The following is a 143210-nucleotide window of genomic DNA, read 5'->3' on the forward strand; positions in this document are numbered from 1 at the left end:
GAAAAAAGAAAAGAGGAGAAAAGGAGGAGAGGGGACCTAAAACCATGAGCTCAGCGAACCTCTTTATAAAGCTCTCAGCCTCAAGTATTTCATTATAGAAATAGAGACACTTGGTGTGGATCCAGGGCTGGGGAAATGGGACTATGCAAAAGCCAACTTCCAACAGTCCCTAAGGCATCCATGACCTGATGCCTGCACAATTCCTCACCCCATGGGTTTATCACATGTAGTCTATGTCATATCCAGGAGGCAGCAATTATATCTAAGCACAAACTTCTTCTTCATTTTTACAAGTTATTGTTATTATTGGGTGTGCACGCACATGCCATGACAAACCTGAAGTGGTCTGAGAACATCTTCGTGGAATTGGTTCTCTCCTTGCATTTTAAAGTGGGTTCTGCAGATCCAACTCAGGGCTCCAGGGTTAGGCTTTCGTGGCAAGCACCTTCACCCACTGAGACCGTTTGCTGTCCCTGAGCATTCATGCCTGTCAGCAAACCCCCAGGCCTATGCCGTGGACACTCGAAATGTATGCCAGACCCCAGGAGTCTGCTGTGCCCAATCCAGACCGTAGCAGAGGTTCTGGTCAGTTCATGAGACACTAAAATAGATGAGGGTTTTGTGTGGACTTTCCAGGGGGAGACAGGAAAGAGAAAGCTAAGCTGTATGGAAATTGTCGTTGTCTTTGGACAGGGAATCTACCAGAGCTTCCTTCCTGACCTGGATCTCACTGCATAGTCCAAGCAGGCACCGTCCTCCTGCCTCAGTTTCCCAAGTGTTAGGATTCCAGGAGTGAGCCACATTAAAGCTCAGGGAAAAAATTTTTTTGAGTCAGGGTTCCCCTAAATAGCCCTGGCTGTCTTAGAACTCTCTGTGTAGACCAGGCTGGCCTTGGACTTACAGAGATCCATCTGTTTCTGCCTCCCAAGGCATGTACCACTGTGCCCAGCATGCACGGGGTAATCTGTAAGATGAGGACCCTGCTTTTAGTGTTTTTTGAACTAGCAGAGTCCTAACCAGCCCACCACAGAGAGGTGGGCCAGAGCCTCTACCAAGGCGAGGAAAGTGGTCATAATTCAGAAGAGAGGTTGAGGGAAGTGGGAAGTCTGGGGCTCTTTGCTGGTGAATCTGCAGTTTTTTGCTCTGTCTCATTCCCACCTCTTTTGCAAGCTCCAGAGAATCTGACTTGCTGTGTTAAGACAAAGTCTTGAAAATAGCTCCTTTTTCCTGGCTTAACTGAGTTGTGGAAATTGTATTTGTTAAGTGTGTTATAGTAAAGAATGGAGTTCACCTCTGGGTGGAGACATGCATTCGCCTCCTCCCTTAAGAGTAAATCCAGCCAGGGGTGTGTTCTAGGAAGGCAGGCTCACCTCTGTAGTGGACTTTCTTCTCCTAAGTTCACACCACCTCCTAGTGCAGACCCTAGGAGCACGACTGGCTGGGTCTGCCTGCTCTGAGTCCTGACTCAAGCAAGAATATTCCTCTTTTCTTCTCTTCTGACCTTTTCTTTTGGATACTGGTGGGAGCCTAAATATGCCTTTAAACCCTCTGGTGCTTTGACTTTTTTTACTCCTGTTTGTTTGTTTGTTTGTTTGTTTGTTTGTTTGTTTTGTTTCCCTTGGAGAACTACTCAGAAGAAATATCACTCCACTGTGAGTTCTCTCTCTCTCTCTCTCTGTCTCTCTCTCTCTCTCTCTCTTTCAAGACTTGCTCTGTGGACCAGGCTGTCTGTCTTAATTAGGGTTTTACTGCTGTGAACAGACACCATGACCAAGGCAAGTCTTATAAAGACAACATTTAATTGGTGCTGGCTTACAGAGTCAGAGGTTCAGTCCGTTATCATCAAGGCAGGAACATGGCAGTATCCAGGTAAGCATGGTGCAGAAGGAGCTGAGAGTTCTACATCTTCATCTGAAATCTTCTAGTGGAAGACTGACTTCCAGGCAGCTAGGATGAGGGTCTTAAAGCCCCATCCACAGTGACACACCTACTCCAACATGCGCACCTCTTAATAGTGCCACTCCCTGGGCCAAGCATATACAAACCACCACACTGGCCTTGTACTCAGAGATCCCTGCCTCTGCCTCCCAAGGGGAACTGTCAGCATTCTACAAGAATGGAAACTCTGCTACCATCTCAGGTGTTGGGCCTTATTCGGCCAGATTCTGAGGCCTAGTGAGGAAACCTGAGCCTCTGCTCGAGTTTAGAGACCTACCTTGCTCACTTCCATACTGGAGTGACTCAGCAAGACCTGCTTAAGCCTGCCTTTGCCAAGCTACCAATGGTGTAGAATAACTTTATTGGCCCTGTCAGTCATCCCACACTGTCACCCTTCCCTACCCCTTACATCATCTTACCTCACCAAAAATCCCCACCTCCTTCCTCAACCCTGTATAAACAAAAGACTGATACAATAAAACTAGTTCCTGCTTTGACAAGACTCCCGGTCTGGTGTGTTTGTTTTGGGCCACCAACACTCACCATCCTGCACAGCCCCTGGAGAGCCGGCAGAGAGCCAGACACTTGGGCACAGCAGGCTCCTGGGATGCAGCTGCTGGGCATCACAGGCGTACCTTTTTTGGGTATCCAAGACTTAGGTCTGGAGATTTGCGCACGGCCGTGTGTGCTCAGGGACCAGCAAGATGGCTTTCCTCTCCATCGTACGGCACCTGAGCACACAGCTAACTTCCCTGCAGGCCCGAGACTTACAGCTCGTCTGCCCTCTGAGTTCAACCACTTTGTCCCAAATGACAGGGCTTCAATGTTCTGCAGGGTGTGTATACATATTCACACCACCTTTTCTTTAACACATCACCATAGTGAATAAAGCAGGAAGTGCTGATTTTGTGTTCCTTGGCAATCTCCTCAGCCTCGCTGCACTGTGTGGTCCTTCTCTTTCTAGTCTAAGGAACTGTAGTAAGGTTTGCACGTTGATGATTCTAATTAGCATCCCTGCTAATGGCTAACAATGGGATGAGAAATGTAACTGTTGCTTCCTTCCCCCAAAACGTTCTTAAGTTCTTGAAGTCTGAGCATATATTGTTCAGACTCCAACATCCTCTATAGAGCTCTATAAAACCCAAATGTGCTCTTAATCAGGACACCAGAAAGAGAGAGAGTGAGAGAAGAGACACAGAAACAGACACACACAGAACTTGTTCAAGTGACTGTTTTTAGAGCTGAAAGAGGAAAACAAAGCCAACTGAGGGGAAGTTGCAGTCAGGGAGCCTCAGCCCATGCTGGCCACAGGCTCAGAGGCTATCAGGGAGCTCACAGTATTCCTTAGCAACCAGAGCCAGCCCTGTGTGTTCCTGGTTAAGGCTGATGCTCACTTCCCTTAGAGGCTCAGTCAGGCCCTGAGTAGGACCCGTTCCAAATGGAGTGGGTTGGGAGCTGAAAGGCAGGCAGGCTGCCTGCCCCTGTGCGGACACTTTCAGCCAGGCCTGCAGCCAGACGCCTGCCCTCCAGGTCTGGCTAAAGGCTTTTGTTACTGCTGGACACTTGGCTGAGTCTCCTCTCTTCAGTTTCTTTGTAAGAATGTGTGTCCACTCCTCCCACTACATGATGCATGGGAAGACTATGGAGAACAACCAGGTGAGAAGAATTGGCGAGGGCCACCTGCCACTCTTTGATTAGGGTTTCCTCTTCACTCTCTCCCCCATGCGTTTCCCAGAAGTTCAAGGGCAAGTTCACACCTTCTTACACCAATCCCCAGACTATTATAAGGTGCCATGGGTGGCTGGCGGCTTCAGCTACGGCTTGACTGCTGCAAACCTGCCATCTGGTGGACATTCTGAGAGTTGCTGGTCGTGAATTCTGCAAGTTTTTAGCAGCACCTCAAATGCTGAGGACCTCGTGAAAAGGCAGAGTTGGTCTCAGTGAAGCGAAAGTGGGTGAGATGCTACATCTCTAGTAAGCGTCCAGTCTGTTCCCGCCATGCTCTTCCCGCAGCGCTCAGAGTGGAGAGGCAGGAATGACACTCCTAGGTGGACAGTGGACGTTCCTTACCAAGTGTCGAGCCCCAAAGCCTTGAAATATCTAGATGCAGACTTTACTGTGTTCGCAGCCTCCTGGGGTCCCTTTCTTACATTTCGGAAAGATGTTCTGTATTTATTAAGTGCCCAGGTGGCTGTTATTTCTCTGCACTCACCACGACTACAACACGGGGAGTTGATGTCAACACTGCCAGATAATAATGCTCTGACCAGACTGGTTTATGTTTCTCAAATCACGATGTCCAGTAGCTCCCCTGCTCAGTCATGAGGGTGAGGAAATTCTGCCTCAAACAAAGCCTTTGTTTTTCTCTTAGGTGTATTAAGACACTAACACTACACCACAGGCTTTCTGGAAGGGAAAGGGGGTTTTATTGTTAATGTTGTTTGTATTTGTTTTGTTTTGTTTGTGGATTTTTCAAGACAGGCTCTCATATGGACCTAGGCTGCCTTCAAACTTGCTGTGTAGCTGAGGTTGACCTTGAACTACTGAGCTTCCCAACGCCACTTCCCAAATGTTAGTCCATGAGTCAGTCCTGAGTCGTTAGCTTGTTCCACTTTGCATTGTATGGACCACAAAAGCCCTAATAATATAGCCTTGTGATTTCCCCTACTCCTGCTTCTGACTCCTGACCCAGCCTCAGTGCTCCCTTGCTCCTCCCCAATGACAGTGTGTAGTGTGGTGTTCGCCTCTTGGAAAATTAAGTCATAAAATTATCTTTCAATAGCATTGGCCTCCGAGTGTCACCACCCAGCCACTTCCATAAATTAAAATACTCCAAGTGCACTTTGAGACATGAGTGCTCACTCGGTAGAAATGACCATGCAAGTCCTTCCATGTACTCATGAACAAAGGCCCAGAGAGTCTTAGTTACAACAGGCAGAGCTGAAAATAACCAAATAACCTGTAGGTATGTCCGAAGAGGGTGGGCATGGCTGTGCACTCTGTAAGGCTAGCATCTGGGTGGCTGAGCTACGATGGGAGAATCATGAGTTGGAAACCAGCCTGGACTAGTGTTAGATTCCTTCTCAAAAAACTAGTTGGGGTAAGGCGCTTGCTGCAGAGCGTGACAACCTGAATTCAATCCCTGGAACCAACATGAGCGAGAAGGAAAACCTACAAGTTTTTGTGGTCTTCATGCTTTTGTATGAATTTCCCATGACATACACACACACATATATATGTATATACCCACACATACACCACATTCATATATATACACATATGCACACATACACAAATATATGCACATACACACATGCACACACAAACATACACACATGCGCGCGCACAGGCACACACTAATTTTTGTAAGTTGAATGTTCATGCAGTGGAACGACACCTAGCAAAACAACTGAAAAATTATCAAAACAACCGACAAAACTATCAAAACAGGCTGTAAAATGAGATTCTCTCAAAAATAGTGTACTAAGAGAAAGAAGCCCAGCGTATGACTGGAATCCTGGAGTAGTCAACACTAAGAGGCAGCAGCCAAAAACACAACTGTTGTCTGAAGCCACGGCCAACTGACTATGTGAACACAGGACTCCTTGTGGAGGAGCAGGGGCTCTTCTGATCTTGGTTTTGTACACTAATTTCTTAAGGCCCATAGATTTGCATCTTAAAACAGTCTGCTTACTTTTACTTTAAAAAAAAAAAAATGTGGCCGGGCAGTAGTGGTGCGAGCCTTTAATCCCAGCACTTGGGAAGCAGAGGCAGGTAGATTTCTGAGTTCAAGGCCACCCTGGTCTACAGAGTGAGATCCATGACAGCCCGGGCTATACAGAGAAACCCTGTCTTGATAAAAACAAACAAACAAAACAAACAAACAAAAACAAAGCAAAACGTGTCTAGAGGCTGTAGAAATGCCTCCGTGGTTAACTGTACATGTTGCTCCTGCAGAAGGCCAGGGTTAGATACCCAGTGTCTATCACAAGAGTCTGTAACTCCAGTTCCAGGGGATTCAGTGCCCTCTGCTGGCCTCTGCAGATGCCAGGCATGTGTATGTTCACATACCTATATGAAAGCAAAACATTCACACGTGAAATCAATAAATCTAAAAAAAATTTTTTTAAAGATAAAGCATGCATGAGTGTTTTGCTTGCATGTATGTCTGCACACCACATGTGTGCCTTACTGCCCTCAGAGACCAGAAGATTCAGGGGTCAGATGCCCTGGAAACGGAGTTACAGACAGTTGTGAGCCACCATGTAGGTGCTGAGAACTGAACCTAGATCCTCTGAAAGAGCAGCAGAGCTCCTAATCTCTGAGCACCTCATCAGCTCCAGAACTTTTTTCCTGCAAATTATACATCAAAAATTGGTTTTCAAATAAAATAAACAACTCACTTATTAATTCTAATTTCTTATCTAATTGGTATTGTGTGTGTGGGGGGGTGTCCTCATGATCACAAGCTATACTCAAATTCATTATGTAGCCAGGGATGTCCCTTGAAAGTCTGATCTACCTGCTGCCTCCTCCTAAACGTTGAGATTGCAGGGTTGTACCACTGGGCCCAGTCTATGCAGTGCTAGGGATTAAGACCCGGACTTCATGCATGCTAGGGGCAGCCCTCCACCAACCCAGCAGCATCTCAGCCCCTATACAATCTTCCTCTTAGTTGATCCCATTAAAGCTATTCTGACTGCCCTCATTCTTATCTCAAGTACTTCTAAAATGCGGCCAAAGGCAAATAGATAGATATAAAACACAGCCAAGAACAAGATAAGACATAAATACAGCAGAGAAAGAAGTGCATGGCCACCGTTGCAAAAAACACACGCTCCTTGGATGCTGTCTTGGTTAGGGTTTCTATTGCTGGGATGAAGCTCCATGGCCGAAAGCAAGTTGGAGGGGGAGGCCTATTTGGTTTATGCTTCCATACACCGGTTGGTCATTGAGGGGAGTCAGGACAGGAACTCAAGCAGGGCAGGAACCTGGAGGCAGGAGCTGGTTCAGAGGCCATGGAGGACTGCTGCTTACCAGCTTGCTCAGCCTGTTTTCTTACTTTAGGGGCTGGAGAGATAACACCCAGGACCACCAGCCTCCAAGTGGCACCCCCCACAATAGGCTGGGCTCTCCGGCATCGATCACATATAAGAAAATGCCCTACAGGTTTGCCTACAGCCCAGTCTTAAGGAAGCGTTTCCCCAGATGAGGCTCCTTCCTCCCTGATGACTCTAGCTTTTGTCAAGTTGACATCAAAAGCAACTGGCACAAAGAGGAACGCCTCTTAACCACTGAGATATCTCTCAGGACCCCCAGAGAAGTTCCTAACCATTCAGATTCTAGGCTCTATCTGTCAAATTTTTTAATTCCATGATTTGTGGAAGGAAAGAGAAGTCTGGCCTGATAAACATTTCCCTGGTGTTTGTTTATTCATTTGTTTGTTTTTGTGGTGCTGGGAACAGAACGAGGATCTCACAAGCACACTAGGCAGGCATTCTACTGTCTAGCAACAACCCAGTCCTAGGTGTTCGGTGCTTTTAACTCTCTCCTGGGACTACTGAACTGCACAAGTTAAGCAGAGAGGAATGGGGGAATACTTCACTTCTTTAGAAGGTTAACTGTGTGAGATTCTTTCCACCAGCTTGAACTGATTTACAAAGTAGCGATTACTGGACTAATTAAAAACAACTTGTGTTTAAACATTTTCTAAAATCACAGCTGGATTTGGAGGCTCAAGCCTGCCTGTAATTCCAGTACTGAGGATGTGGAGGCAGGAGGGGTCAGGAGTTCAAGGTCATCCTTAGCTTCATACTGAGTTGGAGAGGAGTCTGAGCTATGAAAGATGCTGTCAGGGAAAAAAAGAAAGCAGAACAAGAAAAAAAAATTTTTTTGTAAAATCAGTGCTATTGAACCCAGAAATGAATTCGAAATGTAATGATTTAATATACATATGACAGATAAAAATTAATAGCATAAAGATGAATCACTTCTTAATATAGTAGAACTGCTGTTCTATCGACATTCAATTGGATGGTTTGCCTTTGAACCGTTTGTCATACCATATGATGCCATAAAACTCAAATGGATTACAGCTGAACATAAACACATCATGATTACAAAAAGCTCAAAAAGAGCAGAATGGCATATTTGTGCCAGCTGTGACAGACAGAGTGGTGTGCTCTCACACAGAGAGATCTCAGAGGTAAAACAAGTAGGCAAATAGATCGTCAAATAACAAGAGAGACATTTTTACTGAAGGGAGGTTTGTAAGGTCCCATTTGTGTCTGACTGTTAAAATATTATTTTATTTATTTACTCACATATTTACTGGACAGGGTCACTACGTAGCTGGCCTAGGGCATGTCTGTCAACCATCTGTCCCTCCACTCACAGACATCCCCCTGCCTCTGACTCAAGTGCTGGGATTTAAGTTGTGCATCACCACTCCTGACCTGACTAGTCTTTGAACATCAGTAGCGACTGAGGAATAGTCATTTTGCAAATAAATTCAAATCTGATAAGAACCTAACGCTATCTTCAGAAGGGCCTGTTCAATTACTCTTCACAAGCAAAGCATACAGCTCTGTAGTCTTTGGAACAATTTAAAATACCAAATAACTCGGGTTGGGGATGTGGTAGAGGGCTTGCCCCGCATTTACTTCCTTATAAATACACCTATACATAGAGACAGATACTCTCCAAAGGACAAGCAATCCTGTTGTCAAGTTGATCACTTTCATAGAGACCCTGGGATAAATCCTTTCCTGTCATCTCTGGACATTCATTTTTATCTTGCTGTGCCTTTGATTGGGAAAGCCAAGCCTAAGCACATCGCTCATGTACAATTTACTCAAGGCAGCACAGCCAAGCACTGCTCTCAATTATGTGCTGGGAAGGCGTGGCCCATCTGCTCTGTGCAGATATTCCCTCCTGGTGTCAGGCCAACTGCAAAATAACAAAGGAGCCATAGCTCCTTGTGTTATAGGTGGCCCCAGGATAAACCCTGTCTTAGGGTTCCGTTGCTCCAATGAAACACCATGACCAAAGGCAAGTTGGGGAGGAAAGGCTTTCTTTGGCTTATACTTTCATGTCACAGTTCATCATCAAAGGAAGTCAGGACAGGAGCTCAAGCAGGGCAGGAACCTGGAGGTAGGAATGGATGTAAGGACCATGGAAGGGTGCTGCTTATTGGCTTGCTCTTCATGGCTTGCTCACCCTGCTTTCTTATAGTACCCAGAATCATCAGCCCCAAAAAGCACCACCCATAATGGTCTGGGCCCTCCACCATCAATCACTAATTAAGAAAATACCCTACCTGCTTGCCTGCAACCAGATCTTATGGGACCATTTTCTTAGCTGGTGTTCCCTTCCCTCAGGTGACTCTAGTTTATGTCAAATTGACATAGAAACCAGCCCACACAAACCCTAAGTTTTAATCACTACTCCTCTGGCCTTACATCTATAATAAAGAGTCTCGGCAGTTATCAAATATTAGTGTATGTTTGATAATTTTTGTTTAACTGACTTTCTGACTGATAGGAAACTTTTAAAAGTTTTAGAAGTTTTGTGTTTACAGTAAAACTGGGCAGAAAGGATAGGTATTCCCGGTACATATGATGCTCCCACCACCTAATCCAGGATGATACATCTATTACAGCTGACAGACTACACTGGCATATCTTAACAGAGTCCACAGCTCCCAAAGGGGCTTGCTCTTGGCACCATAGGTTCTGAGGGCTTCCACAACGGTATAATAAAGTCTTGAACACTCTTGAATACATTACAGAACAGTCCCACCATTGTAAACTTCCTCTATGCTGGGCTTATCCCTTCTTTCCTCAACCTGGAGACTACTGATCTTTTTAGTATCTCTAAAGTTTACCTTCTATAGAATGTCAGATAATCAGAGCAGTGCAATGTGTGACCCTTTCTAGCTGGCTTCTTATATTAGCACTGTACATTTCTATTTCCTTTAGAAAGGCTTGGTAGTTCACTCCTTTTCAAAAGGTGCTGTATTAATATTCCACACTGGAGGTCAGTCAGAGTTTATAAAAATGCTTACTTATCAAATGGCATCTTGTTATGGTTCCAAGCTTTGCAATTACGAATAAACTTGCATGCAGGGACTTGTGTGCACATACGTTTTCATAAATCAGTCTTTGTTATTGTTTTGTGAAATAAGATCTCACTCTAGTCCAGGCTGGCCTAGAACTTACTTTGTAGTCCAGGGTAACCTCAAACTCCTGGTATCCCTCCTGCCTCAACTTTCCATATATTGGCATTATCAATCAATCTTGGGACAAAAATTTCTCAGTGCATTTTTGTTTTGTTTTGATCTGTTTTGTTCTTGTCACGCCGTCTTAATTAAATAGTTGTGTGAGGTTGCAAAATAAGCTATTGAAAACAAAGCATGACCCTTTGCAAACTATTCCTGTGTGTGTGGGGGGGGGGGGGCGGATCAACCAAAACAAAGTCAAACTACAGGAACACACTGAAAGCTCAACCCATGTGGCTGTTTTTGTCATCTGTGATTCCAAATGTCAAGTTTTCCCATTCACCCAAAACCTACCGCCTTGGAATTCTCCTTTGTTCTCTTGGAACTAAGAGACTGTTGTACTTTTGAACTTCTAAATTTTGTTTTTATTTTATTTTACGTGTATGGGTATTTTGCCTGCGTGTCTATCTGTGCACCACGTGTATGCCTGGTGCCTGAGGAGGCCAGAAAAAGGTGTCAGATCCCCTGGAACTGGAGTTACAGACAGTTATGATCCACCATGTGGTTGCTGTGAATCAAACCCTGGTCTCCTGAAAGAGTGGCCAGTGCTCTTAACTGCCAACCCATCACCCAGTACCCAGGTCTGAAATGATAACATAACTCCAGCCTCACAGGGTGGCACATGCCTGGACTCTCAGTACTCAGGAAGCGAAGGCTGAAGGATTGAGTTCCAGCCCAGCTTGGGCTTTCCCAGTGAGATCCTGTCTCAAACCCTCACCTCTATCTGGATTCTATTGCTCATAAATAAAATAATTTTTATTTTTCATTTACTAGAGATAGAATGTAGGGTTGCATGCTAGGAGAATTCTCTACAACTGAGCTACATCCTCAGTCCCGAAATAAATGTTTTTTTTTTTAACTTTTAAAGATTTTATGTTTTTATGTTAAATATTTTAAAAGGCTAGGTGTTGTAGTGAAAATTAAAGGACTTTGGTTTCTTTTAAAACACAGAAATATTGTAACACTATGTTTTAATTTTAATCCCAGGTGTAGGGTTGTGGGGCTGCTTCAGACTGTCCGAAGCAGGTGACTATGATTTGCCTCATGCTCTAGCAAAGGCATGATTTTACCAGTTGCAGATAGTTTCTGCGATTGTGTGACATTTGGAAATCTGGGGAATTTTGAGAGGGTATATAAAGGCTAGAACCTGGAGAGGTGTGGTGGGTTGTTGGTGGGTTGTTTGTTGTTGTTGATTGTTGTTGGTCATAGTTTAAGGAGTCATGCACCAAGAGGAAACAAGAAGAAATTAGATATCCTGACATGGAGATCAAGCTTGCCCCAAGAAACTCGATGCCCCTAATCAGCAAGAATAGTCTAACAATAATGTTGCCCCCTTTTCAGCCCCTAACTTTATTCAGGGATCGCTTTCCTTTTCTCTCTATCCTTTTTCTCTCTCTTATCTAGTCTTAGGCAATTGAAAGGGTGGAAGAAAAGGTGTGGATCAGGGTGGAAAAAGAAGAGCCCTCAAGACCAGCTACAGGGTGTAATGGTGCACACCTTTGATCCCAGCACTCAGGAGGCAGAAGCAGGCAGATCTCTGTGAGTTTGAGGTCAGCCTGGTCTACATAATGAGTTCCAGGATAGCCAGGACCATGTAGTGAGACTCCGTCTCAAAATAAAAACAAAAACAAAGCAAACAGTAACAACAACAAAGCACTTTTAATTATGTGTATGTACATGTGGAGAAATGTGGAGACGAGAGCTATGAGCAGCAGGTCCCACAAGGTGCCAGAAGAGGGCATTGTATTCGTCATGAAGAGATTAGAAAATACAATGAATTATCAAGATTAAAAGCAGTCACTGAAAATCACTGCCAGGATTACCCAGATGTTGGAACTGACTGGAGCTGAAGTTACAGGTAATTGTCAGAAGCCTGTGTATGAGTGCCAGGTTTAAACTTGGGTCCTCTCCAAGAGCAGTATATCCTCATGACCACTGAGCCCTTTCCCCAGTCCCTGAAATAATTTAAATTTAAATGTTATAAAAATGAATAAGCAAAAGGAACAGAGAACAGGGTCAATCCAAGGCACACAGGCTCATGACTTTGTGGAGCTCCTTGGAGGCAGGCAGAACGTTGTCCAGACAACTCAGGTTGAGGGCATCTCAGGTTGGAGAGTACAACGATGAATTTTGTAACATGTTGGTGTTGGATGCCTTGGGGGATAGACTTTTCTTGTCTGAGAGTTCACTAGAAGTGTCAACAGGCCTCCGTCACGCTGGTTCTGCTTCAAAGCAACAGGCAGGCCTTCTAAGGTTCTCCAAGGCCACATTCCCAGTTTTTAAACTAACAGTAAGCATGATGCACAACTGGAAAATATCATCTCTGGCTGGGAAGCTGCTTCCTAGCAACAAGGTCTAGTCAGTACGCTCTGATCTTTAACGGATAAACAACGGCCCCTGCGCATCCCGTTCCCACTGATTGATTAAAACTCGACCTTAGTTCAGGGAAATCTTAATTTAGTCAAGGCCATTTGCAAGAGTCTTACCCAGTTTTGAAAGAAATTTATAGATCCGAAGCCAGAAGTTGGGCCTGAGAGAAGGGAGGACACCTGGTCCTCAGCTGTTGTTTTTAGCCCCTGTTGACACCTATATTCCCGTCTGGCTTCCAGTTGTACAGGCCAGGAGCACAATAGCTTTAGGCTGCCCCTCCTTCTGAACTGTAGGTCTTTCCAGGACCTTAGCCTGCTAGACTTTTAGGTTGCCTTTTGTGAAGGGCATAGAAAACACCCATTTTCTCTGGGGAGTAAGACAAGACATACGCTAGAGGCTGCATCTATTCAGTGCCCTCACGTGCTTGTGTGGAGAGAAGTGTCTTAAGCTCTGTTACTTCCTTGGATTCCACATGGGAAATAAGGCCTGTGACCCACAAGTGCCTCCCACACAAGCAACCCCTTTTTCTCCTCTGAACTTCTCCTCCCACACTGGAGGAATCACATCATTGGACTCTGATGAGGATGTGAAGGGCTGTTTCTGACTGATCACAGAATTCTTCTGTGCCGGGTCCATTGGTATGCACACAAATCCCCTCAGTCGGTAACAGTATAACCTGCACCCTGAAGAAATTAAAGTTAATCTAAGAAATCCTAAGCTGGAAGGGAGGAGCGCTGGAGGGACAGCTACTCCAAGGGAAGATTTCTCACTCGAAATTGCTTTTATAATTGCCTCACAGCTAAATCTAAATCTATGTATGTATGTTCCCTGGCTTTCATTCCAGCTCTTCTTTTTAAAAGAAAGAAGTGTGTGTGTGTGTGTGTGTGTGTGTGTGTGTGTGTGTGTGTACACAAAGGTTAGAGAGGGCATGAGGTGTTCTTCGAATGGTGGAGAAGAGCCAAGACCTTTCCTGTCCCCTAGTTCTGGCCTAAACTGTAAATAAATCCATTTCCTTTCACCGAAAAGGGGAGAGAGAATTGAGTGAAGAACCCAGGCCGGAGTTGCATGGAAGGATTAAGCAAAGGCAAAGAGTAGGATGTGGCTGGAGTGTGTGGCTGCATCCAAGGGACAGTGAGATGTGGCTGGAGTGTGTGACTGCATCCAAGGGACAGTGAGAAATGAGGTGGTCGGAGAGGCTATGGAGGCAAAACCAGAGAGACACTATAATAAATGTGATCCTTGTTTCCTGAGTGGGGTGGGAGCCTTTAGAAAGCCCTACAGCATAATAAACTGAGCTGCTTAAAAGGGTCACTATAATGGCTTTATTGAAAAGACTGTAGGGACTAATGGGTGAAAGAGGTCAGCTAGGAAGCTACATCAACAGGCAAGGCAAGGCAGAATGATGGACTAGTGTGCGGCAACTGGGGTGGCTGAGTGGCCTCTGCTGTTTTTGGAGAAGTGTCAGCTACCCTCTGTGTGATTATTGTCTTTGTATAAGTCATTTTATCCTTATCCATCAGTTTGATGACGATGTCTAGGGTGAAATTTCTTTGAATGTTCCCTTCTTAGGGTAGACTCGGATTTCTGGGTCCTTTCCACCCATTTGGGAAGTTGTCAGGTACTGGTCTCTATATCATTTTCTGCCCTCTGATTCTCTTCTCCCTCTCAGAACCCAGCTAGGCACACATCAGACTGCGCACATCAATCACACACTGTACCCACTTCCTTCCTGCTCATCTTCTCTCCATCCCCTGTTCTTGGGACCTAATCATTTTTATTGATCTGACTTCAAGTTATACTATCATTGCCAATGTACAGAATGTTAAATTCATGAATTATACCTTATTTATAGGTTTTGGGCTCCCATTTGGTTCTATTTCTACAGTTTCCAGTTTTCCTGTTGCAGTGACAAGCCACGTCCTAGGAGTGGGAAGTAGGCTTTTATGGAGCCTGTCCTAGGTCTCATGTAAAGTAAAAATGAATTAGTCATGAAGAGATTAGAAAATACAATCAATTATCAAGATTAAAAGCAGTCAGTAGAAATCCATGCCAAGATTACCCAGATGTTGGAATTAGTAGACTAGGACTTTAAAGCACTTGTCATACATACATTTAATCATATAAAAGAAAAATGTGGTGACATCGCTGAAACAGATGTGTGATCTCAGGAAATCCTCAAGTAACAACCACATGCCAGGAAAACCAGAGCAATAGTGCTTATTATACACACACACACAATTTGCACTCCAAACACAAAATTCATGTATATATCATACAATCAAAAGTTATCTGCCATATGAAGAAAAGGGGAAATATTACTCAAAACTGGAAAAATCAATACAAATAGATGTAGAGACGACAGAGTTATCAAACAAGGACATTAAATAGCCATTATAAAAAATAACAAATGTTATTTATATATAATATATATTATATATAAAGAATAAAAATAGAAATATATTTTATATATAAATATATATAAAGAATATTAATAGAGAAAGCATACATATTATTAGGAGGGGTATAGAGACATGCAAAGACACAAAGGGAACGTCGATACTTAAAAAGTATAAGGCAGTGGGACACTTTGGAAGCTAAGACAGGATTTCAAGTTTGATGCCAGCCTGAGCTACATAGGAAGACTCTATCTCAAAAGGAAATAAAAAGGAGGGATCAAGTCATAGGAAAGTACACCACAAAACCATCAACCGAAAGATTTGTGGAGGGGCCTGGGGATATAGCTCAGAGGTACAGCACCTGCTTATCGCTGAGGGAACCGGGTGAGGCCCCTGGTTCCGAGGTTTAGCTGAAGTGGCTACAGGTGTGAAAGTCTAAGGCAGACTGGAGAAGCAGACACAGGAGAGACGATGCTCTGCTAAGTCAAGCACATGAAAGGACACGTGGTGAAGGATTCATTGCTAACAGCACGCATGCATTGGTCCACCTTACATTGCATAGCTGAGCTGCATTTGCTGGGATGTCATAGAAATGCACCAAAAAACTTCTGGTGCTGTGCTGCAGCTTCTTGCCGCTTCCAAGGCCCGTGGTGAGGCAAGGCCACGTGGAGGACACGGGATGTTTGGAGGGTATAAATAAGATTCCACAGAGTGACAGAGACAGAGCTTGGCTTGCTGGTACAGCTAGCTGTGCAATGCTTGTGGGGCTCCCTGAGAGAGGCACAGCTGAGAGCTTCTCCTGGTGTTCCTGTTGGTCCCTCCTGCTGACTCCAGCAGAGGCTGTGGCCCAACTGTCCCTGCTAGGTCTTATCACTGCAATTGCCGACACAGCTCTACCAAACTGGACTGCTGGTGTATCTGTGAAGTGTTTGTGAGTGGATCAAGCTATTGCTGCCTGCTAACCTGTGAACTCAACTGCCGATTCCTAGACAACACAGACGGGAGTTGCTCCAAAGAACCTTTCTAAACAGGTCCACTTCCTCTGTATCCTTTCTTTTCCAATACCTCTGGTGGGTGATGGGTTACAAGGAAGGTTAAAGCATTTAAGAGTCATCAGTAAAAATAGGATTTGAAAAAATAAGAGCTTCAGAACAACCAATAGTTGGTGATTAAGTCTATCTAAAAGCACCATATTGATCTCTAAGCATCGATCGTTTTAAGTGACACGTGATCACACCAGCATTGTAGGGCAGAAATATAGTATGAGCTCCAAGGTGAACCACACACTTTTCCTGACAGCTACACTTTAAATAAAGTTAAAAGGAAGAGTGGTAGATAAACGCTATACATTTGTCACAGCACATTCCCAATAGTGACTCCGCGTGTCAGCTCGGGCACGCCCATTGTCACAAAGGTGCCAGGTGGTGGACATTGGTTGTAAGAGAGGCTGTGCATATGAGGGGCACTTTATGTTTTAGTACCGTCCATTCAGCTGGGCTATGAGCCTAGAACTGTTCCAGAAAGTAAAGCCTTAGTTGATAAGGGAAGAGGGTGGGGCAGAAACGATGTAATACAGTCCTCAGTGGTGTTTTGTTTTGTTGACAGGGTTTCTCTGTATAGCCCTGACTGTCCTGGAACTCACTTTGTAGACCAGGCTGGCCTTGAACTCAGAAATTCACCTGCCTCTGCCTCCCAAGTGCTGGGATTAAAGGCATGCACCACCACGCCCGGCTTGTCCTCAGTGTTTTTAATAAAGAAAGTCTGTTGTTTTGAAGAAGCACAAAGTAGTAGGGGCAGAGTGGGAAATACGTTCAGCCAGTTAGCCCCATGGCCTGAGTTCAGATATCTCAATTATTCACTGGGTCAAGCACTGTCTGAGACATTCTAAATACAATATGAGACTGGGTTCCTGTGCGCTTGATCAGGAAATCAGGGCCAGCCTTGGCTTCATTGTAAACTCAAGGTCAGCCTGAGCTGTATGAGATCCTGTCTTCAAAATAAGTAAATAAACACAATACGTTCATTAATCTTATCAAGAAGGCCAGCATGAGGGTTGGGGTGGGGGGGAGGCTCAGAAGTAAAAATGTCCTCACCCACAGACACGGGGCTAGTCGGGAGTAGTGTACAATCTGGACTCGAGGAGGGTGTCAAGACTTTGTTCTTTTCATTACAGTCATAGTTACCATCTGTCGCAGGAGAAAGCTGCTGTTAGTGACCTGAATAGAGGAATCTGGAAATAAGCAATTGGCTTCACTTCTGAACAGCAAGTCTCTAAACTGGACGAGCTATCTGTTCAAGGGCCAGGTAGCCAGGAAAAAGGGGGGGGTGGGGGGTGGGGGGCGTTTCTCCACAATGAATTCGCTTTGATTCCTAGGTCCTCTGGAACATTCTCCGGAGTAGCTGCTCAAAGATTCATCTCCAAATCCTCTCGAACCAATTCTGAATTTCAAGGCTCTCTAAGTCTAGTCATACAGGCTGCCCTGACCCTTTCTCTGAGTGCAATAGGTATTAACAGCGAAGCCAGCCTGTGAATCCGTGCCCTCAGCAGAGCCCTTTGGCTTTGAGGGGAGGCCAGGTAACACGCCTTCTTTAGGTCGAGGCAGCCTTTGGACAGGATAGTAAGAGTGTTCTGGAGGATTCAACTAGGGGTGCACGCCCTACAGTTCAGCTTTGACTTAGCCCTTGCAAATCAGACGGACCTGCAGAGTGATCTCGGCAGGCCAGTCGCCCCTGAGCTGCGGGCTCCCCACCCCCTATGTGCCCCGACACGGGACAGAGGCATTCCACAGGGGTCTCCAGCCTCTGACTTCCCGTTTGAAGACCGCAGCCCGGGAGCCCGAGTCCGAAGGCGACACACAGCTGGCCCATAACAAAGAGCCAGGGTCCAGGGCGCGCTGCCGCCCCCCGGGAGGTTTTGAAAACTCTGAGCGGCCGGGGCGGGGCTTCAGCGAGCCGCAGCCAATCACCAGAGAGCCAAGGCGCCGGGGGCGGGGCCTGGTGCCAGGGGTTGCTACGGCCAGGCTGGGTCCGAGCATCCCGCGGCTTCGGACCCACCCGGCCCGGACATGGCGAGCGTCCGGGCCTCCCCGCGCAGCGCGCTGCTACTTCTGCTGGCCGCGGCGGGGGTCGCGGAGGTGACGGGGGGCCTGGCCCCGGGCAGCGCGGGTGAGTAGCCGCGGGAGCCACGATCGGGGCGGTCCTGAGGAGTGCCTCAGCGCTCCAAGATGGCGCGGAGCCGGGGGCGGGGTGCGCGTGCCCCCAGACCCGCGGGCGGCGGTCAGGAACGCCGGGCTGGAGCCCGACCCGGAGGCCGCTCTCCGCCCTCGTCTTCTTCTCCCTGAAGATCTTGCGAACCCTGGGGTGGTGACTGGGGTTCGAGGCCTTGTTCTGTCACCTCCCAGACAGGGGCCCCTTGCCCTGCCGGACCCTGGTCCCTGGCCAGGGTCCCTGTCAGAAAACAGGGAGGTGCCTGGGCTCCGGATAGCACCGCTGGGCGGAAGGGATACGTAGGTGCAGCTCCCCTGCTGCTGCCCAGTCAGTTGTTGTCACTTGTTAATTTGACTGACTTGGCCTGAGTGGCGGTGAACTTTGATAGGGTCCACAAGGTTGCCTGGCGGGTGCACCGTGGGTCTGAGACCCGGCTGGGGGATGGGGTAAGGTGGGGTGGGGGTTGACTACACATCGATAAATCACCCCGTGGCGGCTTGGCTTCGGGAGAGAGGTGTGTTCTAGGGCTCTGTTAAAGCAGTTGCACCAGAGATGGATGGAAAGCTTGACCGCTTAGGATTGTCCTTCCTGCGCTTGCTCAGCGTTCGGATGTGACACGAACTCGTGCTTCCCGGGACACCTCAGGCTGATAGGTGGTGGAAGACAGGAGCGCTAAGCAGTTTGAATTCAGGCAGACAGGTTCAGAGGAGAGATGCGGGTGGGGCTGCATGTGCACAGAGGAACGTTGACATTCACCTAGAAGATGAGAAAAACCGAGTGTCTACCTATACTAGCCATCGAAAGATGAATGGAATTTTTATAACAAAAGTAACGGAGGAGTGTGTTGCTTACAGGGAGAGGCACTCAGGGGAAAAACATACCCAGTCTCAAGGAAGTTTTCAAGAAAGCCTGAGAAGTTAAAATTAAGGAGTTTTGGTTGATGCTTTATTTATTTATTTATTTATTTATTTTAAAGGAAGGCATTTGAAGAAGATTGTGACAGGAACCTGGGATTAGTTAATTATTTGAATTCTAAATTTAACTATAAACTAGTAAGGAAACCAATAGAAAAGGGACGAAAGAATACTGTGAATTCTTGACTAATCCAGCTTATCTCTCTGTGTTCTAGTTAGTCCAAAGATGTCTAAAGAATACTAGTTACCCCCTTCTTATCCCACTGTTGTGGAGTAGGGCTTTTAGGAAAACTTCAGTAAGTTACTTAGCCTTAATCTTTTTTTTTACTTTAATATCCACATTCTTATATATGGTACCGTCTACATCTATGGTTCTCAACTTGTGGGACGCCACCCCTTTTGGGAGGTCCGATGATCCTTTCACAGGTGTCACCTAAGACCATCAAAGACCCAGAGATGATTATGATTCATAACAGTAGCAAAATTTAAGTCATGAAGTAGCAAAGAAAGCATTTATGGTTGAGGGAGGGTCACCACCACATGAGGTGTGTTAAACGGTCAGAGCTTTAAGAAGGTTGGGTACTTCTGGTTCAAGATTTTACTAAGAGGATTAACTGAGGTATCCATGTATAGCATGTAGAATAGCAGACACCAAAAGGTTAGCTCTTAGATGTATTTGGACAAGCCAGGTGTAGTGGTTTACACCTGCAATTCCTGGAAGGCTAAGGCAGGAATATTGCCACAATACACAGGCCAGCCTGGGTCACAGAGTGATACCCTGTCTCAATAATAAAAAAACAAACAAAAAATGAGAAGCAGAAAAGGAAAGACAATTAAAAATAAGACAATGTAGGCCAGGCTGTGGTGGTGCACGCCTTTAATCCCAGCACTTAGGATGCAGAAGCAGGAGGATTTCTGTGAATTCAAGGTCAGCATAGGCTACAGACAGGAGGACATCCAGGAAACCCTGTCTTGAAAAAGATAGATGTATGTATGTATGTGTGTATGTTTGTATGTATGATGTGGGTGAATAAAGCACACTACAGTTGTAGCCCATCGAATTAATTCACAATAAAAGGTCTATGGAGACCTTTCACAAAGACATTCATTTGCTGAGAAACTAGAAAATTACTCCCGGGTGAGAGTTTCTTTTTGGTTTATAGGAATGTTATATAGTCAAATATGCTGAAAATAACTGAATTAATACACCTTAAAAGGGTAAACTTCACAAGATGTGATTTATATCTCAGTAAAACAGCTGTGGAAAGAACAAAAGGCTTGCTATTTAACGTTCTTTATAGCACTTTGGAACACACTGGGCTGGTTATTTCCAGTAGCCCTTCTATCTCTTAGACATCTCTGGCTTCATATGGTTTGCACTGTTTGATAAAAGGAGAAATTCCAAGTTTGATTGTACATTGAGCCTCACTCCTCGTGCTAAGTTCTGGGAAGCATATAGTGCCGGCTTCCCATGTAAAGGGCATTGGATAATGTACTGGACAAAAGCTTCCACTGTGGGTCTGTAGAGGGTCTGAAGCAGAAACTGAGAGCACAATTATTAAATTGTGTTTCAGTGAAGGCCTGGTTTGTAGTCCTGTTCAGGCACTCTCATTTCTCCTCTCATTACCCCATCCAAGACAGTGTCCTCTGGTACAAAGCTTTTCAGGTCACTGACCCCTCCAGTCTCTGCCCTGGCAGTGCTGTTGTTGGGGTGGAGGTAGAAGAGTGTTGCAGCTTGCTCAGTGATTGTCTCATTGGAGGATGTGATAAGAGCCCGTGTTGCAGGCCCAGGGTCTGTGTCTTAGGGCAGGCATGTTAGTGGCTCTGTTTCTATTTAAGATGTTTTGTAATAATACAAGAGAGAGAAAGACGTGTAACATTAAGGGCCAAGTTTCAAGGAGTTGACATTTGAGGGATTATGTAATAGCCTAGACTCCAGAAAAAGAATGTAATGAATTTTAAGTTAGAAAAAGGAAACGCCTATCTGGAGGAAAGTAATAAAAAGCAGATTTTCCTCCTGCTGACTATCTTGGCCCCTGATATAGAAAGAGTCAGCGCTGGTGACAGCCAGATTGGACAGCTTATCCTGGCATACAATACAGGAGTTCCTCTCTAGCATCCATAGACTTAAGCAGTCTTTCATTAATCCTACTTTTCATTGTTTGACACTCCTAGGAGTGAGAAGATGTCGAGGAGAAAGGCTTTGTTATTATAAACTGACTGTTAAAAAGGCAAGACACATTGGCCTGAGGCTTGTTTACTTAGGAAACTCTGCCTAGTTATGGATGTCATAAGTTCTAGGTAATAAATGGTAATAGAATGGAGAATCGGTAATAAATAGATAGAATGATTTCTGGGTATCAGTCTGGTGTGAAGACACTTAACAACATGGTAACAGAACTGTGTGAGGGACAGAGTGTGTCTTACGCATTGCTGACAGGAACAGCCTTTTAGAGAAGTGACACTCAGAGTGAAGATGGAAGCCATATGAAAGGTGAGAGTGTGGCTCAGTGGGACAGCATCTAGAATGCACAAGGCCAGAGTTCATTTTCCAGCACTGGAAAGGGGAGTGGAGCAGAGTCAGCAGAAAAAAAAAAGCTCCATCTTCATATATGTTTAAGACAGATATTAGGAGTGATTAACAGCCCCTAGTATTTGTTAGGCTGCTAATAGTGCTGGAAACTACAGCCCAAGTTATAATGTGGTATGCAAAAAAAAAAAAATACACATACTGTCTACTTTTGTGGGGCTTAATATTGCCAGGAATCCAAGCATAGTGGCACATGCTGGTAATACTCAGGAGGTGAAGAGGCAGGAGGATTTCAAGTTTGAGACCAGCCTGGGCCACCTAATGAAGCTCGTCTTAAATTAAAACACATACCACCAAGAACTGGCGAGTTTCTACCTTGATAATAATTAGTTTAATTAGTACATATCTATTTCTGTTCCAAGTCTAGAGAACATATTTGAGAGAAAACTGATTTCATTGGAGATAGCATGAACATTGCCAAGAGTCAGACAAGAGTACATGCCTGTAATTCCAACACTTAGTAGGCAGGGATTGGAGATTGCAAGTTTGATGCTCTCCTGGGCAAATAGCGCATTCCAGGCCATCCTGGTTTTTGTGGGAGGAACGTGTCTCAAAAAACAAGGGGGTGGGGGTGGCACATAACAGACAACAAGAGGGAGTGCAGCAAAGTGTCTGTCATGCACAAGAAGCGCCTGAGTTCAGATGGCTAGCACTCACATAAAAAGTCGTGTATCAGCGTGTGTCTGTGATTCCAGCGCTGGGTCCTGGGTGTGCGTATGAAGAAAGAGGATCCCAGGGACTCACTGATAGAGGCCAGACTCAGTGAGAAACTGCCTCAAAAAAAAAAAAAAACCCAAAAAGAAAGAAGGAGAAGACAGAGAAGAGGAGGAGGAGGAGGAAGAGGAGAAAGACTGAGGAAAATCCCAGGCATCAATCTCTAACCTCTATCAACATGTGCACCCATATGTGCATGCTAATATATAAATAATTAAAAAAAAAAAGCCAGATGTGATGGTCTAACCTGAATACTAGCACTTGGAAGATAAAGGCAATAAGATCAGGAGTTTAAAAGTCGTTCTTTTCTATATAGTGAGTTGGAGATTAGTGTAAGGTATATGTGATGCTGTGTCAACAGAATTCATATATATATGTATATATATGCATATGCATATACATACATATACATGCACATATATATACATATATATATAATATTGAGAGAGACATTCTAACCAAGAAATACTTCATTGGGAACTAAATTTCATATCATTAGATCTCATGTTTATAATGGGAGCCCTGGAGAATGGATTATTCAAGAATACTGACAACTGGTGTCTAGAAGAATCTTCATAAGAGTCACCCTCAGCTTTTTTCATAATAATGAATATCTGGGTTAAAGTGCTTTGGGTGCCAAGGACCAGGAACAAGATGGCTGCCTGAGATCAGGGGTCAGTTATGTAGCCTCAAAGTATAAGTTGCATGCTTCAAGGGTGGGACATTTCAGCACGCTCTTTACCCTCCAGAGGGCTAAGGAAAGTGGAAAATTGCTAAGAAGCAAAACTGCATTGGAAAGTCCTTGTCTGCCTCGCTGCTGCTCATTCTGCATTTCTTCTGTACTCTCATCGGGGGTCTGCGTTCAAAGTCTCTTGACCCAGTGAGCTATCACTAGTGCAGGGTTCTGAGTTCAAAGTCTTGTGACTGGGTGAGCTATCACTAGTGCAGGGTTCTGAGTTCAAAGTCTTGTGACTGGGTGAGCTATCACTAGTGCAGGGTTCTGAGTTCAAAGTCTTGTGACTGGGTGAGCTATCACTAGTGCAGGGTTCTGGGTTCAAAGTCTTGTGACTGGGTGAGCTATCACTAGTGCAGGGTTCTGAGTTCAAAGTCTTGTGACCGGGTGAGCTATCACTAGTGCAGGGTTCTGAGTTCAAAGTCTTGTGACCGGGTGAGCTATCACTAGTGCAGGGTTCTGAGTTCAAAGTCTTGTGACCGGGTGAGCTATCACTAGTGCAGGGTTCTGCGTTCAAAGTCTTTTGACCCGGTGAGCTATCACTAGTGCAGGGTTCTGAGTTCAAAGTCTTGTGACCGGGTGAGCTATCACTAGTGGCTTCTTACCTTTTGTGTACTTGCTTGACTCCAGTTTGCATATTTTTTTGTTTATCGAGCTGTTTTCTGAATTAAGAGTGTATCACCATAATGCACTGGGATGAAGAGACAGAAAATAGCCTGTACTTCCTTTTTTGTTAAAGGGGCATTATTTGGGGCTGGAGGGATGGTGGCTCAGTGGTTAAGGTCATTTGCTACTCTTCCAGAGGGTCTAAATTCTATTCTCAGTACCCACATCATGTGGCTCAAAATCTGTAACTCTGGCACCAGGAGATCTGACACCCACTTTTGGCCTCTGCAGGTACCCACCTGTATATAGCATACAAAGACATGCACACACATAAATAAGAAATAAAAAAAGCTTTGAAAAAACACATAATTAACAAAAAGACTGGAGAGATGGTTCTGTGGCTAAGAGCACTGGCTGCTCTTCCAGAAGCCCAGAACTCCATTACTAGCACCCGTGTGGCTGCTCACAACCACCCACTTAACTCCAGTCCCAGGGGATCTGGCACTCCCTTCTGGCTTCCATGGTCACTACATGAGCAAGGTCCACAGACATAATGCTAACCAAACACCCATACACGTTAAATATATAAAATGTATAACAGGCTATATTACTTTTTAATCAGTGAGTAGTTCTTTAACTGAACAACATACCAGAAACTTACAGTCAGTCTCTGGTACCAAAAGAACTCACATGAATGAACTAACCAGAGAAGAGTCAAGGGTTAAAGGTTCCATTCTGCCACTTTGAATTAGCCAGATTAGAGAAGAAAGACTTACTTTGGGTCCAGGTGGTAAATGTACATTTTCCTCACAAAATAATTAGGGCTTGAGGAAGAAAAAACTAGGAAAATATTTGGAAATTTTAGAGGTCGACCAGTAGGAAATAGGTGGCTGATTAAGAGTGTCATTACCTTGTCTCTAAAAATGGAGAGGAAAAATTAACATAGAAGTTATATTGATGTCAAAACCAAATGAGATCATTACAGTGTTAACAAGCAGTGGGGACAATCTGTAATGTAGGAACGAACAGAATGTGAGCCTGTTTACACGTGTGTGCAGACAGATGCAGCAGTGTGACAATTGACTGTGTGCTGCATCTATGCTTAAGCATTTACCTTTTGCTTTCCCATGGCTGATAAAGTGTGTGTGTGGATATGTATATATGTGTGTGTATAGATAGATAGATATAGATATATATGTATATATAAATACATATACTTGCATATCTTTATGTCTTTGTTTTGGAGAAACTAGAAGAGATTTTTTTTCAGTATCAATATTCATGTTTTATTCATTTTTCTTTTTTTAATTAGGTATTTTCTTCATTTAAATTTCCAATGCTATCCCAAAAGTCCCCCATACCTCCCCCCACTCCCCTACCCACCAACTCCCACTTCTTGGCCCTGGTGTTCCCGTGTACTGAGGCATATAAAGTTTGCAAGACCAAGGGGCCTCTCTTCCCAATGATGGCCGACTACGCCATCTTCTGCTACGTATGCAGCTAGAGACACGAGCTCCGGGGGTACTGGTTAGTTCATATTGTTGTTCCACCTATAGGGTTGCAGACCCCTTTAGCTCCTTGGGTACTTTCTCTAGCTCCTCCATTGGGGGCCCCATGTTCCATCCAATAGCTGACGTGAGCATCCACTTCTGTGTTTGCCAGGCACTGAAATAGCCTCACAAGAGACAGCTATATCAGGGCCATTTCATAGAAGAGATTTTTTTAAAACATCTCACATTGTAGCCCAGACTTGCCTCCAATTCACAGTGACCCTTATCCCTGAGCCTCCTGGGTGGTAAGACTACAGGGCTGCTTATATGTTTTTTTATAAGTTAAAGTTACAGTTGTCATTTAAATATTTTTAGTGATTATCACTTCCAAAGTTGTCTTAAAATCAAACTTTATCGAAAAAGATTTCACATACTAAAAATAAGATACTATTTTTAAAATTGGCCTTTTTGTTTATAATTTCAGTATTAGCTCAGATTTTGGTTTTCTTCCCCTCAGTAGAGTAGGGTAGATAAGAATATATTTATTTACATATATATTCTGTTTTAACAGTTCTTTGAGGTGTATTTATTAGAGAACCTATTTTCTTAGCAAAGAAAACAGGAATGGTTTTGCAATGACAAAATTGAATTTTAGCTTTTGGGAGGCTTCTGTGGCAAAATCCCTTTCAATTTCCAAAAGCCTGTAATTCTAGGGGTATTTATTTTTAGATTATGGTGTGTCTGTGCTTCCTTAAATGCTAGCTGGCCTGTGGAACTAGAGCATGCCTGCTCACTCACCTCTTTGGCTTGCATGTGGTCTCCTCCAGCAGCAGCAGGGCCTGGGTGTTTCAGGTTATTGGATAATTCTGCTTGAATATTCCCAGGCTATACCAATTCCTTCCTAAAACCAGCAAGTGTGGCTCTTAGCAATTCCCTGTTGGTTTTCATTAACTTTATAATCAGAGTCTTGGACTGAGGTTTGAAGATGACATCTGTAATCCCTTCAGAGAGGGCTAGGCTGGTGCTCGTTATTCTTGTGTCAATGTCAGGTTTTAACTTCACCTCTTCCCTCCTTGTCCAGGTCCATTTTATGGCAATGCGCAGGGTTTTAAAGTACAACAAAGTAGGGGAACAAACAGGCAAACCAGAGACAGAGTGTAAAACAAAACGTTTCTGGAACAACTTACCCGGTAGAAAGCACCAGCCGGAGCATGTTTCTTTGTAGTTGATGGTTTTGTTTTGTTTTTGCCGTCTCCCATCCCCGTGTCCCAGTTATAGCTGAATGATGACCCAATTAATCCACCTTAATTATTCTAAAAAAGATAAAGGCCTTAAATACTTTAATTGCATTCAGATTTTTCATATTCTTAATGAAGGCATATGAATTGCATATGTATATACATTTATTTCTTGAAAAGGATGTAGGGCTAAATATTAATTTTGTTTCTATTGTTTAAAAGTAAGAAAAATATGCACTGATATAGTACTGCCCACTGTTTAGAATCAGCAGGGGCCGTGTGATGGGGCAGAGAGTGGCCCTGGGCCTATTAGTGGAGAGTGGCAGTCCTCCCAGGGGCGGAAATGTATGATTAGAGAGGAATGCTCGGCTGAGAGGGGAAGGGGTTATTACTGGAGGACTTGGGCTGCCCTCTTTCATCCTATTTTGTCAGAAGTACCAAAAAAAGCTTTTGGAAAAGCTAGAAGGAAAGATGCCAGAATGTCAGCAGAGGTTGTGGCGGGACAGTTGGGGTAGAAATCATTTTCCTTTTCATCTTTATTTTCCAAATTTTGTGGTTTCTTTCTTTTTTGTGTATAATTTTTTTTTAAATTTTAGCTTTGTGCCAAAACAAAAACACAACTGTCACCTCAAAAGGATAAGCAGTCGTTTATTCTGAAGCCAAAAAGAAGTGGCCATAGCCCAGGAACACAGAGTTAGCTTACCCAAGTCCCTTGTTTCAGCATTGTAACAAAGGAAATCCTAAATCAAGGCCCTTCCAGATACGTTGGTGGGAACATGAAGTGCATGGTTGAGCAAAGTGGAGCGAGTAACTTCTGCTGGCCTCAGATGCTGTCTGCGAGCGTTCTCAGCCTTTGGAGTGGGGGAAACTAGGATTTTGTTAGGTTAATACATTCCAGAGAGTCGCAGTGCATTTAGGGGGCTAAAGATAGCCCAAGATAAATTGTAATTAGGCTCTGGACCTGCAATAGTCCAACCTGTACTGTCATTGAAGTGAAACTGTTATTCAGCCTTGGAGAAGGGTCAGTTGAAGATGCAGTTTCTTTCTGGAAACGTCTCATTTGGAAGCCACTTTACAATAAATTTGACCCTCACTATTAAATATAAAATGGAGGAGGGGGTCTTCTGTATTTATAGTTTAATATAACCTCCAGTTGCTATGAGAGTTTTAATTAGAGTACATTTCGTGACTCTGTTTTAAATAGACCTTTGCTTCAAGGAACTTTTTTTTTTTTTTTTTTTTTAATTCCTAGGCCCAAATCAGACTCCTGTCTGCCTGGTTGTTTTCTTTATGTTAAGTCTTTGTTTATTGGTACCATATGTTACTCTGAGTTATCTCTCCTCCAAATCTGCTGGATTTTCTGCCCTCATATGACCTTTGTGTTAGAGGTCAGAAGAAAGTGCCAGCTTCTACAGCACACCAGGTCACACCGAGTGCCTTTGGAGGGGTATGCTCGTGCGCGCGTCTCATAAGAAAAGTGTGTATATATATGTATGTATATTGTTTGCAGGTGTAAGAAAAGTGTTTTGTATGTATGTATGTAGATACACACACTTTCCATTTTTGATTTAGAAAACCTTTGTGCCCTCAAACTCCCCACATAATCCAGACTGACTTTCAACTCGTTCCTGCTCCCTCTGCACCAGCCTCCAGATTGCTGGGATTGCAGCTTTGCACTGTACCACCAGGCTGAATAGAATCTCTCCGCCAGACACTGAGCTCACAGAGCTAGTCTCCAGTGCTGCACTTAATGGCCTTTGAAGTGCCATCTAAGAAGGTTTCTTTTTTTTTTTTTATTCACTTGTTTATTCATTCTTTTCTCCTCCAATACTAACCTGGAGTTCAGCTCTCCAGCACCCATGTGAATGGGTTTACCAATTCCAGCTTCAATTGGTGGAGGCAGGAGATCCTCAGAGCAAGCTGGCAAGCAGGACTAATCATATCAAAAAACCTTGGGGCTTGATCAAAAGACCCTGCCTCAATAAATAAAAAGGAAGAGCAGTTGTAGATGACTCTGACATCAGCCCTAGGTTCCACATGCATTACACCATGTCCACATGCATCCACACATACATGCTCTTGCAAGCATTTACACACACACACACACACACACACACACACACATTTAAAAAAAACTGTATAAACATATGTTTTTATTTGCCTTCTTTCTCAGTTCTTAAAGGGACCAGTTCAGACGGTAGCAGTTTCAGTTCAAGCCCACACAATGACACATCTCAATCCTATTGTACCCTGTCTGTTTCACACAGAAGGTAGATGCCGTCGCCTTCCTCTTCATTTAGCACTGTCTTTAAACCCTTTTCTTGGCTAGGCTGTTATCCTGCTGCAGCAAGCATGTAGAAACTGCCTTTCATAAAAGGCACTGAGCTCTTCAGCCACAAGGTAACTTAAAAGCAAGATAGAGCCTGGCATCTCATCCTGCATTTTGTGCCTATCTCTTTCACTGTGGCTCAGACTTTGGCTTGACCGTCTGTCACATTAATCACTTACAGAGTAGCTGTCTCCTTGATCTGTCTCACTCCCTTCAAGGCTGAAGTCACAGAGATAAGCCATTGTCCTAAACCTGTAGGAGCAGCCAAACTTTGCAGGACAAACTACTTTTCCTCCACCTCCTGGAGCAGAAGTAATAATCACACATAACTAGATTGGTCCTCTTGAGCTTATGAGAGCTATAGCAAGTTCTTAGGACCCTCCTTGTAAAGAGAATGCTGAGACAAAGGTCAGCCAGCCCACACCCTAACCAGGACTGCTTAATTATATTAACCTCTTGCCTATTGCTTCAATTCCTTTTCTGTTTGAAATAAAAATTCCAATCAATACCCTAAAGACAAACTTGGGGTCACTGGACCCTTTTTTTGCTTCCCTTTCGAGCACGTTTATTCGGTCTCTGCCTTGTACTATTACTCGTCTCTTTCTTTTTTTTTCCTTTTTTTTTAATTAGGTATTTTCCTCATTTACATTTCCAATGTTATCCCAAAAGTCCCCCATACCCTCCCCCCCCCACTCCCCTCTCCCCCACTCCCACTCTTTGACCCTAGCGTTCCCCTGTACTGGGTCATATAAAGTTTGCAAGTCCAATGGGCCTCTCTTTCCAGTGATGGCCGACTAGGCCATCTTTTGATACATATGCAGCTAGAGTCAAGAGCTCCAGGGTACTGGTTAGTTCATATTGTTGTTCCACCTCTAGGGTTGCAGGTCCCTTTAGCTCCTTGGGTACTTTCTCTAGCTCCTCCATTGGGGGCCCTGTGATCCATCCAATAGCTGACTGTGAACATCCGCTTATGTGTTTGCTAGGATACTCGTCTCTTTCACTTCTGTGTTAAGACAGGTGGCCAAACCTGTCCAGTTGGTGGGCCAAACAAAGCCTGAGCATTTTCTCCCTAAAACTCTAGGTATGCTACCACGGGACTGTGGTTTACCAGACGCTAAAGAACACACCTCTGTGTTCACTACTGTGCCCCTATCTCTAGACACAGTACCCCCTTCTGGAGCCCATGTCCCCACCTCATTTCACCATGTTCTTTCTGCTTGACCTCCAGTTGGGTATGCTACAGTCCAGTTCTGCCATAACCACCCAGAGCGTGCACAGACCCTGCCAGCTAAAGTGCACGGCCCTACCAAGACCGCTTTCTATACACACCAACCTTACTCCAGGGTCTTTGAGTACGGTGGCGCCTTCTTGGCTCATGGTGGAACTGGGAATTGAGAACATGGGATAGTCAGTCACCAAAGTCCCCCAAGCTGGTAGCTTTTGAGTATGTTGTCTCAAGCCCAAGAGTATGTTGTTTCATGCCCAAGAATAAGAACATTGACAGGGATTAACTAGAGCAAACAGATTTATTAAAGAACCATAAGGAAGAACTCCTGGGAGTGGAAAGGGCCCTGTTGGAGGGGTGCTGGCATGCTGCCCTGCCTGGTGATCCTTCATGGGTTCTGTGGTGGGGATTGGGTGGAAACTGATTTCCATTGGAATTGATCATTATAGATGACATGGGGACAACACTATTAAGAAGTCCACAGGCCCAACCAGAGTTACTTACTCAGGGGAAGTAGCCGGGTGTTGTGTGCTCTTGATCCACCGTGAGCCCTCCCTTGCTGCCTAAAAGAAACTAGTTCCTTGTCTTGCCAGGTTAATATACTTTTTAAAGAGACTTTGGGGTTTTTTGTTTTTGTAATTTTTAATGAGTGTATGCCATGTGTGTAGGTACTATTGAAGCTAGAAGAGGATATTGGGTCACCTGGAGCTAGAGTTGTAGGCAGTTTTGAACCTGTATGATATAGGTGCTAAAAATTGAACTCCCATCCTCTGGAGGAATAGCAAACACTCTTAACCACTGAGCCATCTGTCCAGCCTCAACTCACATACTTTTGATCTGGGTACAGATCTAACATTCCCATGACCAGGTTCAGTAGCTCACTAGAACAACTCAGAGCTCAGGGCAGTGGTATACGTCAAATTACTCTAAGCGTATAAGCTTTGTGTACAACTGTTGTCTACATAGAGGATGTGAGCCCAATAAAGACTCGGGGCCAAGTCTGGGAGGAAGTACAGAGCCTTCTGTCTCTTCTCAGAGAATATGTGCATGCATGCATGCATGAGTACATGTGTGCTCGCATGTGTGCAGTTTGTTTTTGAAACATGGCCTCACTGTGTAACCCTGACTGGCCAGGAGCTCACTATGTAGACCCGGCTGGCCTTGTATTCAGAGATCTATATGCTTCTGTTGGAATGTAAGGTATATCCCATCAGACCCAGCAGAATCAATATACATTTCCATATGTAAAATCTCCCCAGCACATCAGTGTAGGCATCAGCCAGGGAAGCGCAAGAGTTTTTATTTGGTTTCATTGTCTAGGATTAACTGAATTTTTGGTCAAATGGTTGAATCAGCCCCTATTCCCCTCCTCACCACCAAAGATTGAGAGGTCAAGTTAATAAATGCCTCAGTCCTCAACTCCCTGCTTACAGTGCTCACCTTTCAGGCCTGGCTCATCCCCATTCTGAAGCCATCCTGTTGGATTACTTCATATCACAGCAAAGGCACTCTTGTTGTTGAGGAAATTCCAAGGAGTCTTCCCTGTCATGAGGTAGAACAAAGCCACCCAGATTCTTCATTGTACAACCTAACTCTGGAAAGAGGATGTGTGTACCTTCTTGAATTGGAAAGAGGATGTGTGTACCTTCTTGAACTCAGCTTTGCCTTCACTGGTCCACACTGATAACAGTATTTTTTAAATTCCTAAATATTGTGATCAGCGTGAATTCCACATGAGCGTCCTTCTTGAAACATTTTACTTACTTGATTCCTGGTTGCTGTTCTAGCCGGCAGAACATGCCCTTGCTCCAAAGAGAATAAGAAATGTCTTTTTCCAAGCTAAAGATGAGTGACCATGGCCCAGCAACATGGGTTCCAGTTCCCCTAGATAACATGATCCACTCTGGAAAAACTTCTGTAGTCAGACAACAGAAGAGAGTAATAAATCAGAAGTTTCTATAGTTACTAGATATGTGGATGGGGACATTGGGCAGGTGGGTTGTAGCAAAATAGGGAGCTCTCTACACTGTTTCGGATACTATTTTATTACATTCATAATTTGGGTCTTAGTGGAAGCTGGTTAATGCTTTGCTAGGTTGATACATTCCAGAGATTTTACCTGATAGTCAAAAGGAAATCATGTCTCATACAGAGGTGGGTGATAATGACTCTTAAAGGGACTAAAGACAGCCCACGATAATTGGGTTTACCACAGTCAGGAAGTCCTAATCAGTCTGTAGAATATTCAACTAACGTGGCTTTCTCAGGGAACTTGTTCACTGTTCTTTCTCTTCATTTTCTTCCTATATGTTGGCTACTCTTCTTTACATAACACATTCAAAACAAACAAACAAGCAAATGAATAAGTAAAAAGAAATTACATGAGATGTTCCAAAGTTGGCTTTTTTTAATCTTTTTTCCTGAGACAGAGTCTCATGTAGCCCAGGCTGGCCCTGAACTTCTAATCTTCCTGCTTTTTCATCCCAAATGCTAGATTACAAACAAGGGCTACAACATCTAACGAGCAGGTGGCTCTCTGAGTAAATTGGTTTTCATCCTTCTGCCTTCTCTCTATGGGCACCTGCCGTTCCTTGTCTTGTATGTCATGTGGTGGTTGACCTCTCCTGCTCTATTGCAGCCATGTTTCTGTCCTTTATGTATCTCAGGTGTGGCTGTCATTAGGGTCTGGTGCTACACTTACTTTTCAGTAGGAACTCCCTTCAGTAGATAGCATCACATCTCTTTAAACCCTGTATACTCAGGACTTGCACATTTGGATCTTTAGGCTAGGCTCTTAGCTGTATTCCAAGTTTTGGCTTTGGTTACCAGAGTTTCCATCTGAAAGTCCTATAGAAACCTCAAATTCAACAAGTCCTAAACAAAATCCACCACTTTAAAAACAAGTTAGTTTTGTGTTATAGTTAATAAAATATTATCCACAGAGTAATCTTAAAGACTGAAAAATATATATAACAAGCTAAGTAGAAAATGTAGTGCATAGAAAGTATACATTAAATAGTAACTTCTATATTATAACACTTTTTATTATATGACTGTCTTTCCTATTAGTTTCTCTAGGATAAGGAACAAATCTAGCACCCACGTTGTAATAGATGTTCACTGAAGATCCAGTTAGAGTGAATAATGACAGCAGATGTGATAGTACATGACTTAGGAACAGCCTAATAACAGCACTTTGGAGGCTGAGGCTGGAGGATGAGGGATGTGGAGGCCAGCTTGGATTAAATATCAGGAGGACCTGTCTCAAAAACAGAAAACAAAAAAAACAAAAAAAAGAAGACTCTACAGAGCAGTGGATCCTGTTGTATAATCCTGACAGTTTAACAGTGAGACATCATGTTTCCTCTTCTCTCTAGGTGCTGTATGCTGTAATCATTCAAAAGATAACCAAATGTGCCGTGATGTATGTGAGCAGGTAAGCTTGGTAATAGTAGTGAATACAATAGCATAAGTATTACATTTGCCTTTGCAAAAGTCTGTTGTATAACAGCGTTCACACAGTTTACACCACAAATAATGTGTTAACTGACATGAAGCACTGAAAAGGGACATAGTATCATAACCCAAAAAATGTGGAAATAATCAGGTCACGCCATAGTGAAGGCTATTGAAACAATAGCTTGTATTCTTAAGACATTTCAGCTCTATTAAAAATACCACTATTATAATGCAAAAAAGGCTAAGAAATTATTCCAGATAAAATTAACTGATGTGACTTGGCAGCCAAATGCAATCAATGATCCTGGAGTGAAAAAGAAGTTTCGCAACAAAAGTGAGTGAGGCAGATTGGTGAAGCTTGATTATAGCCTGAACATGAGCTGATAATATTCTATCAGTGGCGTGATCCTAGCATGGTCACTGTATTGTGGTCAGGTGTGACAGAGTCCTTATTCTAAAGAGCTAAGATTTAATTTGGGGTGCTTTTTCACCTTTGGATTTTGTTTGATTGATTGTTTTACTGACAGTGCCTCGTGTATCCCAGATATTGCAGTTGTACACCACCACACCTAATTTATGCAAGGCTGAGACTAGAACCCAAGCTTTTGAGCATGCGTGTAGCACTCAAACAGCTGGGCTACGGGGCTGGTGAGATGGCTCAGTGAGTAAGAGCACCCGACTGCTCTTCCGAAGGTCAGGAGTTCAAATCCCAGCAATCACATGGTGGCTCACAACCATCCCTAACGAGATCTGACTCCCTCTTCTGGAGTGTCTGAAGACAGCTACAGTGTACTTACGTATAATAAATGAATAAATCTTTAAAAAGAAAAAAGAAAAAAAGAAAAAGTCTCACTCTGTAAAAAAAAAAAAAAAAAAAAAAAAAACAGCTGGGCTACATCCCAAGCTCATGCTAGGACATAGGAACAGAGAATCTCCCTGTCTCTAATGAATCCTAAAACAATCAAGACGCTAATAATAACAATATGTGCATACGCAGAGAAAGTTAAAGGGAATATGACGTGTTAATAATTGGCAAACGTGTTGGACACTGTGGATTCATTGTGTTACTTATTTACTGTCTTAAATTTTTTTGTAGTTTGAGTTTTTTGGGTTGAATATGTAAGTTCTATTGCAGCAAGATGTCTTGGTAAAGTCTTAGCTCCCTTTTTTCACCTTAGGGCTTAGCCTTACATAATTCTAGCCTTAGAGCTTGCGAAGTAATGTTCTCAATCACCAGTCACATTTTTTAGTAACAATCTGGAAGTGATGTCATCTTCATTTTATAGATAAAGAAATTGAAATATAAGAAAAGTTATAAAGCTTACCAAAGTTCCCTCACGAGTGGTTGGAAGAACAGCTACTGTGTGCTCAGTTGGTGATTATGGAAGCCATACTTCCATACACCACCTATGCAACCCTGACATAAGGCCAAGCCTGCGTTCACTTCCTCAGAGCACATTAGTTATGATCTCAGTCAATGTCCTCCCCACTGGTCTAACCTGTCAGTACTTGGACCTTTTCATTTATTCTGTGTTTGCCTTTATTATTTTTTGAAAAATATAGAGGAAAAACAAGATAATTTTGAAAATCTTTTTTATTTTTATATTTACCTTATGTTTGAGAGTTTTGCACATATGTATGTCTATGTGCCACTTGCATGCCTAGCTCCTTCAGAGGCCAGAAGCGGTGTGGAATTATTGGAGCAGGAGTTGCAGGTGATTGTGAGCTGCCGTGTGGGTGCTGAGAACTGAAGTTCATCCGGAGCTTTTAACCACAGAGCCATCTCCCCAGGCCCCCAGAGATAAGAGTATAGTGATCTCTGAGCTCTCTCCCCGTGCACTGCTGAGATTGGTCACCTACTACTTGTCTCCCCTTACTGTCCACCATTTGCCAGCTTTGGTTTTATTCCTGCTCTTCCTTTTATCCTTTTATAGTGGAAAATCTTAAGTAAATACAAAGATAGGAAAGAATAGTCATTCCCATACCGAGCTTTAACATTATTAATCATGGCCACTTATGCTTCACTTATCATAAGTCTGCGTCCTCCTAGTCTTCTTCCCTAGCCTATTAAAGAACATTTATATTAGAGCAGACCAATTGTCATATTATTTGTTACATTATTTCTCAACCTATAATTTACAAGGACTTTAGACAAAAGAATACTGGACAGAGGGTATACTCAGCTGTAGATATGGCTGAAGTATCTCGCACAAATAGTAATGATGATAACAACAATTACACTGTTATCACTTGCTTTAAAAGACAGTGTTTGGGGGTGGGGTGATGACTGTACTTACTGAGATAGCAAACTGTAATTGTACTGATGACATTCCTGTGGGGCCTGGGTCATTTAGTCATGTACCCTGAAGTGAACCTCGTCAGCTCTTCAGCATTGCATTCAGAGATGGTATTGGCTGTAAGCTTATGCCAGAGCTTAACTGATTTCACCTCACTAGCAGCAAGGATAAAACAAACAGAGGTTCTTTTGAAATTACCACCAGTTGATTAAGAGCAGGGAACGCCAGGGCCAAAAAATGGGAATGGGTGGGGAGGGGGGGACTTTTGGGATAGCATTGGAAATGTAATTGAGGAAAATACGTAATAAAAATAATAATAATAAGAAGAAGAAGAACAACTAGAACCTTAGAATAGGTATTTTCTTCCTTTCTCCTTCCTCTCTCCGCCTTTCATTCTCACCCCAGTAGGCTGTAGTTTGTTTTCCTTATAGTGTTATAAGAAATGTTCCCTCGGAACATTATGAACTAACCAGTACCCCGGAGCTCTTGACTCTAGCTGCATATGTATCAACATCACTGGAAAGAGAGGCCCATTGGACACGCAAACTGTATATGCCCCAGTACAGGGGAACGCCAGGGCCCAAAAAATGGGAATGGGTGGGTAGGGAAGTGGGGGGGAGGGTATGGGGGACTTTTGGGATAGCATTGGAAATGTAATTGAGGAAAATATGTAATAAAAAATATTAAAAAAAAAAAAAAGAAATGTTCCCTCAGGGCTGGCAAGATGGCTCACTAGGTAAGAGCACAGACTGCTCTTCCGAAGGCCCTGATTTCAAATCCCAGCAACCACATGGTGGTTCACAACCACCATGAGATCTGATGCCTTCTTCTGGGTCATCTGAACACAGCTACAGTGTATTTATATATAAATAAATCTTTGGGCTGAGCGAGTGAGTGGTGCCAACAGGAGCAAGTAGGGTTGACCGGAGTGAGCAGAGGTCCTAAAAATTCAATTCCCAACAACCATGTGAAGGCTCACAACCATCTGTTCAGCTACAGTGTAGCCATATACACAAAATAAATAAATCTAAGAAAGAAAGAAAGAAAGAAAGAAAGAAAGAAAGAAAGAAAGAAAGAAAGAAAGAAGGAAGAGGGGAGGGGAGGGGAGGAGGAAGGAAGAGAAAGAAAGAAAGAAAGAAAGAAAGAAAGAAAGAAAGAAAGAAAGAAAGAAAGAAAGAAAGAAAGAAAGAAAGACAGACAGACAGACAGACAGACGTGTTCCCTCAGAATGCCTGAATGCTGGCATTCTGGAGACTGAGGCAGGAGGGTGCTGAATTCAATCCCGTCTGGGCTGTATAGTGAGACCAAGTGTGTGAAGCAAATTGTAGCTTGATTTAGAGCCCTCCAGAGGTTCCTCTTATAAAAGAAAAGCATTCTAGGAAGCTGGTACATCTAGAGGAGGCTACTTTTACCCCCTCTTCCTTTAAAACAAAATGTATCAAAAGATTTTTGGCCTTTTTTCTTTTTGTCAAATAGATTTTCTCCTCAAAAAGTGAATCCCGACTGAAACATCTGTTGCAGAGAGCCCCAGATTATTGCCCTGAAACAATGGTGAGTCTTACGGAGCTGTGGAAGCTTTGTACACACAAAGGCATCCGATGAGTTACTTTTAGATTTATCAAACTTCTTAAGTGTGGTTGGAATATGTGATCAAAATAAAAATTTAAACCTCACTTTTTAAAAGTCTTTTTACAAATTGGTAAATAAGTTAGTGTCTTTCACCTGTTATCGTCTATTTCAGGGCCTAGTTATACCAATAGTCTTAAATATAATGTATTCCAGTCTTTAAATGTCACTGTAGTATTTCATCTAGAATTTAGAATTTTATCACTGATTTGACTAATTTTATGAAAACTACAATAAACTAAATCTTGCATTTATTTGGATTTGGAAAGTTGAATTTGAGATAAGGGAAAATATGTGGCTGAATTCTTTCTAACGCTCCATTTCTGGCACACTGTTATCGATACACTGCTTGAAGTCCGAATCAGGAAGTCTGCCGTGTCTCCGGAGTTTGGGCGGGTTTCATTGTTTAGAATGTGTGTGGGCCAGGCCCAGAGAGCCCGGGTGTACGTGAGAGAACTTCTTTCAATACAGTGGCCTCTGTTGTATGGAAGGAGGACGAGGCCCATGATGGTCAAACAGTTCTGACTTCTTTCCTTAAGCTGCCCAGCACACACCTTCTGTGCACTTGGAAAAGGTAACGTTAGTAAATAGCCCGAGGAACCTGGCTCACTCTCAGCACTTTTAAGTGGGAAATGAGAAAAGAATATGCAGTAGTTCTCATTCTCAGCTTACCCGTTTTTACACTTTGTATGTGTGCATGCATGTACACATGTGTGCACCATAGCTGGTGGTACATTGAGATTAGACTGCAGTGTGTGCAGGAGCTTCCACCATGAGGGCTCGAGGTGTCCAGGAATTTATCATGTAATTTATCATGTGGAAATTATCATGCATAGAAGCTAGTTATTTGCATAAAAGCATTTTGGTCATTACAATTTCAGGTTGAAATTTGGAGTTGCATGAATTCGTCTTTGCCAGGTAAGCAAACTTACTCCATGAATGTAAAATCTGCATCATAGTCCTAAACCTGGTTTGTATATAGGAATTTTAAATGATGTGTTTATTATTGCATTGGATAAGTGTGACTGCATGTGCACATGCGCATGGACAGCTTTGCAGGAGTTGGTGCTCTCCTCCCACCTGTTGAGGTCTGTCTCTCACTTGCTGCTTGCTGGCCTGTGAGCTTCAGCCTGCTATCTTGCCTTAGGTGTGCTGGGATTTCGGGGAGCACTACTTGCTTCATCCACCTTTTTAGGGGAGTTCCAGACATTATCTGACTTGCAGTGGGAGCACATTCACCTTGCTGAACTTTGTTACCAGTCCCTGAGAATCTGGGATTTTTTATCTTCTCTTTGCCTTTAACACCCACAATTACAAATGTATAGCTTATTTTCATTCTGTCAGTCCTGTGTAACTCCTTTGTGTGTGTGTGTGTGTGTGTGTGTGTTATAATAGCAGAGACTCATTAAGTAATTTTGGCTTGACTGGCCTGGAACTCTCCATGTAGAGCAAACAATGCTGGGATTAAAGGCATGAACTATCATGCCCACCCTAACTGTAATTCCTACCTCCATTTCTGCCATTTTCTGGAAACTAGTCTTTGGAAGATCACCAGGACCTCTTGGTTCCCAGACCTTTCACTTTTCTTGGTGTTTTTGTGCTCTTTGAGTTTCCTATAATTTGTGATCTTATAATCTCACCTTGGCTTTAGACCTTAGACTCTCTCCCATGCCTCCTTTTCTGTAGCTGTTCTAATATGCAGAACTCTTCCTGCCTTTCTCCACACTGGACAGGTAAGTTGTTAACCAGTCACCTCTAGGAAAGGACTGTGTTATTTGTGACTGGTAGACATCACTACCTAGATCTCTGTGTTTGGGTAACAACTAAAGTACAAAACCAAATTAGCAGAAAGACACTAGTTCCAGTGACATCCCCTTTGCAAGGTCTTGTATTTGCCTTTTGTATTCCCAGTTCAAGTATTTGTTACTACACTCTTGGGATAGAATATTATAATAAATTTATGATTAGTGTCTAAGTATAGTATATGTGTGCTTCTCATCTCCTTCAGAAAGAATACCTCAGGAGATTTCTGCTTCCCTTGTAATAAAGCTTAAATTCTGTACCCTGGCATGCATGGTCTTCTGTGATTGAAACTCATCTTCTAGCCCCAGTTAAGCCAATGCTTAGAAAAAAGGAATAGGCCTTATGTTTCGTGAGCTTGTGAGGAATGGTGGACTCTGAAGCTTGCATTGCAAACACATTGAGCGGTGCACTTCTGTTCAGACCAAAGTATCATTTCCATAAGGGGATACTCCTTATACATTTTATCTGTTTTATAATTTCATATTCCATATAGCATGCAATGGAATAGCTTATAGGCAGTAGGGATTCAAAAATGAAAGAGCTTGTTGAATAACTTTGTTTTCTCAGGTTTAGATGTGTGGAGATAGCAGTGAGCTGCATTATGAATAACAGCTCATGTAGCTTATGAGTCACACAGATACTGTTCACTATTCTAAGAGTGAGAGTGTCTGAAGCAGGAAGCAAACTAAACCAAAATAGTCCAGAGTCATTTTGTATGTGTGCCCATCAAAGCCAGGATTGGCTCATAGAAATTGTTTCTTCATATTTTCTGTATATCAGTTTTTAAACAAGGTAATAAGTTTTTATGCTATTCTATATACTTAGTATTTTAACACAGAAGATTCACGTGCTTTTTTGCATGTTTGATTAAATTATATTAGAATTTTTATATGTGATGCACAGTATGGGATAAGGAGAAGCTCTTTCTCCCTGGCTTTCCTTACCTTGCTTGTCCTCTCATAGAGATGCTGCTTACCCGAAGATGAAGCATGACAGAGCTTAGGGTGAACAGAAAAGGAGAAAACCAAAGGGCTTGATACTATGTAGTGTGGTACCCAAAGGAAATGACATCACTGGGAGTAAGGGCCAGGGGTGGTGCATAACCGCTCGGAGGCCCTGCGTCTGAATTGGTTTTCATTGACTTGTAATGATATCCATTACTTTTATATTATCTGTCTTCACTGATACTTGTGACCAAAACATCTGAACATTTTGTTTTTCAGGGGTATTTAAGAAGTCCGATGGTTGGGTTGGCTTAGGCTGCTGTGAACTGGCTATTGGCTTGGAGTGCCGACAGGCATGCAAGCAGGTAATTCCTGAAAGACAAGCTTTGAAGTATCATGGAATACAATAGGAGTTTTAGCTGTGTGGGTTTTGGACTTGTCTGCTTCATAGCTTTGAAGAGGTGACCTAAAAATCCTGTAAATTCTGCATTAGGCTTGTTATTCCTCAGTTGGGGCCACTGCATGCAAGACTCTCAACCTTTTCTTCTTGTTGTTCTTTCTTTTCTTAGATTCATTTACATGTTTATTTTATGTGTATGTGTGTTTTGCCTTCAAGTATGTTTATGTACCATATGCATACCTGGTGCCTGTGGAGGCCAGAGGAGGCGTCAGATCTCCTGGAACTGGAGTTACAGGTGGTTGTGAGCCACCACATGGGTGCTAGGAATTAACCCGGGTCCTCTGGTAGAGCACCAGTGTCTTAGCCGCTAGGTCATCTCTCCAGCCCTTTTTGTTTTCTGTCCATCTCTTTACCACATAGAGAAGAATTTTTGAGAGCAAGGCATTTCGTCCTTGCCCAGGACACACTGAGTCATTGTGTAGCTCATTTTGTCTTCATCTTCCCTTGTCTTTGTCATCATGGCTTTACTCTGGTGTGTGATCCTTTCCTTTCCTTTCCTTTCTCTGCTCTGAAGGCACGTGTCACCCCTCCCTCTGGTAAGCCTCTCTTTGAGTAGGTGTGTCTCTGCTCCAGTTCAGATAGGCCACTGAGTCTACAGTATATGTCTTTCAGTGGTTCCTCACATTAGTAACAGTGGCTTCCTAGATTTGCTATTCCAAGTGGTGACTATAGACATAACTGAGAGAGACTGGCTGTTAAACTAACCCAGAACATAGCTGGAAGCTTGTTCTAGAGACTGTTCTCTGGGATGTGTGAGATGCCAATGTCCCCAGCACCTCTTGCTGTTGAGTTTTTATTTGTGTTTTGTGAAAGGGTCTTTGTGTAGCCCTGGCTGCCTGTGACTTTCTATGTACATCAGACAGGTCCCAATCTATAGCAGTTCTTCTGCCTCTGCCTCACGAGTGCTGGGATTACAGGAGTCATCCATTACACCCAGCCTCCCCTTCACTGCTATGGACACAAAACTATACTGCAGTGTGCACTGCAACATTTGGGCAGCACATGACTCAGGGATCTGCTACTCTCCTCCAGATCTTAGAGTAAAGTTGAAGTACACAGGTTTAAACTCAAATCCTGGGGCCATAGAGCAGGTGCCAGCCCATTCGTCTCCTTGCCCTGACCCCAACCCTGCCTCCCCCATCCTTATCAGCTCGTTTGTTATAAATTGCGTGAGGCTAGGTGACAGAATAGGAGGAAGTGAAACAAGGGGCGAGCTCCCTTGACTCTGGAGCAGGCTCTCTGCACCGAGACTGGTGGCGTGTGGAAGATGACCATTTGGCAGCAGGTCTGTTTTGCACAGAAGTATATCCTTCCCTGTGAGGAGTACCTCGCTGTTTACCTGATATCAGTCTTCTGGATGGGGGAGGGTCACTGCCTTCTCTGCACATGTGTTGAGAGCACAGTGGAAGCCGCCTGAGCACCATATTCTCCATCCTCCTGATTTTCTGAGGAAGTGGACGCATTGTAGTCAGTATAAAATGTTGGATGTGAAGGGTTAAAGAAAAAGCAAAATGTAAGCACCCTGGCAGAACTTCACAAGAAAAGTCACTAGAGTGGAATTCAGCTTTTAAAAGGCCTCTGATTTACATTTCCTTCAAAGTCATCTAGTTTCCAAAATAACAAAAGAACCACGTTGTTATGTGAGATTGAAACCATAAAAGCTGGGCTGAAGCGCCAGCGTATTGAACTAGTCCTGGTGCTATTTGTCTTAAAACATCACAGAACATTTGTTGTAGTTTAGGAACATCTAAATATTTGAGTATAAGGTTTCCCATGATGAAATAAAAAATATTATACCAACAATTTTATATAATAATATATACTAATTTGTGGGGTTTGTCCTATACAAAAGAAACAGCATGCATAGTAAATGAAGATTTTTGGTTGCTTTTAGGCATCTTCGAAAAATGATATTTCCAAAGTTTGCAGGAAAGAATATGAGGTACGTATCTTATTTAACAAATTTGGATAGACTATTCTCAGAACTGACATAATAACTTAAATTTTAAAAATTAATTCATTTTTAAACAAATTGTGTTCTAACTTAGCAGAACATTTAGCCTTGGTAAAAACATCATTTACTTTCTCTAAAGTGTTTGACTTTGAGATTTGTGGAGATTAAGTATTGATTTTAAAGAAATGCTTTAAATCTCTCATTCAAAGATTTCATCTATGATATTTTCATAGCAAAGCCACTGGTTGGTTTTTTAGATTCTGAAATTGTTTTTCATAAGTTCTTTATCCTCCTTAGTCCCTTTCCTATCTCTGAACCCATCTTGATGTCTATTTTTTTTTTTTATAAACTTCCTATGTAAAGAAGAAGTAAACTAACAAAGCCAGGCTGTTAAAATGTGCACTTCACACTTGAACACCTTGCATTTGGGAAGCCCTGGTCTCCAGGATGGGTCTCCAGCATTGTGCTCCCTAGTATGGAGATAAGAGAGTGGAAATAGAGGAGATAGTTTGCCTTGTGCAAACGTACAAGACTCCTTTGGGTGTCTGTTTCTAGAACCCCTGTGAAGTGTGACACTTGTATTCCTCTCAGAGTCAAGGTCATGGAGTTGGGAGACTTAACTGCATAACAGTGAGGACGCTATTAACAGTCATTCCCAACTGCTTCTAGATTATACTTATGATTGATTCGTTTTTTCCTTTTCTCAAAGTATATGATTACATTTCTTCATTAACATTTTTAGACTGGAGAGTTTTATTTCCCCTTTGTCCCTTTGTTCTGTTGGCTGAGTTACATCTGGTCTCTGAAGAGAAGTTTCCCGGTTAACATCAGTCTCCCTCTGTTACTACTGAGAAGAGCCTGCTGTCAAGAAGGAAGGGATCTGTTAATTTTTTTTCTTGCTTCTACCTTTGAAATGACCAATGTGGCTTTCTCTTGAACAAAGTGGCTAACTGTGACAATTCCTTCTTTTCTTCCACATGATGTCTGACACTGTCCATCTCCTGTAGCCTGTCCTCCATTACTTTAGTGTGCTTCCTTCTCTTGTTTGGATTTCTGCATTGCCCTAGGAAGTCTGCAGTGTGTGTTGATGAAGGACGAGACAGGAAAGGTAAGAGAGTCAAACACTGTGCTACAACAGAGATAAGAACAGATTGCTTCCCACACTGCTGCCTTTAATTAATTAATTAAACAGCCATTTTTCAAAAGTCTATAGAGCCTATGAGTTCATTATTTTTGCATTAAGAGCTCAAATAACTCAACATAATTCAAAACTCAGTTTGATTTCTCACATATTATTTAGAAATAATGAGAGTCAGGATTACTTTAATTCAGGAAACTGGTTTTGCATTACAGACCCAAAGCAAATGACAAGTGAAGTCTAGCCTAGAGATAGGACTGTCTGTGAGCACCTCTAAAGTGAATTGGATAGATTTGGTATAATACAGTCTGTTTAGCTTGCTGGTTCTCTGTTCACATCAAAGTCTTACAAACTGGGCATTTAATATCTTTTTTCTTTGCCTTAAGGTGGCCATTCCTTTAAGTGTGTGGTTTCAGTGTTGTATTTACCCTGAAGGACAGATCTTACGTTATTTGAGTAGAGATTCAGAGACTGAGCGATTACATTCAGAAGAGCTTATTATCTTTAGTGAAAAACTGGCCCTGGCTCCTTTAAGGGGATTTCCTAGGAAGCTTATTTAAATAAGAGTACCTTGGTCTCTTCACATCAATGGAAGCCCTAACTAAGACACCTACTGACCTGACATACTTTTACTATTGTCCTGTGCTTGAAAGTATTATATAGGACCTCATCTTCTGGCATTAGGACACACTTACTACCTTGTTCTGTGTTATAGATATAAACAGTTTAAAATGCTAGCTTGATCTGCTGGAAAGAAGCAATGGAATACACAAGCCAAAAATTCAGCAGGGACTGAACACGCAGAAGGTGTAAGCTTTGAGGACATTGAATTTACTGAGCCAGGTTTCATAGCTATATAGACTCTCATACTTGGAGGTCAAGGAAGAGATTTTTGGTTCCAACAGAAGATGGAAAACCCAATTGTGATCTTTCCTCAAAGAGGCTGCACTTGAAATACGGGGGACAAAACTGTGACCGTCTCCTTTTGTAGAGGAACACGCTGCCTCTCAAACCTAACGTCCCTCTTGAAAACTGGTGTTACTAGTTAAGTCACTCACACGAAGTAGGTGCTTAGAAAATCCCAAGCTGAGACTGTATCTAAAATCATTTTAAAATGGTAGTCCTTTCTTAGATGCCGAAGACAAATAACACAGATTCTCTCTGGAAGAAGGGAATTTTATTCCAGACTTAAAGCTCCCACAGATAAAATTCTAAGGAAAGTAAGCAACTCACAGTTAAAAAAAAATCACAAACCTTACTAGAGAACAAGGCCATGAGACAAGAGCCAGCAGGAACAGTGGGGAACAGAATAAACCTCAGGTGCCTGCTATAGAGATTCACATGTAGGAACAGTAGTGAACAGCATAGGCCCAGGCGCCTGCGCTATAGAGACTCTCACATGCAGACCATAAGATATTTAATATGGGTAAGAAACAAGATCCTGAAAATACACAGAGCAAGTATAGTTGGAAAGAATTTCATAAAATAAAAATTTAATTGAAGAAATAAAAACATAGCGGAAGCTGGGGTAGTGTTTCTGTCCTGTGAGTCCAGATAGACTCAGGAGGATTATGTTCAGGTTCATACTCAAGTGAGTTCAAGTCAGCCCAGGCTGCAAGAGATTGTATCTACAGCCGGGCGGTGGTGGCACACGCCTTTAATCCCAGCACTCGGGAGGCAGAGGCAGGCGGATTTCTGAATTCGAGGCCAGCCTGGTCTACAGAGTGAGTTCCAGGACAGCCAGGACTACACAGAGAAACCCTGTCTCGAAAAAACAAAACAAAAAACAACCAAAGAGATTGTATCTACATATTATAGCATCATTGTCATCAACCTCATCACTTACATTAAAAAGAATTTTAAAAAAAACTTTCTTTCAAAAATGACCAATAGCTGATTTCTCAGAAGTAACAAAAGAAGGCAGAAGACATTATTTACATGGTTCTTAAAGAAAATAGCTGTTAATCTAGAATTTTGTATCCAAAAGGATTTCAGGAAATAATGCATCATTAAGATGGTTGGAGAGGAGAGTGGGATTAAGTGAGAGAGTAGGGGGCAAGTGAGAACAAAATATAATGATCCGTGTGTGTGCACGTGCATGTGTGACACTGTCGCGGTGAAACCTATTACTTTTATGTAAACTAAAAATGTGCTGGGACTGGGAGGCCGCTCTGTGACTAACCTGATTAAAACTCAGCAAACTGAGAAACTGTTTTCTGTGAGATATGAGACATAACCTATAGTGGTCTTTCAAACCATCTTTGTCAACAACTTATCTGTGAACCTTTTCTTTTGGATACCAGTTTGGTAATTTTTAGAATTTCAGATTATTGTTATTTTTTCCTTGACTGTCAGAGGAGACATTGATAAATTCTGTGAGGGATGTGAAGGTAGCAAAATGTCCAGAGACCTGGTGATGGTGATAAAATTATGAGTTTAAATTTTAGTTCAGGACATTAAGGTAGCACACAAATTTACAAATCCTAATGTGGCCTTCCCATTTGCTGCTCAAGCCACTGAAGTGAGCGCTTCAGCTGCCCGCAGACCTCCATGCTCCTGTCTGCCTCTTCCTCTCCTCACTGCTGCTCTGGGCTTTCCAGACAGGCCACACACAGAACGGTCGTTTCCTGTGTCTTACTTCCTTTCCTCAGTGTAGTTCTTTGACGGTTTTCTTTAAAGAAGGCGACAAACAGTAAAGAAAACCCAGGGTGAGATCTCATCTCTCAGATTGGCCTTTTTTTTAAGGTTTAAGAAGCTGAAGAGTAGGCTCGGTGGTTCAGACCACTTGCTGCTTTTACAAAGGACCTAGATTCAATTCCTAGCACCACATGGCTGCCCACGACCATCTGTAACTCTAACCCTACAGGACCCAACACCCTCTGTTGCCACTAAGTCGTGAGGCATGCATGCGATGGATGCTAATATAACTAGATTGTTCTGCTGATGACCACTGGGTCTGTGAGAATGCTAAGATAAAGGCAGCACAGAGGCCCTAGACCACAGAGCCTAAGGCGAGTTCCACCTTACAGCTGTCTGCACCACTGCCAGCACATGGCTACGTGTGACAAGTGCAGGTTTGTGTAAAACTGTATTTTTTTATTATTCATGTGGTTCACAGTTGAGAATAGCATGTAATCAAGTCTTTCCCATGTCATCTTCTACAGCCATCTATTTCCTGCGGTTCCCAGAAATGTTTTTTGTATAGAAAGGAAATGTGTATGTAGTCCTCACCCACTCTTACCACCTTTAGCGTGCACTTCACTCTGCCCTGGACGCCAGTGTTGAGTATGTGTTTGTTTATGCCTGCTGGGGTTGTGCCAGGTCCGCAGCGAGTATTCAGTAAATGTATGCTGAAAGATGTGTTTGCATCAAATTAACCGTGGTTCTAGAGTTACTTTGTGTTAGAAGCATAAAAGAAGGGAGGTGGGGAACAGTCTAAGGGACCAGAAAAAGCAGAACCAGCCATGTCACTGGCAGCTGGAGGTCCCCTAAGCTGTAGTGTAATGTCAGTCTGCTGCAGTGGTTCTGGTGGGACAGCTAACAGCATAGGCTTTGGACAGCTGTGCTGTCCTCACACAGCTTTTGGCTATTTTAATAAAAGTACACAGGTTGGAGATGTGGCTTAGAAGCCCTTGGCTCGATCCCTAGTGGGTACACACTTGCTCTTACACATACACAAAGTGTAAGAGTCTAAATATAAAGTATGTATCAGTTCACACTGAGGAAGTGCCAAGAGTTGTTGGAGTAAATAGCAGAGTGTGATGGGAAACTTAAGGAATGGTGACCCTCCACAGAGGTGTATATATCAGATCTGGCCGTTACCTGCAGCTGATGAGCTCCAAAAAGAGCGAAACCTGTTGGGTCCTGCAGTACTGGCTTACCATAGTAAGACTTGCTGGGGTGCACTGCTCTGTTGTTTAGCATTGTCCTAGGAGAAACTCCTGTTTGATGTCCTTGTTCCTGGTTCTTTTCTTTTCTCGTCCATACCTTAGCTGTGTAAGAGTATGCCTACGGTCTTGGTCGTATCAGACTAGCCGAGATCTTGTCTCGTCTTAAATGGCCTTTCTCTGGGTGGCTTATTTTCTCATGCTTTGTTGTTTGTTTTTGTCGTACCAGGAGTAGAGGCCAGGGTATCATGCTCTATCACGAAGCCACTTCCCTAGCCCAGACCCCATATCTTTAATTACTCCTATTTAATGACAATTCTAGAATCTTCTCTGCCAACTTTCTTTTTGAGATAAGATTTCACTATGTAGCCCTGGCTGGTCTGAAACTCACTATGTAGACCAGATTGGCCTTAAACAACAGATTCATTAAAGGCATGCAACACACACACACACCAAAACACACAGTCGTCATCTTTCTACACTTCTTGCTGAGTACAGTCTTCCCAGATATAATCAAATAAAATCCAACAGATCCCCTCTTCCAAATCATCTCCCATGGATCACTAACTATTATACCCTAAAGAGTTATCTACTGTCAGGTGTGGCGGTACATACCTCAATCCCAGGACTCAGGAGGCAATGGCAGGGAGGTCTCTGTGAGTTTGTGGCTAGCCTGATATACATAGTGAGTTCCAAGACAGCCAGGGCTATGTAGAGAGAAACCCTGTCTTAAAAAACAATAAAGGAAGGGAAGGGAAGGGAAGGGAAGGGAAGGGAAGGGAAGGGAAGGGAAGGGAAGGGAAGGGAAGGGAAGGGAGATAGATTTAAAGTATTACCTCCCTTTGGAGGTAATTAAAAATGTATGTATGTGTGTGTGTATGTGTGTGTGTGAGAGAGAGAGAGTGTGTGTATCTCCTAAGTATATCTTAGTTAATACTGGCCTGAGTCCCTGGAGCAGAGCTCTGCAGTTGTCTTTGTATCTGCCTTGTATTCATGGAGCTGATGATGCAGTGAGCTGACACCCCAGTGCATGTATATCAGCTTTCTCAGGGATGAGCCACTGTCTGCCAAAAGCTTGCAGTCTAGTCCAGGGAAGAAGAATCCATATAGTCTTAGAGAGAGTGAGCAAGCACACTGCTGGAAGCCTGCAGGATCCACACTGGGACCTGGAGGGAACCCCTTCCCAGCCTAAGGAGAAAGTAAGGTGAGAGTGAGGATCAGTCAAAGCTGTGGCCTGGAGTGGGGTAATAGTGCTTTCTTAGGTAGGGTTTTATTTTTAAAATCATTACCCTGTTGCCCACGTTGATCTTAGGATCCTGTCAGCCTCAGTACACTGGTGTGTTCTTGGGTTTCTGGTGTGGTATCCCCTCACTTCAGTACCACTGTAGTTTTTATATGTTAAAAACAGCTGGGGAGCTGTTCAGCGGAGGTCCCATGGGTGTGGTAATGGTAAGCAGGTCAAAGAAGGCCTCGTAAGTAGAGAATGTGAACACTTACTTCCTGTTCTTGCCAGCAGATGGCGATCAGACATTTGAAAAAAACTAGCTAAGACACCAGCAGAAGTGATTTAAGACATGAAGTAATACAAACTAATGCTATAATTCGTACACACACCTGTGGCCTATCAATAATCAACAGTAGCTCAAGCATCGAGAAGAGTTGCTGATAATCAGGCATGGTGACACACCCTGTAATCCCTGTACTTGGAAATTTGAGGCAGGAGGAATTCGAGTTTGAAAACAGCTGACTTCGGAAAGAATGAAGATTACTTACAACAAACATAGGGCTCTTATCAAAGCTGGATACGATCAGGTCTATAACAATCAACATGGGTGTAGCAGAATAACGACTTTATCACATTGCCAATGTGACAGAACATATTTTTATATCTTAAATAGTTTATTTATTTAACTATTTTGCATGGATTGGTGTTTTGCTTGCATGTATGACTGTGTCAGAGCCCCTGGACCTAGAGTTATGGACGACTGTGAGCTGCATGCCAGTTCTAGGAATTGAATTCTAGTCCTCTGAAGAGCAGCCAGTGCTCTTAGCCACTGAGCCATCTCTGCAGCCCCAGACAAAACATATTTTTAAACCATAGACTGAGTAAAGATGTAGAAGTAATATGTTAAAATTAATGGTGCTTCTGTGTAAAAAAAATCAAGTTTTCATTCAACACATTCAGGAAAACCTACGTATGAAAGGGCTATCATTGAACACTAATGAAATGATACAGTTGCTTGGGGGATGTCTATGCTGTGCAGGTGACATCACAGAAGACGGGCTTGTCCTCCTTTTCCTTCAACAGTTTGCAAACCTTGCATTGTTTGCCCTGTGGGGAAGACTGGCTTCTGTAACTGTTTCTCCCTCCTGTGACCTCAGTCACATAAGGATATTGAATTGGAGGATCTCTGACACCTGAGCCTTTATTTCCTTTAGTGCCTTCCTCTTAAGCTAAGTGACTAGACTAGAAGTGATATGTCTCTTGCTTATAAGGTCAAATTTTAAAAATCTAGCTTGGACAAATTAATAAGCATTAAGGTGGGGTTATAGAGAGTTGGTATGATTGACGTTGCCATCCAGGTCCTTAGAGACCTGGGACATCTGCCTGTACTCGGCAACCTTTATGGCCTCTACTCACAGAGGCTAATGAGTGCTCGCTCCACCGCACTTTCAGTAGCAGAGAATGAGCGTGGGTGTCAGGTGTCCCCTAGGCGGCAAGTCATCTCTGATGGAGGCTGTTCCTCTGCAGACTAGTTTTAATATTGATTTGATTTGATTTTATAAATGTTGCTGGGGCTGGTGAACCCCAGTGGAGGGTTGTCTGAGATGGGTAACTGAAATGTCGCAGTAATGCAAAGAACACGTGTGAGGAGACATACAAAACAGTTCACTGTTGCAGAACACTGAGAGGCTCTTCATTCCCTCTGTTGATACTGGCCTATCAGCTCTGCAGAAACAGCGCACACTGAACGGATTCCTTGTCCCTCCCCATGAGACCCGGGTGGGTGGGTGGGTGGGTTGGTTGGTTGGTTTGTTAACTTACTTTGGTTTGAATGAATAACTCCACTGAGGGTTACTCCTACAATGGAATATCATTAGGTAGAGAGAGGCGATGCAATGCAGCTTCACCAACAATATAGACAGACTTTTCTCTTGGCTGTTTGAACAGTCTTCCACTGTAGCCCAGGGTGGCCTGAAATGCACTATGTAGTTCAGACTGGCTTCACACCAGTGACAAACCTCCCACCTGACCATCTGTAGTGATGGGTCACAGGTGGTACCACCATGCTGCAAAGCCTCTGAAGCTGGGTTTCCAAGGCTGGTAACGCTGGTCTTTTTCACTTGTATTTTTTGTTGTTTGATTTTCATTTTTTTGAGTCAAGTTCTCAAGCTCACTGTGTAGCTCAGGCTAGCTTCAAACTCAACACCCTCCTGCCTCAGTCTCCCAAGTGCTGAGATTACAAACATGTGCCACCATGCCCAACTAAAGATGGTCCTTTAAGCCCAGCCCCTTAGCTGGACTTGGCAGTCACGGTACATCTGCTTTCCTTCCATGCTCTCTGTTTGCACATTTACTTCAGTGAGCTGTTTTCCTCCAGTTATGAATGATATTAACTCATAGCTGACGTGCCCTGGATAGCCTAATGGTTTTGGACAAGAAGGGTTTTGGCTTTGTTGTTATTTTGTTTCGTTTGTTTCTTATGTTTCTTGCCCCTTTCTTGTTTTCTTTCCTGCTTTCCCTTATTTTTCAGACAATGACTTAAACAGGGTATGACATTCTGAACAATAATCTATGGCTTCTAGAAAAATTGGTTCTGATCTCAGACTCTGCTTTTAGCAACTTCTGGGAACTAGTACAGGCCTCTTCTGCCTACGGAATGCTTCCCTCTGTAAAATGCCAGGGAGTTTCCCAAGCTCTGGTTACAAGAAGACTAAATGAAAGTTATCTTTGAAATGGTGTGTAAAATGTAGATTTCTGTCATGTGGAATAGGCTGGGAAGTTTGGGAGGTTCCACTGCACAGTCATGTTTGAGAACAATTAGAGGTCATTTCTGAGGTCACATCAACTCTAAAATGCAGTGATTACAGGAAATAATGTAAGTCCGAGTGTTTCTTATTATTTTATTTTCTAAAAAATGTTTTATACTCTACAAGAGCAAATAGAAGTCAGAGCATGGTCATCCCCTCCATACATGCGCCTCACACATCCTACATCCTCACAGGCCAGGTTAAGCGCAGAGAGATCCCTACCACGGCGATGCTCACTCTCAACCAGGAAGTTGTTTCAAAGCATCTTGTGTTTGCACCCTGGGATTTAGAAAAGAATTTAAAAATATGATATCCTGATTTCCATGTGATTCTAAAACGGAAAAAAATTAGAAATTCTGCTTGCTAATTTGTTTGTTTTTCTTTAATTTACAGAATGCTCTTTTCAGTTGCATTAGCAGAAATGAAAGTAAGTATATTGTCAGTGATTGCACAAGCAGTCCAGAGAGCAAGACATTTTACAGACATTTTAACAGTCAGAACTGATTGCCCATACCCTTAGCATTACACCTGCTAAGCCATCTGAAGAAGCAGGCACACAGGATTCTGCAAGGCCACTGCCTGTTCAAATCATTTATGTGTTCTAGCAATTCCCGTGTCCTGGAAGCATATTTATAAGCCAGTGCTATAGATAGATCACTAGAGAAAGATAACACCAATAATGGGGTCATTTCTGAGGAGACATGCATGATGTAGTCCTTGCTAAGGGCTGCCTCTCAGTCCAATCCACAGATACTTACTGAATACTTGCCTGGTGTGGGTCAGACACTTCTCTGTGGGGGACATGGCCAGAACACAAAGAACTTGGAACTGGAGTAGAATGTGAGGCAGCACACTGATAAAATGCAGCAATTCCGAGGAAGCAGGGATCTCACTGCAAGGTTGCTTAGAGGAGACCTCATGGAGTCCATAGGTTAACTGGGTCTTGAAGGTAAATAAGATATTCGTGGACGGGGCATGAGAGAGAAGCAGACAAAGATGTGTCCAGTGGAGCCTGGAGGAGCAGCATCCCATGTGAAGGGAGCGTTGAGAGCAGTGGTTAGAGGTGGGAAAAGAAAACCCAGGGACAAGCGGCTGGTTGGATGTGCTTTCCAATGTGGTGTATTGCAGAAGAACACACGGTCCTGCACTTCCACCCTGTCAAACTGGGGCCTCGTTCAGAGTGTGCTGTGTGGTCTTGGGCAGGTAATCTTGGGTTCTCCCACACTGGCAAGGGAGCTAAGCCACTGGAGACAGGAGACAGGTCCTTGATTCTGTTTCACTTCACGCACTGGAACTTCCAGAGCACCACCATTGCAGTGGACACTAAGAAGCACTTCTCCGTGTGGCTGGAGATGTAGCGCAGAGGCAGAGTGTGTGCTTAGACATCTACGGTCCTCGTCATCTCCAGCACCACACATAGCAGCACTGGAAAGCGGTCGCTCCCCAAAATGAACATATGTTCTTTAGTAGTAGACATAAACTTGGGTGTAGGTGTAAGTCAAAGCTGGTACAATAGGTATGGAATGATGTATAGCCCAGGAAACTGAGGTGTGCCCTCGCTTGGTTAATTTACACATGACTCATCGATATTTCTTGAAGTCACCTGAATTCCAAGTTCATTGCTCTTTGGAATTCATGATGCCGTTTCTGGCTCCTCCGTAGCCACTTCTAATACCACGCAGGAATTCTTAGCTGCCTCTCTATAAACCTCTTCCTGCCACCCGTCTTCTCTAGCCCCTTTGGCACCCCCTACACACACACCTTTAGATGCTGGTTGGGTCTCCTGGCCGTCTCCTTTATGATTCCCACACCCGGGCTTCCAGCTATGCTCCCTCTCCCACAGTAAATGGCATCTGTTGTGTATTTCTTTGTGTGCTTGTTTGCCCAGCCTGGATTGCAAGTGTACAGCAGCACTCCTGGCCACTGGGGTTGTCGCTGTTGTGATTTGAGTCATTTTACTTGAATCTCATGAAGTCTAGGTGGCCATCTTTTGTGATCACTCTGCCTCCATCTGCCAAGTGCTATGTGATGACAGGCGTGTGCTACACACCTGGCTTTGGTTATTTTACAGATACAAAAGCAGTCACCTTCAAAGGACTTTGCTTTGACTTGAGAAAAATTGCATTAGTTATACAATATAGGAAGGTTCTTACAGATGTGCCTACTGTATAGAAATTTTGAGATTTCTGTTTCAAAGTACACAGTTATTAAGTTTGCTAAGTCGCCTAGCTCTCTCTTGGTTTTTCAGATCCAAATAATAAGTTAAGGCACTGTCCTTATGCTTTCTTTGGTTTGGCCTTGCTTTGTCTATAAATCTGTACAACTGCAGCACGGAGAGGCCTTTCCTGTTTTCTCAGCATGGGCACGTTGGACACTGGGGAGGCAGCTTTGGTAATGTGACAGTTTTAGGTGCCTTGTTGTACGTTAGCAGTCCTGACATGCATTAAACACCAGATTGTGCTCCTAAATTGTCATTACAACCTGCAATACTTGCATGTGCTTCTGCACACTTCCAGGGTTGTGGCACTACATAGGTAGGGATGTAGTTGACTAGAGAGTTAAGTTGATGAGTGTGACCGTCATGTGTCAGTGAGCACGTGAATGACCCCATGTCTGTAGTCCTGCTGAGTCACGTGTTCACCGTCTATGGCGTGCTTTACACCTCACACTTCGAGCTGTGCGGTGGTCACCAAGTTAACATTAACAAAAGCTATTTGCATTTCAGTGTCGCCTCTCTCTCCACAGTGGGCTCGGTGTGCTGCAGTTACGCAGGCCATCACACCAACTGCCGAGAATTCTGTCAAGCCATTTTTCGAACAGACTCTTCTCCTGGGCCATCTCAGATCAAAGCAGTGGAAAATTATTGTGCCTCTATCAGTCCACAGTTGATACACTGTGTGAATAATTACACCCAGTCTTATCCAATGAGAAACCCAACTGATAGTAAGTAAAAGGGCTGCGTTCTTCTCAGTCTTTGATAAAACAATTCATTTACAAACTGATTCATTCATGTGGGTGTCTGTGGTCAAGTTCATTTGAGAAACCTCCAGATTTCTTTGATGTACACCATATTATACCTTTTGACCAGAAAATTCCATGTTGTCATTTATACAAGAATACTTAAAAATGTGTTTGTATGTATGTATGTATGTATGTATGTATGTATGTGTATATATATGTAAAAACATAGAAATGACCCAAAAATGCATCATTAGTATATTGGCTAAGTAATATTTCTATGTAATAACCACACTTTACAACTTACAAAGGGGAGTACATTTATTCAGAAAGTCTGAGATGTATTAAGAAAACAAGTTAATGAAAGCATAGTCTGGGTTCTACTTAGCTGTTCTACACTGTAGATTTCTGTAATGCGGGAGCTTTTATTAATTAGAAGTTCTTACTTTCATAAGAAATTATAAAAATAAGAGAGTAATATTTTTGACAAACCAAGGCTGCCTAACGAAGCTGTCCTCGCAGGACCGTCAAAGCACCTGCTTTGTATATGCTCGAGTCCATTCTGCTCACCGCGAGGCAGGCAGAGTCTAAAGAACTGCCTGGTGACCAGACTGACAGGAGACTGACTCGTGAGGCAGAGAGATGCTTGTGTTTGTACTGGCATAGTCTAAGGCTTCTTTTATTATCTTGAAAGTGGTATGCATTGTATGATCATAATTGAAATCAGAATCTGAGGCTTTTGACGTCCTGTGATGTGGTGGTGTGGTGAAAATCAGACACGTGGCCTTCATTTATTTTAAAGCTGATCTGTGTTTCCTGACATTTAGGCCACACTGAAGTGTTGCTGGGGTGAGGGGATAGAAGCTCTAAGAAAACTAAGGCAGAAAGAGGTTTTAAGGGTAGAGCAATAACTCCAGTGTCTGTCCTAACACAGGAACCTAGAAAAGAAGGCTTCAAATTGAGTTTGCTGCTTCAAATGCAGACACCTGAGAAAGCTACTTGAGAGAACCCTTTCGAAGTCTATAGCCTGGCTGAAAGTATTCTTTTGGTTTCTAGTTCTTTGTAGAAAATTAAAGGCTGGGTGAGTGGGGACATTCACAGGCAAATCATGGCTCATTAGCATGTTTGAGACCCTGGTTCAATCCCTATCATCAAAAAATAAAAGAAAATTAAAGGCGGAAATAAACTAAAATATTGTCAGAGTTCATATTATCTAAATTACAATTTATATTAATTAGCTTGTACAGACTTTAAAAAGTCTGTGGTATCCTAGGGTATGATTAAATGGAATGATTTTAATGCCATGGAAATTAGTCATCAATCTTACATAAAGAGTCCCCACTAGACACAAGCAGGAATTAAGCCCACTTTGATTTGCAGTATTTTTCCTAAGAGCGTAATAAAATGTTTCATGTGAGGCCTTCTTAGGTGTGGAATAACTTTCGTTTTATAAGGACAGTTCTAGAAAACTCCTGACTGTGAACTGTGGTGGGCTCTGGGAAGAGAAGCGCTGCAGAATGGTGGAGGGAGTAGGCCCTGTTTACTGCAGAGACTTGTTGTTTTCTCCCCTGCTGCCGTGTTCTTCTCTTCTGAGCAATGTTATAAACCCAGCTAATAAAGGGCTTATGTCCTGAATGTAGGTTTATATTGCTGTGACAGAGCTGAAGACCATGCTTGCCAAAACGCCTGCAAGAGAATTCTAATGTCTAAGAAAACAGAAATGGAGATTGTTGATGGTCTCATTGAGGGTTGTAAGACCCAGCCCTTGCCTCAAGATCCTCTTTGGCAGTGTTTTCTCGAAAGCTCACAGTCGGTTCACCCTGGAGTCACTGTGCACCCTCCTCCCTCAACTGGCCTCGACGGGGCCAAATTGCACTGTTGCTCTAAAGCAAACACTTCAACCTGTAGGTTAGTATCGCATTTTCCTTTATCAAGATCAATAGAAACAGGATTTTAATTGGTGCCTTTTAACAAATGTCTAATTGTTGTGTTGTGTAGGCTTAGCCTTTGGGAAATAAATCTGACCTGGGGAGTATAGCTCAGTGGTAGAAGCTTAGCATGCACAGATTCAATTCTCAGTGCAAACGATAGTACAAGATAGAAAATCTCTCACATTTTAAAAAAATTTAAAAGAAGATTATTTATTTTATGCGAATGACTGTCCTGTCTATACTTGGGTGAATGAGTGGTACCCCCAGAGGCCCAAAAGTGCATCCGACGCCCTGGAGTTGGAGTTACGGGCAACTGTAAGTTGTCATGCACATGCTAAGGACGAAACCTGGGTCCTGCAAAAGTGGTGACACTCTTCCCGCTAAGCCATCTCACCAGCCCAGAGTCTTTAACTATTTTGTTCAGCAAGTATTTACGGAAGACTGTTTAAGTACAATACAATATGTTAGGGCCAGCAAGGTCACTACTTAGCAGGTAAAGACGCCTGCCACCAGGCCTGATAAATTAATTAAATGATCTAAGTGCAATTCTTGGGATCCACATGGTAGAGGAGAGAACAGACTCCCTCAAGCTGCTCTCTTACTGCCTCACAGTTGTGAATGCACATGCGCGCACACACATAAATCAATACAATTTAAATTTTAAATTATATGAATATTTTCCTTGCATGTATACATGTGTATCACATGTATGCCTGGTGCCCACAGAGGTCAGAAGCGGTCATAGAATCCCATGGAACTTGAGTTCAGTCCTTTAAATTTTTGTTTCATATGTTGAGTGGGGGTACAAAAGATTAACTATTAAAATGGCAATGAATATTTAAAGATGATGTGATATCATTAAGCTTACAGCATGTTGGGCCTGGAGAGATGGCTCAGTGGTTAAGAGTACTACTGTTCTGCAGAAAACCTGAGTTTGGTTCCCAGCAACCATATTGAATGGCTCAAAATTACCTATAACTCCAACTGTGGGGATCTAATCCTCTCCTCTGGCATCTTCAGGCCCTTTACTCACAAGTATGTCCATAGTCCTCTGGCTCCATTGGCTTGATCTGAGGAGAAGCAGAATATGCCAATGGAGGGAGTGTGGTGGTCAGAGCTGCCACCCAGTCACCCACTTCCTCCAGTCAAATCTTCCAGCTAAACTCAACCTCCCACAGTTTCTGCCAAAATAGGGTTGCCAGCCTAGGACCAATCCTTCCACACATGAGTCTTTGAGGAATTATTTATTTCCCATCCAAATCATAGCAGCATCAATTGGGTATTGTACCCAGAGATAAAAAATAATGCAAATGTGAACAGAGCAGACAATGTAGAGATGAAAGTAAGTGGAGGTACCTGAGATCATGATGAATAGTCACGTTCTGTTGCTGTGATGAGACACCATGACCAGGGCAACTTGTAGAAGAATTTACTTATTTGAGACTTGGAGTTTTAGAGGGTTAGAGTCCATGACCATCATGTAGGGAGCGTGGTAGCAGGCAGGCATGGTGCTAGAGCAGTAGATGAGAGCTCATTTCTTGAGACACAATCATGAAGCAGACTTGGGGGTGGGGTGGCACAAGTCCCTTGAAACCTCAAAGCCCCTCTCCCCAACAACATACCTTCTCCAACAAGGCCACACCTTCTAATCCTTCCTGAATAGTTTCACCCACTGAGGACCACGTATTTAAATACATGAGCCCATGGGGCCATTCTCATTCAGACCACAACAAAGATGTAACAGAAGTTTGCCTGAGTAGAGGTATTTTGTGAAAAAAGGAGCCCAACATTACTAGGATATCCTGAAAGGAAAATAAAAATATTTTATTCTCATAAAATTGGATGTACCATTACAAAAAAAAATATATCTATGGTAATCCGTCAAACTTTACCAAAGATACAAACAAATCTAAACAAAGTCAATTGAAAGGCCTAGTTGTGAGTAACCTGGCCTTATAGTTACAGAGCTGGATTCCGTATACAAGTTAATAAAGGTATTGATGAGAGGGCTGCTGAGCATGTTTCAGCATTCACAGAAGCTGAGTGGCCGGAGCCTGGGATGGTTCTTGTTGCTGTTTGTTTTGTTTTTTGAGACAACTCCTCTCTAAGTAGCCCTGGCTGTCCTGAAACTCACTATTTAGACCAGGTTGGCCTCAAACTCGCTGACTCCACCTGCCTCTGCCTTCCAAGTTCTAGGATTAAAGGTGCCAGCCTGATAAACACACCCAACTTGGTTTTGATTTGAAGAGTGTTATTTATGTTTTTTAGTATTTTTTTAGGAGGGAGTCTGCTGCGGGACATGTGGAAATTTAAGGACAGCTTGAGAGTTGGTTCTCTCCTTCCACCATATGGGGCCAGGGATTGGTAGGTTGGCAGCAGGCCCTATTACCTGCTGAACTACCTTAACAACCCAGGGTTTATTTGCTGAATGCTTTCAGTTTCACTAGACTTGACCTTCCTGTACCTTATGAGATAATTGGGGAAATTTATATAATTTCTGTTTTAAATGTTAGAAACTAACTCTGAGATGTTGAATAATCTATTCAGGGAAAATATAGAAAGAGAAAATACTAGAAATATAGAAAGCTAGAGAAAATACTGACTTCCTCTTCCTCAAATGTCTGTGCTCCTGTGAGAGCCAGGGTCTGGTCTGTTTAGTGATACTGCATCACAGTGCCTTGAAGAAGCACACACATAAAACAGTGCTCATGACTAGAGGAAGAGTGGGCAGCCAGACTGCAGAGTAAAGATACTTTCTTTAGGTCAGTGTTTTAGAGCACTGGCTGCTCTGCCAGCCAACCCAGGTTGGATTCCCAGCAACTACATGGTAGCTTACAACTGTCTGTAATTTCAGTTCCAGGAGATCTGATGCCCTCCATTGGCCCTAACACACACAGAGTGCACAGACATACAAGCAGGCAAACATTCATACACTTCAAAAAACAAACCCTTCTTCACAGGAGCATTTTTGAGAGTCAAATAACTGTGAGAACAGTGGGAAATATTTACTTACAGTTTTGTATATTTCGGTGATATCAAATGTTTATAGTGAACATATGTTACTTTTAATCTTAAAAATTAAACTAATGAATCCAGTGTATAAAGGCACTTTGGAAATGTCCTAGCAGACCTGCTTTGTGTGTAAGCTGCTTTACAGTTATCAGATGCTGAACATCAGGATGTCGTGGGTCAACTGCAGTAGTATGGAGAGGTTTGAGGGGCTTAAGGAAGATAAGTAACTTAAACTTTAATCTGTAAACCCCACGGCCATCTTTCCTGGTTCTAGGGACTGAACGCAGGGTACTGAGCACCCCAGGCACAGTCTCACACAGAGTTACTATTAAAATGCTCGTTAGTAAAGCACTCTGCCTTCTATGATTAGCACAATTAGAGGAGCTTGTACCTTTGTGGACATAAAAACTTGTGTTTTACTTTAAATACATATTGAGAAAAGGAGGAAGTAAGAAAGCTGTGGGGAAAAATAATTGTCCAGAACTTAGGATGTACAGAATGCCTTAGGGACCGGAAAATGTATTTACCTTTCTATCAGTCAGCAAAGGGTCTGGGTGATTTTTCTTTAATTTTTTGAAATGTATTTACTGACTTACTACTGCATTTACTTACTTCGTTATTACTGGGGTGCAGCGGGATGGGCATGCACGCCATGGACTATGTGTGGAGATGGGCGGGACGTGCCCTTCATTCTTCCCTTCCACCATTACGTGGGCGCTGGGGCCAAACGCAGGTCCCCAGGAGCGTGGCGAGCTCCTGCGCCCGCCCGCTTAGCTGTCTCTCAGTCCCTCGGTCCCATGGACGATTTTTTTAAAAATATATACATTGGATTGTATTTTTATTTTATTTGTATGGATATTTTCCTGTATGTATATCTGTGCACCACATGCAAGCCTGGTGCCCTCCGAGGACAGAAAAGTGTGTTGGGTCCCCTGGAATTGGAGCTACAGTCAGTTATGAGCTGCTGCCATGTGGGTGCTGGTGATCAAATCTGAGCCCTCCGGAAGAGCTCTTAATTGGTGAGCTGCCTCTCCAGCCCTTCAGATGGTTTTGAAAGGCCGTGTTTCATGGAGAAGATGGCTTTCTCTGCTTCCCAGTCCCAGGAGCTCGTTCATTTGTACTTTTCCTTTACATTCCTAAAAACAGTTAATAATATTGCAGTTTTGCGCAGATCAAATATTCATTGCACTTCTCTCTAATGCTCTGCATTTATTCTTTTGCTTCAGGGAACTGTGCACCAAACTTTATAGCATGAGCTGGGGAAATACACAGAGTTGGCAAGAGTTTGACCGCATCTGTGAGTATAATCCGGTGGAAGTGTCCATGCTGACGTGTCTGGCTGATGTCCGGGAGCCTTGCCAGTTGGGCTGTACAAACCTGACTTACTGTACAAACTTTAACAACAGGTAGGAAAATTATTATACATGAAAATAGAAATGCACTGTCATTAAAAAAAACACTACCTTCTGATGTGCCTTCTGGAGTAAAAGAAAGCTGTTTTTCCTTCTGACTTCATCTTGAAATGCTCTGTCCCTTCTACATGGCCCCTAGAAAGGAAGTATGATTGTAGAGTCTCTTCTAGTCAGGAGATGCCTCAAGCTTTGGGAACTCAGAATATCCTGTGCCTTCAGTCACTCTTCCTTCTGCACCAGTGGGTCACTGGGTCACTGGGAATGGTGGGGATCTCCGGAGTTCTGCTCTAAATGCCTATACTGGCTGGCTTTGTGTGTCAACTTAACACAAGCTGGAGTTATCACAGAGAAAGGAGCCTTCCTTGAAGACATGCCTCCATGAGATCTAGCTGTAAGGCATTTTCTCAATTAGTGATCAAGGGTGGGAGGGCCCATTGTGGGTGGTGCCATCCCTGGGCTGGTAGTCCTGGGTTCTATCAGAAAGCAAGCTGAGCAAGCCAGGGGAAGCAAGCCAGTAAGCAGCACCCTCCATGTGCTCTGCATCAGCTCCTGCCTCCAGGTTCCTGTCCTGTGTGAGTTCCAGTCCTGGCTTCCTTGGTGATGAACAGCAGTGTGGGAGCTGAATAAACCCTTTCCTCCCCAACTGCTTCTTGGTCCTGATGTTTGTGCAGGAATAGAAATCCTGGCTAAGACAGTGCCCTTTTCTGTTTTCTCAGCTGCTTACTGATAAGTTTCAGTCTCAGATCTTAGCCCCTTACTTTTCTTACTATCCTGATACCTCAGGATACTCCTATTTGAACTGTTCAGTAAAGAAATATCCTTGAATTTTAAGCAGTTGATTCTACCCACCAGCCTGGTTTGCACAGTGAGTTCCAGAACAGATAGAGCTACATAGTGAGACCATGTCTTGTTAAAAAAAAAAAAAAGGATAAATATTCCAGTTAATAAGTACTATGCATATGTGAAATTGCTAAGAGTATAGATTTGATGTGTTTACCACCAGAACAGGGTAAAATATTTGTGCTAATTTGTATTAGTTAGTTTGATTTATATACATATTTGAAAACATGTTGAATGCCATAGAGTTAGCCGTTGAAAGTGCGTCTTTTAAAAGAATATACATGAAAAGTGTTGGTAGTACTAGTCCTGGCAAGTGTGATTTAAAACTTCTGCAGCTGCTTCCTTAGATCCATTGGCATTGCTAGATTAAAAGCCTGGCATGCATTTGAAGGGTGTTGGCTTCTCACTCTTTCCTGCTTACTAGTAAGTGTTTATTTACCCAGGAGACATGAAAGCATGTATCCAAGAAAGTCCCCATGGGCCAGCATTATTTGTAACCTCCCACTTTAGGAGGGGACCCCAAAACATCCATCGGGAGAGTGAGGAAAAACAACATAACATACCATGGTGCTCCAAACCGTGGAAGAGTATACAGAAAAAAAGCAAACTCCTGAGGTGCCCAAGTATGAGTGGGCACATCCAGCCACAGAAGCCCAGTGTCCTCTGTGCTTCCAGGGGTGTGACGCCTGAGGACATACGCAAGAGTAATCTGAGGCTAAGCTCCAGAAGCCCAGGGGCATCAGGGAACTGCGGGGTGTGGAAGTGTTCTCGATCGTGTACAGGGTTCGAGTTTTGTTTTGGGGGTGACCTCGCTGTGAAGCTCTGGTTCTTCTGAAGCTCACTATGTAGACTAGGCTGGTCTCAGACTCACAGAAATCCCCCTGTCTCTGCCTCCGGAATGCTGGGATTTGAGGCATGCACCACTTCCGCACCCAGCTTGTGTAGAGGTTTTAATTGCATAGCTGGATACAGTCTTCAAACATTGTTGAGCTAAACTCTCAATCTGTACATTATAATGTATGTAGTTAAACTCCAGTACACTTTTGTCTTTATTTGAGACAAGGTCCCATGTAGTCCATGCTGACCTCAAACAAGCTATAAATCTGAATCTGTCCTTGAACTCCTCAGCCTCAGCCTCTACCTCCCAAGTACAGGGTTCACGCCACCATGTCTGGCTTTAAAGTAGTGTTTTATATAAACTTAGTTATTTTTTTTTCCTCATCAAAAGATACTACCAGACAGTAAAAGGATAAACCATAACCTAGCAGAAAATATCTATCTCACATACATCTGACAAAGGACACATCTATAATGCGTGAAGAACCCCTGCAACTCCTCAATAATCAAAGTTTCAACTTTTTTAAAGATTTATTTTGTATGTATGAATATTTGGCCTGTGTGTATCTGAGTACCACATACATGCAGTGCCCTCAGAGGCCAGAAGAGGGAGTCAGATCCCCTGGACCTGAAGTTACAGATGGCTTTGAGACACCACATGGGTGCTGGAAACTGAACCTGGGATCTCTGTGAGATCAGCCAGTTCTCATAACCATTGAGAGCTATCTCTCCAGCCCCTCAACTTCTAAAAGAGGGACAGAAAGGAGCATCTCACAAAAGATAACATTTATTAATAGATAATATCTAACAATAAAATGTGACAGAAGCCATCTGGGAAAGGCTATTGCAATCGAGTTTTCTGGAGATGGCCCATAGTATAGCATGGTTGCAATGAGTGTGCTCTGGAGAGGCACAGCCCCAGAGACTTTGTTCTAGGATTGCTTCTCACTGTGGATATTCCTTTCCTGCCACTATTACATAGCCTAATGATTCCTGATCCATGGATGAAGCCACGGGTGTACAGATTGATAAAGCAAGGTCATGTGAAACTGTTGCTTTGAACTTATGAAAATCAACATCCTTCTGTGACTCCCCTTTTGTGTAATTTTATAAAGAACTTTTGTCTAAGAAGGCATAAAAAAGCTGAGAGAAAATATAAAGTGTGCTGTTGGGCTCTGCTCTATCCACCAAATGTGTGTATATGTCTGTCTATATGTATGTGCATGCATACTTATGTAGGTATATGTGTACACATATATAAGGATGCATGTGCACTTGTGAAATTGATGAAACAAGTGGTCAGGCCCAGCCAGTGTGTGTGTCAAATGGTCAGGCCCAGCCAGTGTGTGTGTGTGTGTGTGTGTGTGTGTGTGTGTGTGTGTGTGTACCTGACTTTCTTTCCTTTTCTTCTCTTTTTTCTTTTCTTTTCTTTTCTTTTCTTTTCTTTTCTCTATGAAATTGCCAAAAGTCATCAGCTCTTGACCCTAGAACAGTTAAATTGCCAGAAGCTATCAACTTCTGGTCCTCAGAACAGTATGAGAGTTATAAGGCCAGAGGTCATCAGACCTTGGCCTTCATTTGTCATTGTGTCCCACCTCAGCACCTGACCCTCAACATGGCTGACTCCCAGCAAAAAAAAAGAATAAAATGCTTACATATAGAACAACATGGGTAAATATCAAAAAGATTATGTTTTAGTGACTATTCCAGGCCCCCATTTATGAAATAAAATTATTTCATTTATATGACATTCTAGAACAGGCTAAAATAGTTTGTGATGCACTGTGTCTGAAGACTGTAGATCATATGGTGATTTCAGGGCACAGGTACCATTTGGTGTGATGGCAATGTTCATTATTGATTTATGCCTTTCTGTGAGCTAAGCATGTGTCAGATCACATCCAACTCATAGTCTGTACATTTTTTTTTCATTATACATCAGTTTTGTCTGCTTGCCTTTTTGTTTCTTTGGTTTTGGTTTTTGGTTTTCAAGACAGGGTTTCTTTATGTAACTATAGCTGTCCTGGAACCAATTCTGTAAGCAAGGATGACCTCAAAGATCCATTTCTCACCCCCCTTCCTCCACCCCCCACGCCCCCAGGGCTGAGGTTAAAGGCATGTACCACTACCACCTGGTTATACCTCTGTTTTAAAGACACAGACTCATTTATTTTGTGAAATAAAGTGAAATGGTATGGGGATGTTAGTCCTGTCCAAAGGACTTTGAAGTTTTAACCTGCTTCATAAGAACCTGTGCTAAATTAAAACATGCAGTCATATGGCTCAGTGGGTAAGAGCACTGACTGCTCTTCTGAAGGTCCTAAGTTCAAATCCCAGCAACCACATGGTGGCTCACAACCATGCTTAATGAGATGCGACGCCCTCTTCTGGTGTGTCTATAGACAGTTACAGTGTACTTACATATAAGAATAAATCAACTTTAAAAACATGCAGTGTCCTGATGTTACCGCCCTGTTGTCTTCGACCGCTTGAAGCTGAAAGCCTATGGTGGGTCTTATGCGCTCTCTCTTTAAGAAAATCAGATTTTCCTGATGTGTGGATGAATCAAGAGTTTATTTATCCATTGTCTATCCAAGAAATAATTTGTCTCCATTCCTTCTGGTTCTTTCTTAAGGCCAACAGAACTGTTCAGGAGCTGCACGGCTCAGTCTGACCAGGGGGCCATGAGTGACATGAAGCTGTGGGAGAAGGGGAGCATCAAGATGCCCTTCATCAGCATCCCTGTCCTAGACATCAAGACCTGCCAGCCAGAGATGTGGAAGGCCGTGGCCTGCTCCCTGCAGATCAAGCCGTGCCATAGCAAATCCCGAGGCAGTATTATCTGCAAGTAAGTCATTCCTGCCTCGGGGAGGCCTGTGGGCTCAGACCTCCCCTCATCGCTAGCCCAGCCTCTCTTTAGAACCTCTGCCCTTTGCCTGAGCCCCCCCCCCACACACACACACACAGTGCTTTCACACTTTCTCCTTCTCTGCTTGAAGGATGCTCCCCATCTTCTTGCCTGAAGCCTGCCCTTCTTCGCTCTTGTCAGATACCAGACATTCTCATGGAGTCTTCCCACATTCCTGTGGCTGATACTAATTTATCCTTAGTGCAAATTCCCATCAAACTTCATGTGTACTTTATTATGGAATCTAGTTCAAGAAGCAGTTTCTAAATACCTTCAGTGCACAACTATGGTTTTATACTTTAAAACTGTTTATTACATCTATCTGTCTGTCTGTCTATCTATTTATCTATCTGTCTATCTATCTATCATTTATTAAGTGTTTATTGGTCCAACTGTGTAAAAATGTGTCCATGTGTACACATGTGGACATCAAAGGACAACTTGGGCCGTAGTGTGAGTGTGGGTGTGGGTGTGAGTGTGGGTGTGAGTGTGGGTGTGTGTGTTCAGTGCATCCCAGATTGAATTCAGGTTATCAGCCTTCACAGCAGGCACCTTTTCCAACAAGCCATCTTGCGGCCCTCTTCTCATACATTTAGGAAGGGAGGCTGTGGGTGAAGGTGTGCCACCTCTGACTGTGTGGTGGTTTTCAGGGATCGGGCTTAAGCTGTTCTTCAGGCTTGGTGGGCGGCATGTCAGCTCACTGTACCATCTCTAGCCCATCTGTGGCTGTAGTTGTGTTCCCGACTGGCACTCCACTTGACTTAGGGATTCTTTCTGTGCCGTCGCCTTCTCCTCCTTGCTTGTCCTCTCAGCTGCCACTCTGTCTTTATTATCATCACCCAGTGGGAGTCAGTGGCCAGTCTTCGGGTCCTGCTCTTAGGAAACAGTGCTGAATGGTTTACTTAGGAGATGTCAGACAAGTACCTGGTGGGAGAAGCAGACCCTCACTGCACAGCCCTCTGCTGCTCTCCAGGCGTCTGCTTTTCCAAGACCAAGTCCACACCAAGCCCTAAACCCTTGGTGTGCGGCTCAGTGCTGCTCAGTTCAGATTAATTACCGTCCAGATCATTTTTTAACTTTTCTTATTTGGTTTAATTTTGATTTTGGAGTCTTCCTGCCTTACTCTATCTATAGTCAGGCTGGCCTTGACCTCATAGCAATCCTCCTGCCTCAGCCTCCTGAGCAGAGATGACAGGTATGAGCTGTCATGCCTGGCTTTTAATGAGTTTTCTGACATGACTCAAGAATGAGCTGAATAAGGGAGAGGTTGAGGTCTAACTATGTGATAATAAGTCAGAGGTCACACATGGGAAGGATGTGCTCATGAAGGTTTCCTTCAGCTAAGGAGCCAAGCCTTCCTCAAAACTAAGAAAAACTAGGAAAGACGTGTGTGTCTTATGTCTACATGTATGCATGCACCACATGCTTGCCTGGTACCCACGGAGGTCAGAAGACCCCTAGAACTGGGGTTACAGATGGTTTTCAGCCACCATGTAGATACTAAAAACTAAACCCATGTCCTCTGCAAGAGCATCAAGTGCTTTTAACTATGTGCCCAGCTTTCCAGCCCTAAACTAAAAAAAAAAAAAAAATGTTGGAAACTCTCTGGTTATTATAAGCCAAACACCACAGTGATAACTAAAAGATCTTAAGATGAGAAAGGGAGGAAAGGAAGGAGAGCAGAGGCAACCGCCTCGGGCCTTGAAAATGGCTTACAGTTTGCAAAGCAGACTGGCCAGCTCAAGTTCCTTTTAAAGGGGGTAGACGCGACACCATGCTTGGAGCAATAAATGTAAGTCTCAGATTACAGGAAGTTAGGCTTTGTAGCTGGAAGTTTACTGTGTAGCTGGAAGTCCCTGTGACTGCTGGGAAAGCTCAGCAGGTAATGGACGCTTCTGAGAGGTTTAAGAAACACAGCTTTGACCAGACAACGTGAGACAGAACCATGAATACAAAATGTTCTTTTTTCTTTCAAGATCAGATTGTGTAGAGATTCTCAAGAAATGTGGAGACCAGAATAAATTCCCTGAAGAACACACAGCTGAAAGTATCTGTGAGTTTCTGTCCCCTGCAGATGACCTGGAGAGCTGTATCCCTCTGGACACGTACCTCAGTAAGGACTGCGTGGGTTTGAGTTTAGAGCTCAAGGGCTTCTCTCATGGTCTCTGCTCTTGTTCTTTGCCTAGGATGAGGAACTATTGTTTGAAGATACCATCTGCATTCGTTATGTTTCTGTTGCTGTGGCAAGAAACACCCAACAAAAGTGTTTAAAGGGAGGAAGGGTTTACTTGGCTCACAGTTCAAGGGTACAGGGGCAACCATGGCAACAGGACTGGGAAGCAGGATCATCAGGCGTTCGGAGGCAGAGGCTGTGCTCAGCTCCCTTCTTCAGTCCAGGCCCCTAACTAATGGAACGGTGCCATCCAATAGGGTAGGGCTAATCTCTCCCCTGAGGGTCCAGAATTTTGTCCCCTAAGTGACTAGACCCTGTCAAGTTGTCATTGCTATCTTAAAATGAGTAAGCAGAAGCTGTAGTTTATCTTTCGGAGGAAAGATGAACTATTTGCCAGTCAGGAACTGTAAAGATGGAAGCGGAAGACAATGTCATCAGAAGTCATGATGTGACCAGAACGTGGAATTCCCCCTAGGAAACTGTCAGCTCTTGTCATCCATATATCAGAACATGAGCAGGCCTGGATTACACTTACCAAATAGAGAAGGGAAGAAAGAGCTCTCCCCTGGGCTCGCACAGGGAAGTGGAACTTGTCTTACTACTTGAGTTTCTTCCTGACAGACACTTCTGCCAAGAGCTACAGCAGTAGGTTGGTACCTCCTTGAGGGAGGAATTGCACAAAGAGCTCCTTAGCAGTGAGACCAGTGAGGCCATGCCCTTAAGTGTTTGGGCCGCCACCAGGGGGCGCCAGTGCCATAAACTATCTGGCCAACAGAAAAGCCTACTTGCTGCTTTTCCAGTTAGGATTAAGCCCAACTGCCAATAACAGAGCAGTTAGAAGCACAGGAAGACTCAGAGCAAGTAGGCCAGGATGTTTATGGTGGTGCAGCATCAGGAATGCAGGCTTCTCAGCCTTCCTGCACTCACTCTGTTCCCTGCACTTCGCTGGCCTGCCAAGGATGCTGGCACTTTATCCAACTCACTCTAGTTGGCAAAAGGGAGGTGAAGAACCTTCTATTATAATCTCAGGGGATGCTTATAAGTGTATGGAAAACTTGGAAGGGTTGTCTTTTTAGCTTTGGGTTTATGACCACCTTGAATAAAAACAGGATCTACTAAACAAATAGAGAAGAAAGGGTGGTGAGTGTATAACAGGCAGTATCTGTTGGGCTCTCAGGATAGAGACTATGGAACATGCCCTAGCTTTTGCCCCTGTGACCTTGGGAAGATCCCCTCCCAAGTTCTAGGTAAGACTGCCCAGAGTGATGGGGCTGAGCGAGAAGGCTCCCGCAGCCTCTGTCTCTGCTAATTCACAATGCTAGCAGCCTACAGCAGTGTGTGTTGGAGAAAATGATTTCAGCAGGAAGGAAACGAGACAACACTCCAGCATGAACAGCAGCACTCTCCTTAAATACCACATGTGCTTGCAATGCTGCTCTCCCTTGGCAGGATGTTGGAAGGTAGATATGACTGTGTTGTGGGTCTCCATAACAGATGGCCATTTATTATTCAACACATAAACATGTATTTGATCACCATAGCCCAGGCAAGTCCCATCTCTGAACTGCTGGCCACTGAAGTTATCTGAGTTGATCTTATTCTCTTCCAGATAGGAACTCCATGTTAGCTTGTCTGTTTTGTTCATTAGTGTATCTAGTACCCAGGTCCTGCCAACTGTATTGTAGGTCCCCATTAGTAAGTGAATGGTTGGGTACATTGTGATAAGCTGACAAATGAAGAAATCCAAATGTTTAGTTAGGGCTGGTTAGACTCAGGCCTTACTTTCTGCCTGTGAGCTCTCCATCTCTTCCAGTCATGATGATCCGGGTAACTTAAAGATGCGCTACTCTTTTAGATTGATTACACTGATCAGTTTTGGGCTTTTCAGGGCCAAGTGCTTTAGGAAACATCATAGAAGAAGTGACTCACCCCTGTAACCCAAACCCCTGCCCAGCCAACGAGCTCTGTGAAGTGAACCGGAAGGGGTGTCCGTCTGCAGATCCCTGCCTTCCATACTCCTGTGTTCAAGGTAAGAGATGGCACTGTGAGTGCCGTATGCACATGGGGCATGTGCTGGCACTTCCTTAGAGGAGGGGTCTTTACCCGGGCTACAAGGACATTTTCTGTGCTATCTTTTTATGTAATGTTTAAGGGTTTTCCACACACACAAAAAAAGTATATTTATGCAAACAAAGACACATATGTTGAGATTTAATCTCTTGCTAGGTATTGTAATGCTCAATACTGGCTCCCAGGGTCTGGTGGCCCCCAGGGATGAGGAAGTCCTCATGTACACCAAGTGATGCTGTGTAACCTTGCTCCTTAGTTTAAAACTACTGGTTGAATAAAGATGCTGACAGCCTATATCTGGAAGAACAGTCATTGCTCTTAACCACTGAACCATCTCTCCAGCCTCTGATTGTTTATTTTTTGATAAGGTCTCACTACATAGTAGCCCAAGCCATCTTCCTGCCTCAGCTTTCCAGTTCTGGAAGTACAGGTGTATATTTCTGTACTTGGCCAAAGCTATGTATCGTCATAGTAGTTTTGTACTAAATTATTTGGGGTATGTGTCCTTAATCACGCGTAAGACATGGAATTTTCATTTGAGAGGTTATACCTTTTGGCCAGTGAGCAAAATCAATTTCTTATATTGGTAAAAGTTCTATAACATAACCTTTTTTAAAAACATGTATTTTAGTGTTTTACCTGCAACTATATATGCATACCATGTGAGTGTAGTGCCCACAGAGGCCACAAGAGGGTGTCAGGTCTACTGGAGCAATAAAGGTTGTGAGCCACCACATTGTTGCTGAGTAATGAACCTGGGTCCTCTGGCAGAGCAGCCAGTGCTCCTAACTGCTGAGCCGTCTCTCCAACTCTGTAACATACTCTTACAATCTTTAACAGCTACACAGTCCTGGAAGACTTTATTAGCATGAAGTATGTCTAATGTGATTCATTGTCATAGGACGATATTATCAGTTCATCGTCCTGTTCTTGTCTGTATTCTGTACAGGCTGCAAATTGGGAGAAGCTTCTGACTTCATCGTCCGCCAGGGGACACTGATCCAGGTGCCGTCCTCTGCAGGGGAAGTTGGTTGCTACAAGATCTGTTCCTGTGGACAAAGTGGCCTCTTGGAAAACTGTATGGAAATGCACTGTATCGACCTCCAGAAGTCTTGTATTGTCGGAGGAAAAAGAAAAAGTGAGTCTCGAGGATACTAGTGTTTGGTCTTAGCACGCTGTGAACGTGGTTGTCTTCACTTTGCACAAAGAGTACTAGATGAGTTCTTGCTGAAGAGTACAATCTACACATCCTATATTCCAGGACAGTACTTTCTAATCTTTACAGAATGCTGAGGGGGGGGGGGGTTGGAAATGTTTTGTTTTAAGTCAGATCTTGTGATGGCCTGTAGCTCACTACATAGCCCAGGTTGACTTTGAATGTGCAATAATCCTCCTGCCTCTGTCTTCTGAGTGATAGGATTACAGTCAGGCACCACCACAACCAGGGAGTACTAGGACTTGTAAAGTGCCCTTTTGGAAGCCTCCCGAGAAGGGCCTGAGTGTTAATCTCCGTGAGCTCTGACTGTGTGCCAGGCACATTACCTCACATTATCTCTTAGTCATCTGAGTCCCTCCTTGTGTAGGTATTGTTATTATTACTACCTCTCTTAGTTAGGGTTTCACTGCTGTGAACAGACACCATGACCAAGGCAAGTCTTACAAGGACAACATTTAATTAGGGCTGGCTTATGAGTTCAGAGGGTCAGTCCATTATCATCAAGGTGGGAGCATGGCAGCATCCAGGCAGGCATGGTGCAGGAGGAGCTGAGAGTTCTACATCTTCATCTGCAGGCCTCTAGACTGACTTTCAGGCAACTAGGACAAGTATATTAAAGCCCATGCCCACAGTGGCACACCTACTCCAGCAAGGCCACACTCTCTAATAGTACCGTTCCCTGGGCTGAGCATATGCAAACCACCACAGTATCCCTATATCACAATTGATTCTCATAGAGTCACTGCGCCAGGCACTGGAGCTCAGGCCCATGACCCCAGAATGAGGAAGGCTGAGTGTCACCCTCCCTGGGGGACAGAGCGCGCCCCAGACCATATAGGATATATGAGATATATAGGGAGATTTGGATGGGGTGTGCCATCTATGATGATGAGTTTCTAAGAGTGGACTGCTGCATTTCAGACATGAGAGCTTTGTCATTTGAGGCCAGCCTGGTCTACGTAGCAAGCTCCAGGACAGCCAGTGCTACATAATGAGACTTTGTCTCAAAATAAATACCTTAGATTTAGGCCCCTAGTTTATGTATTTATAAGTTGTATTTTAAGAATTGATGCTGTAAAACTTTTTAGGGACTTGGGGGATGGCTCATGTGGCAAAGCATTTTGCAACAACCTAAACTTGAGTCCCCATAACCCATATGAAGATGCTGGGTATGGTGGTACACACTTGCAATCCCAGCCTTGGTGAGGCTTGCTTGCTGCACAAACCTGACCTGAGTGTGCTCCCAGACCCTACCATGGAAGTGAAAACCAGCTCTGAAAAGTTGTCCTCTGACCTGCACGTGCACACTGTGGTGCATATGTACCCACGCGTGTGCATGCACACACAAGAGTAATAGAGTTTTTAAATTTCAGACTTTTATATTTTCAAAATCAACTTTCAAACAATTAAATTTTAATTGATGTTGGTTTTGTGCTTGTGAGTGTGTGTGTAATGTGTGTGCGCGCCACAACACATCTATGGATATCAGAAACAACGTGGAGGACTTGATTAATTCCTCCTCTTCCAGGTAGGCCTTGGGGATTGGATTCAGGTGGGCAGAGTCTGCAAGCATCTACCCACTGAGCCATCTCACAGCCCTGTGGTCTGTGTCTCGGTATGTAATGTAACTGACGTTTTCTTTCTTTCAGGCCACGGAACATCCTTTACTATTGACTGCAATGTCTGTTCTTGTTTTGCGGGTAATTTAGTGTGTTCCACCCGCCTGTGCCTCAGTGAGCACAGTTCAGACGACGACCGCCGCACCTTCACAGGTAGCCGGGGCCTTGGGCCATCCTTCTCTGCACTTGTTCTCTCCCAGGCACTGCAGGCCCTGCCTGAACTGCAGATGCTCATAGTCCATCAGTGTCCCACCTGAGAGTACGGTGTCCATGGCGTTCTAGCTTTGTTTCTCATTATGTACGTTCTTAGGCAGCTCTCCTCATCCGCCGATTTGCACAGGCTCCCACAAACAAGGTTCAGGAAACCCCCAAGCTAGACTTGAGTGATCTGATTTCTAAGTTTGATTTGCTAGGTCAGAAGAAAACAGCTTTGTTGATCCTACCTACAACCCTCTTTCTGCCTGGGTCTGGAGACACCTATTAAATAGCAATGAAAAGAACAAAGGAATGCCGTGCTGCAGAAAGAGCTTTTCAGAGCTCTCTAGAACCAAAGGAGCTGAGATAGATCTGTGTCATGGGTTGTAGAAGAGGTTTGTCTTGGTTTTGTCTTTTTCCTGAGTTAATTAACATATGATTCTATCTTGATATGATTTGTCAGTGGTTTGTCTCTATCAGCACATAAGGAAGGAGTAGATGTGTTCATGTGAAGCCGTTTTCTCTCCTCAGGTCTGCCCTGTAACTGCGCAGATCAGTTTGTCCCAGTGTGTGCACAGAATGGACGCACTTACCCCAGTGCCTGCATCGCTCGCTGTGTGGGTCTCCAGGACCATCAGTTTGAGTTTGGACCTTGTATCTCCAAGAATCCCTGTAATCCTAACCTCTGCCCCAAAAGCCAAAGGTAGGCCAAGAGCGACTTCTCTTTTTTCAGCCAAAGACGAGATAGAGTATCCACTATGCATCCTAGAGGATGAAAGCATGAATGGGCTGAGAAGTAGTCTAGCTGGCCGTAGTGGCTCATGTATGTAATCCCAGCACTTGGAGCAAGGGAGAATTGCGAGTTCAAGGTCATACTGTGCTACATGTTGAGATGTCTCAAGGGAAAAAGTGACCCCAGTTCTGAATAGTGTGAAGTCCGGAGAGAAAGAGCTGCACAGAGCTCCCTGGCTGCACGCTTAGGAGTGTAGACGTAGAGCAGTTAGTGCCGCTGGGTAGGAAGGGCCTCAGAGGGTCCCAGATGGGACACTCAGCTAGATCTGTGAAAAGCAGGAGTTAGAGAGGAAAGCTGGCATGGGGTAAAGCAGGACAGGAGCAGGACAGGAGAGTGTCTGCCAGGGGTGCTACAAGGCTGAGGCAGAGGGGAAGGAAAGGACAGGTCACAAAGGCGCTGAGAGAAGTGGATGCCTTCTTATTGGTCACCCATGGTTCTGCTGTTAGAGCACTCCTGTAGGAAAGAGATGTGAGGACTCTGAGAGTGCAGCTTTAGTTAGCTGCTGTCATTCTGCTTTGGACTCCCTTCTCTGTCGTCTCACCAAGCCAGATAGATGACAGAGCCTTGATGACTTCTGCATGTGGGAACCCCAGGCAGATGTAGCTGGCCTAGATCAGTTTCTAGACCTGGGATCTTCACCTCTGAGACTTGAGCAGGTCTCCACCCAGACTCAGGGCTCTATCCTGATGAAGGAGTTTGTGCAGAAAATTGCATCTTTGTTTTGGAAACCCTGGCACAGAGTGAGAGGTGAGGTTTTCTTATGTAACAAAGTGGCAAAGAGTCAGCCCCTGCCTGTCAGAGTTCATGGTTCCCGTTTCTCCTCTGCTGTGATAAAGCAGCCTGAGCACAACCCAGCTCTCAAAAGGGTAGGGTGACAGCCTGCTTCAGCAGGGAAGCCAGCACAGGGCCTAAAGCATCAACCCATGGCAGGAACACAGGGGTGGCTGTCAGACTTGCTCTGATGACACTATCCAGGGCCCAGCTCATACAGTGCTGCTGTCCACACAGAGACAAGACGGTCTCCACAGACATGGCCACAGGCCAACATGATACAGACAATTTCCCTTCCAAGATGATTCGTGGTTGTGTCAGGCTGACGGTAGAAATGAACCAGCACATCCATACAACAGAAGCAAAACTGAGAGTCATTGGCTGATACCCTGAATACAGTTGACTTGCTTTTACATCTCTGTCTTAGTTAGGGTTTCACTGCTGTGAACAGACACCATGCCCAAGGCAAGTCTTATAAGGACAACATTTAATTGGGACTGGCTTACAGGTTCAGAGGTTCAGTCCAGTAGCATCAAGGCAAGAACATGGCAGCATCCAGGCAGGCATGGTACAGGAGAAGCTGAGAGTTCTACATCTTCATCTGAAGACTGCTAGCAGAATACTCACTTCCAAGCAGCTAGAATGAGGGTCTTAAAGCCCATGCCCACAGTGACACACCTACTCCAACAAGGACACACCTCCTAATAGTGCCACTCCATGGGCCAAGCATATTCAAACCAGGACATTCCACTCCCTGATGCCCATAGGCTTGTTCAAATACATGAGTCTGTGGGGGCCATACCTAGCCGTAACATAATTTTAAAAAGAACATTTAGTCCAACTTCCAAAGTCCCCATAGTCTAGAGCAGTATCAACAATGTTAAAAGTCCAAAGTTCAAAGCCTCCTCTGAGATGTATCAATCAGTTAACTGTAATCCCCAAAGCAAGACAGGAAACCAGCTGGGCAAACTCCAACTCTGCATCTATTTGTTTGTGGTCAAAGCTGACTTCAGATCTCCATCTCTTTTTTCATCTTTGTTGACTGCAAACTTCTTTCTCCTGAGCTGGTTCCACTCCCTGTTAGCAGCTTTCCTCAGCAGATATCCCATGGCTCTGGCATCTTGAACATCTTGGGGTCTCCAAGGCACCTTCAATATTACAGCTTCTTCTTTTAATATTTGGGATCCACACATGATCTTCTAGGCTCCTCCAGAGGGCTGACATGACTTCTCCAGCTCTGCCTTCTGTAGCACTCTAAGCTCAGGTTGATCCACTCCACTGCCACTGCTGTTCTTGGTGATCATCCCATGGTACTGGCATCTCCAATATGCTGGGGTCTTCCGCTGCAAGTAGGCTTCACCAGTAGCCTCTCACAGGCTCTCTTCATGATGCCAAGCCTCAACTCCTTTTCATAATTCCTTCAGTCCTGGGCTGTCAACTGCAACTGGGGCTACACCTCCACCAGTGGGCTTCTATGGCTTTTCACAGTGCCCAGCCTCAGCTGCTCTTCATGTCACCTTCATGCCTCAAAACCAGTACCACCTGGATGACTTTACACATTACCAAGTACAGCCGCAGCATGAAGTACAACCTTGGCTGTCTCTGGAACACAGCTTCTTTGTGCTCTCAGAAAACACTTCCCAGAAGATTTCACCTCAGTGATGCTGGTCTCTTCTTAATCACAGCTAATTTCTTAGCTCCAGCTAACCAACAACAATTGTCCCAGAAGTCCCTTCTATTTTTTAATCTAAAGCCTGAGTCACATGGCTGAAGCTGCCACGTTTGCTAATTTTATGGGGCTGAAACATGTCCCCCCTTATTTTATTACCAGCTTTGTTTTCTGACTCCCTCTCTGCCTAAGCTTGGCTTTTCTGTAACTTGCTGTGTAGATGGACCTGAACTCAGAGATCTGCATAGCCCTATCTCCTAAATGCTGGATTAAAGGTTTGTACCACCATGCCTAGATCTAAATTTAACTGGGTAGGGTTCTTGCTCCAAAGTCCCACTCCCTTAATCTGTTATCGCCTAGAACACAGAATTCAACTCCATTTCACTTCCTGATGCCCCTTTAATATTCAAATCATATATTTTATATTTTTCCTTTCTAAGCTTGCTGCATTTGTTCAAAATACTGTTCAAGAGACTTAACCAGAGAACAAATTGTCAAAGCAATTAACCTGAATCTCTTCACCTTAGCCTCAGGCAGACTCTTCAGACAAAGGAAGCCACAGCCTTCACCAAAATACCACAAAAACAGGCTCTAGGCCACATATTGAAATTCTTCTCCTCTGAAACCTCTTGGTCCAGGTCTACACAGTTCAAATCACTTCCAGTAACGAAGTCTTCCATATTCCTACTAGGATGGCACATTAAGCTCAAGTTAAAGCATCCCATGGCTTTCCAAGTCCAAAGCCTGAAATCCACATTCTTCCAGACAAAAGCATGGTCAAAGCAATACCCCAGGCCCTGGTACCAACTTCTGTCTTAGTTAGGGTTTTCTGCTGTGAACAAACACCATAACCAAGGCAAGTCTTAAAAAGGACAACATTTAATTGGGGCTGGCTTACAGGTTCAGAGGTTCAGTCCACTATCGTCAAGGCAGGAGCATGGCAGCATCCAGGCAGGCATGGTGCAGGAGGAGCTGAGAGTTCTACATCTTCATCTGAAGGCTGCCAGTGGAAAACTGACTTCCAGGCAGCTAGGGTGAGGGTCTTAAAGCTCATGCCAACAGTGACACACCTACTCCAATAAGGCCACACCTCCAAATAGTGCTACTCCCTGGACCCCCTGAAGAGACTCCAGTGTAGTTACTACTGCCAGCCACATTGCACTGTCTAGAACTCAAGTCAATTGGCCCAGCCAGCTACCAGGGAGACCCAAGAATGCAATCTATATTTTACCGATAAGAGATTAAGTGATTTTGGCAAGTGTACAGCAGTTAGCACCAACCTTTAACCTTTGTCATATTGCCAGAAATGATAATTAAATTAAAACTACAATTGTGTATCACTTCAAATCCATTGGATTGACAAAGATTTAAAAAATGATAACATAAATTTAGAAAACAGATGGTATCATACAAGAGGGGCTAGAAGAGGGTTAGTGCCTTCTTTCTGGGGAGCAATTAGCCCTGAGCCTGTTTTGTTATTGTAAAAGTTTATGTGGATGAGTATTTTGTCTGTGTGAATGTCTGTTTACATGTGCATGTGGTGCCCTCAGATGCCAGAGGAGACCACTAGATCCCTAGAATTGGAGTTACAGGCAGTTGTGAGCTGCTGTGTGGGTGCTGAGAATCAAACCTGACTCCTCTGAAGGAGAGATGTGTATCAACCACTGAGCCAGCTCTCCAGCCCCTAAGCCAGGTTTCAGTGCGTGAACCTAGGCAATGTAGCTTGGTGGTAAAAAGCACAACCCGTTTGGATCAGTGTAAGTCAAGATTCTTACCTGCACACAATATCTCTGCAAGAATTGGAATGAATAGCTAAGAAAGGGGGCTGGGGGACTGGGACATGCGCTGTGGGAGGAGGGGCTGACTTTGCACAATACACCATTTCACCTTTTCATTTTACCCATGGATTTGTGTCATCTTTCAAAGCAGTAGTCAGGGCTGGAGAGATGGCTCAGTAGTTAAGAGCACTGACTGCTCTTCCAGAGATCCTGAGTTCAATTCCCAGAAACCACATGGTGGCTCACAACCATCTGTAATAGGATCTGATGCCCCCTTCTGGTGTGTCTGAAGACAGCAATAGTGTACTCATATACATAAAATAAATCAATCTTTAAAAATAAATAAATAAATAAAAGCAGTAGCATGGGGGGTTGGTTTGTTTCTGTCTTTGTTTTCTTAAGAAAGGGTTATATTCCCTCAAATACCTACTGATAAACCAGACATTTTTCTAAACATTAGGACATGACGAGACAAAACAGACCATCACTGCGTTGATCGTTTTCTTAAGTTTGTCCTCCAGACTCTCAGCCTTTTCCTGCGATCTTCTTCCTTTTCTTAAAAATGTATGTCTCTGTGTGTGTGTGTGATGTGTATGTATGGTATGTGTGTGTATGTGTATGTATGTTATATGTGTGTGTGTGTATTCAGTGTATGAGTATGATATGAGTATATATGCTGTGAGTGTAGGCATGCGTGCCACAGGATGGCTTTCAGGAGTTGGCTTTGCATCCTACCTTGTTTGAGGTGAAGTCTGTCTCAGTGCTTCTGCAGTGTGTCATGTCCTTCGGGTGCTCTGGGAAAGCCCACTGTCTCTGCCTCCCCTCTCACTGCAGAAAACCTGGATTAGGAGTGTGTGCGTCCACATTGGCTTGTATATAGGTTCTGGGGTCACACTCAGGACATCAGGCTGTGCAGCACGTGCTTCTGTCCCCTGAGCATCGCGCCAGCCCAGCCTCTTATTTCTATTTACTCAGCTTGATTGCTTGCTTCCTCTCTGCATTACCAACTTTCTCCAGTACCCCTGGTTCTAACACCTTCCTTGTTAGGTCACTAGAAGGACTTGCTTCTGTGGCCTCCCCTCAGCTCATCCCCCACCCAGTAGGCACAGGAAGCTGAGTTTTTAGTATAAAAAGTAGAGCCTTCCTTTTTTGTTTTTTTGTTTTGTTTTGTTTTGTTTTGAGACAGGGTTTCTCTGTGTAGACCTGGCTGTCCTGGAACTCACTCTGTAGACCAGGCTGGCCTCAAACTCAGAAATCTGCCTGCCTCTGCCTCCCAAGTGCTGGGATTAAAGGCATGCGCCACCACGCCTGGCTAGTAGAGCCTTTCTTAAGATAGACTCATGTTAATCAAGCTAAAAATTAAGTACTTAGCTAGGTGAGATAGAGTACCACATCCAGTAAGTAGGCAGATCATTGTGAGTTCAAGGGCAGCCTAGTCTGTATAGTAAGTTCCAGGCCAGCTAGGGCCATGTGAGAGCTTGCCTTAAAAAATAAAGCATCTCAAAATGGTCTGTGGTTCTTGACTGTGCTCTCTCCAGTGCTGGACCCCGCCCACTCTTGGTCTCAGGTCAGGTGTTCCCACTCCATGTCTGAGTCTTTGGCTTTTACTTCTGTTTACCACCCCTACCCTCAGCGCACCCCTCCCCGCCCCCACATCCTGGAATATCCCCTCGAGTTTGTGGCTCCTCCCTCAGTCTAGCCTGCTTCTGTTCTCCTTGCCCACCAAGTTCCAGTTAGAACGCCCTCTTCCACGTGTGCCCAGGGCTCATCACTCAACAGCTAATTCTCTCTGAGCAGCGTGTCTGCCATTCTCTAGTCTGACTGTCCTCCTCTGCACTAGCCCGGCTCTTTCCTCAGCTTCCTGTACCACACCCAGGGCTTTGCTGCCCCCACTGAAGTTCCTCCCTGCCCCTCGTCACCTACTGTTTTCATCATTTTCAGATGTGTGCCAAAACCACAAGTCTGCCTGACGACTTTTGATAAATTTGGATGTAGCCAATATGAGTGTGTGCCCAGACAGCTCACCTGTGACCAGGCCCGAGATCCTGTGTGTGACACAGATCACATGGAGCACAGCAACCTCTGCACTCTGTACCAAAGAGGGAAAAGCCTGTCTTACAGAGGCCCTTGCCAGGTATGTTGTTTGGCTACCAAACCCAAGGGTATCAAGTTAGTTTGTGACCTTTTTAGACAAGCAGAATGCAGCCCTGCTGAGAAAGGAGTGGTGTGGCTAACGCTAACGCTGCCCGGGGAGTTAGTGTGTGCCTCTGAGGAGGAGTGTAGAAGCTGGCAGAACCTATTCCTAGGAAAAGACTTAAGGTTTCACACCGGGGATGGTCACCGCTAGCCATCTTTTCACAGTTCTATGGGCTGCCATAGAAACAAATCAGGTCAGGCAGTGGTGGCACATGCCTTTGATCCCAGCACTTGGGAGGTTGAGGCAGGAGGATATCTATGAGTTTGAAGCCAGGCTGGTGTATCAGGACAGGCTACACAGAGAAACCCTGTCTCAAAAAAGAAGAGAAAAGAAGGGAAGGGAAGGGAAGGGAAGGGAAGGGGAGGGGAGGGGAGGGGAGGGGAGGGGAGGGGAGGGGAGGGGAGGGGAGAAAGAAAGAAAGAAAGAAAGAAAGAAAGAAAGAAAGAAAGAAAGAAAGAAAGAAAGAAAGAGGAGAGAGGAATCAGGAAGAAAAGCAATCTCCCCCCACCCCCACTTCCTGCTTCCCACCTTCTCCCACTGGGCTGAAGTGACATGAAAATCTCTAAGCTTTGTTTTACATCAGCCTAACTCAGTCTTTTAGGCTTGTAAGATCTGCTTCCACATTAAATAACCTTATGGGATAGGCTCCTTGGAGCTTCCCACTGACCTGATCCTGTGCTGACCCTGTCCTGGGAGATTCCCATCTTAGGCCCCAGCGACACCTGCAAACCACAAAAACCTGACATGTTCCATGCTTCCATGGTGGGGAAAATCCCTTCAGCTTGTCTGGCTACAGTTTTCTCTTGGAGTTGGTGCCCCACTCACATGGACAGCACCTGCTACACACACACACACACACACACACACACACACACACACACACACACACACACTTCTCTTCATCCTTGCTAGGGTGTTTCTCAGGTATATCCCTAACTACCCAATAATTATACTAGACTCTGCCTCCCCTGCTCATCTCTTGGTCCCTCCCTCCTCCTCTTTTCCCATATCCAGCATGAAATGATAAGGTCCCACCTTTTCATGAAGAGCGATCTTTTCATTTAGACTTTCATGATTACTAAGAGAAGTGTGGGTGAAGGGATATTTTTATCTTGTATTAGTCTCAGTGGAATAAGCCGACAATATTCCAGAGTTGATCTTGTGACAACCTATTACTTAGTCCACCCCAGGACTTTAGAGGGTCCCCAAAACTTAAACCTGTGTCTTTTAACTTCCTGAAAATAGGGAGATCAGCTCTGTGCTCACAATTAGAAAGATGTACCATGGAAGTTTCCAGGCTAGCATTTATTTGTCTTTTCTCAGCCTTTCTGCAGAGCCAAGGAGCCTGTCTGTGGGCACAATGGTGAGACATACAGCAGTGTGTGTGCTGCCTACTCAGATCGTGTGGCCGTGGATTACTACGGGCCCTGCCAGGCTGTCGGCGTCCTCTCGGAATACAGTGCTGTGGCTGAGTGTGCTGCTGTCAAGTGTCCTTCCCTCTCAGCCATAGGCTGCAAACCCATCATCCCACCAGGTAAGCTGCAGTCTTCCGGGCGGCCAGGGGTGGGACCAGAAAGATTTGCTGATCCACCCCAGGAAATGAGCCATGGAGGAGAGAGTTCACTGGTCTGTAAACACTGAAAAGTTGTGATCGCAGACTCAGCTGAGACAGGAAGGATGCCCATGACACAGGCATACTGGGATACAGTAGAAGACACTGTCCCAAATGAAAAGTGACTCATATGCTGACTGTTGTGCGCTAACTCCAAAGTCCTGGGTTGCCTTAGATAGCATGTGCTGTGCTGACATCAGGGCCGCTCGGCAGTGGCTGGAGAGCTGCCTCAGGTTAAGAGCACTTGTTCTTGTAGAAGACCTGGGTTCACTTTCTAGCCCTAAGAAGTTGGCTCACAACCATCTGTAACGATAGTTCTGGAGGGTCCTATGCCCTTTTCTGACCTCCTCTGGCACCAAGTGCACACATGGTAAACATACATGCCTACATGCATGCATGCATACATACGTACATACATACATACATACATACATACATACATACATACATGAAAACACAGAAAATGAATAAATCTAATATAAAAATTAAAAAGAAAAACAACCGCATGGCAAAATTTTACGCCAGGCATCCACTACATAAGCAGGTAAAGGATCATTTAAATTAAAAAGTTAGGTCTGTGGATTGAATACACAGCATGTGCTTGTTTTTAAATGCCTGGACAATTAGTTATTAGTTAAATGGATAGTTGACGTGTTTTGGTGAACACAAACATGTAATTGAGAGAAGCAGGGGTGGGGGTGGGGGAATCACCTTACCTCAGCTGTGTGTCAGGGCAGTGGGCTCGTTCACACACACAGCTGTGAGCGTCAGTTTTCAGGGACAGTTTACCTTAAACAGGTGTTCATCAGTAAGGCCAGAGCGGAGGAGCCTTCACTCCAGGCCTGCTCCGCACAGGGTATTCTGGGTCTCCAAGGGCTCGCTGGCCCCCTCTGCGCTCAGGATAATACTCTAAGCACCAGAGACCCAGCAGCGAACAAAACAAAGCCTCTTCCCTCCTGGAGACCATGTTCCAAGGGAGGGGACATAAGGTTCCCCAGACCCCACTGTCAAGTCAGAACTGCCTGATGAAGCGGAGCAAAGGGGTGGGAGGGCCTGCCTGCTGGGAACTCTGTCAACTGTCAACTGTGACTGTCTCATCCCTTGCCGTGGTTTCTAAACAGATTACGGTAGTTTGAAAAACTACATGTGAAGCAAACACTCAGAAGCCCTGAACTTCCCTTGTGCAGACAGAGAGACAGAGAGACAGAGAGAGGCCCAGCATAAGCTGTTGGTCAGGAGCAGAGTGGGAGACAGAGGCAGGCAGGCCTGGTGTGCTGTTCCAGCCCCATCAGCAGAGCACGGGGTTCTGAGGAGAGATGACTTTGGTGATCTTAGGATCCTGGGTTGGTCGTTGAGCAGGGCAGAAAATACAGTCGTCAGGAAGGACAGGTGGGGCCATGTGGAAGCTGGCCACCTCACCTGTGATTCTGGATTCTCCTTATTTTAATTCTGAACACACAAAAGTGCTTTCTGTTACAGGGGCTTGCTGTCCACTATGTGCTGGGATGTTACGGGTATTATTTGACAAAGAAAAACTGGACACTATTGCTAAGGTAAGTTGCTTCATATGCCAGATACTGTTAAGAGAATATTGCTAAACTTCTCAGGAATCCTTGAGAGCAGAAAATATTGTCTCTGTGTGCAGTTAAAAATAACCAGGTCCCTAGACCTGCTCTAGGCCATACTTCACAATCAATAAACAGGGGTTGGTACCCAGGGTGGCAGACTCCTGGCCTTCGCTCCCTCCTGCCAGCTCAGAGAGCATGACAGGGCCACGTGGCCAGCAGTAGTAGAAATCCAGATAGTCTGCACCTCATCACGGCACCCGTGTCTCCAAGGAGCCACCTTCCCTGTCTGGTCACCTTTCCATTTCCTGCTGCTCTCTTTTGGGAAGCCAGAACCCTAGTGATGCAACAGGAAACCCTTGCCACTGCCCGAGCATCCTTCCTGCATTTCCTGCTGCCGTGCCCCGACAGGACTCTTCCCCTGGGTCCTCCCGTTCAAGCACTCACATTTTGAGAAGTGCTTATGGGGCTGGAGAGATCACTCAGTTGCATGCTTTCCTTAGTCACTCACTTGTATTTAGAGTCAGGTTCTCTCTCATTCAGCTACACTGCCTGGCAAGCACGCCCCAGCGATCCTATCTCTTCCTCTTTATCTCTGCTGAGATTACAGGTATGTCCCACCACACATAGAATTTTTACATTTTGATGTCAGGTCTGTGATTCCAGCTCAGCTCCTCAGCAGGTTCCTGGCCAATGAAAGACCATGTCTTAGAAACAGTGTGAGCTGGCGCAGTCCCTGAGCACTCCTGCACTCACTGCTCTTTCTGAAGACTCGGATGTGGCTCCCAGTGCCCACACCAAGCAGCACTCAGCCACAAAACCCCAGCCTCCATGGTACCTGTGCATCCGTTCGGTACCCTTACAAAATACATGCACACATAATTAAAGTAAAATTTAAAAATAGTTTTTAAAAAGGGGTATAAATAGCTCCTGAGAGATGACATCCAAGATCGTGCTTGTCTGTGTCTGTCTCCCTGTCGTCGTCATCTTCTTCGTCATCTTTATCTTTGTCTTCGTCTCCTTCTCCTTTTTCTCCTTCCTCCTCCTCCTTCTCTTCCTCCTCTCTCTCTCTCTCTCTCTCTCTCTCTCTCTCTCTCTCACACACACACACACACACACACACAGAGAGCAAGCATGTAGGCCTGTATCCTAGCTCTTGAGAGGTGGAGGCAGGAGGATAAGAAGTTCAAGGCCATCCTTGGTTATCTGGGACCCTATTTCAAACCTAAATGAACGTAAATAAATAAACAGCACTTCTGAGCTAGGATCATGAATTTAAAGCTAGCCTAGTCTGTATAACAAGGCCCTGCTCAAAAGAAAAAAGAAAGCACTTCTGGTCAGCGTTAATTGTGGCTGCATACCTCTGCGGGGAGCCCAAACCCCATTACACACACTGGGCCCTGAGAGACAGGATTATGTCCAGCCAAGCCTGGGGCTGACACACAGGTCAAAGAGCCTCTTCAGCTGCCGCTAGAGCAGAGCAGCCTCGGCAGCAAGCAGGATCTTCTCCGGGCCCTAAAATGTCTTCCAGGTGACAAGCAAGAAGCCCATAACCGTTGTGGAGATTCTTCAGAAGGTCCGCATGCACGTGTCTGTGCCGCAGTGTGACGTGTTTGGATACTTGAGCATCGAGTCGGAAATTGTGATCCTCATTATTCCTGTGGACCATTACCCAAAAGCTTTGCAGGTGAGGCTCGGCGTGCTGTGCGGCCATCTTGTCTGTTTAGAGTTTGGTGGACTTACAGTGGCAGAAAGGGACTGCAGGGTAAGGGAGTAGAGCATCTCGGGACTTGGAGAGGGAGAGGGGAAGAGTAAGGCAGCCTCAGGGTGGCCCAGGCCAGGCATGCTAAGTCGCACCATTGTGCAGATGAGGCTACCAAGGCCTGGGGAGTAGGGCACTGGCAGGGGTCAGGCAGTGACCAAGCCAAGCCTCTGGCCTCCCTGGAGGAGGGTTCATCGGAGGCAGTCTCGGGGGCCTTAAGAAGGCCATGGAACCTCACTCGGGTAGGCCCAGGTCTCATCAGAAAGTAGCAAGGACTCAAGGAGGTGGGTGAATGGAAGCAGTTCCAGCTGCCTCCGTCCAAGCCTGTCTCTGTCCTCACCTTTAACGCAGGAGGGAAAGCCTTTCCTGTAGCTGTGCCAACAGTAGCCGTGCTGTCTAGTGACATAGGCAGTGTGTGCTGTGCTATAGTACAGAACCCAAATGGCCGACTGGCCAGGGCAGTGGCGTTGCCGTTTCTAATTTGCATTGATGTCTAACATGTGTGTAATAAGCTAAGCCCATCGTTAGCAGTAGCTCTGGCTCGGACAGTAGGGACAGAGGAAAGCAAGCTGCCTCTGTGGCTGCCTGGACCTGCTGAAGGCGCAGAGGCTCTGTGTTGAAAGCTCCTTTCCCTTGCAGATTGAGGCCTGCAATAAGGAGGCAGAGAAAATCGAGTCCCTCATCAACTCCGACAGCCCCACGCTGGCGTCCCACGTCCCACTCTCGGCCCTCATCATTTCCCAAGTGCAGGTCTCCAGCAGTCTCCCGTCATCTGCTGTTGTGGGCAGGCCTCTCTTCCACTCCCTGCTCCTCCTCCTCAGCCTGGGCCTCACCGTGCACTTGCTCTGGACTAGACCCTGACCACCCACAACTGGGAGGAACTGCAAAGCCTTCCTCCACCCAGCCGTCCACCTTGTGAAAGACATTCAGGACTGCTAGCTGGTGACCAAGCAAAGGCATGTGGCACCTCTTAGCACCACACAGTATTTTTTTCACCTGCCAATATTAGGGGGTTTGCCTTGGTTTATAAAATGGTAAATTAGACTCTCCCAATATAATGAAGATGATGCCTCTTCCTGGTGGATCCCTGGCCAGTTCACACTCGCTCAGTAGATGGCCCCCCTTCCCCAAAGCAAATTTAGCATCCCTGATCAATGGCATGGTCACTTTATAGGAGGCAGCCCCCTTTGTCCTTGGGTGGGTGCCCTGGTCTCCTCAGAGTTCCTGTGAGTGCTGAGGCCGCCATGTGCTTGTTTCTGTGTCTGGAGGCTGAGGGCTCAGTGAAAAGCCGCTACCTGCCATGACAGGGCGGGCCGGAGGAGAAAAACATCATTGAATTCTCACTAGCTCATAGGCTGACTCCATAGAAATGTAAGGCAGGACTCTACTCTGCTTAGCAAAAGCAAGACGACCAAGTGACACTCGTGCCTGTCTCACACTTGGGCCTCTCAGCAGTTGTCATTTGTGCCTGTGAGTGGGGGCGGCCCCACAACATCCAAGCATCTATGTCATGCCTGCCGTGTTGTGTTAGCCAGATACACTCGCCAGTACTCACCAAGTCCACAGGTTTAAAGGTCAGACTTTAAACCACTTGCTGCTACTATATAACTGCCAAAAAGTAAGATTATTAGGAGTTCATGTAAATAGTACATGATTTTTTATTTTATTATGAAGGTGAATAGCCATATTTGTAAAATGACAATCATGTGTGTTAGCCCCATACTTTCATGAAGACACATCTGCTTTTTGTAATGTGCACAGTGTGGATAAGTGTGTGTCCGACTTTCCTTTGATATAGAATTATAAAGAATGTGGTTTATATATTTAAAATATCAGGCTAAATAGTAAAATGTTTGCATGTTGTCTAAGAAATTGGATACTTTGAATGTTTTACAGTTTGAAATAAGCTATTAATGTAATACTTCCTGTTTGTATGCACCTGAACTTAGATTTTACATGAAGTATTTTTCAGTGTTATATGTACCCTCTGAAATATAGCAATATGCTTATTATACCAAAATGTTGTTGAAAGTGGGCACTTAATGCTTTCAGAGGATCTCAGTGCCGATGTCGATGTACCTCTGTCACAGTTGCCTGTTTCTGTCTAAATGTTTTCAACATACTAGACTATATTATATGTATATTCTCTATATAGTATACCACAATATACTATATATATTCTATATATAGTATACAGCACTATACTAGAAAGCCTTTCTATTTTAATAAAAGTAATTTTATATGATTATTTGTACTTCCAAGCAATGTGAACATTGAGAATGAAACAGTTCCTTACCCTTAAGTGAGTTGTGTCTTTACTGTACAGGGAGAGGTCCTGGAGTGACATCCTCCCAAGCCAAGGCCTGTAGGAGAGGGAAGCAGTGCTCGGCCAGAGAGCAGAGTCCGGTGCAGACTGCAGCTTCCGAGACAGGAACAGACAGGCAGGTCTACTCCCTTGGCCTCGTGCTGCAGCTCCAGGATACATTTGGGGACAGATGACTGTGCGGGTCTCCCAGTGAGGGCCTGCTCATCCCATCAGTTACTTAGGATAAGCGCACCAGCCCTGTCGTGTCCCTCATCCAAAGCTGCAGCTGTCCCCAACACTGTCCCATTGCTGTGTCCTTACAGAAGGGAGAAAAACCCAGAGCCACAGCTATTCCTGAAGTCTCCACTCCCAAGTGCCAGTCATTTCTGCTACATTTTAGTGGTCAGAGGAAGTCACATGACTGCTCCTGAGCAAAACTTCTGGGTGGGAATATAAAATATTCCCGGGGTGGTGGTGTCTGCGTCTTGGGGAGAAGTAATGAGTGTTTTGAATGATGCAGTCCTCATGAGGACAGACAAGAGCCAGGACTGGCTGGGTTTCTCTCAGAAGGGTGGGTACGGCATGCTATGGCCTGGGAGTCGGGTTGGGTTTGGGCAAGGGAATATATAAAGGAGAGATCTAAAGCTGATCCTGCCCTGGGACTGTAATCACACGAGCTGCCAAATGGTGATAGACTCAGGTTAGCTTGGGGCATAATGTCCTCAACAGCCCTTGTGCTTAAGTGGACATCCAGCTGCCTCGTGCACAGATCATAATGGCTCCCCGGCCACCGAGCAGATGGAGTTTTTGCTGGGACACCCCCACCCCTACCCCAGCAGTAATCCTGAGATCCACAGGCAGAAAAGTAAGCTGAGGAGAGATTCCTGTGCCTTGAAGCTTACAGGCAGAATGCAGGGGAAAGGCCTGCTGCAGGAGGAAGGCAGGTTGGCTGAGGTAGCGGTATGAAAAGGACCTGCCTTCCATCTGTAGCTTGGGTCATAGTCACAGACCTTCAGTGTTCTAGCATGCAGATAAGGTGGCAAGAGCCACAGGGAGCCCCTTCTTTCAGCAGTGGCTTTTATGGGTAAGAACTGTTTCTCAGAACCATCTCCACATGCATCCACATTTCTCTGTGGCTGGCAGGGTCAAGCTCCCACGCTCGTTACTGGCCAAGGGGAGTGAGGGCCCTAACTGGCTTAGTCAAGGGGGATACTGCTGCGTTAGAACCAGTGCGGCCCTGCAGTGTCCGTAAGTTAGATGGCAAAGAGCTGCTGCTTTAGCTGCAAACTCCACTTCTTGAGTACACAACCTGGTTCCGTTCGTCTCTGCAGTCTCTGCCTACTAGAGTCTTACTATGAAAACACTTTATTTTTTCCAAGGAGAAGAAGAAGTGACCATTCTGGCTTTGCTGTAGGCACCTCTGTCTCCAGCCAAGCTGTAGACCCCACACACCTCTCCTGTTCCAGAATTGCATTCAATAGTGTCCGCTAGATAGACAGCCTCTTGTCTTTCCTTAAGTCTCCCCTCACCTGGAAGACACTTGGAGGCCCTGTACAGTTGTCCCCTGAGATGGGACAGCTTGTGTTTTGTGTCTCACCTTCCACTGGGAGAACTGTCACATGATAAATGATGAAGAAGAATCAAGATTCCTGACCCATTTCCTCAAGGCTGTCCAAGGCTTCTTGTCATCTAAGCACCGTGCCAAAATTCTCAGTGAGTTCTCTCCTGGGGTTCTCATCCTCCTCAGCATTTCTGATACCACACAGTTGATACAACTAAGATCTTATGTTAGGGGTGTGGAGAGATGGCTCCGCGGTTAAGAGCACTCATAGCCCTTGCAGAGGACCCAGGTCTAGGCCCAGCAACAACAAGGTGGTTCACAATCATCTGTAACTCCAGGTCCAGGGGTCCAAAGGCCCCTCTTCTAACCTCTGTGAACTCCTGCACACATGTGACACATGCACACACACACACACAGACATACACAAAATAAATGTTTTCTTTTTCAAGAAGACTTGACCTCAGATACTGTCTTAGTCAGGGTTTCTATTCCTGCACAAACATCATGACCAAGAAGCAAGTTGGGGAGGAAAGGGTTTATTCGGCTTATACTTCCATACTGCTGTTCATCACCAAGGAAGTCAGGACTGGAACTCAAGCAGGTCAGGAAGCAGGAACTGATGCAGAGATCATGGAGGGGTGGTGCTTACTGGCTTGGTCCTTATGGCTTGCTCAGCCTGCTTTCTTATAGAACCAAGACTACCAGCCCAAAGATGGTCCCACCCACAAGGGGCCTTTCCCCCTTGATCACTAATTGAGAAAATGCCTTACACTTGTATCTCATGGAGGCATTTCCTCAACTGAAGCTCCTTTCTCTGTGGTAACTCCAGCTGTGTCAAGTTGACACAAAACTAGCCAGTACAGATACCTAAGGAACGTTGGGAGTAGGAAAAATAGCCTTCCCCAGGGAGGCACATGAGTTGGTTATCCTATACCAAATTGTCAGCCCGGAAAACTTAGATACATGTAACATTATACAGACTGAGCAGGTTGTATTTTGGAATATATGTGTATACACATATACATATATGCATGTGATTGAATAATAACACACTAAATTGCATATTATAACACCATTGAAAAGAAGAGGCCGTGGGCTCAGGAGAGGTAGCCCTATGCCTTGGCTGGGCAGCACGGGAGAGCTGACCCTGGATGGTGTTGCTCATTGGAGAGCTGGTAGGCTGACCAGTTTAGCTACCCTCCAGGCTCAGATCCAGGGCTTTGAGTTGGTCCACCCCAACATCTACCCCATCTATGACCTGCTAGAGTGTGTGAAGGGGCCGGTCTTCCAGATCCAGAGCTGCAGGATCTCCACCACACATGGCAACCACAGAATATCTGAGAAGAGTCTCAGTGAGGATCCTGTATTGAAAGTGTAACAGAAGCCAGAGGCCTTGAGCCAGACCAATGACTCACTGCGGTGAACATTTATTTGCAAGTAAAGATGTGTGGACAAAAGGGTGTACTGTGGGGCACACTGCAGCTCCCATGGCAAGAATGTTTTTTGCTTGTCTGTTTTCTTTTGGCAGGAAGGTTGCAAGGTGGGGGGAGGCTATCAAGTGATAGGGGTGAATGGGGCTGGGTATGGGATATGAAATTCACAAAGAACAAAAAGTGTATTTTTACAGGCTATGAATTTGAAAGAGAACAAGGAGCGGTATGTGGAAGGTTTCGGAGGGAGAAGGGGGAAGGGAGAGGTCATGTGATTATACTTTCAAAATTTTTAAAAATAAAAGGTTTTAAACTAATAACAATTTATGATATAAAACTGGGAAAGGAAGGAATTATTAATCAATTGTCTTATCCTTCAAAAATACAAATCAGAGCCAGGCAGTGCTGGCGCACACCTTTAATCCCAGCACTTGGGAGGCAGAGGCAGGCAGATTTCTGAGTTTGAGGCCAGCCTGGTCTACAGAGTCAGTTCCAGGACAGCCAGGGCTACGCAGAGAAACCCTGTTTCAAAGAAAAAAACACAAACAAACAAACAAACAAAAAATACAAATCAAATGATATAAAAAGAAGAACTTGAGAAATTTAACATACTAGTTAAATATATAATCCAATGTCCTTTAAAAAGAAGACTTGACCTTAACCGTAACTAAGTTGGTGAGAGTCGGTGTCCTGGCTAGTTTTGTGTCAACTTGACACAGCTGGAGTTATCACAGAGAAAGGAGCTTCAGTTGAGGAAATGCCTCCATGAGATCCAGCTGTAAGGCATTTTCTCAATTAGTGATCAAGGGGGAAAGGCCCCTTGTGGGTGGTGCCATCTCTGGGCTGGTAGTCTTGGTTCTTAAGAGAGCAGGCTGAGCAAGCCAGGGGAAGCAAGCCAGTAAAGAACATCCCTCCATGGCCTCTGCATCAGCTCCTGCTCCCTGACCTACTTGAGTTCCAGTCCTGACTTCCTTGGTGATGAACAGCAGTATGGAAGTGTAAGCTGAATAAACCCTTTCCTCCCCAACTTGCTTCTTGGTCATGATGTTTGTGCAGGAATAGAAATCCTGACTAAGACAGTCGGGAATTGAACCCTATCCTGTCAGGGCAGGTGTTGGGAACCATGATTCTCTGAGGTTACACAGCTGGTTAAAAACAGAGCAAAGACATTTTGAACTGAGTCTAACTCGGTTTACGTTGACACTTACTGTGTCATCCTTTTCCTCCAGATGCAGCTTTGGTTACAGCCCAGGATTCCCAGCAATAATGAAAAGGGATAGAGGAAGCTGGAGAGCTGGCTCAGCGGTTAAGAGCACTGACTGACTGATGATGGTTCTCAACCTTCTGTAATGAGATCTGATGTCCTCTTCTGGTTTTACACCAGAAGACATCTGAAGACAGTGACAGTATTCTCATTTACATAAAATAAATAAATTTTTAAAAAAGTGATAGAGAGCATGCCCAGGATGAATAGTCAAGTCCTTAGACTCCATCCTGCAGTGTCACGAGACAATCAGAGCAGTAACGGTGATGAAATGTAGCAATATAACGAAACTCTCTGCCGTTTTCCTAGTAGCATCACCTTCAACCCTTTGTCTGTTACAGAGAATAGTTTCTCTTCCCAAACCTCAGCAGATCAAGAAACAAAGCTTAGAGCTATGCCTAGAGTACAGCTTATCTCATCAGCCGTAGTCTGAGGGAGAATTCCCAATACAAGGGCTGAGACGAGGGTGAGTTGTGTCTGCAGGAAACTGGGGGAATAACTTAAGATAGAAACAATAATCCCCCTTCTGAAAAGGACGTGGCTATAGTGTAGTTTAGTGGCAGAGGACTTTTTTACTCTGTGTAAGACCCTGTGTTCTAACCTCAATACTGAAAAAAGTGTGTGTGTGTGTGTGTGTGTGTGTGTATGTGTGTGTGTGTGTTGGTGGGGGTGGAGGTGTTGTGGGAGGGATATGTGTGTGTTGTGTGTATGTGATGTATGTGATATGTGTGTGTATTTGTGTAATGTATGTAGGGTGTGTGTTTTGTATGTATGTATGTGATGTATGTATTTTACATATGTATGTGTGGTGTGGGATGTGTGTATGTGTTCTTGTGATGTTTTTATGGTTTGTATGTGGTGTATATATTTTACATATGTATGTGTGGTGTAGGATGTGTGTATATGTTCATGTGATGTTTGTACAGTTTGTATGTGGGGTGTGTGTTCTGTATGTATGTGTATTGTGTAGCATGTATGCACATTTTGTGTGTGTGTGTGATGTGCATGGGGTATATGGTGTGAGATGTGTATATGTGTGTATGTTCTGTGTATATGTGTGTGAATGTGTATGGTGTATATATGGTGCATATGTGGTATGTGTATGATATGTGTTTTCTGTATGTGTAATGTATATGGGGGTATATGATGTATGCATGTGTGTATAGTATGATTTGTATGTGTGATGTGTATGATATACATGTATGACGTATGTGTGTGTTCTGTGTGTTTTGTGTATATGTATGGGGTGTGTGTATATGTGTGTGTTCTCTTTATGTACATGTGTGATATGTGTGTGTGGTGTGTGTTTTGTGTATGTGTGATGTATATGGGGCTTGTATATAATGTATATATGTGTGTGATGTGTGTGTGTTGCCAGGTTTGGGAGTACATGTCTGTAAAGCCATTGTATGGGAAATAGGGGCAGGAGGTTTAGAAGTTCAAGGACATTCTAGGTTATCTGAGACCTTGTCTCTTAAAACCAAAATCAGAATGGAAGAAAGAAAAATACAATGGAAAGACAAGAAGGGGGTGGTGGCTGTCGGCTAGATTAGATTGCTTAGAAAATGGAAGAATCTGTGTAAACGCAGCTGCGGCCTGACAGTGATAGGAAGAAGGCGTGTCCGGTCCTCTTTCTGGTTCTGATTTGGACCCAGGCTCCGTCAATTCAGGTTCCCACACAAGAACCTGGGTCTAGAGGAGCCGACTCAAAACAATGTCAAGGGAAGAGTCTGAGTTGTTGGAATATTTTCTCCAAAGGAACTTGAGGTGTGACCGAGTTTCCTTGAATGGACACATTAAACTGTCATCAGCACTGCTAATATAGCAGTAGAAACGAACGACGAGTTTGTAGTTGAGCCTCGTGCAGCAAAGCCTTGACTTTATTTTTAAAGAATTATTTTATGTATGAGTACACTGTAGCTGTCTTCAGACACACCAGTAGAGGGCATCTGATCCCATTACCGATGGTTGTGAGCCACCACATGGTTGCTGGGAATTGAGGCAAAGCCTTGACTTAGATGCACACACACCTGAGAATGTCTGCACTTAAGAGCTCAGTCAGTGGGTTGGTTGGTTGGCTCTGTTTCCTTCTTTGTTTTTGAGACAGAATCAGCCCACGTCCATCAGGCTGGGCTTGAACTTGAATTCTCCTGCCTCAGTCTCAGAGGTGTGAGTTTGCGAATGTGGTAAGAGCTCAGCAACTGTACTTCACGAAGTGTTAAGAAATGCTCCAAGTAGCCGGGCGTGGTGGCACATGCCTTTAATCCCAGCACTCGGGAGGCAGAAGCAGGTGGATCTCTGAGTTCAAGGCCAGCCTGGTCTACAGAGTGAGTTTCAGGACAGCCAGGGCTGTACAGAGAAACCCTGTCTTTAAAAAAGGAAGGAGAGAGAATGGGAGGGAGGGAAGGAGGGAGAGAGAGATTGATCTGCAAGTGTCCCTATATCCCTGCTACAGAAGAGGAGAAGGTAAAGAACTGGGTGAGGCCCCAGCACGTGGGTCAGAGTCATAGGGGCACTAGAGCCAAAACTCCAATCTGGTCACAGCAAAACCAAATCAACCCACACAATAATACCCACGGTCCAGTCGTTATCCATTTGTAAATATCCGTTTTCATTTTGCATTTCAGTGTTCTAAGAGGATTTTTTTTTCCTGGTATGATTTAAGGTGAGGCCACAGACAGCCCGGGGGGTTCAGTCCCCAGGTAGGAAGAAAGCAACTTCAGCAAGTTGTCTCCTGACCTTCAAACATACACACACACACACACACACACACACACACACACATGCACGACATGCTCGAGCAGACACACAGGCACACAGACGTACACACAAATTAATTCTTTTTCACTTGAGTTGACAACCAGGAGGTGGCACCTGAGTGGAGAAGGTAGGTCACTGGGGGCAGGACCCTTGGAACTCCGCAGCGTCTCCCTGTTGCTACTCTTCTCCACTTCCTGTCTTCTGCTCTGCATGACCACCCCACACACACTGTCACCCCACACACACTGGATTGAAGGCTTTGAAACTGTGTCCAAAATAAGTAGTTCCTCTCGGGGAAACTGTCTTCACAGGAATTTTGGTCACAGAGATACGTGACCATCTCTTTTACAGAGGAGGAAACTGAGTCCGCTCACTTGTCTCAGTTCATACATTGTTCCACAGAGTTCTTTTTTGTTGTTGTCTGTTTGTTTGTTGTTTTTGACTTGTATTTTGGGTTGTTTGTTTGTTTTTGAGACAGGGTTTCACTATGTAGCCCTGGCTGACCTAGAATTTATTTCTGTAGACCACTCTGGCCTTTAAGTCACAGAGATCAGCCTACCTCTACCTCCCGTAGTGCTAGGATTAAAGACATTTAACACTGAGAGGCCAAATCTTTTAAATTCAGACTCCATTTTAGAGAACTTGATCTAAGTTTGAACTCAGGTAAACTAACAGGCTGGTACCTAGCATTAGTTTCCAAGATGCAACCCAACAAAACGTGAGCCTAACTCCAGTCCCTAGGCTAATCCCCAACATGACCAGCGTCTCCAGGTTACACCCTCAACAAGGCCAACGTGTCCGGGTAATTCCTCCAACAAGCCTGCACCCCCAGGCTACAAGCCCACCCCCTGCCGAGTGGCCACCAATGCAGAGGGGAGCAGAAGTTAAGTTTATGATATGACTCCCAGCACCAGCCAGTTATGTTAAAGGCCACAGTAGCTTTCCAATTAGATGCTTGCACACGTACTCCCTGCTTGCTGCTTACTATAAAGCCTTGCCCTGATAGACATTTGAGGCTCTACCACCACCAAAAATGGTCCTTCGAGTAGGTGGTGTGTTGAGGGGCGGGGGCGAGCTAACTCGAATAGAATAAAGACCCTGCTGTGAGCTGCATCAGATCAGATCAGCTCCTGTCTGTTTTGTGTTTGTTTGTTTGTTTGTTTGTTTGTTTGTTTTGGGGTGGTGGTGTCACTAACATTTCCCTGGCATTACAACACTACATCCAGCTATGACAGGCACACAGTTCTTTTCGCAAAACATTAAGTTACAAGGGGTAGGGGATTTAGTATGACTTGTTTGTTTGTTTGTTTATTGGGTTTTTGTTTGTTTCTTTGTTTTTGTTTGTTTGGGTTGGGATTTGTTTTTGTTTTTGTTTCTGAGACAGGGTTTCTTTGTAGAGCTCTTGCTACCCTGGACCTCTCTCTCTCTTTCTCTCCCTCTCTCTCTCTTTCTTTCTTGGTTTTTTTGAGACAGGGTTTCTCTGTATAGCCCTGGCTGTCCTGGAACTCACTCTGTAGACCAGGCTGGCCTCGAACTCAGAAATCCGCCTGCCTCTGCCTCCCGAGTGCTGGGATTAAAGGTGTGCGCCACCATGCCCGGCTCTGGACTCACCTCTTACTCGAAGCTGGCCTCTTCCTCTGCTGGGATTAAAGGCAGAGCACCTCCACCACCCAACTGTAAGACAAATCATTTTGCAGCAAAGCAAGTAGTAACCTCTTTGCCTCTGTATGAAATTTTTTCTTTCTTACATCTCACATAACTAACTCAATATACCTTAACTGTTGGTATGGTTTGAATGTGGAGTGCCCTGTATAGGCATCTGAATGCGTGGTCTCCCACTGGTGGTGCTGTTTGGGAGGGTTGTAGATCCTTGCTGGAGGAAGTGTGCCCCTGTGGGCATGCCTTGAGGTGTATGTCTGCCCCACTCCCTGCTCACTCTCTGCCTCCTTCTGCTGCCATGCCTTCCTAGCCGCCAGGCATTGAGGACTTTGCATCCCCTCATACTTAAAAGAATAAGCCCTTCTTCGAAGACCTAAGTTGCTTCTGATCAAGTATTCTGTCACACTAATGAAGAATGTTTGCAAATATATCAAAACCAAGTTCTATGCCAGGAAAGATCAATCTTACAAACCGTAAAAGCAACTTTCAGGGTCTTTTGGTTTGGTTTGGTTTTTGTTTGGTTTGCTGTGTACAGTAGTAGTCTTCTGAACTTAGTGGAAGAGGAAAAAGGTTAAAAGATACAAAGTAGATGACCTGGGCTGCGACAGACAGTTCAGCTCAGAGGTAGCTTGCCTAGGCTGCACAAGGGCCTAGGTTCATCTCAGTACTACAGTAAACAAACAAACCAAGCTAGAATGACTGTCATGATGTCATAAAACCTATAATTCACAGGAAGAAATATGAACACACACACAGAGGGGGGAGGGAAAGAGAGAGAGAGAATCTGGGGTGGGGTGGGGTCAATTTATCAAGATGATTAAAGTCATAAATGTTTATGTTCAAACAAGAAGGTTCAAAGTATATGAAGCAAGCGGATAGACTCTCTGTCCCTCACTTACAGTTGGAAACGTGAGGTCTCTAGCTGTCCCTCTGTCATGCCTTGGCTCTGCCATCATGGACTCTAATTCTCTGGAACTGTAAACTCAGTTAAGTTGTTTTTATAGGTCACCTTGATCACTCGTAATATCACAGCAATAGAACAGTGGCACCGGTTGTGGTGGCGCACACCAGTAGGATTTGCTGAAGGAGGCAGAGGCAGAAGGATCACAAGTTCGAGGCCAGCCTGGGCTATACATTTTTGCCAGACAGTGGTGGCACATGCCTTTAATCCCAGCACTCGGGAGGCAGAGGCAGGCAGATTTCTGAGTTCGAGGCCACCCTGGTCTACAGAGTGAGTTCCAGGACAGCCAGGGCTACACAGAGAAACCCTGTCTCAAAAAAAAAAAAAAAAAAAAAAAGACAGTAGCTAATTCTGATGCTGAACCAGAGGGCACTTGTCTGGGGTTGGGGAAGACTTATAGCTTGTCAGATCTAGCCAGGGACTGGGACTGAGATAATGGTGCTGAGTGCTTAGTTCGACACACCTTTGCCTCCATTCAAACCTAAACCAAATGTTAGGATCCTCAGATGGACTGGGAGCCAGAGATCGGCATAGACCGCTTCCTTCTTCCCGGTGTGACCCACTGATTCAGTCTCCTTTTTTTCTGTGATGCATGGGTGGGAATATCTTCCTTTCATCTTGGTCCGGGTGCTTCATCAATCTGTCAACCTTGCTTTCCTGCCTTTGGACAGGGGACCCAGTGGAGCAGCCAACACACAAGGCTGAGAACCTGCCGTTTTTCTAGCATCCTGGACATTATACCCACGAGAATTGATGCACCTCACCAGGCACTTCTGTTCGCTCTTTTCTGGAGAGGCCAGGAGAGCCCCACAGCAAGCCCATGCTCGTAAGGAGGTCATTGCTGCTGGAACGTCCTTCTCCTGCTTTTCAGAGAGAAGACGTTGAGCAAAAAAAGAAATAATCCCGGAGCCCACAGGTTAATCACACTAATAAAAACAACAACGAAGAAGCAGAGAGAACCACAGGCTCACTCTTCTTGCTAGCTCATAATCAGAGCTCCAGTACAAGAGCCAGAACTGACAGGCGTCACAAGACAATGGTAACTCTCATTTGCTTAGTGATGGTGGTGGGCAAAGCTTCCCTAAGCTGAGTATAGTCTGCTGAGCTACACCCCAAGGCTTGAAGTTCTTACATTTTTTTAAAAGATTTATTTATTTATTTATTTATTTATTTATTATATGTAACTACACTGTAACTGTCTGTCTTCAGACACATCAGAAGAGGGCATCCAATCCCATTACAGATGGTTGTGAGCTACCATGTGGTTGCTGGGATTTGAAATCAGGACCTCTGGGAGAACAGTCAGTGCTCTTAACCGCTGAGCCATCTCTCCGGCTCTCACTACAGCCCCGCTCACTAGGGTCCGGTTCAAAGTTCTTCAGTGAGACAAACCCAACAAAAATTGATGAAACTGATTAGGAGCTGTTGTCGGGAGAATAAGGAGTTCAGGCCATCCTCAGCTACATGGCTAGTTTGACGTGAGCCCAGGCTAGGTAACAAAACAGAAATTGGGTTAATCTCTCCTCTTGGTGTCTGATCTTTGTTATGGCTTGTCTCTGGTCTTTGCTGGCTAAGGCATTACCTTCCTCTCCAGCCTCCCAGTTGCCCTTAGTAGAAATCAGCTTTAACGGCACTTCAGTCGATTTGGCACACTACCTGCATGCAGCTGGCAAAACCGGTGGACAGAGCACACGGCACACCAACCATAAACTGTACTGCCCAGAGGCAGGAATTTAGCCTAGCCAGATCTCCAGCCTGCTCACTCACCTTCTGGTGACACTTCTGTACATGGTGTACGTATGCCTGATGCTTGTCCTCTGCACGCAGTAGGCGGTTCCTCTGTGCTCAGCTGTCTCCTTAGGGCCTTGCAGTTCTGGTTCCTCTGAAATAGCTTTCTAGAGATTCTAGGTGTGACAGGGACTTTTCCTGGGTCATTTGACTATTTCCATCGGAATTTGTCGGCAAAATGGAACAGAGAATTGAACAGAGTCAGAATCCCAACCCAGCACTAAAAGCTCGTTTAAGTCAGATGAGTACCAGTATCCACTCTACTCCTGCTTGGAAGTGCTAGGATGTGGGAAGTGTATTTGCTGGCCATGGAGAGAGGGAATGGCTGGGGGGTGGGCGTGGGCGGGCGTGCATTTAGCTCTGCGCTAACCTACTGGATACATCTGAGCTCCGTGCTGCAGGGTCTGGCCAGGTGTGGTGGTACAGACCTGACCTACAATGGGAGGTACACCGAGACTCCATCTGACAAACAATAACCTAAAAGTAAAATACATTTAAATTCATAGAAATAGGTACTGCTGGGGGTGTCTGTGGTCACAGCACTAGGGAGGTAGAAGCAGGAAGATCAGAACTTTAAAATCATTCTCGGCTATGTAGGGCACAAAGGTAAAGTCTCACTGTTTAGACCAGGCCAATCTTAACTCACAGAGATCTGCGTGCTTCTGTTTCCCAAGTGCTAAGAATAAAGGCATGAGCCACCATGTCTGGCCCAAATAAATGTATCTTTTAAATATATATGTATCCAGGGAGGGGGAGGCAAAGTGTCCTTGTAATCTGTGAATCATTAACTTTTTATGGTGAGAAAAATGTGTTTTGAATTAACCAGGGGGTCTCGGTTTAGATGACGCCAACATGTGGGGGTGCTGGATCCAAACTCAGGTGGGGAATTTGGGTTGGTCTCAAAGGCAGTGGGGTTCAAGAGGATAGGTCCAAGTCGGGCAGCGGCACCACCCTGGGGCGGTTGGAGTTGGAGGGCCGGAAAGTGTTCAGTTACAACCTGGGGATGCATAGCGGGACAGGGTCCTAAGAAGCTGCGATTGGAGCATGGTGTCACTGGGAAGGGGAAGCAGAACTTTGGGGATCTGGGAGGGGGTGGTGTTGCCAAAGACTGAGTCTGGGAGGTTACCGACCCCTGGTGGCGCCGGAGGGAACCGTACCTCACCAGGCCTTCTCCAGGCGTCGGTCGCGCGGGAACCGTGGGGAACTACAGGGAAGGCGTGGACGCCCCTAGGTCTTGCGCGCGCACTTGCTGCTCTAGGAGACAAGGCACGCTCAGAATCAGCATTCGTATCCACATCTGGACCGCCCTAGCCAGCGGCGGAATCCCACCCGGCCAAATGAATTCTAGGGGTGGCCCCCTGCGCCTCCGCCTGCAGCTGCCTTTGCCTTATAAGGCGGGGCCGGGCGGCGCCGGGGGAGTGGCTGTGGCCGCCCCTGCCCCTCCCGGCCCCGGCCAGCTGCTGGGACCCCGCTAGCCAGCGCAGCGCAACGCAGCCGCAGCGGAGCGGAGGAGCGCACACAGCAGGCCATGGGCAAATCAGGTGAGCCACCCATACGGCCCTCCGGGGAGCGGGGATGACGCCTAGACCCTCGCCGTCACCCTGCCCCATCTGGAGCATGATCCCCTGGGAGCCCCTGGAAAGTCCCTGTCACTCTCGCTGCAATGCGGGATCCCTGGGTGCGGGATGGAGAGCGCGCATAGCAAAGTTCCGAGGAGCGGCTGTTTCTGGTTCAACCAGGGGGTGGGGTGGGTGGCGCGGAGGTAGCGGTAAGAACACCGGCTAGGAGAGAAAGAATGAGGGGAATGAGATGGAGGGTCCCTTTGGCTGCGAGCCAGGGATTGCGTCAGCGAGGGTTTCTAAGCGCTGATGGGGATAGCTGAGCCTGCCTAGGCGTGGCTATGCTTTGTCCAGAGGAAGACAAAGTTACAGTGGGAAAAAGACACCAAACCGTGGCAGCATCCCAGGCTGCGAAGCAACTAGTCTGGTTCCACCCAACTAAAGGCAGCTCTGAGACTCCTTTTCGTCTCCTTCTCGCTCACCTCCTGAGGCCCCTCCGTGCCAGGCTGGGTGCTGTGCAGAGCTACTTCCCCTGTGATCTCTGCCCTGCTGCCGCCCACCCTCACTCCTGTGGCTGTAAAGTTTACGTTTCTGAAAAGCCGTTTTCCTGTCGCTCCTTGTTTTTGTCACCTTCCACCCCATTGTCGGCTCTCTGGCCACTGACAGCACCCCCTCTGCCACACAGCTGCGCTGGCTGGCAGGCAGGCACTCAGGTCCTTTCCCCTCCGTGTCCCGGTCCAGTCTTCACTACTCCCATCATCCAGCCTGAAACCCTTCCCATCCTTCTGTGTTCAACTCCTGTGATAGCAGGGGGTCCCATCCATAATCTCTCCCTCCTCCTTCAGAGGGACAGCCCACACCCTGTGTCATTTGTTGTCACTCCTGCATAGATAAGGGACAGGTGGGCAATAGATCTTCTTGCCTCAGTTTCCTCCCTCGTGGGCATCAAGGCTTCCTATTTATTAGAATATCATCCGTGCCTCATGGGAGGCTCTAAAGCAGAGGCTCTCGACTTTGCTGATGCTACAACCCTTTAATTCAGTCCCTCACCTTCTGGCGACCCGCCTTCCACCATAAAATTACATTGTTGCTACTTCATAACTGTAATTTTGATATTATGATTCGGAATATAAATACTATATGATGTGTGGCCCCCCGGGGGGGGCAGTCACCAACCCCAGGGGGTCGCAGCCCACAGGTTGACAACTACTCAGTGGAGTCAGTGGGCTGTCAGCCTCAGGTGAGGATGGCTGAGTCCCTTCATGGAGCTGTCTATCCTCCAGGACCTAGACTCAAGAGATACATGGGGTGTGTGGTCTTTTGTGACCTGGTCCTAACTTGCTTTTCTTCCAAGTGACATGCCTGGCTTTCGATGCTGGACCTATTGATCATTTGCTATGTGATATTAAGCATATTTTTTCCTTCCTCCGTGCCTCAGTTTACCCATCTGTACAAAGACAGTGTCCCATATGATCCTTTGTAATGGAAAAAATATGCCGTGTAATTAAAAGAGCAAGATGAAAGGTGGGGATGGGGCAAGTGATAGCTACCCTGGGAAAGCCTTATGAGAAATAGCCTACTTGAAAAATTAACTCCTTCCTCTCCAGACTCATGAGTCAGCCTAGGGATTTTCTAAAGCTATGTTTCACTTGATTGATATTTATTGTTACTATTATTACTTTAAGGTTTCACTATGTAACTCTGTCTAGGCTGAAACTCACTAGGGAGACCAAACTGCTTTCAAACTCACAAAGAATCACCTGCCTCTGCTTCTCTGGTGCTGGGATTTAAAGATCACCCCTCCCTGCCCCACCCACTCTAAAGATACATAGTTTCCAGCTCCTGCTCTAAGAGACAATTTTCTAGAACTGCGCATGTGCTGACCTCCTGCTACTGCTCTCCCCCATCTCTCTCTGTGTCTCCTCCCTCTTACCCTCTGTCCTCTCTTCCAAACTGTGGACCGCGTGCAGTGGAGGGACAGCCCGATCTTTAGGAACGTCCATTTGAGTTGTGAAATGAGTAAATGAAACTGATTGGGGAAGAGAGTCAGGAAGAGATGGGAAATGACCCAGGCTCAGGGTCTGCAAGTGAAGGAGGGCTCAGGAAACAGGAAGCACGGGAGAGAGGCCTCAATCTAGAGGCTCACCAAGGAGCCTGAAGAAAATGATCAGATCTAGAGGGTTTGCGGAAGTTCTGAGTTACTGGATATGGGATGCAGGGTGCCACTGAAGAGGACAGGACCAGTGTGCAGCAGAGAGGAGGATCAGAAGGGGGAAGCTAGAGCTAGCAAGTGGAGAGATTGCCTCGATACAGAGGACAGTACTGCAAGCACCTAGGGCTATGCTTCTTAAACTTTGTCTATTTGTGAAAGAAAGCCCCGCCCTGGATTGTTATACAGCTCCAGGTGTATGAGCTTAAACTAGCATAAAATCAAACGTTTAATGATAACAGTTCATACGGAAATTCGTTGTATTACTGTGTGCGTTCTGTGTGTTCTGGTGGCTTCCCCGGTCACTCTCCTTATCTTTTCAGACAGGGTCTCCTTCTGAACCTGGGGTTGGCTGATTCAGATGGACTGGTTGGCGGTCCAGCCCCAGAACCCCAGGATCTTCCTCCCTGCCTTTCTAGCTCTGGGATTATACAGGCATGGCTGCTGTGGCCAGTTTTATGGTTTGGTTTTGGTTTTGGTTTTGTTGTTTTTAAACAGGAATACAAACTGAAATCATTATGCTTGTGTGGCAAGCCACTTCCCCTGCTCTAAGAAATTTATCTCAAAAGTTCTTTAAAGACAGATACACACACACACACACATTTGAGACAGTCTCACTATGTAGCCTTGGCTGTGTAGGTAGGATAGGCTAGTCTCAACAAACTCATAGAGATCCACCTGCCTCAGCCTCCTGGGTGCTGATGTTAAAGGCATGTGCTAGCATATCGTTTATCGTTGGAATTTCTGTCCTAACTCGAGCCAAAATCCATTCACTGATTTGTTTGTTTATGTTGCTGGGAATTGAACACGGAAGTATTCTACCATTGACCTACATCCGAGACTTTTGATTGTTCTCGACTGAGTAACTCAACAGCAATTTTTAAAATCAAGCATTCTAGGGCCCACAGGATGGGTCAGTGGGTAAAGGCGCTTGCCGCCAAGCCTGAGGACTTGAATTGACCTGCATGACAGACGGAGAGAGTCAACTCTCACAAGTTGTCCTCTGGTCTCTGAACACAGACCATGGTGCTCACACACAAAACCTGAAAAAAAAGACGAGGAGGAGAAAGAGGAGGAGGGAGGAAAGGAAGAGGAAGAAGAGGAAGAGGAGGAGGAAAGAGAAAAAACTTAGCATTCTACTAAGATAGAATCCAAAGCCATACTAATTTGACTGAGAAATGACAGAAGAAAAGTGTTTTCAGTAATTAAACCATTGTGTTTCTATAAGAGAACATTTCATGTGTGCAATAAAAACACGGATATCGGGGGCTGGTGAGATGGTTCAGTGGGTAAGAGCACCCGACTGCTCTTCCGAAGGTCCAGAGTTCAAATCCCAGCAACCACATGGTGGCTCACAACCATCTGTAATGAGATCTGACTCCCTCTTCTGGAGTGTCTGAAAACAGCTACAGTGTACTTACATATAATAAATAAATAAATATTTAAAAAAAAAAAAAACACGGATATCCATAACAAGTGAGCTACTAGGAGAAGTGCCTGGTGTGAAGACATGTACATCTGAACCTCCTCAGAACTTAGGCTGCAGAGAGACGACAGCACAACCTGGCCGAGCACTAGCAGAAAAACCTCAGAGCCGTTCTCATGCTTTTAAATCAAGTTTTGGCGGTTGTGCATCCAGAAATCTTTTACTGTTGCCAAAATGTTCACCACCTCTGCTTTCAGTGATGTGCACACCTAGGGTCTTACCCCACAGTTTACCCAGTTGTGGCCTAGGACAAGGATGGGAGCCATCGGGGAGGAGGAGGTCAGAGGCATGAGTCTGCTGCAAATGGTGCTGATGCAGGTTGCAGAGAAGAGGGAGCAGGAAGCAGGGTCTAGCTGGCAGAACCCAGTGTCACCCCCGCAGACCCCAGACTCACTCGCTAGTATTCTAGTCCAGCCACTCATGTCTACCTCTTCTAAGTTCTCAAAAGACAAAATGACTTTGCTGGATAACTCAGACCCAGTAAACCTTGTATACAAGTCCAACCTTAAAAATCCAGACCACCTTCAGGGAGGTGGCTCTCAGAGATAAGGTTCAAACTTGGAGGGCTTGGGCCAGTGTTGGAAAGATCTCAAGGTCCTGCCCACAGCCCTGATCCTCTTCCTGGCCTTCAGTGTGCAACAGGTGTGCTGGTGCCTAAGAATGAGGTAGCTTTTTGCCTCAAATGATACCGATGACTAATCATGTAGCTTCTTGTTGTATGATAGGCAGCAGGGTGAAGTATTTTACATTACTAACCTTTTAAATAGCACAAAAGGCCATTATTGTCAATCTGTTATATAAAGTCTGGACAAGTAAGTGTGTGTGTGTGTCTGCATAGCCTAGCTTTTTTACTTCCAAACTCTGCTTCCATGGCACACTGACCACATGTCCTCACCCTAGTCCCCATCCCAAATGGATTCCAGCTGTTGGGGTCTCTCTCTTTCCCTCTCCCTCTCTGTCTCTGTCTCTCTGTCTGTCTCTGTCTCTGTCTCTGTCTCTCTCTCTCTCTCACACACACACACACACACACACACATACACACACCCCAGAATCATCTCTAAGAATCTTGGTGTTCTAGACACTGGACTCTTAATACCAGAGAATACGGGAGCAGAAGAACAGGAATTTTCTACCAGGTGGGAGCCTAGGACCTATGCAGGGAGAGGCCATGTGGGCCAGGGCAGTCCCAGCAATTCCAGTTCAAACGTCCTTTTTCCCCCTGCATTGGGGCCATCTTGAAACTGCAGCTGTCATTTTCTAAGCACAGAGGAGAGCCTGGGGCCCATGGAGGCAGAGATTTGTCTCTAGACCAGTGTTTATCAACCTGTGGGTCTCGACCCCCTTTGGAATGGAACAATCTTTTCACAGGGGTGTCTAAGATTATTGGAAAGCACAGATATTTACACTGCGATTCTTAGCAGTAACAAAATTACAGTTTTGCAACAAAACAAAGTAGCAACAAAGATAATTTTATGGTTGGGGGTCACCACCACATAAGGAACCTGATTAAAGATCACAGCATTGGGAAGGCTGAGAGCCACTGCTGTAGGCTGATCTTCATACTTGAGCAGCCTGAGCATTCACTGCAGACCGACAGCTTCAGTCATTCAAGGACTGTGTGTATGGCGTCATCTTTCCAACAGCTCTGCTTAAAGAAGGACATCACTCTGAGAAATGGATTCCTTGCCCATGGGCCACTAAGAAACTCTTGGTTGCTTGTTCTCACCATCAAGAGGGGATATTGGCTGTGAAATAGCAAGTGAGGGCAGGAGAGGAGGGTGGGAGGGGTGTACTTACGTGGCTTTTACCCTGCCCGGCCCGCTGGGTCTGAGTGACCTGAGGCAATTCATATGCTGTCCCAGAGGTGACTTCTCCATCGGAAACAAGGACAGGGATCTAGTCCTGTCTCTGTACCTGGTGGGAACAACTTATTCATTTGTCCGTCCACTCACTCAACGAATTTCCAGGCTTGGAAGAACTCAAAGGTTCCTTAAGAAAATTGTTTTCCCTCTGGTTATTGGCTTCCTACTCTTCTTGAAGATGCAAAACCAGTTCTTTCCGGAGCAATTTGCTTTTCAGCCTCTTGTCCAGAGGATGGAGGGACCTGTTCACACCTTTTGTGGGGAGTCCGGAGAGGGGAGCAGAACAGGACAATGAAGCCTCGGAAGAGAGTACCAAGGGAAGATGCCCTCTGCCAAAGCATGGGGGGGGGGGGGGGGGCTGAGGACATCCCTCCACTTTCCGCAGGCCCCTAAAAGATCTTAAGGGACCTGGAGTGGCCCCACCCAGAACACTCAGCCTTAAAGCTGTCCTGCCACCGCCCTTTGTTCTATGCAGCCTCCATGGTCTCCTGCAGCCCCAAGATGGTGCAGGCCTCTCAGGCAGGCCTACCCAGCTCTGAGGAGACTCTTGAGAAATGTTCTTGTTTCTTCCCCCCTTCCTTCCTCATCTCTCCTGTGAGAGATTGGAGACAGCTGCCAGTGTGGAATCCTTTCTCCTATTGCTCACTTCAGTTGTCTCCCTGAAGTCTGAGCATCACTTAGGCGACATCTCTACCACTCCATTTGGTGACCCATAGGCTACGGCTGAACTTTAGAACAGGGACTTGCTTCAGAGCTAGACCCCTCCTGATGGCACCCCTGGACCAACAAGGGAAATTGGGCCGGTTCCTTCCCTTGCAAAGCACATTCTTTTAGTCTAGTCATGAAGGTGGGTAGGGGAAGGATGCTCCAAGAGGTGGTGAGTGGTTAATGAGATCTCCAAGGCTCAGTGGGAAACAAGCAGGAGAAAGTATAAGCCCAGCCTCGGGGGCAGATGGGTCTGCCTGCTTCTCCTCTAGCTCCTCAGCAAAACTAAAAGTGGATCCCTGCCCTTCCCCCATCATGGGCAGCTGAGGGCCCTCTCTGCCTGCCTGTGGGTAGATTTTACTTTGACTTTATCTGTGTTCCTGGGTTTTTCTATAGAAGCAGGGTGTTCCCCTGGCTGGGTGTGGTCGCCAGTGATAACTTGCCTCCTAAGGCTCTTGCCCTGCTCAGACTGAGAGGGGACTCCTAAGAGAACCCTAAGTGGCTGGAGGAGCCTCAGACTTCCAGCTAAGGGAACTGAGAGTGCCCTCCTCTCTGGATTCTTGGTGATCCCCTGCAGAGGCCCTGGCTGAGGGAGCCTGACCCTGCTGGCTCCTGGCGCTGATCTTGTGTTGGTTCAGGAACTTTCACTTTTGTCCCTTGGAACTTCCCCCATTCAGGAAGTTCATTGACCTAGTTTCTAAAGGCCTGATAGTCTCTGCTGAAGAGCCTGAAGGACCTACAGCACAACTGGCCCAGTACAGACTGACCCCAACCCCCAAACTGCTTTAATGTGGTTCCCTTTTTCCTGGGTCCCTAATAGCCTGGCCCTTTCTGCACCCTTGACCTCCCCCCCTCCAACCCTCCCACCCCACCCCCACCCCCACCCCCATCTCCTGATCCAGAGACACTTTTCCAGGGAGCTCTCATGACAGCACGAGTGTCACCGAGTCTCCAGTGTCTCTCAAGGTGTCCCATCAGACTTGCCCTGGCCTGTCTAAGACATGGAAACTGTAAGTTCAGGATGGCTCTGGCTGTGCCTGTCACTGAGACAGGGTGCCTTCCTCATTGTGACCATGTGGCTCATTCAAGCCCTTGTTTTTTTACCCTGCCTATTTACTGAAGGGCAGGGAAATTCCTGAAGTTGTAGGTCAGTTCTCCATCTCTCTCACCCACACCCACGGAACTTTACAAGGGATGGAGAGTAACTTGCTTGCAGGCCCCTGTGGCAGGTCACTTGCCACATTCCGGGGGGGGGGGGCTCCTCTGTCTTCAGAAAGCTTTTCTCACAGTCCTGGCAGAAGCATATATTTCCTAAAGAGAGATACAGGTGTCAGATATCAGACTACTGGGACAGTGGACCCAAGGAACTGGAATGTCCCAGGAGTCTCCTGCTGGGGGAAGGAAAGGGCTGCAGCCCCAGGGCCAGCCAGGGGGAGGGACTTGCCTTCCAGGAAGAGTCCAGACAACTTGAAAAGAGCTGACATGGCCCAACCTTGGGCAGAGCCACTTCCTTATACACACCTTGCCTGTTGTTTAAACCCAGGCCTCAATGTGGCCACTTTGTCACCTTTCTCTGCTTTCTCACTATTCTCTTGGAGTTCTGAAGACAGACATGGCAGTCATGGAGTACTGAAGATGGGGTGGACCCTCACTTCTCAGGGCTGCCAGTGTTCCAGCTTGTTTCCTTAGAGGTCCAGTAACATTTCCACTGGGAGAGAGGGCCTTCTTAGTCCTGCCTAACTGTCATCCCGCCCTGTCTACCTGCTAACTCCAGCTTTGTCTGTAGCATCCCAGAATTCACCAGAGCACCCCCACCCACGGGCACCCTCCAGTCTCATCTCCAGGATAAAGAGCCCGGGGCATGTTTACTCTCACAGGACCCCACTTCTAGCCTCCTGCACACACTTCTGGCTCTCTCTTCTCTGCCTCTTGTGCAAGGCAGGGTGGAGCACCCTTGGCCTAGGGGCCTGCGGTTCTGGTTACCACATCTTCCCGCTGGCTCCTTAGCTCACTGCAAGAGACCCAGCTTGTGACTTGTATCCAGGAGTTGCCCTCCTTCCCATTACCCCACTCCCGCCTCCTGTCAGATGGATTCACACTGCCCGTGGAGGCAGCTCCAAGATCTTTCCACTTTGCAAATTCTACACTTTTTAAACACCTTCTGTTTCCTCTTACCTCAGGACACCTGATCTCTGTCTTTCTTCTCAAAAGGGTGTGGACCTTCTCTGACCCCAGGATGTGAGGATTTCTGGGTGTGGCTCCACCCTCTGCACTGTTACCATGTTGCCTTCTCTTCACATCCCCACCCAACTCACAAATAGGTTCAGAGCCCCTTCCAACCCTGCCCCACCACCTGCTCCTGAGCCTGGATCTCCTACCCAGCCTTGTTGGACCCTACAGCCCTCAAGGGCAGTCTACCTCCTCTGTAACTTGTCTGAAAGTCCTAGGATGCCATGATCACCAACCATGACCTTCGTTTCTTCCTCCTTTCTGCTTGCAGCTAACACTAAACACGCCCTTCATGACTGTAGCCTTCCTACCCTGCTCCTAGCAGAAGGGACCAGTCTGGTGCTCACTCATAGACCTGCCCTGCACCCCAGGTCTCCAGAGGGGGTTGGATTCCTAAGTTCCCAAGGCTGTTCATGGTGTGTGATCTTATTCTGGCCATTTTGCTCCAGGTTCCTCTTGCATCATTACTAGTTTGCTTTACATGACCGTCACCATTCTCTGTCTACGTTGTGGGGGACAGTGCTCAGGGAGCAGTTGAGTAGACTTGCATTGGACTGAATTGATGATCAGTCCTCGGGTGGGTTGTGCATCTGTGAGGAGTTGGTGGATGGGTAGGCGTTGGCAGTGGAGGAATGAATGTACAGATGCTGATGCTGGAAAGATGGAAAGCGGATGGATGCTTGGTGTGTGGTAGTTTGTTGGAGGGACTGATGGATGGGTTGGGATAAGCCTTGAAGAGAGGAAAGATCCCGGAAGGATGGGGTTGCCTCAGATTGGAAGTGGTGTGGGTTTTGTCCACTCTTGATCTTCCAGTGCTCCATCCCGTTTCCCTAACCCCAGTCCTCTGGATGTTAACTTTGCTGAATTCATAATCCAGGTGGGCACAGGCTCTTCCCTCTCCACAGCCCCACCCGGCTGATTCTGTCCTCCTTTCATGTGACCACGGTGTCCTCTTCCCTAAACTCTCAGTCCATCCCTCAAGGCTGCTGCCATTGAGCCTCTTAGTTAGTACTATCTCATTCTCTCTCTCTCTCTCTCTCTCTCTCTCTCTGTCTCTTCTCTCTCTCCTCTTTGTCTCTCTCTCTCCTTTCTCTGTCTCCTCTCTCTGGCTCTCTGACTCTATCTCTCCTCTCTCTCCTCCTTGTTTCTCTCTCTCTTTCTCTCTCTCTCTCTCTCTCTCTCTTTCTCTCTCTCTCTCCTCTCTCTCCCTCTCTCCTCTCTCTGTCTCTCTGACTCTTTCTCCTGTCTCTCCCCCCATCTCATTCGCTCTCCCTCTCTCTCTCTCCTGTCTGTGTCTCCCTGTCTCCCTTTCTCCATCCACCCATGCCTCTTGTATTCACTGGTCCAATATGGTACCACCCACCCTAGCTAAGCTCCTTCCTTCTCCCTGAGCTCCCAACCCCAGCTCTCCCCAGACTCCATTGGTCTAGTCTGAGGTATCCAGCCACCTTCAGACATTTTCCTCTAGCAATGTCTGACCAGCTCTGCTCCTTCCTCAGTGCCCCTCAGCAGCCAGCAGCAGCTTTCTGAATCTGTGTAGTCCCCTGCTTTTGTTCAGTCGTCTCCCATGGCCTCAGATAAAGATTCAGGTCCCCATCACAGCCCAGAAGATCCTAATCTATCTGCAGAGGGTGATGGTGGTCACAGAGCTCTGAAGAGGGTGATGGTGGTCATAGAGGCAGAATGAACACTGGTGTGGAACAGGGCTGGTGTGAGCAGGATGAAGAGGAAGGGAGGGGCCGGCTGTCTCTGTGTCCTGACGTGTGCCAATAGACCTCTGGTGGTCTCCCCTCTACAATGAGCTGTTGTTCGTTCCTCTGTCATTCCAGCTTCCAAACAGTTTAATAACGAGGTCCTGAAGGCCCACAACGAGTACCGGGCCCAGCACGGTGTCCCGCCCCTGAAGCTTTGTAAGAAGCTCAACCGGGAAGCCCAGCAGTGAGTTCCCAGCAGCCATTGGCTCGGGCCCTTTGTGGAGCTGCTTCTGCAGTCATGAGGGCCCCTGGGTGGTTGAAGGGATGTGATGGGGTCTCAGATATAGCCAGACTTAAGGACCTACTCTTTTGCTGGCCCAGGCAGGCCCCTTTGCTCAATCTTCTAAAAATGGGATGGTTGGGAGGCCCAGGCTATACAAGACCTGTGTTTCTGTTATCCCTCTGGTGAACCCAGATAGGGAAGGAGGCTCAGCAGTACAAATCTCAGACGTTGGATGTTGGATGGTGTGTGTGTCAGGGATGGAGGTGGGGGTGTCCCCGGGCGGGGCCTGCTCTGAGGAGATACATTATGCAGGTATTCGGAGGCCCTGGCCAGCACGAGAATTCTCAAGCACAGCCCAGAGTCCAGTCGTGGCCAGTGTGGAGAGAACCTTGCGTGGGCGTCCTATGATCAGACAGGTAGGACACTCAGCTCCTCCCCGCTCTGCTCTGCTAGATCTAAGATGAGGCCTCTGGGCGCTCCTCCTGGCACTGCCCTTCACAGTTCAATGATGGTAGAGCCACAGGCCCAGGAAGGGAAAGAAAACCCCTGAATTCTCTGCATCTGTTCCTGGGCTGACCTCAGTAGCTGCCCCACAGCCAGTAGGCTGGGAGCCTGAAGAGAGATGAGTCAGAGGAGACAGCTCGGGTGCAGAAGTACAAGTCAGAGGCGCGGGCGCTGGAGACTGCAGCATCTGTATTACTTCAGCCGGCTGCGGGCACCGGAGCGTCCCGTGCTTTGCTAAATTATTTATTTTTGCCCTGTAAATGTATTGCTTTCATAATCAGAAAGAAAAAAAAAGAATTGAGCATTTTTTTCTTTTCTTTAAAAAAAAAAGAAAGAAAGAAAGAAAGAAAGAAAGAGAGAAGGAAGGAAGGAGAGAAAGAAAGAAAGAAAGAAAGAAAGAAAGAAAGAAAGAAAGAAAGAAAGAAAGAGAGAGAGAAAGAGAAAGAGAGAGAGAAAGAAAGAAAAGGAAAGGAAAGGAAAGGAAAGAAAAGGAAAGGAAAGGAAAGGAAAGGAAAATAGAAATGATTTTTCTGCCCAGGGCCTGGGAGGGAATGACCCCCACCCCCACTGGACAGACATTCTTGAATCTCTATCTCCTGCAGCCCTGAGGTAGCTTTTTAGGAAAATAGTAAGAGCTGTCACTATCTCTGGGGCTTTCTCCAAAGCCCAGAAGAGAATGACTCCTTTCCCTCCCCAGCCTCACATTCCTGGGAGCTCCCAAGGGGATTCCCCAAGTGCCTGGCTTCCCTAGCATCATCCCCTCCCCCACCTGCCCCACCCCCACACCAGCTGTCCTCTCCCCAAAAGCTACGTGCTTGGAAGGCAGCTGATGGTGGGGCCTCTGAGCCTCTTCCTCAGCCTACAGACTCCGGGCCCAGGCTCAGCGTCTCCTGACTGGGAGAAGGGTGCTGGGTGGATGCAGACTTGATAGGAGCCCCGGGGTGCTGCTCTATCCAGTCTGACCTTATGCTGGATCTCAGAGCATCATGATCAAGCCAGTACTCTCTCTCTCTCTCTCTCTCTCTCTCTCTCTCTCTCTCTGACCCAAATTTAAGTTTAAGTATCTCATAGTTACATGCTAGAATCTTTTGGAGAGTTTAGAATACTTCCCAACCCCTGGGTCTCTCCTCTAGAGAAATCAATACAACTGATCTCAAAACGGACCCAGGCCTCAGCGTTTTTTCATTGGCCACCAGGGTGACATCTTGACATCTATGTCCTGATTGGAGCTATGGCTCTGAGATCAACAGATCCTAGGAGATGCTTCCTTATGCCACGCTGACAGTGGATGCTCGAGATGAAGGCCCCTTGGCCTACTGGCTCAGCTCCCTTTATTCCTATGGGTATTTTAGAAACGGACCCCAGGTGGGATGAGGACAGGCTCCCCGAAATTCAAAACATGGCTAGAAGATCCTTGGGTTTCACTGAGTCCGACCTTCTGCTGCAGAGGTCCAGAGCAGGGAACACCTTGTCTAGAAGCCACAGTGGCTCAGTGGCAGGATGTAGGCCACCTCATCTGCGGACTCTTGACCCCAGTGCTCAACCCACCCAGAGAAGGCACTGGGTGCCTTCTTCCTGAGTCCTCAGGACTCTGCAGGGAGTGACCCTAATGTTTCACCTCGCCAAGGCTTTGTCAGATATCCAGTGTGGAATGGGGGTTTGGGGTTGGGGGAAGAAGCCAGAGGGAGGGGTGTATAGATTTTATTGCTGAGCTCTCACGTGTCTTTTCTGTACAGGAAAGGATGTGGCCGATAGGTGGTACAGCGAAATCAAGAGCTACAACTTCCAGCAGCCTGGTTTCACTTCAGGGACTGGTGAGTGGAGGGGCCTGGGCTAAATGTCAGTCAACACGGTCTGCCTCCCTTCGGAAAGTTGGCGCTCCCCCTCCTGCATTGGTTCAGCCTACTTCTCTGGTTTAACTCTGCCCAGAACAGAAAGCTTTCCCTTCCCAGCACCTGCCCACCTCACCCCCACCACCACCATCCCAGACCTGTAGCCTTTCTTCATCCTGACCCCAGACACCACATGCCCAGCCAGCTCAAAGTTGGGTGTGTACCAGCAGTGTTTCATTCTTGAGCTGATATTTGAGCATATATGACCAACCTGCTCATCCTGCCTCTGCCGCCTCTGCTGCCTCAGCTGCTCTCCTAGTGACACTGCTGTGGCTCCCTGGGGACAGTTCAGAAAGGGTCAGGCTTGTCCTCACCTCCCGCCTCTACAGACACACATGCACATGCGCACACACAGACACAGACAGACAGACAGACAGACACGCACGCACAGACAGACAGACACACACACACACATATGCACACACACGCATGCACGCACGCACGCACGCACGCACACATGCACTGCTTCTCCCCATTTCTCAGGACTGGGGCTTCCCTTGCATTGTGGGCTGTGGCTCAGGTGAGTCTAAGAAGATTCAGAAAAACGCAGGCTCTTGGCTCTGCTGTTTGTGTGTTGTGGGAACTTGAGTCATTCTTTTTACCCTATCCAAGGACATGGTGGGAACCTCTCTGGTGCTTCTGGGCGCTGTCGATTCAGAAACAGGGAAGATCACCTTTCTTTTTTTTTAAACATTTATTTATTTATTTATTTATTTATTTATTTATTATATGTAAGTACACTATAGCTGTCTTCAGACACTCCAGAAGAGGGCGTCAGATCTTGTTACAGATGGTTGTGAGCCACCATGTGGTTGCTGGGATTTGAACTCCAGACCTTCAGAAGAGCAGTCGGGTGCTCTTACCCACTGAGCCATCTCACCAGCCCAAGATCACCTTTCTTATAGGCCGTGTGTGTGTGTGTGTGTGTGTGTGTGTGTGTGTGTGTGTGTGTGTGTGCTCGCGAGCTCACTCTCTGATGTGTATACAGATACATGTGTTTGTGCATGCAGATACACACGTGTGTGCTCATATAAATGCATGTGTGTCCACATGAAGATGCTCGTGTGTGTGTGTGTGTGTGTGTGAGCATCTGTGTGTATGTGTGTATATACACGTGTATAGATACATGAGTGTGCATAAGGAGACCAGAGGTTGATGTCTAATGTCCTCCTCAGTTTCTCTCCACCTCATTTTTTGAGACAGGGCTTCTCGCTGTGTCTGGAGTTCTGCAATTTAACTAGACTGGCCAGCCAGTGAGCCCTATCCCTCCCTCACGCCACCCTTGAGGGAGCCGGGGAGGTTACAGAGCTGCTGGGCAAACCTTTTTGCACCAGACTAAGGAAGAGCCCTTTCTCCAGCCCTGAGCAGCAAACATTTATCTTATTAAAGTCTTTCCAGCTTTTCTGGGCTCTGAGGTCCTTCTGACCCATTTGCTGCCCCCACCCCTACCCCTTGTCTTTTCTCAGAAGTGACTCAGACCCCTCCTGAGCCCAGGACAAGCTAGGAAGGAATGTGTGTCTGACTCAAAACACCCGAGAAACTGAAAGGGGGAGTTTTCCTCCTCACTCCGACCCCTCCCCCATCATCCCATCTACAGTAGAGCCATCTGAGGCCTGCCATCCCCTGGAGAGTTTCTTCAGAAGCAGGAAATGATGTGTTCTTACTATTTCCTGTGGCTTACTGCTCACCCTGTCCAGGAAGGGTTCTTGCAACCTTAGGTGCAGATCTGGGACATTTCTGGTTCAGTTAGCACCCCGCCCCTTCCCCCGCCCCCTCCTCCGCCCCGCCCCCGGGTTGCTAGGCTGAGGAGCAGCTAGCTGCTGCCTGAGCTTCAGATGGCAATGACCTTGCCACTGAGTGAGGAGGAGGGAGCAGGGATTTAGGATGTGTAGGCAGAGCCTTGGCTCCTTTTAACGGTGTCCACAGACTTTCACTTCATAGCTTGCTTTTCCTGAGAGTGAGGGTCTTGACCAATCGGACACATGCTGGATTTTGGAGCTGCACATAGCATTGCTTGATGGTTATTAAGTGACTGTATCCACACCAGTCTCCAATGGAGCTAAAAGCAGGGCTTTATTCTGCCCATTTAGCAAAGGAGAAGACTGAGACCTACAAAGAGAAAGGCTTTTGTTGTATCTTCTGCTCATACCCAGTGCCCTTTCCATGGTGCCTGCACCAAGGGATGGTGCCTGCACAATGCTGGGGACAAATGACATTCCACACTTGAGCCTTTGGTGTTGTGGAACTATGACTTCAAGCCTTGAGGATTGCCAAGCCCACCCTGCATGAGTCTCTCAATCCCTGGCTTCTTGCTGCATTGTTTTCTGGGGGCTCCCCAACCTGAGCTTATATAGGTGAAAGGCCTTTGAAATACCTTATTATCTACTTGGACTAACAGCCCCTCCCTCAGCCAGCTTCTTGCAGTCTATCGAACTGTCCCTACTATTCTTTATAATTGCTTTGTTCTGTCCTATTTAAATGAGTAAATTTGTTGATTCTAAATGAGACATGACACGCTGTCTGAAAATGATGCAAGCTCATGGTTTCTTGTGTATCATCCTAAAGTTATCCTGAGTTTTACGAGTGTGTGTGTGTGTGTATGTGTATGCATGTGTGTGTGGTGTGTTTGTGTGTGCATGAGTATGTGAGTGTGTGTGTGTATATATATGTGTGTGTGTAGTGTTTGTGTGTGTATGTGCATATGTGTATCTGTGTGTGTCCTCTTTTGCATTGTCAGAGATTGTCTATATCAGTATAGAAAGTTGTCTCATTCTTTCTTCTCTTTGTACACTATTTCTTTGTAAGGATCTACTGTAGTTGGTTCAGTGTGGTTTTCAAAGGTATATTCTAGGAAATTCAGTTCACAGCCAGAAAGAGGATGTGGTCCCTTTAAGGGGTTCAGACAAAGAAGAAAAGAAAAAGGAACTGTTGTTGGAAGTTAGTATTAGAAACCAGTATGTTATCTGATGTTGCTAAGGAAGTTGTGTCCCTTAATTCAGCTCTGAATACTGTAATGGGATTACCCTGTGCAGATGGAAACCTCACAGACTGCTCGGTGACCTCCCTTAAGGAGCAAAGTTGTACACACGTCATCGCTGATGAGCACTTTCTGTCCAGCCAGTTGCTTGGCAACCAGTGGGTGATGGCTGCTTCCTCCTCCTCTGGGAAACAGAAAGATGGTCAATGGCCAAAGCCCGTGGCCATGGTCACTTTAGAGAAGCCTGTGGGAGAAAGGGCTTGAGCCCTGGCCAAGAGTCAGCTGGGGAAGCAGGGGTGCCTGGCAAGGTTGCCCTGTGCCTAGAGCTGAGAGCCACAGCAGACCAACCACAGAAGACCAGGCCAGAAGGGCCTCTGTTCAGAGTTGAAAACCAGAGTTTATAGAGCTGAGGTCAGTACAAGTTTAGAGATAAATAAAGATGTAGAGTCATACCTAGGCAGTCTTTCTTTTGAAAAAAAAATAATCTTTGAGATAGGATTTCTTTGTATAGTTTAAGGAAGTTTGAAGTTGCTGTGTACTCCAGGTTAACCTGGAGCTAGGGTTTCAAGATTTAAATGTTATGGGCCTGTGAGCTGGTTCAGAGTCACTTGCCACTAAGATGACAACCTGAGTTTAGGTAGGAGGGGACTGACTCCTGAAGTTGTTCTCTGACCTTCACAGGGGTGCCAAGGCACGCATGTGCCCCCCACATACAAGTGTGCACACACACATTCATAGACAAATGTAATTTGTGTTTTGTTTTTGCTGTCATTTTTTCAAGACAGGGCTTCTCTTTGTAGCCCTGGCTGACCTGTAACTTGCTCTGTAGACCAGGCTGGCCTCAAACTCAGAGATCTGCTGGCCTCTGCCTCCCAAGTGCTAGAACTAAAGGTGTGCGCCACCAGGCCCAGCAACAAATGTAATATTAAATTTAAAAATATTAAGCATGAACCAGGTATGGTGGCTTTGGGAGAGTGAGGCAGGAGGATAGCCTCAGTCTTTGAATTCAAAGCCAGTGAGATCCAAAGAGTAAGAAAGACCAGAAATCAGTGGGTAAGGATTCAGCTCAGCTGGTAAAGTGCACACCTAACATGCCTGAGGCCCTGGGTTCAATCCTCAGCACCATCACATGTGCTGGGTGTGGTGGTAGGGGTGCCTGTGTCACACACACACACACACACACACACACACACACACACACACACACACTCGAGGCCCTCAGTTTAATCCCCAGCATGGCATTAAAGCTGTGTGCTGCTGACAGGTCCTGTGATGATCAAGGTCAAGGTCAAAGGTCAAGGGTATTCTCCCTATATATTGAATATGAGGCTGCCCTGACATACGGAGACCCTGGCTTAAAACAAAACAGTGCCTGCCTTTCTAGGCAAACAGCATAACGTTTCCTTTTTCTCCACCTCTTTCTTGAATACCAGCTGTATTTGCTGACTGTGACTCCCCTGGAGAGACCATGCCCAGGCTTGAATGTCTTGGATGTGTCTGGCTTCTTTCCTATGACTTCCTCTTTTGAAGTCTATGCTCTTGAGTATGCAGTGGTTTCTTCTAGACTCCTTCCTTTCCTGATTAACATACGTGCATAAGCCTAATTTAAGATATCTTTAATAAAAGAACACGTTTCCTTTGCTGTGTGTGTGTGTGTGTGTGTGTGTGTGTGTGTGTGTGTTTGTGTGTGTAGGGAGTCATAGGTGAAGGACAGTAGGAACAGAGAGTGAAAAAGATGGGGTGTGGTCAGGGTAGAGAGGGAGACCTTTGGTAAACGAAGGGGTGATTGTGTAAGGCTTATTTAAACAAATGTTATTCAGTTAGAGGCCCAAGGGATGAGAATCTGTTGGCCAATGGAAGGCTCCCGAGGTTGGGATGAAAGAACTCAGTGGGGAAACCCCCACTCAGCTCCCGATTCGGCGTGCACCCAAGAATCACGAATAGAACACAACACCTTGATGTAACAACAAGAGGTTTTTTAATGGCGGAGCTCCGGGTCGAAACGTATCTCACATAACAGGAGACAGTGGATTCGACCCCGAGGCTTGGAAGCTAGGGGTTTTTATAGAAAAGGAGTGGGGCTGGGGAAGGAATTGGCGCGGTTTCACATGATTGGTCCATTTAAACATCAGCAGCCTGTAACATTTAACTTAGGTCAGAGGGGTGGGAGCTAGGGAGGCGATGGGCTTGCCCGGGCATGTCCTGGTCTGTTCTGCTGTGTTCTCAGCCCCAGGTTTCAAAGCTCACAAACAACTCTTTGGGCTATTTAACATACATTACATGAATTACAGTTTTATTTCCTTTCAGGGAGTCTACAATGGTGGAGTGCTTACTGGCGTGCAGAGTCTTGGGTTCAATTCTCAGTACTAAAAAACAGATAGAAACATCCACACTAAGGCTAATTGAGCAAGGGTTTATTCCCAATAGGACCTTCAGTCAGGAGCAGCCTGCTATGCTCAGGGAATGGAAGCACCAGGCCGAGATATTAGCTTTCATTCCGGGTGCAACCAGCAATGAGTGTACAGTTTTTACTTGAGGAAATTAAATAGATAGGACTGGTGCCTCAGCATGATCTCTCTAATTCATTGACTTGCCGATTCATTTGTTTCACAGTGACAATGAATTAGAGCGGACAGAAGTGGATTCCAAGGACAGTCAGGAGATGTTGCAGTGTTCTAAGGGAGAAAGCTGAGTGAAACCAAGGTTTTGGAAGGACATAGGTTGGAGTTAGCGTTTAGACTTGAATTCCTCAGGAACTAGTGGTAGGTTATGAGGAATTTCTAAGAGGAAGAAGAACGCAGGCTCATCCCAGGAGCATGAGCACTAAGATGCTGTTGCTACAGAAGGGTCAGCAGAGGAGTAGATCTGGGGAACCACAGTCGAGAGTGAGGTTTGGATAAATTACATCTGTGAGTCACAGATGGAATGTGGAAATGTGTGGTGTTTGTTTTGGGAACAGAGACTGCAGATTTGAGCTGGAGAAATCCACCTGGGAGCCAGGAAAAGATGAGATTGGCTGAAGAATAGAGTGTAGTGAAAAGAAGCGCCTTGGACTGAGAAGGATTCAGAGGGAGTAAAACCAGGATGGAGGCTGGGGATGGAGGGGATGCTAAGAGTCTAGTGTCCCGGAACTCAGTGAGGGAGAAAGGTTGAAAAGGAAGAGACATTGACTGTAGTAATGTTCCTGACAGATCAAATAAGACACAGATTGAAAGAAAGAAAGAAAGAAAGAAAGAAAGAAAGAAAGAAAGAAAGAAAGAAAGAAAGAAAAAGACTAGAAAATAAGAGAGGGATGTTTAAGAAGTTCAGCTTTGGGGGTCTGGAGAGACAGTTCAGCAGATAAAAATATTTGCTTCTGTTGTAGAGGACGTAGGTTCGGTTCCCAACCCCCATGTGATGGTTCACACCCATTCAGAACTCCAATTCCAGGGGGTGTGACACCTTCTTCTGACTTCCCAGGGGACCATAAACATTCCAGCAAAACATTCATACACGTAAAGTAAAATCTAAAAATCTGAAAGAGAAAGAGTTTCATTTGGGGGGCACTGTTTGGGGTGGGCGCCTGCTAAGCTGGTGTCACAGTTGCTGGGACCCCTGGGCTTTATCACAACCTCAGGAAGACCGGGAGAAAGTGTTGGGGTGGCTGCAGTCTGTGAGACTGATTGGCGGGATGTGCTTTACAAATCCAGTGTGCTCTGTCTCTTCCTCATGATCTGCATCTGCAGATACCACATAGCCAGAGCTGGAGAAGAGAGCACAGGGCTTAGAGAGTCCCTTAAGCATCCTCTCCGATTCTGTGGATTCACCCGCTCCTCCCTCGTTTCCCACAGGGCACTTTACAGCCATGGTATGGAAGAATACCAAGAAGATAGGCGTGGGGAAGGCATCTGCGAGTGACGGGTCCTCCTTTGTGGTGGCTAGATACTTCCCAGCAGGGAATATTGTCAACCAGGGCTTCTTCGAAGAGAATGTCCCACCTCCAAAGAAGTAGCTCTCGCCAGCAAGTGTAACGAGATGGAGATGCATATATGAAGTGCCTATAGAACCACAAAAGCACCAGCGAGTGTCTGTCCCCGTGGGTGTGTGTATTTATGTGTTTACCTGTGAGCATCTCTCGTGACAGCTACACCTGAGTACCTTCTGATTGAAGGATGGCCATCTGAAACATTTGTCCAGAGGGCTAGCTAACCACAATTGGGTAAGATTAGTTCTGAAATCTTTTTTCTGTTTTTGTTTGGTTGGGGTTTTGTTTGTTTGTTTTGCTTTTATTTTTGTTTTGTTTTGTTTTTTCAAGGCAGGGTTTCTCGGTGTAGCCTTGGCTGTCCTAGAATTTGCTCTGCAGACCAGGCTGGCAGAGATGCACCTGCCTGTGCCTCCCAAGTGTGGGATTAAAGGCATGAGCCACCACTGCCTGGTTTTTGTTTTTGCTTTTTAAAGCAGACTTCATTTGAAACTTTCTTCCTTCTAATATCCATCCTTGGGCTTTGAGGATTCTGAATATTTGCCATTCTCAGAAGTGAGGTCCTTTCCTAGGCCCTTCCTGCACTGTAATCTTCTTGTGGTAGATACTGAAGGGATCGACACGTCCTTTAGGTGTGACATAAAGCAGCTAGTGTTAAAAACATTTGGCCAGCTGCATCTCACAGGACCAGTGAGATCTCTCATTCTCAGTTGGAAGACATGATATCATCCTGCATCCTCCAGGATTCCCTAATAGAACTGCCAAAGAGCAAATGGAGATGGAAAAAAGAGCCTTACATTCTTGAAGTTTTTCAACCTTTAAAGAGCAAATACCACAGCCACTAGCACCTCTCACACCTCATATGTGGGTTGTTTGTTTGTTCGTTTGTTTTTGTTTTTTGTTTTTAAGTTTCATTGCTCACAGCCCTACTCTGGCTCCTGGGGGGTGGGGTTAGGTCTGGAATGCAGCCCCGCCCCCCTATTCCCCCAGTCATCTCGGGTGACCCTCACTCTGTCTGGGCTCTTGGCCAAGGCCTTGGACTATGATGAAGTCAATAGAGCAGAGGTGAGGGTGAGCTTCCCTGGAGGAAGCCCCAAAGCCTCTGTCCTTCCCCAACTCTGCAGGCGGTGACCACCCAGGCCTGTCCCCAGCAGCTGTGGCTACAGCTGCGCCTTGGCTTCCTCCCGGAATGTGTGACAAGCCCAGATGCTCCCGGGAGGAGGCCCAAACAAGGAGATTAGGAACGCTAATTTGATCCTGTGTTTTGCCTCAAACTATACACAGTTTCCTCTGAAAAAACTGATTTAACCACGTCTGCCAGGGAGGGATCAAGCCAGAGGTTCAATTGTGGATCCCTGAAATGGTGGTATCCCCTCCTGCAAGGAGATAAAAGGGTTGTTGGCCTAATGACAGCAAGGCTGGCTGGTCTTTGTTACACTGTGAACAGTCCCACACTGCGCCACTTGGTTCATCCAGGGATAGCAACAAACAAACGAGACAATAAAATCCTTTCCTTTTTGTGTAACTTCTTCCTCTAATGCGATTCGATTCGTTCTTAGTTTATGGCTGAGGTGATTTGGGACTCTGAGCCCATCTTGAGCCACTTCCTCCTCCCCAGTCCCTCCCCTGGGGACCACACTGCCTAAATAGCTACTTTTGGAAGCATGTGACCTAGTAGCTCACAGATGAATAGACTACCTGATCCGAGGGCATACCAGGGACAAGGAATTTGAGCTCAGACACATGGAGAGAATTTACTGGCGGAACTGAAAAACGTACCAATGGTGCGAGTTTAAAATAGAGGCCCAGCAAACCTAAGCTATATGTTCTGTAGTTCAGTTATTAATGGTAAAGGCAGGTGAGCCTAGAATCCTAGCTATTCGCAAGACGATGGGAAGTTCAAGGCCAGCCTGGACAACTTATAGAGAATCTGTCTGAAAGGAAGGTAAGACCGTTGATTGCAAACCTGAGGCTCTAGGGGCAAGTACCATGCTTCATGCTTTGAAGACCAAGAAGCTATCTTGAGCTTCCTGCTTGTAATTCTGTATATCTTTGAAAATGCCCTAATTATCTTTAAGGGTTTGCAATATGATGATGTCAATCTATAAAAATTAAAATATTAGGGTCTCCTTCCCAGGAAAATCCCATAAATGGAAAATGCTGATCAGGGCAGGAGGAAAGTGGGAGACCTGGCAGGAGCCCTTTCCTGGCTGAACCAAGCAAACAGCCATTGAACTTCCTGCCCATCCCTAGGAGTACCAATGTCTGCATAGAACCAGGAGCTGGCATGAAGCCACTCTCGAAGCTGGCGTCTGTTCCACAGTTGGTTGGGACTAAGGAAAAAGCTGCTTTCCAGGACTGGAGAAGAGCCAGCGAGCAACACTGGCTGAGCAGATGGGCACAGGCACACCCACCTTCCCTTGCAAATTCTGACAGTCTCACAGAGTAGCCCTGGCTGTCCCAGCACTTGCTAGGTAGTAGACTAAGCTGACTCCAAATTGGCAATTCTCCTGCCCTGGGCTCATTCCTTTTTTAACTGTAAAGAACATTTTATTGATCAGGCATAGGGGTGCACACCTTTAGTTTCAGCCGAGGCAGAGGCAGACACAGATGGTTCTCCATGAGTTCCAAGCCAGCCTGGGATACCTAACAAGTTCTAGAATAGGCAGGGCTACATAAAGAGACCCCGTGTTGTAGGTGTCTTATTACTGTGGTAAAACACCTTGACCAAAAGCAACTTAGGGAGGAAAGGGCCCTTGCATCTTACACTTCTCGTAGCAGTCCCTCACTGAGGAGGGCAGGGCAGGAATTTAGAGGCAGGAACTCAAACAGTCCACGGAGGAGTGCTGTCTACTGGCTGCCCAAGGATGACACCAGCAGCGGTGAGCTGGGCCCTCCCCCACTGATCCTGAGTCAAGCAACACCTACCTCCCAGACTTGCATACAGGCCAATATGAGGTTATTTTTCTCAGCTAAGGTTCCTTCTTTCCAGATGCATCCATGTCAACCAAAACACCATCTCTAAACAAAACAAAACTGCATATAGAGTGTGCAGGTGAGGGGACAACTTTGTGGGCTCACCGTGTCCGACTACCTTTGTGTGGGTTCCAGGAGTTGAATTTGGGTGGTCAGGCTTGCTGGGCAGGCATTCTGCCTACAGAGCGACCTCAGCAGCAACTGTGCAAACACCTCTTTTTGTTTGTTTGTTTGTTTGTTTGTTTGTTTTTTAATCTCAAGTAGTCCAGGCTGGCCTAGAACTTAAAGACTATATATCTAAAGGGGACCTTGAACTTCCAATCATCCTGCTCCTATCTCTTGAGTGCTTGGATTAGAGGCATGGCTCACTATACCAAGTTGGCATGGTTCTCAGGATCCAACCTACCGCTCTGTGCGTGACAGGCACGCATTCTACCCACTGAGCTTTGTCCCCGGCCCAGTTTAATGAGCTTTTACATTTTTAACTTTGAGACAGTCTACTATGTTGCCCCAGGCTGGCCTAAATTTAGGCCTTCCGAAATCTGAGACACATATGGACTACCGCACCCCCACTATTTGTTTAATTTTAAGGTCTACACATGTGGAGCACCACACCCCAATTTTTGTTTTGTTTTAAGGTCTATGTTGCCCAGGCTGACCTTAAACTTTTGAGCTCAGAGTCCCTCCTGCTTCTGCCTGCCGAGTAATGGGATTCTTTGAGTCTTGAGTTTGTTGAGGATGGGAGCTTTGCAACTAAGACCTAAGACCGGAAACTGTGGCAAATGCTCTCCGGTTGAACAAGCCTCTTCTCTCCAGGCCTTAGTCAGGTCTGTCAGATCCTCCCAGACCTCCATGATCTCCAGCTGGAGGCATACGGTGAGTGAGCTCATTTCTGTCCTGGTGCTCTGGGATCTGATGACCTTCTGCTTCCGGTAAATGTCCCAGGAAGTGGGGTCTGACAGTCAGGATGCCACTGGATTCAGGCATCCTTATCAGACTCACGATGCTTCCTCTGGCCAAGTGGCCCCTGTTTCTCAGGTGATGAGACCTGGAGAAGCGTGCAGAGCTGAAATTCCCTGAGAGAAAGAGAGACAGAGACACACACACAGAGAGAGAGACACACACAGAGAGAGAGACAGAGAGAGACAGAGAGAGAGACTAGGTAGTGGGGAACTGAGCTCAGCCACATAGGGAGTTCTTTGAAGTGGGGCTGGAACCTAAGTACCCCAAGCAGGGGGACAGAAGTTCTAACCCCTTCACAGGCATCACATCCAAAGAGACTATCTGCCCCAGAAGTCAGGTATCAAGATGTGTAACTTCACTATTAAAGTATAATTGTTTAAAAAAAAAAAAAAAACAAAACTTCAATTAATCCTAGCACCTGAGAGGCAGAGACAGGTAGATCTCTTGAGTTCAAGGCCAGCCTAGTTTACATAGAGGTTCCAGGACAGCCAAGGCTACCCAGAGAAACCCTGTAACAAAAACAAACAAGCAAACAAACAAACTTTAAATTACCAAGTTCCTAGATAAGGAAAAGGCTAGGTGTGGGATGGAAAGATGAATGAGAATCCAAGCCAGCAAGAGGGCTGGAGAGTGGTGGGTATGGAGCTGACAGTCACTCTGGGAGGGGCGTTCAGGAGGACCAGAAGGTCTGGAGTGAGGCTTGGAGCCCACAGTGGAGATGGGGTCTGCAGTCAGGTCCTCCTGACCAGTACAAGTGACCATATGGCACGGTTCTTCCTAAGAGGTCCCAGGGTGGCTTTGGTCATACACCATTGCCGGGCTCTGTCCACATCTGTAAAATGAGAACAGGTGTGGGTCTGCCACACTGTGAGCCCCGGGTCCAGACGTATGAGTTTCAGAGTCGCTCCTACACAAAGGAGCCCTAGGCGGGACAAAGCAGGCAGAAAGGGACGCCCCGGGGCGGGTGAGTTTCCTCTCTACGCCATTGGAGAAGCTGAGCACGGAGGCGGCGTGCTTCTGGCCAGGAGGTGACCCTGCAGCGCCACCGTGCGGCCGAAGCAGGCTCCTATAACCCGTCGAGGGCTTCGGGGATGCCCACAGCTGTGGTTATATCAACTAAGAAACAAGAACTGGCATTTATTGGAACGTTTGCTGTAAGCTAAGCGCTGTGCCTGCTGCACTTTGAAGCGAGTATTCTCATCTCACAGAAGAGGAATCTGAGGCCTGAGTGAACTGGTCTAAGAAACTCGGAGTGGAGAGGCCGAATCAGGCATTTCCCCAGCATTTTACTAGATACTTGGAAACCTGGTATGGGAAGTTTCCAAACCTGGTATGGGAGGTTGGAAACCTGGTACTGGCGTTTCCAAGTCCTCCCATCTTCCTAGGGCTGGCTGGCCCCTCCATTTCTGCTCCAGTGAGTGTCACCCACTTCTCCATGAAAACTGTATTCTGACTACAGAGATCAGAAGCCAGAGGGTTTGTCTTCTCAGACGTCCAGGAACCTTGGTAGAAAAAAGGGCCTTCAGGGCCTAAGAATTGAACCATGAAAACTGTCTGGTCCCCACTTCCTGAAGGGGTGAAAGGGTTGTAACGCCCCACACTGTGGGAGTTCCAGGTTTGCTCTGCCTCTAACTGCCTCTGTGACAGGGGGAGTCCTTCCTCAGCAGGACTTCAGCCTTCTGGTTAAAAGGGAGGCTTCTAGATCATGGTAACCTCTCCTCCCACCCTAAATTTTCCCTCTCCACAGCTGCTCTCTGCCCCACCCAAACCAGTTCGAACATTCCCGGCGAAGCCGAGGACTGTGACTTGAAAGGCCCAGGGGGACACCGTGGCCCCATTCCAGAGCTTCCTCTGAAGCTCTGGGGAGAGAAAGGCCTGGGGGCGGGGAGGGGGCTACATTATGATGACCTCATCCATTCTATGACGTCACCCTCTCTCCCACGCCCACTCCTCTCTGGTCAGCTGCTCTGCAAACAACCATCAGTACAAACCCCAAAGGCCTGGAAAAGTCTGCCCTCCGGTACCTGCTACGAATCTTCTGTCTCGGCCAACAAGAAGCACCATGAAACTGGAATTCACAGAGAAAAACTACAACAGCTTTGTGCTGCAAAACCTGAACAAACAGAGGAAGCGTAAAGAGTACTGGGACATGGCCCTGACTGTGGACCATCATGTCTTCTTCGCACATCGCAACGTGCTGGCTGCCGTCTCTCCACTAGTGAAAAGCCTCATCTCCAGCAACGACATGAAGACCACCGATGAACTCTACATCACCATCGACCCCAACTACCTGAGCCCAGCCACGGTGGACCAGCTCCTGGATTACTTCTACAGCGGCAAAGTGGTGATCTCAGAGCAGAACGTGGAGGAGCTGCTCCGGGGCGCACAGTATTTCAATACCCCACGCCTTCGGATTCACTGCAATGACTTCCTTATTAAGTCTATTCGCCGCGTCAACTGCTTGCGCTACCTCTTCTTGGCTGAGCTGTTCGAGCTCAAAGAAGTATCAGACTTGGCCTACTCTGGCATTCGTGACAACTTCCACTTCTGGGCCAGTCCCGAGGGCTCTATGCACTTCATGCGCTGCCCACCCGTCATCTTCGGTCGCCTGCTCCGGGATGAAAACCTCCACGTGCTCAACGAGGACCAGGCGCTCAGCGCACTCATCAGTTGGGTGTACTTCCGGAAGGAGGAGCGGGAAAAATACTTCAAGAAGTTCTTCAATTACATCAATCTCAATGCGGTCTCCAACAAGACGCTGATGTTTGCCAGCAACAAGCTGGTTGGCTTGGAGAACAACTCTGCCCACGCGACCTTGATCGAAAGTGTCCTGATGGACCGCAAGCAGGAGCGCCCGTGCAGCCTGCTGAGCTACCAGCGGAAAGGGGCCCTGCTTGACTCGGTGGTCATCCTGGGTGGCCAGAAGGCCCACGGTAAGTTCAACGATGGGGTGTTTGCCTATATCATCCAGGAGAACCTGTGGCTGAAGCTCTCAGAGATGCCATACCGGGCAGCCGCGCTCAGTGCCACTGCTGCTGGCCGTTACATCTACATATCCGGTGGCACCACTGAGCAGATTTCAGGACTGAAGACAGCGTGGCGGTATGACATGGACGACAACTCCTGGACCAAGCTACCTGACCTGCCCATTGGGCTTGTCTTCCACACCATGGTGACCTGCGGGGGAACAGTTTACTCAGTGGGTGGGAGCATTGCCCCACGCCGGTACGTCTCTAACATTTATCGCTATGATGAACGCAAGGAAGCCTGGTGCTTGGCGGGGAAGATGAGCATCCCTATGGACGGGACAGCAGTCATCACTAAGGGTGACCGGAACCTGTACATTGTCACTGGGCGATGCCTGGTGAAGGGCTACATCTCCCGGGTCGGTGTAGTGGACTGCTTTGACACCTGCACGGGGGAAGTGGTCCAGTGTATCACCTTCCCCATCGAATTCAACCACCGGCCCCTGCTCTCGTTCCATCAGGACAACATCCTTCGTGTACACAGCCACCGGCAGAGCGTGGAAATCAACTTACAGAAGATCAAGGCCAACAAGTCGACAACCTCAGTACCTCTGTTGCCCAACAGTTGTCCCTTGGATGTATCCCATGCTATCTGCTCCATTGGAGACAGCAAGGTATTTGTATGTGGGGGTGTCACCACAGCCAGCGATGTCCAGACCAAGGACTACACCATCAATCCTAATGCTTACTTGCTGGACCAAAAGATAGGTGAATGGCAGACCCTTGCCTGCCCACCTGAGGCACTGGACTGTCCTGCCTGCTGTCTAGCCAAGCTGCCTTGCAAGATTCTTCAAAGAATTTAAACAACTTTTTAAGTGGGAGAATAAGTAAATGCATTATTATTCACAATTTAATGACAGAAAGCAAGGGAGGAATGTGACTTTGGATTCCTTTTAGTGGGGGGTCAATGCTTGGGGCTACACATGTTCCTGATGGATAGGATTCAGGGTTAATATCTCAATGGAGGTAACTAGCAGAGATGGGGTCTCTGGTTGGTGGTCTACAGTGGGTAGATTAATTAATTAACTAGTTAATTAATTTTGTTATTCCAGCTCTGGAGGTCTCTAAACTGAGTCAGGAAAAACAATCCTTGGTGGTTGTGGGATTGAAGTTCCTCCCAGACTCTGGGCTAGGGGATGTTTGAGTGGTGCCCCCCCCCACCCCCAATCCCTGTAGTCACCTCTCAGGGATCTGCTAGCATAGTAATCTCTGCTCAGAGTAGTGATGGCATGGGCTCTTCCAGCATGTGTTTGCTTCAGGTCTTCTTGGGAGACAGGAAAGGACCTCTCCTAAGCCCAGGAGAGTAGCCTTGTAGGCTGGGGAGGAAGGAGGTGTGTGGGCAAGTCCAGGGACAAGCAGGGTCGATGGCCTGTTGTATTTGTGTCACCTAGGGTGGTTTATGTCTCATCTCGGGGGAAGTTGAGGATTACTTACAATGGTCACTGCTTCTAGTTGGAGAGGTTCACGGAGAACGTTCTCAGGAATGTGAGGTTTGAATCAGGGGTGGACAAGCTACAGTAAAGGGAGAAGAAAGAAATCCAGATCAGTAGTGGAGTGAAGCTGTAATGGGGATCGGGAGGTAAACTCGGGTACCAGCTCAAGAACCCACTAGCTTATCCTGGGCAAATTAACTTATATCTCTGTGCCTTCATTTCCTCTTCGGTAACAGAGATATGGTGAGACCACCTAACTAATAGTGTAAGTGTGGAGTCTTACTGAGTGGAATGCCCAGGACAGATAGTCCCCTGCATGCACTGTGCTGAGGACACCCCCCCCACCCCACCCCCCACACACACACGACTTCTGTCACAGGATCCTATTCTGTAGCTCAGACCCCTTGGGAACTCACTGTGTAGCTGAGACTGGCCCGGAAGGATGACCCCCTGCCTTTACCTAATGCCTCTTTTGTAGCTTCTAGTGCTGGGATCACAGGTGTGTGCTCCCACATCCAACTCAGAATTACCCTGTTAAAGGATAAGCCTTGCTCCATCCAAAGATTTCCAAGATCCATTGCTTCAGGATGCCACTGAAGGGTAAAACCTGGTGTCGAGAAAGTCCTCTTATAGAAACCAATTACCTAAAGAATCCCCAGTGTTTTTCTAAATTTCTCCTTTAGATAACAGGTATAAAGTCTGGAATTCAAAATTGGAATATTTTGGTCCAAATTGTATTATTCAGAAATGCAATAGAATTGTTTTTTAAAAGCTTTATGAGAAATAATTTATACTCCCTATAATGAACTTATTTAAAATATACAGCTTGGTGGGACAAGTTTCTCCTGCCTATAATCTCAGCAGTCAAGATGAGCCAGGCTTACACAATGAGTCTCAGGCCAGGCTGGGCTGCAGGGGGAGTCCCTGGTTCAGAAGGGGCTGAGGGCTGGAGAGACAGCTCAGTGGTTAAGAGCACTGGCTGCTCTTGCAGAGGATCCAAGCTCCATTCTCAGCACCTACATGGTGGCTCACAACCACCTGTAACTCCAGACCTAGGGTCTGATTCCCTCCTTCTGGCTCCAATGGTCACTGCATACGAGACACATGGTGCACAGACAGACACACAGACGTGCAAGCAAAACACCAATAGGCATAAAACAAAACAAAAGCCCAGCAATTAATCAAAAGGTATGCAGCTTTCGGGGTTCAGGGGTGCACACCTCTAAGGCCAGTGTTTCCTGGAGATGAGAGGATTGGAATTTCAAGGTCCTTCACAAATTCCATAGCAAGTTTGAGGCCAGCCTGAACTGCATGGGGACCCTGTCTTAAGAAAAGATAGCTTGGCACAGTGGCAAATGCTTTTTATCCCAGCACTTGGGAAGCAGAGGCAAGTAGATCTCTGAATTTGAGACTAGCCTGGTGGTCTACATAGTTCTAAGCCATCTGAGATTACACACTGAGACCCTATCTCAAATAATATATATATTTTAAAAATATGCAACTGGGACTGGAGAGATGGCTCAGTGGTTAAGAGCACTGACTGCTCTTCCAGAGGTCCTGAGTTCAATTCCCAGCAACCACATGGTAGCTCACAACCATCTATAGGGGGATCTGGTGCCCTCTTCTGGTGTGTCTGAAGAGAGCAATGGTGTACTACTATACATAAAAATAATAAAAATAAATCTTTTCTTTTAAAGTATACAACTAATATGGTTCTTAGTTCCTCACAGAGCCTTGCAATCACCATTAAAACTTTAGAATATAGTCTGTCTCAGAAAGAAACCCTGAGTCTGGGCATCATGGCTCACACCTGTGGTCTAGCATCCCCAACACTGATGCAAGAGTTTGCCAGGAGTTCAAGGCCATCCTGACCTACCTAATTCTAGGTTAGGTAGAGTGAGACTTTGTGTCAAATAACCACCCCCCAAAAGACCTGTCACTCTCTGCTGGGACCGCCAACCTCACCTCTTCAGCCCTAGGCAGCCACAGGTCTATTTTCTGTCATTATGAATCTTCCTGTTTTGGACAGTTCACATACATGAGATGTTTGTGTATCTGATCTGGCATCTCCGACTTAGCTTTGTGTTTTTGATGTTCATCTGTTATAAGGCATGCTATGCATCTTATACCATCATGGCTGATAAACATTGGATGATTTCTATTTTGAAATCATATGACTATAATGAATGATATTGACTTGAACATTACTATACACATTTTTATGACAGTTTATGTTCTCATTTCTGTTGGGTGAACACCGAGGAGGGTATGTCCAGGCCAATTGAGGAAATGAGGGACTTGATTCCCATAGCAACTGCTGACACTTCCCACAGCAAGGATGAGGGCTCTGAGGGCTCGGGTCCCCCAGGCCTCCACCCACATATACTGTCTGATTTGCATTTCTCTGATAGTTAAAGACAAAGAACAGGGCTGTCTCTGGCTACAGTGCCTGCCTTTGAATCCCTTTCCCTGTCTGCCACAATAGAAGATGCCTTAGTCTTACTGCAATGTGTTATGCCAAGGCTTTGATATCCATGGGAGGCCTCCTCTTTTCAGAGGAGAAAGGGAGGAAGGGGAGGAGGGTAGGAGGGAGGGAGGGAGGGAGGACTGGGAACAGAGGAGGGAGAGGAAGCTGTGATCGGAATGTAAAGGAAAGAATCAAAGACAATGAACACTTTTTCTTGAGTTTATTGGATGAAAGTTAATAAATAATCTTAACTTTTTCTGTACTTATCTGCTATTGGAGAAATTATTTCTATCAAAAGGGTTTTATCTGAGGCAGGATCTTGTTATGAAGTTGGTCTTGAACTCCCTACTTTTTGAGTGGCAAGAAAGGTTTAAAACAGGATAAAACAAAGATAACAGCTGAGACTGAGGCTGTAGTGTATCAGCTCAGACCACAGAATAATGAAGTCTGTCTGTCAGCCTCTGTTAGATTATCCCAGACTTGCTAAGAGTATGTTATAAGCCAATGCCGGTGACGTACACACACGCACTGTGGGAGTCATAGAGAGCCATCTTCAAGAGTCAGTTTCCTTCTTCCTCCATATGGGTCCCAGGAACCAGTTAAGTTGTCAGACTTGGCAAGCACCTGCTGAATTTAAGGTTAAAATCTCCAGTTGATGGCCAGGCTGGTGGCACAGACCTGTAATCCCAGTCCTTGGGAAGTGGAGGCAAGACCATCAGGAGTCGGAGGTCATCCTGGGCTGTATAGGGAGTTCCAGGCAGGCCTAGCCTGCAGAGTGAGATCCTGTAGACTGTGGTTTCCCAGGGCTGGGGGCGGGGGATGTTGAAGAAGCTACTGTCAGAGGGTATGATCTTCCTCTGGAGATGATAGGAATGTCCTAACAATTGTAATTGCACATCATTGGTGGGTTAAAAAAAACTTTGAATATATATGAAGCATGTAAATCCTTTCTCAATAAAACTGTTTACGAATTATCATGGCTTCCGTCTTGCTCATTCCCACTTGCCTCCCTCACTCTGAGGAAAGCCAAGTGCTGTGTTGTCTGACTCTTGTCCTGCCTCAGTGAAGTTTTCAAGGGCTGTATCTCTGGTCAACAGCTTGACTTCAGCTTAAGGAGAGCTCCTGAACCAAGCCACCTGGCTGTGCTCACCCAGAGCTCTGGCCTTAGAGACCACATACGGTGATGTTTGTAAAGAATAGTTCTGAGATGGTCGGTACACAGCAATAGACAGCACAGGCTACCTATCCCTTTAAGGAATGTCTATATAAATTACATTTTAGAGCTACTTGTTATTGCTTTTCTGGAATATTATGTGCCTCTGCTAAAATGTAAGTGGAGATGTTGTGGGCTATCTAAGAGAGAAGATGGCTTGAACATGGGTTTAAGCCAGTAGCAACTATATTATTAGCTGGCCAGCAACTACAATGGGTATTCAGGATCACAGTGTAGCCCTGAGCCTTTCTCAGGGTGAGCTTTTAAACACAAAAACCATGTTCTGGGTTGACATACTACAGTTAACAAGAGTAGTTAGCCAAACACAGAGCAACAGAAGCCAAAAGGCAAGGTTAACGCATTTAGAGACTTCCCCAGAACCATGAACTCTGGTGGGTTAGGTCTTTGCTTCTACTCTGGCTGGTGGTTCTGTCTATGTGCTGAGTTTTACTGCCTGAATGGTGCTTCCATCATGGAGTCAGCTGGGCTAAGGTCTGGGGCCTACTAGTTACCTAATGAAAGTCGATCTAGGGCAAGAGGTTTTTATGGTTCTGGGATCAAATCCAGGACCTTGCAATGCTAGCTATCTCTGGCCCCTACCACAAAAAAAAATTTTTTTTAACAGAGCCTTATAATCACAAATATTTTTTTTAAAAAAAGGATCAATAGATCATGGTGGTTAACACTGGTGATCCCAGCACTCAGGAAGCTGGGGCAGGAAAATGGGCTCGAGGTCAAGACCAACCTGGGCCATAGAGCTGAGACACTCTCAAACCACCAAAAAAAAAAGTGTGTGTGTGTGTGTGTGTGTGTGTGTGTGTGTGTGTGTGTAGGATGGATCAGTAAAGGTTAAGCAAGGCACATAAACATTCTAGTAAGACAGAATTCAGGGGCAATTACATGGCAGGGTGTGTGTCTGGAACACCAGCGACGCCTGAATGCCTTTATTTCAAGGCTGTTCCTTTGCTGTGTTGGAGATGGAACTCAGAGCCTTCTTTGCTCTAGGCAAGCGCTTTAGCAGTGAGCCACACCCCATTGACTGGTATTTTTAGTGGATGAAGCAGATCTCAAATTTAGATTCCATTATATTTAGTTTTTCTGGTTTTGCTTTTTTTTTTTTTTTTTTTTTTAGTCTCATTGAGTAGCCCTGGCTGACCAAAACTCATGGATATCTACTTGCCTCTTCTCCATTAGATACATTTTAAATATCTTTTTAAAAAATGTGTGTGTGTGTATGTGTGTGTTTGTGTGGTGTGTGTGCCACCTGTGTTCAGGTACCCACAGACACCAGAAGGCGTGGTATCCCCTGAAACTGGAGGTACAGGTGGTGTATGCCACCTGACCTTGATGCTGGGACCCAAACTCTGATCCTCTGTAAGAGCCAGAAACCCTGTCAGCAGCTCAGTCATCTCTCTAGGCCCTGAAATCTTACTAGAAAGCAACACAGGTTTGGGTTCAGGGTCACTCAGTAAAGGACTTGTTGCAGGATATGAGGACTTGAGTTCTCATACCCAGCACCCACATAACATCTGGCTGTGGTAGTGCACATCTGTAAGCCCGGTGCTGGGCAAGGCAGAGACAGGAAGGTCCTGAGTGCTCCATACTCAGCCAGCCTAACAAACAGCAAGCCCCAAGTCCACTGAGAAATCCAGTCCTCTGGCCTCCAAACCCGTGCCATGGCACATTCCCATACTCACATATAGCTGTGTGTACTAAAATAACAAAAGATTCAGACCTTTTGCCAAACACTTCCATTTTTTTTCTTGGTAGAATTCCTAGTACCAAGCCCCAAGCCCCAAGCACAGTGATGTACAATATAGTCCCATCATTTGAGAGGTGGAACTACTAACTTAAGGTCATTTTCTGTCATACTGAAAGTTCAAAGCCAGCCAGGACTACAACAGACCGTGTGTGTGTGTGTGTGTGTGTGTGTGTGAGAGAGAGAGAGAGAGAGAGAGAGAGAGAGAGAGGAAGGAAAAGGAAGAAGGGAAGGAAAGAAGGAGAGAAGTAAGAAGGATTAATATAAACAAACCTTTTGCCTCCCATTACTAGAAGCTGAACCATATGTCTTCTGAAGCAGACTTCGATTTTCAATACCCTGTGGAATGTCTCTTGGGTGTCTCCCCCCTCCCCCTTGTACCCCAGTTCTGCACACAGTGTGTCCATACTTGCGGGTCCAAGTTCATGCCTCGATGCTAGAGTGTGCATATGCACTCAGACAGAAAAAAACAACAACAAAAATACAAAAAAAAAAAAAAAACCAACCCACAGAGGGCACTAAATTACATCCTATCCTCATCACCATAGGGCTGTGGGGGTGGCCAAACACAGCCTAAAATGGGGGTCTCAGCCTGGGTGGTGCAGGCCAAGGCTGAGGAGGCAGACGCTCCTAAACTCCTGAGCATCCAGTCACTGCTGGGAACCACATGGAGTTGGGAATGAGGGGGCTGTGGGAGCTGGCAATGGGCTGGAGGGAGGGGGAACTCTGGCTTACTTCAGGGGTGATGGTCTGTGTCCGGAGGGCAGAGGGGCCTTCTGTGGGAGACTTAGGTGGCACAGCTATGTATGGCCAAGGCTTTCCCCCATGGTGGATCATGAGAGAGACAGTCCTTGTTTGTCCAAACTGTTTATTCATTGTTCATCACGGAAAATGGGTGCATTACTCCGGGTGGACCAGAGATTACATACCTTTTGCAGGAAGGAATGTCTGGGAAGGGAAGCTTATTGGCTAAACCCTCATTAGCATGGAGAACTCTGTCCTCTGTGCTATGAGACTAGCTGCCACGATTTCACATAGGTATCATGGTCACGTGCTTGTGCTTAAGGACAGGAACTGGGTCGGGAGTAGATGAAATGGCTACCATTCTCAGATGTGAGAATTTAGTGGGGTTTCTGAATCCACTCAACCTTCCCAGTTTTTGTCTGGTGACACAGTTTCCCCCACCACCACACACACACACACACACACACACACACACACACTGAATTCTTTATCTGCCTCATCTGCCCTAAACAACTCAACCTTCTTGCCCTTTTGTGTCGTGGTTTTCTGTTTTAGTTAGGGTTCCATTGCCGTGAAGAGACACCATGACCATGGCAACTCTTTCAAAGGAAAGCAGTTCACTGGGTCCGGCTTAGTTTCAGAGATTCAGTCCATTATCATCATGGTGGGAAACATGGCAGAGTGTAGAGTTCTACATCTTGATCTGAAGGTATTGATTGAGGAGGAGACTCTGTTACGCTTGGCCAGACTTGAGCACTTACATGAGATCTCAAAGTCCCACCTCCACAGTGACACACTTCCTCTAACAAGGCCACACCTCTTCCAATAAGCCTGTATCTCGTAATAGTGCCACTTCCCATGGGCCAAGCATATTCAAACCACCGGAGCTAGAAACCTTACCTGTGAATACTTCTGTCTTCCTCCTTCCACTTACTACATACTGCCACTGAGTGTTCTCTGCACTGCCTCCATGTCTCTCCTCCCGTGCGAGCACACTGCCATTCCCTGGAACGCCACCCTTGGTCCACACCCCCGATGAAGTGGGAGTTTCTGGTTGTGTCATGTGATGCAGACTCGTGTGGTGATTTGCTGAAGCAGACCCATGAGAGGACGCGTGATGCTTGGAGAGAGTCTAAGTAGGACCCGGCAGATAGTGATGGCGCATTTGCTTAGCTAGCCTTGCAAGGCTTCGTTGGTCTCACACCTTCACTGAGCACATACATGAGATACAGAGGTGGGTTGAGAGAGGCATGGCAGAGAACTTCTTGTGGCTTCCTGGCTAGTCTGGTCGCTCCTGCTGACTTGTGCCGATTCAGCAGAGGCCTGGCAGTTTCTGCTGGATCATGTCACTGCTGCTGATTGGTGTTTGGTATCCTGACACTACTGAACAGGACTGCTGGTATCCTGACAGCGGGGATTGGAACTGTCCCAAAGAACGACTTCTAAACAGGTCCACACCCTCCTCATCCTATTCACCATCTTTTCTCTCCTACCTTTGGACAGTGGCCTAGAAGGGCGGTCAAAGCATTTGAGAACCCTTATTAAAATAGGCTTTGAAAAATCCAAGCCTACTCCCCTTCCCCTGAACCCACAAGGCAGCCTTCCACTCCTTTCAGAACTCTCCTATGGCTTACACTGGGAAGCTGCAGATACTCTTCAAAACCAGGGGCTTGGGCCAGATCATTGCCTGAATAAAGTCACCTCAGGACCTCTAGAAGTGAGGAACACCCCTAGCCCGGGTACTCAGGCCCTCTGCGATTTGGTTTCAACCTACTTCCGCCTGTGGCTATCTGGTCTCCTGATTTCTGCCTACAACTTAACCAAATCACATTCCTGAGCACTCTCTAGTATCCTCTGCTAGGCCATTTATGGTTTTTATTACATTTATCATTTTGTGTGTGAAGGGAAGGCACATGCCACAGGGCACATGCAGAGGTCAAAGGGCAAGTTGAGAGAGTCGGTTCTCTTCTTCATCCTGTGTGTCGCTGGGATTGAGCTCAGATTGTCAGGTTTGATGGCAAGGACCTTTATCCAAGAAGCCATCTCGTGGACACTCTCTTAGTTTCTGTGCTACAACATTAGAGAGTGGATAATGTCTACAATAATGTGTGTGTGTTGGGGGAACGACTCAGGATTCTGGTTGCAGGTAAGTCCTACCAGCATGATATTGGTGTATGGCAAGTGACCCCTGGCATTCTCATAACAGGAAAGATGGCATCAAATAATGGGTGAGTGAGAGGTCATGATATTAAAAAGGTCTATCCACCTTTGCTGGACTCTGAGTCACACCAGCATTACACAGCCAGTGTTCTGGTGTTCCTCAGAGGAGGGCCTTAATGGCATGGGGTCCTGTGAGTATACGGTCCTGACTAGAGCTAACATCTTCATTTGTTTATTTCCATTCGTCTAGCAGTAACTGCACAGCTCTTAGACAGGTGGGCCATCCTGTGGCTACAGGGTCCAATCATTTGGGAATGTGTGTCATAGGGTGTTTCCATGGCTCCAAAGTTTGGGTTAAAACCCTCTTGAGGTTTTGAGACATCTGCACCAGGGCTGGAGTAGAAGTCAGAACTGTTTTTAAAGTCTTAAATACCTTTTGTTTAGTCTCAGTGCAGTTTAGGGGTTTGGTGCACCCCTGCTTTGTGCTGGTGTACAGAGCCCTTGCTATTTCTGCAAACTCTGATACCCAGAGGCAGCAATACCTAGTTACACCAAAGAACTCTTGAACCTGTCTCTTAGTCTTTGGGGTTGGGATCTGAATGATGGGAGCAATCTGTCTCTGAGACAGGCTCCTTTTGCCACTGCTCAGCTGCTACACAAGATAGATAGCCTCTAATGTATGAAACAGGGCTTTTTTAGTCACCATTCTGTAGCCCAAGGTCTGTAACTCTTACAGCAGTCCCTCAGTTGGCTTTTTTGATTTCCAGAAAACCTCTGACAGGAGTGCAGGAGGTTAACACTTAGGGTCTCATCAAATAGGGTAGAGAATTTTTAAATCTTTGGGGCAACCTGGCCCAGGTATGTGGCCCACTGTAACTGCCCTCTGGGTCTGTCTGTTTCAAAGCAAAGATGGATCGACTCACTTCTACCAATGCGAGACGGAAGAATGCATCTTTCAGGTCTAAAACAGTGCACACCTGTCTCTCTGGAAGAACCAGACTCAGGAGACGCAGAGGGCCCAGGTTTCTTTGCAGGCAGGAAAGGAATCTCCCAGGGTGACTGGCAGGACACCAGGGTGCCTGTCTCTCCAAGCCTGGCAATATGGTTGGCAATTTTCCCTTTTGTTTCCAGGGTCATTGGGTATTGTTTAATCTGGTATTGTTTAATTGTTTAACTGAACCAATTAGTTTAGGAACCTGGTGTTGGGCCAGTCCTGGAGTGGTTGGCTTCCTCCTATCCCCCTACCTCCCCACCCAGCAATCTTTGTTCTCAATTTAAATGATAGTCCAACTGTATCCTTTGACTGGAGGTAAAACTTTCTGCTAGGTGGTTTTCTTCTGACAAAGGGTAAGACCAACTTTTGCTGGTATCTGTACGTCTAAGTGCACCTCATCATCAGAGAAGGTGATGATGGCTTTCAGTTCATGCAGAAGGTCTCTGGGCAATCACTTCTCTATTGTTAAACTATTTTTGAGCTACCTCCAGGAACTGGAATCTGTTTATACATTTAAATTTTTCTAACCTTGTTTCTTTTTTTTTCCTAATATCTGGAACCGACTGGGTGACAAAGGAAATCTTTTTAGCAGTTACCTGTAAACCTTCTAAAAAGGACCTAACAAAAGTTGTTTAAAGTTTCAGACGTGGTCTGTGTTAGAAGAGAAAAATCCACTCTATTCAGGCTGCATTGTCCAGCAGCAAATTTTCCCACCTGGCCCTGGGGAGGTTTTCTATATTTTTACAGAATGGTAGGTTTTGAGTTTTCCAATAATATGGATCATTGGTTGAAAAACAGACATAAATCACAAAAGATAAAGTAGGTCTTCCCCCTTCCCCCTTCCCTAGGGTTACTTAGAGCAGACAGAGGGTCAGCAGGAATACTCACCTCAGGCAAACTAGTCTCTCTCTCTCTCTCTCTCTCTCTCTCTCTCTTTCTGTGTGTGTGTGTGTGTGTGTGTGTGTGTGTGTGTGTGTGTGTGTGTGTGTGTGTATGCGTGCATGTGCGCACACACACACTCCACTTCATTGGCAGGGGACCTTGGATGAGAGGCCCAGCCCTCCCCACCTCCCACTCCCAACGAGAGCAGGAGTCAAACAACAAACAAGCAAGTGTCCCCGCCCTGAGATTGGAACAGGTGCAAGTTTTTTGTATTTGTTTGTTTGTTTGGCTGGTTGTTTAGTTGGTTGGTTTCTCTGGGTGACCTGGCAGAGTCAAAAGGATTCAGAGCTGTGAGAAGAGGCACAGCTCTTAAGCCAATCACGCCAGAGAAAGCCACCGGTCAATACAGGGAAACAGAACTAACAGAAATACAGAGAAAGACACACAGAGACACACAGTAAAGACCACCATTGGTGGCCACCACATGTTCATGTACCTGAACAGCTAGGGGAATCTAGTAGCATCTCACATGGGTCCCGGGTGTGGGTCAGCAGCCACATCTAACCTCCCCTATGTCTCCAAATAGAAGATGTCTTAACTAGACTTACCGCCAGAGGTGACAGACTTTGTTATTTGTTTCCTTTTGGGTGGGCGTGTCAGACTTCTCAGGGTCGAGGTTGATCCTGGGGAGCTGGAACATTCCAGGATCCTACCCTGGAGGAGTCCTTTGACCACTTTACTCTTCACCACTCCAAGGGCCTCTGAGACCCCCAGTATCTCTTGGGATCTTGGTGAGACCCTCCAGAAACATTGTGTGGTATCCACCAGAGCAGACTGCTTAGACAGGTATTTAAGCCGATAGAAAATCTGCCAACTACACTGGGTATTTGGGATTGAAGTGTAGTCCTGAGCCTTTCTCAGAGTGAGTTTTTTTTTTTTTTAAGATTTATTTATTTATTATATGTAGGTACACTGTAGCTGTCTTCAGACACACCAGAAGAAGGTGTCAGATCTCATTACGGATGGTTGTGAGCCACCATGTGGTTGCTGGGATTTGAACTCAGGACCTTCGGAAGAGCAGTAAGTGCTCTTAACCGCTGAGCCATCTCTCCAGCCCTCAGGGTGAGATTTTAAGCATAAAAACAATGTCCTGGGTTGACATACTTCAGTTTGTTGAGACTGAGGAGTTGCCTCACAATCCATAGGAACACCCATCTCAGTCAGACAGGGATAGTTTATTGAACATTCACTCCAGGACTGATTGATCAGGGCTGCAGGACAGACTCAAGAGTTGGCTGTGACCCTAGGTCAAGATCCTATAGGGCTTTTAAGCCTTAAATCCATAAACATCTGTGTCAAGTTATTCCACCAATCAGGATTTAGGAATAGGGGATTTCCTTAGGAACTTGTCCTGCTCCCATTGGTTGGGGTATTCAGGGTACTTGCCTTGCCTAACATTCATGTCTTAACTTGCCAATCAGGATGTCAGTTACCCAAGGACATATTCTTTCTGCCAACTAGGATGTCAGTTCTCGGGAAGTCTTGGGAACTTAAACTTTATTTGACCCCTACTCAAAGTGGAAATCTTATTCCAAATAGCTTCTTATATTGGGGCAGGAGTTTCTCTTATGTTAGGGTCCATCCCAAGAGCAGTTTATAAAAGCAAAAACAATAAAAGCTCACACACAGGTGCAGGAAGTGCTGCTTGGTGGTTGGTTCAGGTCCAAGCTTATTGTGCTAACTCTACAAAGCAGTTCTAACTGACTTCTGTTGTGATTGGTTTCCAAGAACACAAAAGCACGGAATATAACAGAATATGCAGTCAACTTAGGCATGAGATAGTTTCCTAGTAAGGGCACAAAATGGTAGGCTAGATAGGCAACTGTTACCTAGGCCTCAACATTTTACGTAGGCCTTGACACACTTAACAAGAACAGTTAGCTAAAAGTGGAATTACATTGACCAAAAAAAAAAAAAAAAAAAAAAAAAAAAAAAAAAAAAAAAAGCGAGATTATCGCATTTAGAGACATTCCCAACTATGGACTTTGATGGATTAGGCCTTTGTTTTAGTTTTGATGGGTGGTACTGTCTGTGTGCTTTATTTTACAGCCTGACTGGAATTGGCATCATGGAATCAGATATGCTAAAGTCTGAGGTCTACTAAAGTCTGGGGCCCTGTTACAATACCATAACCCCTTCTTATATCCTTGACACTAAACCAAGAATGGTGTGTCTGAGTCTGCAAAGTTCTGTTGTTTGTTGGGGTTGGAACATGATCCCCATCTTCAATTACATCTGCATCAACTTCTGTTTTTGATGGTTTCCTTCACTGCTTAAACTCTTCCTTAATTCCTGCTCACAGGTTGGAAACTTAGCTGGGTGGGATCTTGGCCTGAGGTCACCACTCCCTTTATTCCACTAAGCATTAGGCTTTTTTTTTTTTTTTTTTTTTTTTTTTTTTTTTTTTTTTAGACTTGCATCCCGGATTTAGCTCCATTATACTTCCTGGTGTTCCTTTCCTCTTCAAGCTGTACACTTTGTATTTTTCCTTGTTCAGCTTCCTCCTTTCCATATATCTGTATAACAGTGATCACTAATAACCATATGACACAGTCAATACTAGGCTGTCTTGAGATCTCACCTACCAATGCTATTAAGCAAAAACTCTTCAGTTTAGCCTCAGACAGATTTCTTTGGTACAAAAAAAGCCACATATTTCTCTAAAATATCTCAAAGCCATTTACTAATATTCTTTTCCTCTGAAGCCTCTTGAGCTGGGCCATCATAATCTACATTGCTCTCAACACTACTGTTGTCTTCTACATTCATACTAATATGGCCATTAAGCACTGTGTAAGGTATTCAGCCACTTTCCTAATCTAAAGTCTCAAAGTCCACATTCCACCAAAAAGCAGCATGATCAGGCAATACCCCACTCCTGGTACCAACTTCTCTCTTGGCCAATGTTCCAGTGCTTTGAGGAGACACCATGACTGTAAGAACTCTTATAAAGAGAAGCATTTAATTAGGTTCTACTTTCAGTTTCAGAGGTTTAGCCACCACCTCATAGAAGAAAATTTGCCTAACCTAAAGGAGATGCTCACCAAGGCACAAGAAGCATACAGAACACTAAATAGACAGGATCCAAAAATAAATTCTCCATAACACATTATAATAAGATACCTAAACATACAATATAAAGAAAGAATATATTAAGAGCTGCAATGGAAAAAGACCAAGTAACATATAAAGGTAGACCCACTATTTTATTAACACCTGATTTCTCAATGGAGACCCTAAAAGCCACAGGGGCTAGAAAGATGTTCTTCGAACTCTAAGAGAGCATAGATGATAGCCCAGACTGCTATACCCAGCAAACTATCAATCAATAGACAGAGAACAATAAAGCCAAATTTAAGTTGTATCTGTCTACCAATCCAGCTCTACAGAAACCACAAGAAGGAAAAGTTCAATCTGAAGGGTTATGCAAAGAATACATAACCCCAGGCCAGCAAATCAAAAGAGGAAAAAAAATCCACAGCATAACAACAAAATAGTAATAGGATCAATAAACAGTGCTCACTGGTAATTCTCAACATCAGTGGTCTCAATTCCTCCAATAAAGTGACACAGACTAACTGACTGGATACAAAACCAGATCTTTCTTTCTCCTGTATTCAAGAAACACACCTTAACATCAGAGATAGACATCATCTCAGAGTACAAATGAAAAAGTTATTCCAAACAAATGAACCCAGGAAACAAGCTGGTGTAGTTATTTTAATATCTGAAAAAGTAGACTTCAAACCAAAACTAATCAGAAAATGCAGGGAAAGACACTATATACTTATCAAAGGAAAAAATCCACCAAGAGGACATTTCAGTTCTAAACATCTATACACCAAACACAAGGAGTTCCTAAAAGAAACACTACTACAACTAAGATCACAGTATTGACCCTCACACAGTGATAGTGTGAGAATGCAATACCCCACTCTCTCAAAAATAGACAGATCATTCAGACAAAAACTAAGTAGAGAAATGCTGGCATTAATTAATCAAATGAAACTAGAAGACATTTACAGAACATTTAACTCAATACAAATAACTCAATATACTTTCTTGTCAGTATATCATAGAACTTTCTCTAAAACTGACCATTTACTTAGACACAAAACAAGTCTTTTTTGGGGGGGGGGTTTGGTTTTTGTTTGTTTGTTTGTTTGTTTGTTTGTTTTCGAGACAGGGTTTCTCTTTGTAGCCCTGGCTGTCCTGGAACTCACTCTGTAGACCAGGCTGACCTCAAACTCACAGATCTGCCTTTCTCTGTTTCCTGAGTGCTGGGATTAAAGATGTGTGCCATCACTCCTGGATAGCAACAACATCAAATTTAAAAACTCTTGGAAGTTGGACAACTCACTGAATTTAAAAATGTATTAACCCATAAATTAAGAAGGAAACAAAAAAACTTTTTAGAATCAAGCTAAAATATAAAAATAAAATCACAACACAAACAAATGAAGGTGATTCTAAGAGGCAAGTTCATAGCACAAGTGCC

The 143210-nt window shown here is 45.5% G+C and overlaps 3 protein-coding genes and 1 long non-coding RNA gene across 7 annotated transcripts; 3 read left to right on the forward strand and 1 right to left on the reverse strand.

The window, feature by feature from the left end:
• Positions 1-17962: 17962 nt before the first annotated feature.
• Positions 17963-87248, forward strand: Reck (reversion-inducing-cysteine-rich protein with kazal motifs). Of its 2 annotated transcripts, XM_030253674.1 has the most exons (22): positions 17963-18147; positions 33406-33464; positions 37261-37335; positions 38292-38328; positions 40437-40522; positions 42512-42559; positions 43579-43679; positions 52022-52055; positions 54374-54571; positions 56227-56494; positions 60756-60935; positions 65254-65466; positions 67503-67639; positions 69588-69728; positions 70719-70907; positions 72635-72757; positions 73331-73502; positions 79752-79944; positions 81331-81541; positions 83099-83172; positions 84716-84871; positions 85586-87248. In XM_030253674.1, exons 7-22 carry the CDS (start codon positions 43659-43661, stop codon positions 85805-85807), a joined length of 2532 nt encoding a protein of 843 aa, XP_030109534.1. In that variant the 5' UTR covers positions 17963-18147; positions 33406-33464; positions 37261-37335; positions 38292-38328; positions 40437-40522; positions 42512-42559; positions 43579-43658; the 3' UTR covers positions 85808-87248. The 2 variants fall into 2 exon arrangements, with proteins under 2 accessions (XP_030109534.1, NP_057887.2); NM_016678.2 differs by lacking the exon at positions 43579-43679 and having other exon boundaries at positions 17972-18147.
• A 10911-nt stretch (positions 87249-98159) lies between these two features.
• On the reverse strand, positions 98160-106142 carry Gm30377. Of its 3 annotated transcripts, none has more exons than XR_881223.2 (4): positions 105726-106142; positions 99832-99928; positions 98654-98825; positions 98160-98375 (listed from the first exon to the last, which is right to left on the reverse strand). It is a non-coding gene; the product is annotated as a predicted gene, 30377 (long non-coding RNA). The 3 variants fall into 3 exon arrangements; XR_003955382.1 differs by lacking the exon at positions 105726-106142 and adding an exon at positions 102167-103490 and having other exon boundaries at positions 99832-100455; XR_003955383.1 differs by lacking the exon at positions 105726-106142 and adding an exon at positions 100716-101098.
• On the forward strand, positions 100144-121560 carry Glipr2 (GLI pathogenesis-related 2). The gene is made up of 5 exons (NM_027450.3): positions 100144-100215; positions 110554-110662; positions 111014-111117; positions 112942-113019; positions 119905-121560. Exons 1-5 carry the CDS (start codon positions 100203-100205, stop codon positions 120063-120065), a joined length of 465 nt encoding a protein of 154 aa, NP_081726.1. The 5' UTR covers positions 100144-100202; the 3' UTR covers positions 120066-121560.
• Positions 121561-125945: 4385 nt separating this feature from the next.
• On the forward strand, positions 125946-127975 carry Ccin (calicin). Its single transcript, NM_001002787.2, has one exon. The coding sequence runs from the start codon at positions 126037-126039 to the stop codon at positions 127801-127803; it is 1767 nt and encodes a 588-aa protein (NP_001002787.1). The 5' UTR covers positions 125946-126036; the 3' UTR covers positions 127804-127975.
• Positions 127976-143210: the final 15235 nt, after the last annotated feature.

The sequence above is a fragment of the Mus musculus genome, chromosome 4 (assembly GCF_000001635.26).
Source record: "Mus musculus strain C57BL/6J chromosome 4, GRCm38.p6 C57BL/6J".
Lineage (NCBI taxonomy): Eukaryota > Metazoa > Chordata > Mammalia > Rodentia > Muridae > Mus > Mus musculus.

Coding starts and splice junctions, on each gene's coding strand:
- Reck (NM_016678.2), top strand. CDS start 18,048: ATGGCGAGCGTCCGGGCCTCCCCGCGCAGCGCGCTGCTACTTCTGCTG. Junction 70,908..72,634: donor TGTCGGAGGAAAAAGAAAAA/GTGAGTCTCGAG, acceptor TCTTTCTTTCAG/GCCACGGAACATCCTTTACT. Junction 84,872..85,585: donor ATTACCCAAAAGCTTTGCAG/GTGAGGCTCGGC, acceptor TTTCCCTTGCAG/ATTGAGGCCTGCAATAAGGA.
- Glipr2 (NM_027450.3), top strand. Junction 111,118..112,941: donor GGCGTCCTATGATCAGACAG/GTAGGACACTCA, acceptor TTTTCTGTACAG/GAAAGGATGTGGCCGATAGG. Junction 113,020..119,904: donor TGGTTTCACTTCAGGGACTG/GTGAGTGGAGGG, acceptor CGTTTCCCACAG/GGCACTTTACAGCCATGGTA.
- Ccin (NM_001002787.2), top strand. CDS start 126,037: ATGAAACTGGAATTCACAGAGAAAAACTACAACAGCTTTGTGCTGCAA.